The 144,179-nt window shown below is 36.1% G+C and overlaps 1 protein-coding gene across 7 annotated transcripts; it reads right to left on the bottom strand.

Moving 5' to 3' along the window:
- Positions 1 to 45,501: 45,501 nt before the first annotated feature.
- Gabrg2 (gamma-aminobutyric acid type A receptor subunit gamma2) lies at positions 45,502 to 136,055 on the bottom strand. 7 transcript variants are annotated; one of them, XM_052195477.1, is made up of 12 exons: positions 135,952 to 136,055; positions 110,551 to 110,702; positions 108,565 to 108,632; positions 105,429 to 105,649; positions 102,799 to 102,881; positions 100,188 to 100,325; positions 74,035 to 74,043; positions 70,483 to 70,501; positions 53,681 to 53,847; positions 49,347 to 49,552; positions 47,136 to 47,159; positions 45,502 to 45,777 (listed from the first exon to the last, which is right to left on the bottom strand). In XM_052195477.1, exons 1-12 carry the CDS (start codon positions 136,053 to 136,055, stop codon positions 45,502 to 45,504), a joined length of 1,467 nt encoding a protein of 488 aa, XP_052051437.1. The 7 variants fall into 7 exon arrangements, with proteins under 7 accessions (XP_052051437.1, XP_052051438.1, XP_052051439.1 ...); XM_052195478.1 differs by lacking the exons at positions 70,483 to 70,501; positions 74,035 to 74,043 and having other exon boundaries at positions 53,681 to 53,833; XM_052195479.1 differs by lacking the exons at positions 70,483 to 70,501; positions 74,035 to 74,043 and having other exon boundaries at positions 53,681 to 53,833; positions 110,551 to 110,693.
- Positions 136,056 to 144,179: the final 8,124 nt, after the last annotated feature.

Here is a 144,179-nt window from a genome sequence, read left to right as displayed (position 1 = left end):
AGATAGATAGATGATAGATAGATAGATAGATAGATAGATAGATAGATAGACAGTGTTTCACTGATTCACCAAGCTTAACAAGTATCACTTGCAAAATTTTGTATGATAGAAAGTTATACCATATGCTTAAAACAAGGGAAGAAAGAAAGACTTGTTAGAAATATTCAGAAAATTAACTTAACTTCATCCCTTAAGGAGCATATGTCTACTTTCACATGAGTCTGGGAGTAGCTCTGCCTTTCTGATTAGGATTGTTTAGATATTTCTGGAAGCTTTTGTGTATTCCCTATCCTGGAATATAAAAACATCGAATTAACTGTTTAAGACATTAATGTTTGGTTTCTTTCTCAACATTAGTGAGAAAGCTTTTCTAGAAGTTATTCTGTGGATTACCCACTAATGTGCCACATATCCTTTCCCCTGCCACCAAGTCCCAAAATCTTGTTTCTGTCAACCTAAATTTTAGGTATTTGCACCTTTAATTTTTGAACTCACAGAGCATTGGTAGCCCATAATTTTCCTTTTCCCTATGTTTCCTTGATTATTTCAAGTCCATGTTTTCTTTGATTTCTTTGATTACAGAGAAAAGGACAACATTGAAGGTGATAAGAGACCTGGTTCTGAATCTCATGTTCTCAGATAAATCTTTGGGAAAGTTGTATACTATCATATAATGCTAGCATGTCCTGAAAAAGGCTGTAATTTGGAGAAAATTCTGAGATTTTTTAAGGTCCTTGTCAGTATTTTTCATAATCTTTCTATTTGGTCAACCTCTGGTGACATTTTTTCCAAGAACCAATCAGCTTAGAGACAATGCATCTCTTTGAATTTTGCAGATACATGGACTGAATCTAATATGTTGTAAAACATTTTAATAGAAAGAGAAAGTTGGTTTAGGATAGGGTAATCTCAAACAAATTCATAGCAGAAGGGCAGAAGGTAGCTAGTTTCTTTACCAGATTGAAGGAACTGCCTACAGGCCAGTTTTCAACAGTCAGGAGCCAAAGTCTCACTATTCATATTTCTCAGCATTCTGATCTCTTAATCTTCTACTGTAATGTACTATTAGTGTCTTATTTCAGCATCCTAGCATTCTTTTTATGTTCAAAACTCATCATCATTTCTCATAGATTGGTCTAATATTATTGAGCTCTAATGATTCTAGGAAAGGTTCCTGATATTAATATGCTTTTCCTGTGATTATATATATATACATATATATATATATCTTATAACCATTAGGTAATAGACTACCCTTTTGAGCAGATTTCTGCAGAACAATGAAGTCATACTGTCTTGTAATGATGCTATAAAGACAAAAAGATAATATCTTAATTATTAGTGATGATCTTATAAGAATTCCTAAAATTATATTAGTAATGATTAAGTGCTTTTATAATAGGACTGATATTAATATAATTTTTCATGTCAAAACTGCATCAAGAACTCTGCCAGTGTTCAAGTGACATGAGTTAATTGCTTCTGAGATAGCAATTAGGCATCTACAACATAGAGCACATTCCAAGAGGTTGTTAACCAAAGGTCATAAAAAGGGAACTGAGGATTTACTAAATGTGCTATGACGGTTGATAAAACATTGACTCGGTTTATGTATATGAAACTTCACTAATACCTTACTCACAAAATAAACAATTTTTTAATTCTCCATGAAGCTGTAGAGTTAGTGACAGGTGATGAATCTTTAGCCAGTCAAATATTCCTACTGGATATGCATGTAAATATTCTCTGTTGTAAACTTCTTATTCAATTTATGATTAGAATCTATGTGTAAACTTGTAATAAACTTTCTACCATGTAATCATGTATTCTGAAAGATGCATAAGTGCTGAAGACAAAGAGCAAAAGAGATCATTTAGACAAAACTTAAGAATAACTTAGAAATAAAGGCATTGGAAGTAAGAGCACTGTTATATCAGAGCAGGAGGAGAGAACAAGGTTAGAAGTAATAATATAGAAATATTACTCACTACCATTACAGTAAGTCTTTGAAAGTACCAGTAGAAATATAGAAACTATAAGACTTTAAAAATTAAGAAAGCAATATGCAAAATGCAAAGGGAAAAAAAAAAAGAAGCTGCAGAGAGAACATGGGACCGAACAGGTCTTTTCTTAGTAGCAAGACAGGGTTAGTCTTACTAAAGAGAGCAAAGCTTTCTTCTTAAGGACTTGGTTTTAACTCATTTAGCCACAAAATTATAGAAGATTTTTCTTTATTTATGCAATAAACATTAGAGGTCATTTTTCATCCAGAATGTATCCCGTCCCACGGGACCTAGTTATTGGGGGGACAGGGGGAGTCTAGGAGGACCGAGCTTGAAAGAGAAATGGGCGAGAAAAGGGACCAAGCCCAAGAAAAGGGTTGTCAAGGTCTGTTTAATGAAAGGCTGAAAACCTGGTTATAAGCACACAGTGAGAAGAAATAGGGAGGGGCTGAGGGAGAATGATTAAAGGCACAGAAAGAGGGAAGGACATCTAGGGCAGATGCTGATTCCAGGCTTGAAACATCTTGCAGTTTTTCTGGAATTCTGGTTCCGCCTAAACAACGCCAGGTGTTCAGCCAAGATAAGGATCAGTTGGTTCTCACGATCAGCCTTGTGTGAAGGAGAGAGTGGGTCGGCTTCCAACAAAGGGTCAGTGGATTCTCAGGGTGGGAGCTGTCGAAGAAGGTCTGGTTTCCCACAGTCTTGTCTCCCATAAGAATGAGTCATTTCTGCACTGGTGATTGGAGTCTTATTCCATACACATATATAAATGTGTGTGTGTGTGTGTGTGTGTGTGTGTGTGTGTGTGTGTGTGTGTGTGTGTTATTATGAGATAGTATGAGTACATGCACTGTACAGATGGTTGTGAGCACCCATGTGGTTGCTGGGAATTGAACTCAGGACCTTCGGAAGAGCAGTGGGTGCTCTTAACCGCTGAGCCATCTCCGCAGATCCCTATGAGATAGTATGAAAGCCAGGCCCAAATGGTTCAAGTGCAGATTTATGAATGTTTATGCATGAATCTGTATTTGAATTTATGTGAGTTCATTCCATTTTTGCATGTGTAAGTTTTTCCTTCTGTGTGACTCTTCTTTCCAAGTTCGATAGAAGTTTATTGCTCCGAACTTCTCCTTAGCCTGACAAGGAACAAGTATCTAGACCAGAGGGAAAGGGTTCTAGTAATTAATTTTTTACTTAATTCCCTGACTCCCCTTTTCTTATAAAACTTTTATAAGCAACCTTTTAGAAAGAAGTTAGAAAGAAAAGTTAGGACACTTTTCAATGTGTCCCGTTTTCTTCCTGTGACTTCAACTGGCAGGCTGGGAGTTAGAACAGTTGGTATGGAGCAGTTCCTGCACATATAGAACTTTGCTTTAAGATGAGGTGCTAATCCAGTCAGAATGTCTAAGGTCAAAAAACTCAGGAGACAGCAGGTGTTGGCAAGGATGTGGAGAAAGAGGAACACTCCTCCACTGCTGGTGGGACTGTAAGATGGTACAACCACTTTGGAAATTAGTCTGGCGGTTCCTCAGAAAACTGGACATGACACTTCTAGAGGACCCTGCTATACCACTCCTGGGCATATACCCAAAGGATTCCCCGGCATGCAATAAAGACACATGCTCCATTATGTTCATAGTAGCCTTATTTATAATAGCCAGAAGCTGGAAAGAACCCAGATGTCCCTCAAAGGAGGAATGGATACAGAAAATGTGGTATATTTACACAGTGGAATACTACTCAGCAATTAGAAACAATGAATTCACAAAATTTTAAGGCAAATGGTTTGATCTGGAAAATATCATCCTAAGTGAGGTAACTCAATCACAAAAGAATACACATGGAATGCAATCTCTGATAAGTGGATATTAATTAGCCCAGAAGCTCTGAATACCCAAGGCACAAATTGTATAACAAATGACTCCCATGAAGAAGTATGGAGAGGGTCCTGATCCTGGAAAGGATCTATCTAGCATTGGAAGGGAATATAAGGACAGAGAAAAGGGAGGGAGGTGATATGGAGAGAAGAAGTTTTATGGGACATATGGGAAGGGGGGATCCGGGAAAGTGGAAATCATTTGGAATGTAAACAAAGAATATAGAAAATAAAAATATTAAAAAAAAAAAGAAAAAAAGATGAGATGCTAATGTCATAGACTGCAGTTTTTGGCCTCAAAGGAACTCAGGCAGGTCAACTGCAGCAGCAAAGTGACATAGTTATAAGATAGGTAAATGTTGTATTATTAAACAGCAACCCTAAATATCTCTAAGAACAAGTCTTACCCCTGCCTACAGGCTTCCCCCTCTGTTGCCTCAAAAGGAACCTCCACGAAAGAACAGTCTGGACTCACCCCCAGCACTCTAGTAACACTCTATTTTCTCTGGCATTATAATTTATGTCTTGATGGCAGTATTGCATGGTTGTAAGGCAAAAGGTAGTTAAAAGTATTCCTCACAATTTGTACAAACATATGTGCCGTAAGAAGCTATCAAAGTGATTTGAGGAGCTTTAAAAAATAGCACATCAATATTATTCTTCAGAAATGTCAACAGTATAAAAGGTAAGAAAGGCTACAGGAGGTATCCAAATTATAAAACCAATGAAACATTCTAGCTAAGTATGTGTCAATACTATAATCTTTACTGGAAGAAATAGAATGTCATGATCTGTTTTCTTAATGACTGAAAATTCATTTCTTATGCTACAGTTCTGAATAAATAGTCAACAAAAGTAGTGATAATTATAGTATGGTTAAAGTCATGTTTTTATCATATTCTCTTAATTAATGTAAGGAATAAAAGTCATGCCTTATTAATTTTACCCAAGCATATATGGAAAGTATGATATACATATTATAGTCAGAAATCTCTTTCCAGCCTCCGTGTCTGCCAACTCACAACTAACTGTAACTCCAACTGAAGAACCTACTCCTACTAGTTTCTGCAGGTAGCCTCCCAGTGAATGCCTTGACCTGGAGATTGACATAAACACGGACACACATAAGTTAATCTAGAACAAATCAGAGACAAAATTAACCAAGCACCCAAACAAAAACCAAAAATATCCAAAGAACACATAACTTAAATTACACACTTAGACAAAGAAATTGTCCAGATTATATATGCATTTGTATTCAAAATTATATGTCAATATTTTAAGTCTCATATCTTTAACCTGCTGCATAGGTTTTCTCTGGCTTTTCATTTATACCTCCCCTATCAATCAATACTTAGTATTGTTCTTGTTTCTGATGTTTTTGTCTCACTTGAATACAATGATGACATTCATATTTTATACCTACATAAGTGACTATGGAATACTGATATATTTCTACTGGTATTTTCAAAGACTTACTGTAATGGCAGTGAGTAATTTATTGTTCTACTAATGAAAGACAATGATGTCTGTTTTTTCACATTCTCATTAAGGTAGTAATGGGTGGAACTTTTGTTTTTTATGAAATATGTAAAATTCTCAACTCTAGGTTTAATTTAGTATTTTCTGTATTTTGAATTAGTTTGAATATACTTTTAAAGTTTTGTGATAGTAATATTATTTTCACTTTTGTGTGGTAGTTTTTAATTAGCTTACTGCTTTCTTTTGCCTTGGCATAACCATGGACAGGTAAAAAAATTAGTTCACTTCTCTGCAATATTAGATGGAAGCTGTTCTCTCTCAGTTCATCTCTTGGCTTTGTTTATTGAATTTTCATTGATGTGCACATTTGTAGCTAATTTTATTTGTATTCATTGACCATGTTGCTTAAAACATAATAAAATATTTCTGAGGTCCTTTCTTTTATCTTATTGATGTAGCTTAATGACAAATCATTCATCTCAAATTAAGTTAAATATTATATAGAACAAAAAGGCGATAAAGAATGCCAAATGAAAAACAACAGCATTGATTTTAGGTTGGATATTAAACTTATGTTTCAGCAATTTGCTCACCTCAGAATTCAAAAAACATGTTTGAAATTATTATCAACAATATCAATTTTCTTGATTAATTTTATATTCAAAGAGAAAAAAGATAATTAGAGATTATATTCGATGGCTTCTATGATTAATTCACTTTATGAAAACTATATGGAGAAAAATTTAATATACTAGTCAAACATAAAAATCTTTATTTTTCTCTTTACTATTACATGCATGAAATACACACTCAGATTTATAAGTAGTATCCCAATGCAATTCACTTTTGATCATTAGCAGAACCCTGTCTATATACAGCAAGGTAAAAAACCTGTATGTATGGCTCTTTCCAAGGTTAAATCATGATCTTTTAAAGATATCTGTATTGCTATTGTATCTGTATTGCTCTTTATTTTCTGTCACCTGAAGGCTTATGCTTTAAACGCTTGGTCTTCCAATGTGGTCTTTATGGAAGCTGATGAACATTAGATGGCTGAGTCAACAGAACAGAGTTAGGTCTTTTGGACCCTCAGTCACACTTAAAAACTCTCTGGCTCTGTCCGCCCTTTAATACCAGACTCATGTGTGTGTATGTGTGTGTGTGTGTGTGTGTGTGTGTGTGTGAGAGAGAGAGAGAGAGAGAGAGAGAGAGAGAGAGAGAGAGAGAGAGAGACAGAGAGACAGAGAGAGAGACAGAGACAGAGAGAGAGAGAGACTTAAAAGAACCAGAAGACATAAAAACTTAAGAGTTATTGTTTCAGGAAAGAAGATCCCACCTAATATTGAGTGGATTTCTCTTCATTTTACCACAAACTTTTTTTTTCCTTTTTTAAAATTCAGTATATTTATTTACACTTCAAATGTTGTCCTCTTTCCTGGTTTGTCCCTCCCCCAAAAATCCCATAAGTCATCTTCCCTTCCTCAATCAACCCACCCCCTGCTTCCCTGTCCTGGTATTCCTCTACACTATGGCATCAAGTCTTTGCAGGACCAAGGGCCTCTCCCCCATTTGGTGTCCAACAAGATCATCCTCTGCTGCTGATGTGTCTGGGGCCCTGGGTAACTCCAAGTGTACTCTTTGGTTGATGGTATTGTCCCTGGGAGCTCCAGGAGTACTTGGTGACTCATATTGTTGTTCCTCCTGTGGCTCTGCAAACCCCTTAAACTCCTTGGAACCTTTCTCTAGCTCCCCCATTGGGGACCCTGTGCTCATTTCAATGGCTGGCTGAGATTGTTCCCGCCCCCCCATATTTGTCATGCTCTATGAGCGTCTCCCAGATGATAGCTATATCCTATAGTTTTGCTCAAGTCAAGTGATATGTTGTGACCTATAAGGTCCACATTGATGTCATTATCACATAATAATTACACGAAGAGTCACTGTGTCTATATTCCTGTGTTTTATAATCAAAATGTTGTTGAACCAATTTCCCCAGTTTCTCAGACAGAATGACTTATGTCAAAGCTTGATAGGCATGAGATATTCGATAAGCCTTCATTCCTTCACCAATAAGCGTGAATATTCTTGTTGCTATGGTGAATTACTTGGAAGTTCTATAAACAAACAAACAAACACATAACAAACAAATCAAAATAAAGAAAATATTACTATAAGTCTCTGAATATTTTTGAGACTTAGCATAGTTAATGTAAAGTGTTTATATTTTAGTGCCTTTCAGAGACAGCAAACCATCACTATCCTGTTCATACCAAGGGTTGCTTTTAAAATTTTTATATAAATAGTGGCACAGTGACTTGTGATTTTTCTTAAAATTCAAAATAGATCATACTACAAGTGGTACCCAGATGATTGTCATTCTTGTCTTGACTTCTGGTCCTTGAGGAAGAGTATTTTGTTTATTGTATGATTTTTTTCATCATTTTTTGAGACATAATCTCACCCAGAATGGCCTCAAAATCATGTCAATTGCCCTGCCTCCTTCCTCTGCTACCCAAGCATAGTGATTACTTCCGAGTGCCATCACACTTGGCTAAGAATATGGTATTTTTAACTCACTTTGAGTTCTCTCTCCACAACCTGACTGCTTTGTGTGCTCAGTATATCTCTCTTCTTCTGTCTAGTTGACTGTGACCCTGCCCATCTATCCTTCCCTGTTCAGAGCTGTGAGCTCTTCAGCTGTCAGGGCTCTGATGTTTAGTTTGCTATGCTGGTTGGTTGATTAAGGGTTACTTCTATACAACTTTAGTCAACATTTTACCTTATTTATTTATTTATTTATTTATTTATTTATTTATTGGCTTTCGGATTTGTTTTTTTTTTATGTTCTTTTTTTTTATTCGATATAATTTATTTACATTTCAAATGATTTCCCCTTTTCTAGCCCCCCCGCTCCCCGAAAGTCCCGCAAACCCCCTTCTCTTCCCCTGTCCTCCCACCCACCCCTTCCCACTTCCCCGTTCTGGTTTTGCTGAATACTGTTTCACTGAGTCTTTCCAGAACCAGGGGCCACTCCTCCTTTCTTCTTGTACCTCATTTGATGTGTGGATTATGTTTTGGGTATTCCAGTTTTCTAGGTTAATATCCACTTATTAGTGAGTGCATACCATGATTCACCTTTTGAGTCTGGGTTACCTCACTTAGTATGATATTCTCTAGCTCCATCCATTTGCCTAAGAATTTCATAAATTCATTGTTTCTAATGGCTGAATAGTACTCCATTGTGTAGATATACCACATTTTTTGCATCCACTCTTCTGTTGAGGGATACCTGGGTTCTTTCCAGCATCTGGCAATTACAAATAGGGCTGCTATGAACATAGTAGAGCATGTATCCTTATTACATGGTGGGGAGTCCGCTGGGTATATGCCCAGGAGTGGTATAGCAGGATCTTCTGGAAGTAAGGTACCCAGTTTTCGGAGGAACCGCCAGACTGATTTCCAGAGTGGTTGTACCAATTTGCAACCCCACCAGCAGTGGAGGAGTGTTCCTCTTTCTCCACACCCTCTCCAACACCTGCTGTCTCCTGAATTTTTAATCTTAGCCATTCTGACTGGTGTAAGATGAAATCTTAGGGTTGTTTTGATTTGCATTTCCCTAATGACTAATGAAGTTGAGCATTTTTTAAGATGTTTCTCCGCCATCCGAAGTTCTTCAGGTGAGAATTCTTTGTTTAACTCTGTACCCCATTTTTTAATAGGGTTGTTTGGTTTTCTGGAGTCTAACTTCTTGAGTTCTTTATATATATTGGATATTAGCCCTCTATCTGATGTAGGATTGGTGAAGATCTTTTCCCAATTTGTTGGTTGCCGATTTGTCCTCTTGATGGTGTCCTTTGCCTTACAGAAACTTTGTAATTTTATGAGGTCCCATTTGTTAATTCTTGCTCTTAGAGCATACGCTATTGGTGTTCTGTTCAGAAACTTTCTCCCTGTACCGATGTCCTCAAGGGTCTTCCCCAGTTTCTTTTCTATTAGCTTCAGAGTGTCTGGCTTTATGTGGAGGTCCTTGATCCATTTGGATTTGAGCTTAGTACAAGGAGACAAGGATGGATCAATTCTCATTCTTCTGCATGCTGACCTCCAGTTGAACCAGCACCATTTGTTGAAAAGGCTATCTTTTTTCCATTGGATGTTTTCAGCCTCTTTGTCGAGGATCAAGTGGCCATAGGTGTGTGGGTTCATTTCTGGATCTTCAATCCTGTTCCATTGATCCTCCTGCCTGTCACTGTACCAATCCCATGCAGTTTTTAACACTATTGCTCTGTAGTGTTGCTTGAGGTCAGGGATACTGATTCCCCCAGATTTTCTTTTGTTGCTGAGAATAGTTTTAGCTATCCTGGGTTTTTTGTTGTTCCAAATGAATTTGATAGTTGCTCTTTCTAACTCTGTGAAGAATTGAGTTGGGATTTTGATGGGTATTGCATTGAATCTGTATAGTGCTTTAGGCAAAATGGCCATTTTAACTATATTGATTCTACCGATCCATGAGCATGGGAGGTTTTCCCATTTTTTGAGGTCTTCTTCCATTTCCTTCTTCAGAGTCTTGAAGTTCTTGTCATACAGATCTTTCACATGTTTGGTAAGAGTCACCCCAAGATACTTTATACTGTTTGTGGCTATTGTGAAGGGGGTCATTTCCCTAATTTCTTTCTCAGCCTGCTTATCCTTTGAGTATAGGAAGGCCACTGATTTGCTTGAGTTGATTTTATAACCTGCCACTTTGCTGAAGTTGTTTATCAGCTGTAGGAGCTCTCTAGTGGAGTTCTTTGGGTCACTTAGGTAGACGATCATGTCGTTTGCAAATAATGATAGTTTGACTTCTTCCTTTCCAATTTGTATCCCTTTGACCTCCTTATGTTGTCGAATTGCCTGAGCTAGTACCTCAAGTACAATATTGAAAAGATAAGGAGAAAGGGGGCAGCCTTGTCTGGTCCCTGATTTCAGTGGGATTGCTTCAAGTTTCTCTCCATTTAGTTTGATGCTGGCTACCGGTTTGCTGTATATTGCTTTTACTATGTTTAGGTATGGGCCTTGAATTCCTGTTCTCTCCAAGACTTTAAGCATGAAGGGATGCTGAATTTTGTCAAATGCTTTTTCAGCATCCAATGAAATGACCATGTGGTTTTGTTCTTTGAGTTTGTTTGTGTAGTGGATTGTATTGATGGATTTCCGTATATTGAACCAACCCTGCATTCCCAGGATAAAGCCTACTTGATCATGGTGGATGATCGTTTTGATGTGTTCTTGGATTCGGTTGGCAAGAATTTTTATTGAGTATTTTTGCATCGATGTTCATAAGGGAAATTGGTCTGAAGTTCTCTTTCTTTGTTGGATCTTTGTGTGGCTTTGGTATCAGCATAATTGTGGCTTCGTAGAAGGAATTGGGTAGTGTTCCTTCTGTTTCTATTTTGTGGAATAGTTTGAAGAGTATTGGTGTTAACTCTTCTTTGAAGGTCTGGTAGAATTCTGCACTGAAGCCATCTGGTCCTGTGCTTTTTTTGGTTGGAAGACTTTCTATGACTCCTTCTATTTCTTTAGGCATTATGGGACTGTTTAGATGGTCTAGTTGGTCCTGATTTAATTTTGGTATTTGGTATCTGTCAAGGAAATTGTCCATTTCCTCCAGATTCTCCAGTTGTGTTGAGTATAGGCTCTTGTAGTAGGATCTGATGATTTTTTGGATTTCCTCAGTTTCCGTTGTTATATCTCCCTTTTCATTTCTAAGTTTGTTAATTTGGATACTTTCTCTGTGCCCTTTGGTCATTCTGGCTAAGGGTTTATCTATCTTGTTGATTTTCTCAAAGAACCAGCTCCTGGTATTGTTGATTTTTTGTATGGTTCTCTTTGTTTCTACTTGATTGATTTCGGCCCTGAGTTTGATGCTTTCCTGCCTTCTACTCCTCCTGGGCGAAATAGCTTCTTTTTGTTCTAAGGCTTTCAGGTGTGTCATTAAGCTGGTAATGTATGCTCTCTCCATTTTCTTTTTGGAGGCACTCAGGGCTGTGAGTTTTCCTCTTAGCACTGCTTTCATTGTGTCCCATAGATTTGGGTATGTTGTGTTTTCATTTTCATTGTGTTCTAAAAAGTTTTTAATTTCTTTCTTTATTTCTTCCTTGACCAAGGTATCATTGAGTAGAGTATTGTTCAGTTTCCACGTGTATGTGGGCTTTCTGTTGTTTCTGTTGCTATTGAAGACCACTTTTACTCCATAGTGATCAGATAGGAGGCATGGGATTAGTTCGATCTTCTTATATTTGTTGAGGTCTGTCTTGTGACCAATTATATGGTCGATTTTGGAGAAGGTACCATGAGGTGCTGAGAAAAAGGTATATTCTTTTGTTTTAGGATAGAATGTTCTATATATATCTGTTAAATCTAATTGGTCCAAAGCTTCAATTAGTTTCATTGTGTCCCTGTTTAGTTTCTGTTTTCCTGATCGGTCCATTGAGGAAAGTGCAGTGTTGAAGTCACCCACAATTATTGTGTTAGGTGCAATGTGTGCTTTTAGTTTTAATAAAGTTTCTTTATTAAACATTTTACCTTATTTATTTATTTATTTATTTATTTATTTATTTATTTATTGGCTTTCGGATTTGTTTTTTTCAAGACATGGCTTCTCTGTATAACCCTGGCTGTCCTGGAACTGACTCTGTAGACCAGGCTGGCCTCAAACTCAGAATCTGCCTACCTCTGCCTCCCAGAGTGCTGAGATTACAGGTATGTGCCACCACCACTAGGCTAACATTTTACTTTATAACAAAAAAACGTTTTCTTTTTTTTTTTTAACATGTCAAAACTTTGTATTTATTTATACTTAAGGAAATGCTTGTGAGTCATCTAGTACATTCTAAGTAAAATCTGGTTGACATGAACATCTATCTAGTCATTTCTTGTATATGGGGAGTGCTTTGGGAAGCCCGTGCTCTTTGGAGCTTTAATTTTTAAGAGGCCTCTGGCTATGTTTCAGACTTCACAAGAAGAATATTCTCCTTCACCAATAGCACTATGCTGCATTATTATGCGACCCACACTGTGCTTGAGACGCAAGGCTTCTAGGATAAGCCAGAAACCGGCCTTTTATAACCTTGCATGTATTTGGCCATCAGGGTCAATTTTCTTGTTAGTTAATGAGGCCCAAATACCAGAGCTGCAGCTCAGTTTTAGCTTTCAATGTATTTTCTGAAAAATGACTTGGCTGGTGGTTAAATTTGACTATGCACAAATGTGAACTTATTTATTTCCTTGTATGCACTATATATTAAATTGTGTGACATTTAGAGATATTTGTATTTTACATTGCCAAGTGCTTAGAATCTGTTCCTGACATGTCTCTCAGCCACTCTTTATCATCATCATTATCATCATCATCATCATTATTATCTTCTACCTCCCCTTTATTATGATATCTCTTTACAGTTTTCAAGTTATAATGGACACAATAATGTTTATATCAAAGATTTACAATCGGACATTGTAGTATATATATTAATTATGAGAAGTATGCTAAAATCAAACTGGTCACCCACAAATTATCTTCTTATTATCATTGTAAGTGTGGTGTGTGTGTGTGTGTGTGTGTGTGTGTGTATGTGTGTGTGCTTGAGATTAGAGAATTTGGTAAATTTCGAACATACAATAGATTATAAACTATAGTCATTTTGTACAATAAGTTCATGGTATTTATTATTCTTTCTTAAATAAAATCATGTCCCTTTTCATATATCTGATCATTTCTCTATCTTCAGACCTGACCAACCATTCTGCAACTTTGACCTGCTTAGTTATAAACAGAAGTGAGGCATAAGCTGTATGCTTTTATTTATGAGCAATATGTCTTCTAGATTTGTTCATATTAATTCAACAGATGCTGTTCCTTTTTAAAATTAATATTACTACCTTAAGGTAAAGCAGTTTTATATATATATATATATATTGCATACTATATGTGAACCACATTTTAAATGATTCTATAATGAACATTAAGTTTAAAGGTCTCTTATATATCCTGATTTCATTTGGTTATGTACCTGTAAGAAGGAAAGGCATTTAATTTGATAGTTTTGGTAATATTTTAGTAATCTTCAGATTGTTTTCCATAGCAGGTATATCAATTTATATTTCTACCAAGAGTGGACAAATATTATTGTCTTCCTCCATATCATAAATATTAGTCATTGTTTTACTTTATTTATAACCATTCTAAGAGGCATGAGTATATGTCTCATTATGGTTTTGAGCTGTCATCGCTGGGCCCTGGTCTTGCTAACTAATGAGTTTCCTAGCTTGTGGGAATGTCCACACTGATGGGTATTTGTGCCACTAGAGTGTCACCCCACATGTCATTTCTTGTTCAGGCAGCAGCAAATTTAAGACCTAATTATGAAGTCATAGGGAAAGTTTTGTTAGTGTTTTTTGTTTTGCTCCCTTCTCGACCTCACTCCTGTTTTAAGTCCTTGAAAGAGCTGCATGTGTCACAACAGAGTGAAAAAAGTCTTTTTGAGTTTTAACTTTAAAAATGTGCACAGGAAAGTCCCCAGTAGAATTGTGTTCAGAAGGGAATGACAAACATGATTTCAAATGGCAGATTCAGTAACACTCTGCTCTGACTTGCTTTTAGAAACAGTATTAGTATATATTTCCTAATTAGAACTATTCATTTTAGCATTCCTAAAGAAATCAGGGTAGTAAGACCAGTGTAAAAAACAGTAGACGTTTAACACTTGTCATAGCACACAGCACTAAAGAGGAAAACACAGAAACCATGAGTTGAAGTTAGCTGGGCTAGACATATATTCTGTTTAAACAGACTAACAGGCAAGTAGCTTTGATATATCAGGATGGTTGTAAAATATGCTTAATTTTCCTACCACACCATGGTCAAGGATGATTTTGTGTGGTTACCTATTAACAGTCAGAAGATGGTTATCTTCTCTCACATCCTATTAAGCATATATTATTCCAATGTAACTAAAAAAAAGACCTGAGACAATAAAGGTTGGTGTACATGTGGATGGGAAAGCAGGGCAGAAGCATGTCTGGTTACCTTTTTGTAGCTTTAAGCATTGGTTTCAGCACTGTATCCCAAGGAATAGATTCAACTGATCACTCTAATTCTCTCTCACACCAGTCTATTGTTTTCTTGTATGAGGATGCTTTACACACATTATTTATAGATGCTTTTGTATCCAAATGACTTTCTGTTAAACCTCTGTTTTGAAAATATGAGTTACACCTCCACATAATAAGTGTATTTCCTTAACATATGTGCACTTTTTTTTTTCCAAGACAGGGTTTCTCTGTATAGCCCTGGCTGTCCTGGAACTCACTCTGTAGACCAGGCTGGCCTCGAACTCAGAAATCTGCCTGCCTCTGCCTCCCAAGTGCTGAGATTAAAGGCGTGCGCCACCACCGCCCGGCATATGTGCACTTTTTACAACCAATAAATATTTATTGAGATTGTACTAGATGCCAGTCACAAAAAACATTGTAGTAAATTTTCTGAAAAACAAAAGTCAAAAGATTCATGCCTATGATACCCTTCTCAGTAGAAGAACATTTTCCCAGAAAAAAAAAACACTCTGTTTGACAATATAAACCAAACTTTCAGGTCATAAGTTCATCTGCTTAACATACAGGCACTGTTTGCAATAAATACATATCTATTGAGAATGTACTAGATAGCAGTCACAAAAATACCAACCAAACAAAACCACAAAAACAGGGCACTAATATTTCAGAGAGAAAAGTCAAATGATTTGGGACTAGGATTCCCCTTAGTTGTAGAACATTTTCCCAAAAGATATGAATCCTGCTTTTTCATACCTAACACCAGAAATGCACAATGAAACAAGAAAAATCTTTGATGCAAGTACATTTCAAGCCAAGTATCCTGGAACATACCTGCAATTCTGGTATCCAGGAAGTTGAAGTAGAAGAATCTTAGATTGAGACCATCCTGGTCTACTGTGTCACCCTTAAATATACACTGAATGCAGGAGAGCTGGAGAAATAGCTCAATAGATAAGAGCATACACTGATCTTCCAGAGGACCTGGGTTGGATTGGAGCCATCCTCATTAGGCAACTTATACCTGCCCATAACTCCAGATCCAGTGGATCGGATCCTGTCCTTTAGATTTCTAGGGCTTCTGAATGTCTATTTGTTTACATATCCATAAATATATAAGTTTTTTAAAAATAACAAAAATAAATCTTTAAACAATACAGCTCTTAGTTAGCTTCTAGTTGTAGCCCTTGGTGTAGAACCTCAAAGCAATAATACTTATTAATAAATATTCATTATCTAATAAAAATTATGTGTAACTTCATGTTATACATGTGTTTTATTGCTGTGATAAAACACATTTACTAAAGGCAACTTAAAGGAGGAAAAGGTATATTTACTTTATAATGCTTGATCACAGACTATCATTAAGATTAGTCAAGGCAGGATATTGAATCAGTGACCATGGATTGCTGCTACTGTATCATCTACAGGTTCCTGCTTTGTTGCCTTTCTCATAAAACCTGTGATCACATGCTCAGAAAATGGTGTCTTCCACACTGGGCTAGTCATTCCCACATCATCTGATGTTCTTTCACAGACATTTCTGCAAGCTAATTTGATTAGGGTAATCACTCAACTGAAACTCCTTTCTCATAATACTCTACAATATATAATGAAGATAAGTAAATGTAACAAGGGAAAGAAGAAAAGTTGTTTATAAACTTCTCAATCCAAAGAAGTGTTTACAGAGGTTTTCAGTGTTTACTTTCATGTCATGTGACTGGATGGGATAAAGGCCAGCTTTGTGAGACTCTGTCATATATATTGCCAGTTCTTACAAAGGTCAAAATTCACATTTTAAATATCTTTCTACTGAATGCGTATCCCTTTTATACTGCCACAAAGTCAGAAATTTTTATGTCAAATATTCCTATACCACAAGTCAATGCTTATACTCACCTGTCATGTTGTTAATATAATACATGGTTTCTTTACTTGATGATAGACCTCTTAATGACCTAGCAGAGTTCAAGGAACACTGAATTTCTACCATTCATTAATACTCCAGGATAAGTTGAACCACATCATTGGTTCATTGCATCAATAGAATTACTTAGTATACATATAATGTTGTATAGTTTGTCAGCGGTGCTTCTATGCTTCTTGCCCTTAATATCTTGAACCATTACTTTCAACTTGGTAGTGATTTTTGTTCCATGAAACCTTAACCAGTAAGGGGATATTTCACTGTTACATCAGAGGGAATGATTTCATTGCAGAAAGTAGAAGAACCTATTAAATCATTACATAGGACAAACTATCATTTCTAAGACTAAGAAAGCTTGATCTATATGTGCTGCTTCATTATTCTCACTGAAATCATTTCCCCTCCTTTTCCAGATACCCTTCATTATTACCAAATACACTTCCTTGGATATGTTTTAATTGAATTATTGAAAGGTATTCAAGTCTATACCTAATGTTCTTAGAATAATAAATGTACTCACACAAGAATAAAGTTTGAGAAGTGGTTTACTTTAACCCAAACAAAATTAATGTCTCATGTCTTTTTCTATCAATCTGTCAGGAAAGTGAGAAAAGAGAGAAGATAGCTATAGAGTCAAACCCTTATTTATGACTGCAAACTATTTGAGGCCAAAACGAAAGTAAAAAAAAAAAAAAAAAAAAAAGGAGACCTGGAAAATATATTCAAATTGAAGCTTCAAAATTTGTACATGATGGCATAATACAAACAGTTGTAAGATTGACCCTAAATTTTTCCCAGGAATGCGAATGATACTAGTATCCCAGAGTATGAATTTGATGAAGCAACAGCTTAGCATTTCTCCTTCTTAGGAAAGACACTCTGTAATACCCTAAGTCTAAGTATGCAAGGAGGGACAAATTACTTCCAAACCATTTCAGTAACTCACCTCTATAAAAATGGGCTGACTGTGAGCATAGAGTACACAGGTTAACTTCATGACAGCTGCTAAACAACAGATCTTCTCACTACCATGGCTCCATTCTTCTTGATGATACATACACACATACAATTACACACACAAATGCACACAATCACACACACAGTCATACACACACAAACACACACAATTTCACACACACACACACACACACACACACACACACACACACAGACACACTCCAAACACAAACTGAAAAGATAGTAATTACCTCTCAATATCCTAGTATCAAGTAAATGCATTCTAAACTCCTGATCCATTGTTTGCCTACCATCATTCCAGTTATTCACTTCACACAAACTTGGATCATACCTCAAGAAGACACATTTGTCAGTATTTACTACATCTGGCATTGCAATACAAACTCTAGGAAAGCTAGTAATTAAATGTAGGATTTACAGTAGCAATTTCAAGTGTTACTATAAAATTAAGTGGAATGTGCTGATATCACTAAGCAAGGGAAACGCTGACTTGAAAAATGGCAGACATCAGCCACAGTAGCTTTTACAGAACTTCTAACAGTAACTTATCTCATGAGTATCAATGTATGTTAGGAATGTGGTTAGTAGAAGCAGCAGCACTAGAATAAAGATTTACATACAGGGTCTCTTTTGGGGAGGATGCTTTCAAGATGAAGAGAGCCTGTTTGAAGAGGGATTAGAGCTGTGATACAGCCAGTTCATAAACTCGAGCTGAAGTGGCTCTTTGGAATCATCAGCCCAGGTTGGAAGAAAAAAGGCCCATATTGATCGCTGGTAATGGTTGCCCTTTGAAAGAACATAATATTTTAGGAACTGCCTGCCTGAGCTGTGGTAATCTTCCAATGTAAGTCATTCAGTCTCAAAGACTAGAAAGAGGGAAGTTTTGCATTTTGTGTTTTAAGGTCAGTTGAGGCTTTCCTAATTTGACAGTCACTGAGCATTCTTGCACTAACTTTTAAAAAAGTGTTTCTCATTATACACTATGCCCCTCTCTCTACCTTTGAGATGCCTTTTCAATAACGCTTTTGTCTGTGGTATAGAATGGCTGGCTTTACAGAAAACATAGGATGAAAGAAAAGTTTTAAGGTTTAAATTTCATCATGCTATGACTCACCAAACTTGAAATGTCTTCCTCATTTCTTCTTGTTATTGACATTGAGAGTCAGCTGTGTGTCCTCAAGAATCTAGTCTTGGGAGGTACCTGCAATGTGATGTGATCTTATGTGCTTTGAATACTAGTCACCCATTCTGTCTCTCTTGCCTTCTTTCCTCCTCTTTGTTTCTCTATTTTAAAACGTGTTTCACATATATAATTATATGACTCCAGTAGCAACACAAAATGTCTGTGTGTCCGCATTCATAACACCAATGGAGAGATTAATTCAGAATTTTCTCCTCTAGCGTTTCTTTATGTAGATCAAATGAAATCATAAGTGCAAGGTTATTTATAAACTGTGACGTGTAGTGCAATCACAAGACAGGGTAGCAATAACATCACCATAACTTAGACTGCTTTAGCAGCCAGGAAGTACGATTTGTACTTGATTAATTCACATGTCATTTTGATAAAGCAACCTTGTTAAATAATAGTTTTATTGTGATTGTTCTCACATACCAGAAGAGCAAGGAAATAGCATGTTCAAAGAATATGTAAAAGAGCATACAAAACAAAACAAAAATTTTAACCTAACATTTATTTTTCTCCTCAGCTAAAAGGGCAAAAGCTAAACCCTTTACAAGTATTTAATGTGCAATATAGATTCTAGTCCATATTGTTTCTCTCAGGGACTTTCAAGACAGTAGTTGCAGAATGCAGGGATGAACAGAGGGCTTGAAGATAACTTTGTCATATGTGTAAATGTCTTGAATGTTCCATAAAATGGAAACTGGTCTCTGTGAACCCATAACCCATCTCTGCATACAGCCTGGCGTTCACAGAGGCACCTATGAGTATATTTCAGTGTTGTCAGAATGAAATATCTTGAATCTTGGGATATCTTGGAGTAAGTGAATGACTTTTAAAGCTAGCTGGCAGTTTCATTTAATTGTGAGGAGTTAAGAAGTCCATTTGTTGGTTCTCTAATATTTCTCATTGGAGCATGAATAGACAATGTCTAATAAGTAGGACAAAATGGAATGAATGCATTGAGTCTCAGATGGCCCATCAATGACCTGTGACTGTTTTTCTCCCTTCCTCCTGCCACTCCTCCTCCCTTGCCTATTCATACTTCTCCCACACACGTCCTCTCTCTCTTACTCTGGGAAATATAAATTTTCAAGGTATAAGCAAGCTTTCAAGAGTCACATGGGAAAGAATTCAAGCTCTCAGGATGTAGTGAGAACAAGGCTGTATGCATAAGAGGAGCACAGCCTTGATCCAGTATAGAGACCAGCAACTCTTGGAGTAGGTGAATGACTTTTAAAGCTAGCTAGTGAGAACAAGGGCAACTCCGAGAAGTTAACTGTCAACTTCCAGTGCTCAGAGGAAGCTTGTAAGATCTTTTAAGCTTCCTGCATTTAATAACTGTTTCAGGGAAATGTTGTATGCAGAATTAAGGATAATTTAAAAATATCTTATCACAGGTAAATGACAGTAAGGAAATAAAGTAAGGAAACAGAAATCATTGCATTGTATTCATATATTAACATATTTGCCAAGTGCAGTCCAGTTACAAAGATGGACTTTTATAATTCACCAGTGCCTGGCAACTAACTCAGTATACAAAATGTCTGATAAAAGTAGAGAGCAATATTCCTTGGCCATGTGGAGCTTCATATTACAAACAGAAACAAAATTGTTTAGTATCCTTGGTTTTCAAGAGACATAGGGAAAAAAAAATCACTAAAAATCCCTATGTCACTTCACCTTCTGTGAAAAGGATCATGTGGCCTCTGAGAAGATGTAGCCCATTCCAGGGAAATGCACTTGTAGATACAACATCCAGATTCAGGATCAAAGTGGACTTGCACTGTGAGCTCAAATTTCACTGGCAGTATTACAATGTACTGCATTATCTTCCCAGAAGCATGCTAAAGAAAACAGTGAGAGAAATGGCAGACCTTTGAAGCCCGCATATGTATGTCTTCTAAGAACTCGTGGAGCGAAGGCAAGTTTCATTTCAACAGTGCTGTCTACAGATGACATGCAGAGGAAAAACTTTGACTTTCCAATGTTTACTTGACAAAAAGCTATTTCAGAGACGATTTCTGTACTGCTTGCTGAGTCATGCATCAGTGTCCAGCACAATGTCTGTCAGAACTTGTCACTTTCATTTAAGAAAGGTTTTGACACGTAAAAATTCTATTCTACTAAAGCTTCTGTTTTATTTGACAGTTTTCAAATCTTACGTGCACGCGTCCACTCTGAATGCTTGGGTCACTTCTCAGCAGGTTTTTCTCCTTTGCCAACTTGGATAGATTCTCACCTACTTTTAGCCCAATTTCTAGAGAACTAAAAAGTGTATATTAAAAATATCACAGTTTCTGAATTCTTTGAGGATTGTGTGACAGAACATGTTATAGAAACAAATGTAATTTACAGTTGGCAAGGAAAAATGTCAATGCAAAGTAGCACAAAGAGACATAACCACAAAGACCTGAATCCTGAATGACATGTTTTCACTTTGAATGCTATATTGACTAAGAAATAAAATTTATTCACTCAGTTTTGCCTACATTAGACATTATGCTATAATGCAAATTAAATCTTGAGAGACTGATGAGGTCCAAATTGCATCTCCTTATCTTATCTAACATAATCATCTTCTATAATGAATTGCTATCATTTGTGATTCAAAGAAAGAGTGTTTTAATAATTCTGTCAATATTTCTCACTCATTATAATGTGTAAGTGGATAAAAGATTTGACTTATCTTATATGTACTAATACATATAACACATTAACCTTAATAAAATATTAACTCCATTTAGCAGAATTGGATTAATTCTCAGAGCAGACAAATATATCATTTAAGTTTATCTTAAATAAAGTTGCCCAGGGAAGACAGTCATCATTTATAAGACTAATCGGTAGTTATGGATTCATGCCTTTGGAAGTCATGAATACATTCATATGGAAGCAAACTAATATGCTTCCACATGATCAAGAATAATGATCAGAAAATAACACAAAGTATTAATGATCTGCATCATCAATAGATCAAGAGAGATGCAATTACCATTACCAATATTTAACAAAGCAACACCTTTACATTGTTTACACGGGTCCTTAAAATCTGAATACTTGGACACTCTGAAAAAATTAATTTTATTAATTTTATTATAACCATCTAAAATTTATATGTAGACAACATTTTCATCAGCACACAATCATGGTCTTGCCTCACTTTGTATTCTTTGTTATAACTCTGAAACAGATATATTTTAATACTGAGCCAAGAGAATTATAGCCAAAAGTGTCAGTGAACAAACTGCTGTTTGTCACTGGGAACACCATGACAATGTAAGTTCTCTATAATGCTAACTGTACAAACCCAAGTTAAAGAATGAAAGGAGACTGCATATGATTTTTTCAGCTTTCTCATAAGCTTGAAATTTGCTCAAAACAAAAATGTTCATGAGCAAATAGTATGTTTATTCTTTTCTTCCACTTTCAGACTGGTAAAACTCCAAGTTTACCACCATGGAGAAATCCACCCTGTCCATAGAGAAGAAAAAGAAAACACTTTCATGGTGTTAAGACACAGCATTTATGGTTTAAGATCAATTTAATTACTCTAATAGAGACAAAAGATAGAATATCATTTCCTTAATTCAGCAGCCTTCAGCTTGTCAACCCAGTGTTAATGTAACTTATAAGCAAGTACTGCACCCCCTTTCTTTCATGTATGTGAGATCCAGTCCTTACCCTAAAGCAATTAAAATTTGACTCATACTGAACAACTAGAGACAGAGCTAATTCTCTTGTGTTCTTCAAAACCCATGGCTTCTCAACTACAGGATCACACCCATCCTCCCCAATCACAGGCCCTTCATCAAATCTAGAGCGGTTTCCATTTTCACAACTGCGGAAATAACAAAAGGGGATTGCTAGCTCTAAGTACACTTTAATACAGCAGTAGCCATTCCAGAAGATGATTCAGCTAAAATATTGGTAGTATTAAAGAACTTTGATCTTTTTGAAATGTTGATATGTGAGATACAAAATAATGACCTGGATCCTATGTCAAAGACACAGAAATGTCACCAAGATTAAGAGTGTAGAAAGGTGACACATAAAAATGAGTCCTTTTTACAAAAAAATATTTTTCTTCATTCTTGAGAATTTCATATATATGAAACATGTGTCAGATTCCGCCTAACAGCGCCAACTCCTTCCATGTACCCTCCTGCACATCATCCACCCAACTTTTAAGCATGGGATTTTATACTGTGACAAAAAAAAGATTGAGACATCAGATGATATCTTTCAGACTTGTCATTTTATAGATGGTACAGTCTGTGATAGTTTGAAGCTAGTAGGTATAAAAACTATGTGGATTCAAATGTGAACATATGATAAGAACAGTATTATAGTGTTGGTAGTGAGAATGATTGTAAGTAGATTATAAGTGGGTCCTCCTAACACTCAAAAGGTACTGCCACCAGGTAGTGTATTCAGGTGTAATAATAATGCTGTCTGAGTTTCCTTACACAGGGCTGGTATTCTCTTTCCCTGATGTCTGGAATCTGATGATTTGCTCATCATGCAGTTTCTTTTATTGCATTTGTTGAATGAGTGCATTAGTTATTAAAATTTAAGATTCCCTTCAAAACTAAGTTCTATAAAACTAATATACTCACTCAAAAATAAGATCATGATATATGTGATTTTGTGTGATTGTGTGTGTGTGACTGTGTGTGTGCATGTATATGTATGTGTGTTTATGTGTGTGTATGTGTCTGTATCGAGAGTAGGCATGTGTGAGTGTATTTGTGACCACATGATTTATAAAGTAACAGCTACTGTGTACTCTCCCTGAAAGTTATTATGAATTTAATTTTGGATTGATTCAGGTGATGATAGTGTTTCTTCATGTATACCCAAAAGGCTAAAGTTCAATGAATTTGTTTTTGGCATAATCTCAGTCATACTTCACTTTACTTCAAGTCTTAAAATGATGTCTTGATCATAATTAATATCAATATTGGCATCTCAAGATAATATAATCACTGCATAATCATTGCAATTGTGTGTCCAATCTGAACTTTTGAACCCTTGAAGATAGGATACAGCAAGAGATCACAAAGGGACATATCCCATATCCTTAGATGTCATACATGAGCATGCACTTTCTATGGTATTTGCAATCTTATTCATTTGACATAAGGAATCCAGCCCGAGACAGTTGCAATAGAAATAACAATATAATTTGGGGAAATTTGCCAAGATATAAATTAGTGATTCAGAAACACTCAATGTAGTAGTTAGATATCATATTTTTTTCACCTAGAAAGCACAGGGCATATTTTAGTTTCTCAGGATTCCAGGTGATGCTGTTGTAGAAATACATTATTAAGAAACCAACAAAATATACTGAATCTTTAGAAAACCTGATGAGTAAGTGACAGGACCCAAGAGTTGCACAGTCTTGGTTTTCCTTACAGTTACAGGCAGTGATACATCATATATATAATATTGACCTTTGGTATCTCATGACAAAGAGCCCAGAAATGTTGCTAACATAAATATTAGCAGAAAGATTTGAAGCTAAAATAGCAGAAAGCTTTTATATTCTGCTCTCATATTGAGCATTTAAGGAACTTTGGACATAGGACTACATTTTTCAGCCCCAGTTATTATTTTCAGATATTGGACCGGATCAAACCTAAGTATTTGTTGCACTGTTTCTTCTGATTGAGACTAAATAAAAGCACATTTAAGAAAGAAAAGTGATACATACTTATATCTCCTTCTTAACACTATTCAGAAAATTATTGTGTACATAAAAATTCATAAAATGGGAGCTCCTGCGGCAGCGGCGGCGGCGGCAGCAGCGGCAGCAGTGGCTGCTCCAGCTGAAGGGCCATCAGCAGTGGAACCAAGGCGTCACAGGGACCAGTTAGGCCCTGCGCCCACGACCACTGACCTTCGCTGACCAGCCGGACAGCAAGCAGCTGCAGTTGTGCGGCGCCTTTCCTGCACGGAGGCCACTTCAGAACTCGGCCTCCTCCCACCAGTCAGGAGAGGAGCATCCATCTTGGTTCCGTACTCCAGGAATCGGACAGACTGAGGTACACAAACATAATCCGAGGCCAACACCGCGGTGGTCTGAGCCCGACGGGCGTTGGCCTGCACCCAGGCCCTGGGCGGGTCGGGGGGCCATCGGGGTGCCAACCCAACCAGGAGGTTTTTTGCCCAGGCCTGCGAGCGCGCCGCCGCCATTTTGCCTGCAGGGCGACAGAGAGCTCAGGCGGGCAGACCTGTAACAGGCATAGCCTAAGGCTAACAAAGCGGGGGTCCAGGCCCCAAAAGGCACAGGACTGACCCCAAGAACTGGGCGGCTTGGTGGGCCATCTGTGAGTCAACCCGCCCAGGTGATTGTTAGCAAAGCAGACTCTCCCGGCGCTTTCAGGGAGCGCAGGCGCGCACGCCCACCATCCTAGTCACCTGGCAAACCCAATTAACAGTCAAAGCAGGAGGAGAACTTTGCTCAGACCTTGGCCTCCCAGGCTTTTGCCTGGTCTCAGGGACTGGGCGGCCAGGCTAACCTTGTGTGCGACAGCCTGGTTGGCAGATCGGCTGCCCAGCGGAGTGAGCGGAACACAGGGGAGGTCACAGTAGCATACACCATCTGCACTCCCTGGGAGTGCACATGGGCTCCATCTGCTCCACAGACACAATCTGGGGCAAGGCCTCAGGCAGAAGCCCTTAGCTCTACTCTCTCCGCTTCCGGATCCAGATCAGTCTGGGCGGCAGCATTACATCTCCAAGTCCTGCAAGTGGCTAGCTGGGCTTCCGGGCGGCCAGCTGGGAGAAGTCAGTGTGCTCCAGTGAATCCAGCGGGCCCCAGCGGGAGCCTTCGGGTGCCTGCTTTGGGATCTGAACAGCCTGGGCAGCAGCACACTGTCTACAAGCAGTGCAGGAGGTAAGCTGAGCACCAGAGGCCAACTGGGAAGGGGCAGCTTGCACTGGTGAGTCCAGCACTGACAAGATAAACTAACACCAGTGAGATCTAGATGGCAAAAGGCAAACGCAGGAACGTCACTAACAGAAATCAAGGCAATATGGCAACATCTGAACCCAATTCTCCTCTACCAACATGTCCTGGATACCCCATCACACCAGTAAAACAAGATTTGGATTTAAAATCACTGGTCATGATGCTGGTACAGGAACACATGAAGGTCATACATAAAGAAATTCAGGAGACAATGGATCAAAAGTTAGAAGCCCTTGCAAGGGAAACACAAAAATCATTGAAAGAAATCCAGGAGAATACAAAAGCCAACAAGGAGGAAATGCAAAAAACACTTAAAGAAATACAGGAGAACTTTGCTCAACAGGCTGAGGTCATGAAAGACGAAACACAAAAATCTCTTAAAGAAATACAGGAGAACTTTGGTCAACAGGCTGAGCTCATGAAAGAGAAAACACAAAAATCTCTTAAAGAATTACAGGAAAACACAAACATGCAAGTGAAGGAGCTAAGCAAAACCATCCAGGATCTAAAATCAGAAGTAGAAACAACTAAGAAAACTCAAAGGGAGACAACTTTGGAGATAGAAAGCCTTGGGAAGAAATCAGGGGACAGAGATACAAATATCAACAACAGAATACAAGAGATAGAAGAAAGAATCTCAGATGCTGAAGATTCCATAGAAACCATGGACTCAACAGTTAAAGAAAATGCAAAATGCAAAAAGCTTGTAACCCAAAATATCCAGGAAATCCAGGACACAATGAGAAGACCAAACCTAAGGATTATAGGCATAGATGAGAGTGAAGATTTACAACTTAAAGGGCCAGCAAATATCTTCAATAAAATTATGGAAGAAAACTTCCCTAACCTAAAGAGAGAGATGCCCATGAATATACAAGAAGCCTACAGAACTCCAAACAGACTGGACCAGAACAGAAATACTTCCCGTCACATAATAATCAAAACACCAAATGTTCTAAACAAAGAAAGAATACTAAAGGCAGTGAGAGAAAAAGGCCAAGTAACATATAAAGGAAGACCTATCAGAATCACAGCAGACTTTTCACCTGAGACTATGAAGGCTAGAAGGTCCTGGGCAGATCTCATGCAGACTCTAAGAGAACACAAATGCCAACCAAAACTACTATATCCAGCAAAACTCTCAATCACCATAGATGGAAAAACTAAGATATTTCATGACAAAACCAAGTTTACCCAATATCTATCCACAAACCCGGCCCTAAAAAGGATAATAGGAGGACAACACCAATACAAGGAGGGAAACTTCACCCTGGAAAAAGCAAGATAGTAACCTTTCATCAAACCCAAAAGAAGTTAAGCATTCAAATTTAAAAAATAACGTCAAAAATGATAGGAAGTAACAATCACTATTCCTTAATATCTCTTAACATCAATGGACTTAATGCCCCAATAAAAAGACACAGACTAACTGAATGGATACGTAAACAGGACCCTACATTTTGCTGCTTACAGGAAACACACCTCAGGGTCAAAGACAAACACTACCTTAGAGTAAAAGGCTGGAAGACAATTTTACAAGCAAATGGTCTCAGGAAACAAGCTGGAGTAGCCATTTTAATATCAGATTAAATTGACTTTCAACCCAAAGTCATCAAAAGAGACCCTGAGGGACACTTCTTGCTGGTCAAAGGAAAAATACAAAAAGAAGAACTGTCAATCCTGAACATCTATGCCCCAAATGCAAGGGCACCCTCTTTTGTAAAAGAAACTTTATTAAAACTAAAAGCACACATTGCACCTAACACAATAATTGTGGGTGACTTCAACACTGCACTTTCCTCAATGGACCGATCAGGAAAACAGAAACTAAACAGGGACACAATGAAACTAATTGAAGCTTTGGACCAATTAGATTTAACAGATATATATAGAACATTCTATCCTAAAACAAAAGAATATACCTTTTTCTCAGCACCTCATGGTACCTTCTCCAAAATCGACCATATAATTGGTCACAAGACAGACCTCAACAAATATAAGAAGATCGAACTAATCCCATGCCTCCTATCTGATCACTATGGAGTAAAAGTGGTCTTCAATAGCAACAGAAACAACAGAAAGCCCACATACACGTGGAAACTGAACAATACTCTACTCAATGATACCTTGGTCAAGGAAGAAATAAAGAAAGAAATTAAAAACTTTTTAGAACACAATGAAAATGAAAACACAACATACCCAAATCTATGGGACACAATGAAAGCAGTGCTAAGAGGAAAACTCATAGCCCTGAGTGCCTCCAAAAAGAAAATGGAGAGAGCATACATTACCAGCTTAATGACACACCTGAAAGCCTTAGAACAAAAAGAAGCTATTTCGCCCAGGAGGAGTAGAAGGCAGGAAAGCATCAAACTCAGGGCCGAAATCAATCAAGTAGAAACAAAGAGAACCATACAAAAAATCAACAATACCAGGAGCTGGTTCTTTGAGAAAATCAACAAGATAGATAAACCCTTAGCCAGAATGACCAAAGGGCACAGAGAAAGTATCCAAATTAACAAACTTAGAAATGAAAAGGGAGATATAACAACGGAAACTGAGGAAATCCAAAAAATCATCAGATCCTACTACAAGAGCCTATACTCAACACAACTGGAGAATCTGGAGGAAATGGACAATTTCCTTGACAGATACCAAATACCAAAATTAAATCAGGACCAACTAGACCATCTAAACAGTCCCATAATGCCTAAAGAAATAGAAGGAGTCATAGAAAGTCTTCCAACCAAAAAAAGCACAGGACCAGATGGCTTCAGTGCAGAATTCTACCAGACCTTCAAAGAAGAGTTAACACCAATACTCTTCAAACTATTCCACAAAATAGAAACAGAAGGAACACTACCCAATTCCTTCTATGAAGCCACAATTACGCTGATACCAAAGCCACACAAAGATCCAACAAAGAAAGAGAACTTCAGACCAATTTCCTTTATGAACATCGATGCAAAAATACTCAATAAAAATTCTTGCCAACCGAATCCAAGAACACATCAAAACGATCATCCACCATGATCAAGTAGGCTTTATCCCGGGAATGCAGGGTTGGTTCAATATACGGAAATCCATCAATACAATCCACTACATAAACAAATTCAAAGAACAAAACCACATGGTCATTTCATTGGATGCTGAAAAAGCATTTGACAAAATTCAGCATCCCTTCATGCTTAAAGTCTTGGAGAGAACAGGAATTCAAGGCCCATACCTAAACATAGTAAAAGCAATATACAGCAAACCGGTAGCCAGCATCAAACTAAATGGAGAGAAACTTGAAGCAATCCCACTGAAATCAGGGACCAGACAAGGCTGCCCCCTTTCTCCTTATCTTTTCAATATTGTACTTGAGGTACTAGCTCGGGCAATTCGACAACATAAGGAGGTCAAAGGGATACAAATTGGAAAGGAAGAAGTCAAACTATCATTATTTGCAGACGACATGATCGTCTACCTAAGTGACCCAAAGAACTCCACTAGAGAGCTCCTACAGCTGATAAACAACTTCAGCAAAGTGGCAGGTTATAAAATCAACTCAAGCAAATCAGTGGCCTTCCTATACTCAAAGGATAAGCAGGCTGAGAAAGAAATTAGGGAAATGACCCCCTTCACAATAGCCACAAACAGTATAAAGTATCTTGGGGTGACTCTTACCAAACATGTGAAAGATCTGTATGACAAGAACTTCAAGACTCTGAAGAAGGAAATGGAAGAAGACCTCAAAAAATGGGAAAACCTCCCATGCTCATGGATCGGTAGAATCAATATAGTTAAAATGGCCATTTTGCCTAAAGCACTATACAGATTCAATGCAATACCCATCAAAATCCCAACTCAGTTCTTCACAGAGTTAGAAAGAGCAACTATCAAATTCATTTGGAACAACAAAAAACCCAGGATAGCTAAAACTATTCTCAGCAACAAAAGAAAATCTGGGGGAATCAGTATCCCTGACCTCAAGCAACACTACAGAGCAATAGTGTTAAAAACTGCATGGTATTGGTACAGTGACAGGCAGGAGGATCAATGGAACAGGATTGAAGATCCAGAAATGAACCCACACACCTATGGCCACTTGATCCTCGACAAAGAGGCTGAAAACATCCAATGGAAAAAAGATAGCCTTTTCAACAAATGGTGCTGGTTCAACTGGAGGTCAGCATGCAGAAGAATGAGAATTGATCCATCTTTGTCTCCTTGTACTAAGCTCAAATCCAAATGGATCAAGGACCTCCACATAAAGCCAGACACTCTGAAGCTAATAGAAAAGAAACTGGGGAAGACCCTTGAGGACATCGGTACAGGGAGAAAGTTTCTGAACAGAACACCAATAGCGTATGCTCTAAGAGCAAGAATTAACAAATGGGACCTCATAAAATTACAAAGTTTCTGTAAGGCAAAGGACACCATCAAGAGGACAAATCGGCAACCAACAAATTGGGAAAAGATCTTCACCAATCCTACATCAGATAGAGGGCTAATATCCAATATATATAAAGAACTCAAGAAGTTAGACTCCAGAAAACCAAACAACCCTATTAAAAAATGGGGTACAGAGTTAAACAAAGAATTCTCACCTGAAGAACTTCGGATGGCGGAGAAACATCTTAAAAAATGCTCAACTTCATTAGTCATTAGGGAAATGCAAATCAAAACAACCCTAAGATTTCATCTTACACCAGTCAGAATGGCTAAGATTAAAAATTCAGGAGACAGCAGGTGTTGGAGAGGGTGTGGAGAAAGAGGAACACTCCTCCACTGCTGGTGGGGTTGCAAATTGGTACAACCACTCTGGAAATCAGTCTGGCGGTTCCTCCGAAAACTGGGTACCTTACTTCCAGAAGATCCTGCTATACCACTCCTGGGCATATACCCAGCGGACTCCCCACCATGTAATAAGGATACATGCTCTACTATGTTCATAGCAGCCCTATTTGTAATTGCCAGATGCTGGAAAGAACCCAGGTATCCCTCAACAGAAGAGTGGATGCAAAAAATGTGGTATATCTACACAATGGAGTACTATTCAGCCATTAGAAACAATGAATTTATGAAATTCTTAGGCAAATGGATGGAGCTAGAGAATATCATACTAAGTGAGGTAACCCAGACTCAAAAGGTGAATCATGGTATGCACTCACTAATAAGTGAATATTAACCTAGAAAACTGGAATACCCAAAACATAATCCACACATCAAATGAGGTACAAGAAGAAAGGAGGAGTGGCCCCTGGTTCTGGAAAGACTCAGTGAAACAGTATTCAGCAAAACCAGAACGGGGAAGTGGGAAGGGGTGGGTGGGAGGACAGGGGAAGAGAAGGGGGCTTGCGGGACTTTCGGGGAGTGGGGGGGGCTAGGAAAGGGGAAATCATTTGAAATGTAAATAAATTATATCGAATAATAAAAAAAAATTCATAAAATGATATTTATCATCTGATTGTGTGACCTTAATTAGCCTAAGATTCTGTATATATATTTACATGAACTGAACCTACAGAGATCTACCTGCATCTGCTTCTTAAATGTTGGGATTAAAATGTTGGGATTAAAAGCATCCACCATTCTTCCTACTTATGCAATCTTTGTTTTTTCCTTCTTAATTTTTTAAGTCAGCATATATTTGAAGCATTTTCCCATTTCAATTCCTTCCCTTCAATCCTTGTTGCCTATGCTTACTCTTAAATATACATTCATCATTATCATCATCATCATCATCAGTAATCATCATCAGTCATCATCATCATCATTATTATTATTATTATCATTTTACTAACTGATCAACCCTGAGATCATCCACAAATAAGTAGCATTCATATTGAGATGGTTGTATTTATATTTAGGAATGTATATGTATATACTTCTTAAACACACATATCTCTCTGAAAGCACTTAAGAAGGGCACAAGGCAGAAAGTCTTTGAAGATAGTCTTACTAATACTATTCAAAATTGAGCAATGTGTGTACTATGAAGTTCTGGTTGCCTGCATGTGATTCAGCTAGTCACAATTCTAACATGAAAAGCAATAACATTCTCAAGTCCTGACTCTTTGCTGAGCTTCTAACAATAGTGGCTTTTTTGGGGAGAGAATCAGATGTTATTAAGGATATGATCACTGGTTGATCAACCATGTTCCAATAGCTGGCACTATATCTAAGAGTAGATGTCAGCACACATTATGTTGGTGGATTATTTAAAAAATTTAAAAGATGATGTGAATTTGGGATGAGATAATGAAGTTGTGGGTGGATCTGGAAGCCGGTAGTGAGAGAACTGTGGATGAATATGACCAAAATACATATACAAAATAAATGGTATTAAATTCTCAATGAATTAATACTAAAATTATATTTAATAAAAAGAATTGTAGTATTAAAAGGCCAAAAGAATGCCACTTAACAAGTTATTTACCACAGTATTAATAAAACTGGTATTCTGTATTATACTCAGGATTGATAACAAAACAGTGTGTAAGATGATTAATTATAAATGAGCAGTTATGCACTAAGCTCAAGAATTGACAAATGGGACCTCATAAAATTGCAAAGCTTTTGTAAGGCAAAGGACACTGTCAATAGGACAAGATGGCAACCAATAGATTGGGAAAAGATCTTTACCAATCATACATCCTATAGAGAGCTAAAAGTTTTACTACTTCTTCTTCTTCTTCTTCTTCTTCTTCTTCTTCTTCTTCTTCTTCTTCTTCTTCTTCTTCTTCTTCTCTCTATTATTATTATTATTATTATTATTATTATTATTATTACTATCTGTTGTTGATGTTGTTGAAAATGGATTATTCTTTCATCACCACAGTTTCCCCTCCCTACAATCCTCCCAGATCTCTGCACCTGCCTTCACCCCTAGATCCACTCCCCCACTGTTCCCTCTTCAGAGAAAAGAAGGCTGCAAGAAAAAAAAATACAAGGCTCCAGACAACAGAAAACAGGACAAAATACCACAATAGCATGGTCCTTTCCCTCCACCACTAATGTCCACCACAGTATCTCTCCTCTGATTCCCTGTAGCTCTTCCTTCACTGATGTTCGTGTTTTAGGTCACGGCTTCTCCAATCCATTTTTCACCATTCTGTCTCTGTGAATTTCAGAAGTCAAATATGATCATGTCACTTTTCGGTTTCTTTAAAACCTGTCAGTATCATTCCACTGCCTTCAGGATAAAATCCTACTCCTTAGCAGGGCATGCGAGCTCGCTCAGGAGGAAGCATGTGATTAAATTCCTGGCTGCTTCTATCAAAAGGATTCTACTTCATTGCAAACTCCAAAGACAGGATACTTTAGGTCCTCAATCATGCTGTATGTTTTTTAAAGATTTTTCTAAGGAGGTGATTTTCTCCTGCCTAACAATTTTATTGTCTTCCCAATACATAATATCATCTTTCACAATTTGGTTAAGAGATAATGACTTTCTGTGGTCCTCTCTGCCCTATGAGTTTCTGCTTCTTTTGTTCAAGAGAAGTGGGCATTATCATAGAATTCACTGGAAGCTTTCTTGATTGATTTTATGCCATATTTGATACCCCTTCAAAGATAGATGACTTTCCTTTAGCTTAGTTTTCTCAGAATGAAAATCTAAGGGAAGGCTTTAATGCATGTGATTTTGAACATGACTACAGAAGGCAATAGCAAGAGTATAGAGACAGAGGGAAGACACCATTATTAAAGAACGTTTTGAATGCATTGCCACCACTGGTATATGAAGCTTAGTTAGTATATTGGGGCATGCTGGGAGTATCTCTAAATCTATGTCTCTGAATCACCTCAACTTAGGAAGAGTTAGCATTTCAAAAGGAACCTGTTTGAACAGCTTCATGTACTAACAACAACTGCTTTTGGTTAACTGTGAATAACTATTAATTCATGGACACTTTTAGGTTGGGTTACATAACGCTTCTGTTGTGGACTCCTGTTGTATTAGCAACAGGCTTGTTTGCTATGCTGGTCTTTGTCTTTATAGTTATTCAAAACCATTTACTAAATAAGTGACAATTTAAAGAAAAGAAAAAGAACAAAATTTTAGGATTTTTTTCATTATTTTTCTCACCATCAAGCATTCTTTCTGGCACCTGATACCTTAGATGTTTCAAACGACTAATTTAGTAAAGACATCACTGAGTAAAGATTACTTGGAAGGCTTATAGATGCTGTGAGATTTCAATATATGTTTAGACCATACACATACATACACACACACACACACACACACACAGAGAGACACACGAGAGAGAGAGAGAGAGAGAGAGAGAGAGAGAGAGAGAGAGAGAGAGAAGTATACACACATACATACAGCAGAGGGAGATGGGCTTCTGTTGTGTTAGCAACAGGCTTGTTCACTGTTCAATAATTCAACTCCACAGTAACCAAATGCAGCTGGTGTTAGGTGCAGTGTATACATAGACAATCTATCTTCTCTGTCTCTCTTCCTGTCTCTCACTTCTTTCTCTCTCTCATTTCAGAGTGGCTTCTCAAAAATATGACTTTATTGTCTCCCATTTGTCTTGGTGATTTAATTGTTCTTCACCTGTCCACAGTATTGAAAAGGATTTTTAGAACCTACTTTATTTAGCGTTATAGCATAGTGGCCTTGAGTAATGGCAAGAGGGTCAAGATGATAAAGTTGGGAAGGGGGTGCCCTGTCACTTTGGAACATCTAAAATCACACTGTGGGTTAGTGGAGCACAGATTGACGGTTGCTACCTGGACTCATCAATATATATATACTCCTAGTTCCTCATGAATTATTTTCTTAAATGCATCTTTTGCATAAGGATCAATTTATGACAATCTGATATATCACTCATATTATCATCTACATACATATTGTGTATTGATTAACATAGCTCTTTAAAGGTCTTTTAACTAAATCAATGCATAGTTCTACGGGGAAAATTTGTTAAAATTAAAAATGGAAGAACCAAATATAGTAAAACACAAATCATTCAATCTAATTAGATTAATTGTATTATGAATGTAAATACTTAAATGCAAGAGATGCATCTTTCTTTGTACATACTGTTTTTCCTGTCTTCACCATGACTACTAAAACGGACATTTATTGCATGAAAACTATGAGCTACCATAAATGGCAGAACATTTGAGAGATTATAAAGTATTTTCTATTCAATGGACAATGATAAAAAAAAAAGAGGTATTGAGATGGTTAGAAGTTGAAATGTGAAGGTCCATGTGAAAATTCAAATATGAAAAAATGCAGTTGGAATCTCAGTTAATTACTTTTCATATCCGTGTTGCTTATTTGTCCCTAGCTCTCTGCTTCCTCTTAGCCTCGGCTTTTCACTTAGTTTCAATCACTCTGAAGACAGAAAATGGCTTCTTTCGTACTGGGTGAAGTATATAAAAGAATCAAATTATACTCTGAAGTACACATAGAGCGCACTCACTAACATCAGAAACATTATCATCCTTTTATTTCCTTCTGGTTGTTATGAGGACACACACACACACACACACTAAACTAAACTTTAACTTCTCAAAATTGGCTTTCATGAAAGTATAAAAGAAATCAATTAACACAGTTATAAATAATGTCTATCTTTAACAAATAATAGGTTTTATTGCTTCTATCTTGAAACATCTCACTTAATGAAATGGGCTTTAGATGTGTGTTTATCCCCAAAACAAATTGAGTCTGTTGGTCACCATGAACAGATAATTGACAAATAAAAATTTAATGTGTCTTCTGAAATTTTTTATGGTTTATAGCTAACAGTATTGTTGATGTTTTAAACTAACTTTGTACAAATTTGATACTTGTTTTGTTCATGTTTTCCATTAATTTACTCATTTATTCACTTTACATCCAGATCACAGCTCCCCCTCCTCCAAAAATGCCCTCTAAAGAGCCCTCTCCCATATCCGACTCCCTTTCCCTTCATCCCTGAGAAGGCAGAATTCCCTCCCAGGGAGCTAGACCGCCCTGGCATGTCAAGTCACTTCAGAATATATATAGCCTCTCCCATTGAGGCCAGACAAGACAGCCCAATTCCACAGGCAGGAATGAGTCAAGGTAAGCCCTTGCTTCTGTTGTTTGGGGACCCGTAAGAAGACCAAGTTGCACATCTGCTAAAAATATGTGGGGTGCTTACATCTGGCCCATGTATGCTCTTTGGTTGGTGGTTCAATTTCTAGAAACCCCCCAAATGTCCAGGTTAGTTGACTCTGTTGGTCTTCTTGTGGACTCCCTATCCCCTCCAGGTTCCTTAACTCTTTTCCCACTTATTCCACAAGACTTCCTGAGCTAAGTCTAACTTTTGGCTGTGGGTCTTTGCATCTGTTTGGTAAACTGTTGGGTGTATCTTCTAAGAGGACAGTTGTGCTAGACTCCTGTCTCTGAATCCTGACTGACATATACAAACGTAGCCGGAGACTCCAAGGTCGTCAAAGGAGTACTGAAGGCAAATGATGTGTAGGTATAGATATTCCGAAAACAGCTCAGCAACCCCCCCCCCAAAAAAAAACAATTAGCAAGGGTTGTTACTGCATTCATTTATGTCTGTCTTACACCAAGGCACCTGTGTAGCCGAGCCCGTCATGACAAATATAGCTGCCGACAGTGTCTTTATATATTATATCATTGTGATAAGGCTTTGACTAACAAAGAGGCATCAAAGACTCATACATGTGTCCATCTTAGTGGTACCTGCAGCTGGTGCATGGGTATCTTTCTTTGGGTCATCTCAGTTCTCAAGGCTGGGATAGATGCTTGAGTATCTTTCTGCTTGATTTTGATTCTTTGAAAAAAATGACAATATTATTTTTGCATTCTTTTGAGGAACTTTTGTGAGCATTAGCCTTAGAATGTTTTGATGATGCTTATATATGAATATATATTGGGATGTTAAGTACTGTTTGTAGGAAATAAAGATTGACAAGTAGGCTCTGCAGCCTTTCCTTTAAGAAGCTTGTAACTTTGGAAGAAAGACTCATTCCTTATATATGCTCTACGTATTCTATGTGGCTTACCTTCACTCAGCCCCCCTCACACTGGAAATATTAAAGACACAGAACAAACTGTTCACTTCAAATGGTTCAGCTGTTGTCACTTTAGCTTAACCGGTGCCAATTAAAATGTAATTGTCTTTGCAGTCATTGCATTTGTAAAAATAGGACTTTGCTTTTGTTATTTTTAGCTTTGAACCCTTATAGAATCGTGCTCTTGGGCCTCCAATGACTCAGAGCTCTGTCTTTTTTTTTTAAGCGTTGCGATAACAGAGGAGAAGCCTTGGCTCAAAAGGTCCACTCTTGGCTAAGATAGCTCAGGGCTGTCTTGGCCTTCGAATGCCTGACTGACTTGGCAGCTTTGCTGTGGGAACTAGGCAGAGTGCTGTGGCTATTAACCCACATTTACTTGTGGCAAAAATTTGGATAAAGCCATTTCTTTGACCTGTATAAAAACATTTGGAAACTTTTTCAAAAATAAATCATATGACATTCTAATAGTCTAATGTAATGTTTTTTCCTTAAAGAATTCTTTATTTTTGTTATATATAGATGTATAGATATAGATATGATACATATATATATATATATAATGCATACATATATGTATAATGTGTGTATGTGGCATTTAGCCTGCATGTGTGTCTGTGTATCATGTGCTTGGAACCCAGTGAGGCCAGAAGAAGATATCAAGTACCCAGAAACTGGAGTTACAGATAGTTTAGAGCTGCCATTAGGGTGCTGGGAGTCCAACTCAGGGAGGTTCTGGAAAGTATCCAGTACTCTTTTATTCACTTTAACATATAATATATGATATATATATATATATATATATATATATATATGTGTGTGTGTGTGTGTGTGTGTGTGTGTGTCTATGTATATATATATATATATATATATATATATATATAAAACACATATTCAGTTTATATCCCACACCCCTTTCACAGCTCTACCCCTTTCACAATTCTTCTCCTCTGCAAGATTAGGAGCTTCCTCTCCCACTGAGGCTAGATAAGGCATCCCAGCTAGTAGAACATATCCCACCTACAGACAACAGCTTTTAGAATAATCCTTCTTCCAGTTGTTCAGGACCCACATGAAGTTCAAGCTACACATCTGCTATATATAAGGGAGGAGGCCTAGGTCCAGCTGTGTATATTCTTGGGTTCGTGGTTCAGACTCTGAGAGCCCCAAGGGTCCAGGTTAGTTGAATCTTTTGTTCTTCCTGTGGAGATTCTATTCTCATCAGGACTCACAATCCTTCCTCCTATTCTTCCATAAGAATCCCAAGCTCCATCCACTGTTTGGCTGTGGGTGTCAGTATCTTTCTAAGTCAGCTGCTGAATGGAGTCTCTCAGAGGACAACATGCTACTGTCTGCAAGCATAAGAGGCAGATAGAGAGAAGGAACTGGGAGGGAGGGTTAGCAAGGGGAATGAAAGATTCAGGATCAGTGTGTGGGGAAGGACAGGAGAGTTTGCTAGATGGATATGAAAATGAATTGAAATCTGCAACTGACTGGTGTGAGGAGGTGGGGCCGGGCATCTCCTAGATGAGACAAGCTCTTGAACAAGACAGGAACCCAAGAGTCAATGGGTGTGACCATAGCTGGGACTTACTATATTCGGTATATGGAACCTGAAGAGACAACCTCCTATAGTCAGACAAGAACCCCAGCGGAGCGATAGAGACACCAACCTACCCACAAAACTTTCAACACAAAATTTATCCTTTCTACAAATAATGCAGACATAGGGGAGGGACCAAAGACTGAGGAAATAACCAACCAGTAACCGGCCCAACTTGAGACCCATCCCATGGGCAAACACCAATCCCTAACACTTTTACTCTGTTTTGCATCCACTACTATTAAGTGACTAGCTTCATCTTTTTTTTTTTTTTTTTAGAGATTTATTATGCAGCATGTACGGCCTCCCCCTTGCCTACCTTTCTGTTTTTTTATTTGTTTGTTTGTTTTACTTTTAAGTTTTTATTACTCTGAGATTTTTGGCAACCCCCTTTTATTTGTTTTCTTGTATAATTTTGAAGACAGTGTGGCCATGCAATTCATTTAAAAGGACATCTTTTGACATAATAACGATGCAATTGAAAAGACCAAATTTCTCATTTTCTTCAAGCATGTATAATGGCTGGAGGCTGTAAATGGAAATTCTCGTTTTTCATATCGCATGTGGTAAGTTTTGGAGAGGTATTCAGGGTGATATACATTTTTCTTCTATGGATCCACTGTCCTTCAGTCTGTTCTCCAAGAGTCAGTGAGGAGGCTGAGACTGACCCCTCTGGGAACTGAACCTTTGACCTCTCCTGACTGAGCACTTATTAGAAATGGCTGACTTTATTAGAGCTAGTGCTCATGGTATGCAGCTTCCACTCCCATTTAGGACTCCTTTCTCTTTTATTTAAGTTTTAACACTTATTCATCACTATTAATTTGTTTGTATGTATGCATATGCGTCTGTATACATGCACATATATACAGGTATGTTCTGGGCTTTGAACTCAGGTTGTGAAGTTTTACCCCAGGAGACTTTACCCATGAGGCATCTCACTGGTTACTGATCATGTCCCACTAAGATGTTATGGTAAGCAAAAGAGTGAACTCTAAGAAGCCTCAACATTTTAATCTCTCAAGTTGGTAAAGATTATACTATCTGTTCTGAAAATGCAGTTTTTAAGCACTAATAAGAATTTGGGGATTGTCAATAAGGCCTGATACAATTACAAGTATTTTTTAAGTGGGAATCATGATGTCAGACCTAGGGATAAAACAAAGGCAACATTTGTGTGACATAATTTTCTGACTTTAAAAGAGGAACACCAGGAAATTAATAGCAACAAACTTTAGATCCTAGAGAAAGAAAGGGAAGCTTACAGAACAAACATATCCCTGTGTACTTACCTCCTCATTAGCCAAATGGGACCGCCAAAGTTCAGACCTGAGTACTTGAACTAGGCTATGTCACTGAGTTTAGGTAATTTGAAACAGCAATATGAGGACGTCAATAAGATAGTATGACTTTCCAAGTTGAACCTGCAATAGCATACCTTCCCTTTATTGGTAGACTTTAGGTTGGTAACTAATCTCTTAAATAATTTCCTTTCATTAATATCCATTGAAGCATATTATCTATTTTCTGTCAGTTGGTTAATTAATAAATTATCCTACCTTTTATTCAACAAAACACATGTATTTAAGTACATTTTATGAAATAAAATCTATGGGAGGCACACATAATGCCTAACAAATATGTTTCTTCTATTATTTAATTATAATAATAAGAAACATATATGCCAAATTCCCATGGCATAACTGAACAATAACAACAGAAAGACAAAAAATGTGTATTATATAAAGTCAGACATGCATGAAAAATTGCACTAAAATATAAATATGTACAGTATCCACCCCTACAATCATAAATCTCCAGATTTTATCTTATGATTTTATCAATTAATTTACCTATCTGTCTACTTCATTTAGGGGTTTAAACACAGGTGGACAAGAGAAAAGGTGTGCTCTTAGGAGTGGGTAGTGAATTTGTGATAACTCTTCATATTTTGCAAATTTCTATTACTCTTTCTCAGTAATCACAAAGGAGGTCCCCAAATCAATGATAAAGTCTTACATTTGGTACACAGAGCTTTGTACCAAAAAATTGTTTTCCTAGATTTACTCCCAGGTAGAATAATGACTTCTTCTCTAATGTGTATTGTGTCTAGCCCTGTTAGAGTTATTTGTGTTTTCATTTATTCCTTCTGTTATATTCTTGATGTTTCAAGGCAGGGAATGCCTTCAATTGTTCTTTTTCTGTGACCTCACAGTGCCTACTGAAAGCTTTCTGCTGAATTTACTTTATAGGTGCTTAATCAAAATTTCTTTGGTAAAAGACTTCATCTCAGAACCATAATACACACAAGGTTCCGAGAAACTATGAGGAAAATTTATGTGGCAGTAAGAGAGACATGAAGATAAACACCCTGTTTAGGATGCAAATGATGGCTGAATTATGCCAGCCATATTCTTGTTACAGCATTGTTTATTTAAATTTTGTTTACTAGGATGACTGGGTGAATGTTTGCTACTTTGATGAAGTAAACCTTAGGATTAGGTCATTCTAAATCACACCAAATAGTGGACAAAATAAAAGGAAATAGCTTACTGTATGTTAGTAAAGCCATAAAAATATTCCAAATCTAGTAGAATATACAGAGATGGGAAAGTCTCCTGAGAAGCATTTTGAGAGGAATTGCAATGCAAGATAATAAATGGCCCAACGTGGAGATAATATAGTTTAATATACTCGGAGGTTCAATTGCAAGCAATAATATCAGCTCTAATAAATGTCAAGGGAGAAGTAGAATAAAAGACTATTGGAAAGAGAAGGGGTCTAATACCCTCATTCAACTATGTGAAACTAATTTCACAGCAAAAGGAGTATTTTAGGCAAATTCTTATGCTTTTGATAGGCTAATGATTGTTTTCTTTCTCATTTTAGTGATATAACAGTATTCCTGTAGATGATAGCCACTCAATGACATAAACATAGTTCTAGCACTCAGTTGTTTTGTTGTTGTTGTTTGTAATTTCATTTTTTTTGCTGAAAAGAATAATTAACATTGATTCATTTCATAGCACTGTCTCAATTATTTGTATAATGAAAATATATGATCAGTGCCAATATTGTCTCTAAATGTTTTTGGAGATGAGGAAACTGAAGTACATAAGATTTGTACAACACTGAAACAGGAGTCACATATCTACAATAATAGCGCTCAAATACTAGAACTGGAGGACCAAGAGTTCAAGGTCATCCTGGACCATAAAGAGACATGGTATTGCAAATAAAGTAAGTGATATAGCATGTTATATCAGAGCCAAGCTTTGTACGCATGAAACATGAGTCAAGAGCCTTATAACTCAAAGTATTTCAAAAGAAACTTAAAATTGATTATGGAATTGTCTTATTTTCTATAGTCACAGACAGAATCATAAAGACCAGCCACTGCTGACTATAATACACAGCACCGTTGCACTGCAGAAATAGTAGAAGTAAATACTCTGCAGAAACTAGCTATGAGAACCCTCAGGCAGGCATCTCTTGTCCAATGCCTTAGAGACAAAGCTAGATCTAGGTCTGTAAGTTTTTTTTTTTTTAAATGATTTTAGGTCCCTTTGTCTTTAAATGATAATTCTGAAGGAAGTGAAATATTGAATGGTAAGTAGTTATCACATATGCTGGAGACTAAAAGGAAGGTCAAATGTCTGTTAGTATTGTAAAAGTGTAGTATTTTTGTAATTGAGTCAAGGAAAGTTTTAGGAAAGGAATCTTCAAGCATGAAGGATCCTAATGGATTTGCAGAAAGAGAATATACACCAGAATTTTACTTCCAATATCAGAAAAACTATGAGACAAGGTAGAAAGAGGAAGGCATGTGACCTTCTGTAGTTCACTGAAAATACTGCAGTCCCCGTGCTGAGGTCATTCCCCTACCTTCTACACCTTTGACAAAAATCCGTAGTGACAGAGCATAGAAGCAGCACTTTTTCCCCTTCATAATCCCCACAGACAACACCATTTGGTTAATTTAATTTGACCTTCATCACAGAGTTTAATGCTAGTAGTCAGGATAACATTGAGATGAAAGAGCAATGCAGGCTTTACAAAAGAATATGTTCTTAGCTGAAGATAATATACTGGTGAAAGCTATCCTGACCTGAACAGAAGGTGAAAAACAGATGTTTAAATCAGATGCAGGAAGACACAGCAGGGCAAGACAATGACATGCAGAAGTTAGAACAGATTGTCAGTATCTGGTTTCATTATTTTATTCTCAGGAGAATTTCAAAGATCTCTGAGAAAATAGGACACTGTCATTGAATTGGGGATCATTGGGTCTCTCTGTTTCAAAGTTTGGAAATGTGATTCATTGGGGGGTTATCTGGACCTTAAAGGTAACTATTCTGGTTTATAAGAATTTTTTTTACAGACTTCAATTTTCAACCTATATTTCATCACTGTCTCTTCCTCCTACCAGCCCTCTACTCTCTGACTCTGTGTGTGTCTGTCTTCTTTTATATGTCTGCCTGACTGCCTGTCTGTCTGCCTGTCTGACTGACTGTCTGTCTATCTACCTACTTGCCTACCTACATACTACTACCTACTTCTCTGTCTGTCTGTCTGTCTGTCTGTCTATTACCCTTATCTATCTATGTGTGTATGCATCTCTTTCTGTGTGTGTATGTGTGTGTGTGTGTGTGTGTGTGTAAGGCGTAGGGGTGCTTTTTAATTCCTGTCCTCACTTTTTTACCTTGTTTGAGACAGAATCTCTTTCACTATCACTTCTCTAAAAGAGAACAGTATTACATTGTGTCATCTTAAGAAATATATGCTATATTTCTCTACTATAAGGGGGCTTATTTGGCTGGAAGGAACTAAAGTTCATGGATACACTGAAATGAGAGAAAATGTTTGACACCTGTTAGGTGTCACTGACTGGGGTGACCTTATGATATCTGATTTATAGCTTATAAAATAGAGGCTTCTAAATGTTGCCTTGTCAAGCAGCATTCCGGTGATATTTTAATTCCAACTTTGAGAACGGAGCCAATAGATGTTTACATTAAATGTCCTGTACTAGATAATTCTGGGGCCTCCTCAATGTCATTAACTTTTGTGCCTTCCGTCTTCACTCTATCCACAAATGCTTATCTCATTTAGTCATTTGATTCTGTAGCAAAGAGCATTACTTGCTGAATGATTGAAACAGAGTTCACCAGTAAAGCTCAGGGTATTTACTGAAATGAAATTGGAAACAGAATTTCACTCTTGAGAGAGAAACAGAAAATATTCCAACCAGACAGCAGAGGTGCCACCATGGATTATAATGCAGCATTTTTATTGTAAAAGTCCATATGTTAGGCAATTCTCTCGTGAAAAGGTTTGCAAATACATGGAGCAGCTGATGATTAAGAGCTGGATGATGTATAATACATATCAATATTGCAAGTGTTATACACATTTTGAAAAGCTTGCTTTAATTTTTATTTTCATGTCCCAACTGCAAAACACAGTTCAAGTTGACAATAATACCTTGTTTCTCACAAATTAAATTTGCCAGCAACTCTCCTAAAGAGTCAACATTGACTATTTTGACATTTTAAAATGAGAAATTAATCATTTATTTACATCTGTTTGAGGTTAGATGCTAACGCACTGGTATATTAAAGGTTTGCAAAACCAGCAGCTGAATGTTTTCAAGATTCATCCAGATGAATTATAATGACTTCATGTGGTTTTCAGTTAACAGAGACACTTTCTTTAATTTTCTTCTTATTATCTATAAAGTTAGTTTCTATTTAACTTTGATTTGAATCAATATTTTCCTTAAAGAAGAGGTGACCACAGGGTCATATTTTAGAAAAATAAGGATTCAGAATAATCACATTAAGTTCCAACTCATCATGTCTGAAGTCAGTCAATCACTGCACTTAATTACTGTGGAGGAAAATGAGCCCAAAGTCAGAGGCTCTATGCCCTCCATGCAAGTTACTCAGTGTTGTTCCTGTTTTTAATTTAACCTTCAGTACATTGTTTCCAAGCATACTGTATACCGGTCAGGTATGACTATTGCTCATACTTTCATAGGTTCACAAGCAGAATTTTTTAGCAGATATAATTAATTCTTTTTAAAAATGGGATAACCAAGAACTCTATGCTTAATTCATCAATTGCATACATAGGTATAGGTATTTAAAATAAAGACACTTTGCCTAAAACGAATTTTTGAAGATGAACATATAAGCTATAGTTCTTTAGATTCATTGGTTATTTCTACAGATAAAGAAGCAGCACATGTCAACAGTAATGTGGAAAGATGAATCACTTGTTCTGGGTCAGAAAAAAGTTATTCACCAGTCTACAAGAGGATGTGTTGCTCCCAGCCATATTTATTGAGCACTGACTATATGCCAGACACAGTGCAAGATGTTGAGAACTAAAAGAAGAATAGACAAGGACTCTGCCTACAAGGCATTCACAATCACTAGAAGCAGATATTGAGATAGAGAGCAAGTTCTGTTAAGAACACACATCTTCAAAGTAAGATAAAACATCAGCAAGCACTTTACTTTCTATGCTAGTGATGAAGTTGGGCATATTTAGAGCTGTCAAATGTCAATCAGCCTAAATTGTACTCAAGGTGTTTTAATGTCATACAAGACAAACATAATTTTAAAACCTGAATTGTCATGCATGAGGGAGAAGGCAGTGAATCCCTCCTCCAATTTCAAGTCCAAATACTTGTAATTGTATTAATATATTATTTTATAGCCCAAAGAAACAAAATAAAAGACAATGCTATATGATGATAACATGAATTCATTTATTTTTGACTCTAAAGAGATGCATGCATTAAACCTGAAGCATTCTACATTACTGAAATATTTACATCACTGTACATATGATATGAAGGAAATTTGCTTCCTACCTTGGAATAAAGGTATAATAGAGTTCTAATCTAGGCTTTTCTATTGTGATTCTTCACAGATACGGGAGGTATTCTAATTTGTTCCAGTTTACCACAACTTGATCCCAAGTGAACATAGCGCACAGCTTTATGCCTTTTGTACTAAACTATATGTGAGTTAGAGACTGATAACACCACGTTAAACACTCCCAGCTTTCACTGTTTTCATTGCTGTTGCTGAAAGGTATCTTGCTCAGTGTAACAGCTCTTGTTCTAACGTTACTTTGCCTTGCAGGTTTGAAAGAGAGTGCACGCTGAAATTCAAAGGACAGTAACCAAAGGAGAGTTGGGCACAGAGAGTATGACATTATATGCATTACTAGGTTGAGACAGAGAAACATATTCAGTGACCACATAGGGGATTATATCATTGGACTTAGAAAGGACATTTTTCTCTCCATGAGATTCGGCAAATAAGACCCCTATCAAGAAAACCCATACCTCTTCACAGATAAAGATAAGAGACCCAGTAAACAAGATTGAACAAGCAAAAGGCGGTAGGGAAGAAAATCCGAGCATAGGAGTCCATTTTGGCAATGCGAATATGTATCCTCCCATGTCTCCAGGCGCCTGTTCGGCAATCTTCAAAACAGCAGAAGAAACTGGCACAGTCCTTGCCATCCAAACACTCATAGCCATATTCTTCATCCCTCTCTTGAAGATGTGTGGCATTATTCATTTGGATGGTTGCTGATCTGGGACGAATATCAATGGTAGGGGCCTGAGACAGGGTAGGTAAGGAGAGAGAGCGAAGTTAGTTACACTGGAGCTGTATAACACAGTCTCCCCACAATGTCACCAGTGAGATGATAAATCTGAAAATGAGTATTCAGAAAATTGCTTATGACCCCGTGATCTACGATGGTACAATTGAACTCAGAAAGATAGCACGGTTGCAGGTTTCAGATTTTGAGCTTAAGCAGCGCAGCTGGAAATAATGTCCTCAAGCTGAGAGCTACAGCAAGACTATTGGACACCAAAAGAAATCAAAGGATAAATGTTGAAATCAAACTACATGGAATCTCATTCTATTAATTATCAAATGTGAAGCCGGTTACATGAAGCTAATTAATGAGGCTGCAAGTGAGTAAAATAGAGAAATAAAAATGCACTGATTTTCAAATCAAATTGCATGTCATGCTAACTTGTAGGCAGATAGGACCCATTGGACTGAGCAACTATATCGAACAATTTTAGGAGCAAATGCTAATATGCATGGAGAAATAAAGAAGTTCAATGATTTTATGCAACAAAGATTTAATTTCTATGTTAAAAGGATGTACTTTGTCTAACATTTACCAACTTGAAATTTACAGCTATCAGTGTTTATATATGTTGAATGAGATTGAGAATTCCAAAAAAATATGTCCTTACTTTTAGTTTTTGTTAGCAAAATGAACTATAACGAATAACAATGTAATCTAAGATTCAATGCATGACGAATAATAAAATTAAAGCAAAACTCAAGGCTTTTTTTTTAGCTTTTAAAATGTATGGATATAAATTAGTCTTTAGAGAGAACAAAAATCTTGTTTCAATATTTCACAGAGCCAACAGGCCCAGCAATCACCCTGGCAGGGGAAGAAAGGGAGTTTAACCCACCGTCTGGAAAAGACAGTTTTATTAATTGAAAGTTCTCAAGTATATAGAGATTAAGTTCATAAAGCAAATTTTAAATCTCATTTTAGTCTTTACAGAGTTAAATTTTAGCTTTAACAGTGTTTATATATATATGAATATGTACATGTATATGTATAAAGAATATGTAAATTATAACAGGTAAAATGGATTTTATTAAATATATGAGAACTGGTCTTTGGGTTTATAGAAGACTTGTTGCCTATGATAACTGTTGGCCAGGTGGTTTTGAGCTGCATATAGAATCAAAATAGATGCAGATTATGTCTAGTTGCTGAATTAACTCAAGAGGTATGTGCAGTGTTCTTCACCTTGAACATCCCCTTACCTAGTAGATAATTTAAATGTTCACTCATTGAAAACAATAAAGCACCATGGGAAGCATTAATAGTTAATTCAGCAGTCGCATGCAGTGAAATTTCCATTCCAAAAACAGTATACCTTGAAGGAAAACATCCGAAGAAGCTTTGGATTTGTAGACAGAAAAGAGAATTGCATATTTTTGTAATAAAAAAAAGGAAAAGGAAAAAAAGAGAAAGAGAAACAAAATAAGACAAATTAAAAATACATCTTGAAAACACAGTAAGTAAAATGAACTGAAAGCATAAACACAGAAGATGGGCTCTAACTCTCATAGTGTGCATAGCTAAAGTTAGAAAGTGAAATGGTGTCATCCATTCTTTTGCAAATTACCCCACAAGTACTGGACTATGAAAGCCAATGTTGCTGGTTGTGAGGATGCTTCCTAGTGAATACTTGTCTGTAGAAAAACAGTATGAACTGCATACTTGTCCTTTAAGAGGACTCCTTATGTGAGTCCTGACAGTGAGGCATGAAGGGCACATCAAAATGGAAAGTTAAGTTTTCAGCTTCTTAGACCTTCACCATCTAGACTAGTTCTGGTAAATAAACAAAGTGGGTTAAAAGGAGAAAGTGCATAAGATCTCTAGGAATTACATTTTGTTGTTTTTCTCTGGTCTCTTTTCCTATCTGCTTTCTGTGATTTTCTCTTCTGCGATTGCTATGGACCTAGGTTAAAGAATCCAACCATTTCTGTCTTTGTAGCAATTTCTACACTGAAGTGGCACAGCTGATAAAGAACGCCAGGAAGCTTTTGCTAAAGGACTTGAGCCTTCACCTAAAAGCCTTCCTCCCATACTCACCAACAATGAGTATCAGCACAGCCATCTTATTTGAGGGAGAATGACTTTGGAAATGAAGGGGGAGAGATGAAGTAGAGAAAAAAATTTCAAGCAAGAAAAAATCAAACAGGAACATGAAAAAGTGGAAAGGTAGAGACTGAAGAACATACAGGGAAAGGAAGGACCACATACAGTAAATCAATATTTGGGACATTAAAATCAAGCATTTCCTTTTTTCATTAACCAGTAAGGAGAATGATGCTATTTTATTTACCTTCCACCAAGTCTTACTTTCAAACAAATGTGTCATCTGTCAACTCTCTTCAGTATTTCTGAGGTGCATCCGGATAAGTGTCAGATGCAAATAGAGTTTTCTAGAGCCACCCCACAGTTTATGGTCAGATAGGTAGCCACTGTGATTTTGCTCATGCCTCTCAGTGCAGAAAGTCAAGGAAGGATGTCAATCATGAAGGTAAGACCATTACTCCTGCCACCCTTGCAAAAGGAGTACCCAATATTTTACTATCATGGAGACTCCTGTGACAGAGACATTAGGCCCACATGGGTAAGTGCATATCTACATGCTGTCCTCAACACTCCCAGTAAAAGGCAAAGGCTCTACTTATTTACACTTATTCCTCATCCTCTTCTTTTAAGGTTTAATCAGAAGTCATCGTACCTGTCTCCAAATCAAGCAGTTACCAAAACAAAATGAATCAGGTTGTCAACTTCCATTGCCACCCATCATGGTTAAGAACCCTCATGTGACTTTTTCTAATGTTTTCACATCACACTGGTTCATTGATCTTCATCACAATTTTTAATAGACACCTATTTGACATTTATTTTTAATATATTCAACTTATTTTATATGAGAAAGCAGAGACAAGAAGGTTCACACTATCTCAACTCACTTGTTTTGAAAAGAAAACTATCAAGATGCAAATGAGTACAATTATTTTAGTAGTAAAACGCATATACCTGCATAAACATACACACACACATATGCACACACATGCACACATTCAGGCACACAAACACAGACATGTCTACACATGTGTATGCACACATATTAAGTTATTTATAAATTAGTATGACTTAAGCCAATACAAGAACCTAAAATTTGTAATGCCTTTGATGTGGATTTTAAATAAAAATTAGTTATGTAAAAATATTGCAGCAAATTTGTCAGAAAGATCAAAGTCCTTGAGATATAGAATAATAATACAAGCACACATGCATATCTGAATATTCTTTAACCTCCCACATACATATTGAAGACAATGGGTAATTACATTTGCATAAAGTGCCTGACTCAGAGTATCTTGGAAGTCTGATCTAACTAGTGATCATAACTAAACGTTTATGTACTGATTGAAAGCTAACTTATTTTCCTTTCATCATGAACCTCAAAGCACTGAGCCTCAATGTGGAGTTGAGCTAACCACATCACACCCAATGTCCTGTCCTCATGTATAGTTCAGTTGTCCCAATAGAAAATGATACATACAGGATTTTTCTTCTTTTTATCTTTATCCTTGCTTGGTTTCCGGTTGCTGACAAAATAATGCAGGGTTCCATATTCCACCAATGCAGAAAACACAAAGATGAAGCAAACAGATACAAAGAGATCCATTGCTGTGACATAGGAGACCTTGGGCAGAGATTTTCGTGCTATGGTGCTTAAAGTTGTCATAGTCAGGACAGTAGTGATTCCTATGGAGAGCACAATAAAATAAATCACAAGGTGGAGTCAGTGATATCCTAAGTGCAAGAAAAATGATGCTCTGTTCAAGCTCCTAAGGTTATAGATGCAATAAAAATGTGGGCAGCTTGACATCAATTGCATTATTTTTATTTTCATTTGTATTTATAAATACAGAAAAATGTGTAGAATGAAATCACAGGAATTTGAAAGCTATTGAATCATCTGGATTCAGAAAGAAATGTGGATCTGGGAGTCTTTACCACCAGCTATTAGTAAGGGGCATTTCCTAGGATTTTTATTGACTTTTACAGGGTCAGATTTAGGGTTGAGGATGGGAAAGTAGTATCTCCTATTATAAGGTTTTGTGAGAATTAGATAATGTATTAATGTATATGTATTGTGTTGTTTTGAGAATCTGGACTGTTGTGCAGGGTTCATGTGATAAGAATCTTCATCATAATGCTTTTGGGACATGGAGGAACATTTAATGGCATGTGGGGAAGTTAGGGCATTGGAGGTAAGCAATTGAAGAGATAGTAAGATACCAGTCCCATCTTCCTTCTCCACATCTCATCTATCTGCATGATGTATCAGGTTTCCTCCTTGATGAACTTCCAACATGATGTCCCATGGCTCAAAACAACAAGGCTAAATGACCATTTTCTGAAAGCATTGCAACTTTGAACCAAAATAAATATTTCTTGCAGCCATATTGATGTATTTTACATACTTGCTATTCTAATAGAAAACTCACTATCCAGAGCACTGACATCTACTAAAATCTCAAGTATGGTTACATATGTGTGTTGTTTATTTTGGAGATGATCTACTTCCTATGCTAAAAGAAACTAATTAGGTTGCGTACACATTAATTCAAATTGAACTCCTTGATTGTATCTAATTGCCTCTTTTATTTTTGCAGACCTTTAAAGCTGATGTGGAAACTGGGCTTTCATTTCCACAATCAAGCATGAATCTATATTTGAAAGTTGAAAATGTGAAAATGTAACTAATTTTGGTAGAAACTACATATGAGTTCATTTTAGAAGACCCTGCATGTGACACTTAATTCAAAACAAATTCTGACACATAACACAAGTACTGATCTCAAAAAGGAGAGAGATGTTATTTAAGGACTCAAGAAAGTTCATCATGACTATGCAATCTGTAGCTTAAAGAATTGTTTCATTATATTTCCAGGGTTCTTCCTGGGGTCACAGAAAAGAAAAGCTATGACATTAGGAAGGAGGGAAGTCATGGTTTTATCTGACTCACCAACCACTAATAAGGTAGTGATGTGATTTTGAAGCCTAGTTTTACTGACTGGACAAATTAAATTTCTATTGCCTTGCCAAGAGAAATGAGAGGCAGAACGTTCGCTAACTACTCCAGGTTTTGGTATGAAGTGAACTTCTCAAGGATGCTACCTTACCTTAGAATACTTGAGTAAAAAATACCAACATGTGTTTTCATCTTGCTGTGCACCCACTCTCACTAGAGCATGATTAACGTTTACCAGCTACCAGCTGTGCACCAGATCACATCCATGTGTTACAAGATCCAGAAATATGCCATCATAAATTGGCCCATATCTCTGAGTGGTATTAGGGCCTCTAACATCATACAAGTCAGCTCTATCTGTTCTGTGATGAGAAGTTCAAAATCTGCAGATATTCAAGGTAATCTCATTTAAATTTGGATGATAAATATCTGAAAAGATCATGGAGCTTCACAAATAAAAAAATAATGTTTTGAAAAGTAATGGCAGACTTGACTCTTTGGGGATTAAAACATTATAGCACAAAAGCCTAAAACCTGGGCTAGGCTTGAGATAAGTTAAATAAAGTACCTAGTGAGTGGGAATAAGTTACCTGTACTTCCAAACAGTCTTAGTGATAGAGATATATTACTACATTTAAGAAACACTAATCTAAAGAACTGAGAAAATTTTAAAAGAGGTGATTGCTCAGCTTGGCTTCTTTTCTTTGGTGACAAGTAGAATTCAGGAAGTCCTCACACCCAGGGCAAGCCCATGACCAATTTTCCAAGTTGCAGGTCTGTTACAAAGTTATTGTGTGACTTTGTGGATATTACTTATCATTCTGCATATTTAATCATTTATATCAGATCTAAAATATGATAATTTGTGTTATTATAATTTCTGCATTTGATGATTGCAAAGCATAGAAACTGCTGGAAACATTGTGCAACCCTGATTAATACATCATCAAAGGAGAACCTGCTTCCTGTCTCATAAAGGGCCTTCCATCAAGACACCTTGATATTTTCTTTTCAAATGGTTTGTTGCTAGGGAGCACTTGTTTCTAAGTAGTTAAAATGAATTGGTCACATTGTCATAAAAGATACATCAGTCAAAAGAATTGGGCCTTCAAAAGGAAAGACAGACTGAAATATCTTTTAAAAACATAATTTGGGGAGGATGGTTTATTGGAATATATTGATACATTTGTTATATCTAATCATAAAATTTTCACTGAATAATTACTGATAAAATAATTACTAGCAGGTTGGAAGCTCTATGCCAAGGATCAGAACACATCTACTATTTCTTCTGAGAGATGGTGGCACATTAAAAAGAAACACTCTTCCTGTGTTTTGATTAACATACTTGGAGTTTGTTTCAGTATGTGGAATGAGACAGGATATTTGAATTGTTGAATCGGATTTGTAACACAAAGTACTGCATATATCAGAAAAAATCAAAATAACTTCATTTTGAAACAGATGGGAAACTAAATTGAGTTCGGAAAAGGACAGATATGCAAATGTTTTTTCTCAGTAATCATCACTTCTGCCCTCAGTTTAATAACCTGGTACAGATCATTTTGTCAGAAATAATAAGAGTCACTAACATTTTTGAAACAATTCTCTGCTCAATGTGCTTTGTATAAAATATCTTACTTTAGCCCAATAAAAACTTTGAGCTATGAATTGGGAATGATATCTGTTTTACATATGAGGAAAATATGGATTAGAGATAATGCAGTTTATTTTATACCCATAGTCTATATATGGCTGGGAATTTAAATTACTGGACCTTATAACACATGTTCTTCTACACCTTTCCCCCAACAGGGAGTTACCAAGGCCTATGGGAATAGGTTGCACATAAGTAATGAAGGGGACTGAGGTTTTATATTCAGTCTGTGGATGGAGAATATAATGTCCATGTGAGTCAGCTCTGCTTTGGTCTATAGAAGTCTTCTTCCACAAGTAAGCAAAAGATGAAAATCTAAGATAGGGATCATCATATCTAAAACACAGACTAAATTACAAATAATTATAAAATAATTCCATTGCCTAGATTTGTCAATAAGTGTTTCTCTCTTATTAATCATTTAGATGGCTCTTCTGGAAAGAACCAATTTGTCTAAATAACATCACACTAATTATTTGTGTTGGAATTAGATAAGAACAGTGTGGTAAGAAAAGGGGAAAAGTTGACACTAAAAAGCAAGTGTGCCTGATTCACTGTGCTTCTCTTACCAAGATACTAATACTTCTACCTTGTCAGACCTCAAACTTATATATCATCACTAAACAGATAATTGAGGAAAGATATATGTGGTCAGCTCTCATGAGTATGTATGGGGCGGTTAGAGAAGAGTATGAGGAAACCACAAAGTTCTCTTGAAATTAAGTTTTTGGTTTTTAATAATTATTTTATTTTAAATGTGTTATGAATTATACTAAAGAAAACCTATGCTAATTAAAAAGATAAAACTTTAGAAGTAGTAAACCTTAAAATAGATAGATGATAGATAGCACATTAATGGGCTTTTATTTTAAATATTTTTTATGTTCTGACTGCCTTAGTTCTTGCTCACTTTCTCTCTCTCTCTCTCTCTCTCTCTCTCTCTCTCTCTCTCTCTCTCTCTCTCTTTCTCTCTCTCTCTCACATACACACACACACACACACATACAGACACACACTCTCACTCTTTCTCTCTCTCTCTTGATAGATAGATAATCATATTGACTGTCTTTAAAATAATAAAACATAAATTTTCATTTTGCCTTTGAATTCAGAACAAACCCACTTAGAAGGAAATATAAAGACTCCTTTTCTCAGGTACTTATCTTGTGCAACCACAGCACCTAGAAATACCTCTCACCTAAAGATGTTCTGGCAGGAACAGCATCCTTATTGATCCAGAAGGACACCCAGGACAGGACCACGATGAGTGTGCAGGGAATGTAGGTCTGGATGGTAAAGTACCCCATTCTTCTGCTCAGATCAAAGTACACAGACATAACCACATAGTCACCTGGAAGAGAAAGACTGAACTATGAGGAACACTCATTAAATACTGTGCATATGTTCATCTCTTACACACATACTTACATTCAGACTTTACATAAGAGTTAATTGAAAGCTCTTTTCTAACTACTTGGGCAAAAAGAAATAGCAAAAGTCTAAAATCCAATCTAGCCTGAGATGAAGCCTAGCCCTTCTAACAGAAATGGTACTATAGGGGAGAAAAGAAAGTATATTTGAATCTCCAAAGTATTTCTTCTTCTGAATGATGCTAGATCTTTACTTTCTATATGTAGCAACAATGCAGAAGGGTTTCTGTTGGGTGGTAGGATATCATCTATGTGCTAAACCTTGTTTGTGGGTCGTGTACTACACATTAAGTAACATTTTCCCCATATTACTTCTATATATAGATTGCTAGAGAGTGTCTTGGTGATTAAGACTTATAAAATAATATTCTACTCAAAATTTATAGTTAGTCCTTTTCCCACAATGAGCTATTTCCTTATGATTTCTCTGAATTATATGGTAGTTTCATAGCAATTGGGTTCATTCATAATTGTACTTTCATTTGAGTGCTGTTGATGTTATAAGTGCTGTCATCTGATTTTATGTGCAGGCACGAATCCCTGGATGGTGCCCATTCTCTGCAGGATCACACAATCAGTACTTAGCATAGTGCTTGAGAGAAAATGGGCAGTCCTAATATTTGGTGATACATTCATAAAATTATAATGAATATTTTAAAGTTCAAGAAGCATATTAAGAAACATTTGGATTTTAAAAATGACTGTGGATATAGTATGGCATTTAGGCTAATAAAGGGTGATGCTAGGAGTTGTGAAAGATTGGAAATCAGGAAAAATGTCACATGAAACATGAAAGGGCATATACAGTTATTGTTTTGTTTTTTCTAGTTTTGACTATTATAGTACTTATTTTCTCCAGTTTTGAGGTAATTGAGTGAACACATGAAACTGATAACAAAACTGTAAAACTGAAATAAAGATCCATTGCTTCTGAATGATGATTCTAATGGAACAGGAGTCTACTGAAACACATAGACTCTGAGATGGTGCAAGTGTATGTTTGAGAGGCCACCTTACTCTCAGCATGTGATATTTGTATTTGTGAATTTCTTGCCATAAGTTGACTTTGTATTTTTAAAAGAATTTACTATATTTAATATATTATGGAATTTTTCTATAATCCCAGCATGAAGCAGGATGATTGCCTAATCAGTCTCTATAGCAGTCTGAGCTGCACAGTGAGTTCTCAGACAGCCTGTGTTATATAATAAAGTCCTATCTCCAACCAACAAGCAAGCAAGTAAGCAAACAAACAAAACTAAACCAAACCAAGCAAGCCAAAAATAAAACCAAACAAACAAAAAAACAAAAAACCCTCCTGTCTAATAATTTTTATAAAATTTCAAGAAATACATTTTAAAAACTAAGGAATTAATGAATAGTCATATAGCTATTCCTGAAAATAATATACTTAAGACAATCTAAAGTCAATGGATTTGGAAACTGAACATGAAAAGATTGCTTGTGAAACTACTGTCACCAGTTTGTGCCATTCCTATAAAACAAGCAAGTGAGAGCTTATGCTTTCACATTAGTGGTCTGACTCCTCAAAAATGAACTTTAATTTTGTTCACCATTAACAAGATTTTAATCTTGGTTTGATCCTCCATTTTCCTAAAAGGTCTAGCCTCTTACAGTTTGCTTATCTACCAGCCTCTGTTATAAGTTGATCACTTCTGAACACCTTCCTTCCTTGCTTGCAAAATCTATATCTCTTCTATCAGTGAATTATGAATGCAAAACTCAGACCAAGCCACCTAAAAGCACAGCAGCTTCAGAGGGACAGCATGATGCCTGTCTTATCACCAAGGCCACATCACATTTTACATGCTTAAAAACTCTTATTCTGAGGTGCCCTGAAAAGCTAATCCTCTTAAAGTGTTGCATCAGTGATTTCCCCAAGCCCCAAAGGCTAAATGCTAAGCCAGTCAATGATGGTGACACTTAAATCTACCTGTTCCATTGATAAGTCCCAACACTTAATACTTAAGTCATAATGCTTGGTAAATTAAACACACCTCTGTTTATACTTAACACAGAAAGATACATTCTATACACATAAAATTTGAGTTAATAAACACAAATGTTAATCCTTTTTCTTATTTTTTAGGAAGTTTCCTAAGACTGGTTTGAAGAGGCAAACCCCCAATGTCACTGAAGAATGAGGCTCTAGTTAATTGTTTACCTATGGTGACAAACAGTCATGTGAAAGCATTGAAATTCTGTAGTTAGTGTTTGACAAAAGCCAATGAGACAAATAGCACAACTTCTAAGATACACTGATTTTTATAAAAGACTGATGAATTAGATCAGTCCATAAGCATCCAAATTAAAAAATGGAAGCAAACAGATATGTTATGTTAGAAAGGAGATTTTGCATTTGTTACAACAGGAAAGAAAAGCTATATCTTTCATCCAAACTATTGAAAATAACGTTTGACCAGGGAAGACCATCTGAAAATCTTGACTACAGACAAAAAGAGGGAGATTGGCAAGATCAACAGGACAGAAAATATATGTACTGATCCTGCTCATTGACAACAGCTTTGAGACTGGCTGAGACATAAAAATGTCTTGCATAGCCAATAGATATTGTTGAAGACAAAATCCTCAAGACTTTTCATATAGTTCTTTTCAATGCTATAAATGAAAATTGATATTACAATCTGTTATATAATCCAAACTAACTTTTAAAGAAAGACAGATGTCTTTTGTCTCGTCAAAGAGCAGAAAATTATCCTTAATTGATTTGTGAAGTGAGCAATGCACATTGCGTACAAATATCTTTATAGAGCAATATATTTCCCATAAGATTTCTATGTTACAGAGGGGGAAGCCAAGAGGGCAGGCCTATCACACTTGGGGATAATGAGATTTTGAGACTTGCTGTTCCAGATTCCTGCCTTAATCCTTCCTCAATAGCATTGAAGTTGTTTCCTCTAAAGACTTGATTCCTGGACAACCTCAAAATGGCTAGTTCACATGGTCCAGACTCTTAGACTGTTCCAGTTGGAACTTCATTTAAGTCTGCACTTTCTCAGCACACAGAGACTTGACAACAAGTGCTACAGCTAGCTTTCTTAAAACTAACCATTTTTCTAATTTTTTGCCCCCCCCAAAGAACGTTTTGCCTTAGTTCAGCAGGAAGCAATTATATAAAGACTATCATCCTAATCCCTGTGGGGGTAGATCTAGTCATCTTATCAGTTATAGATAAGTTGTTAATTTAGGGATGATTACAAATAATTATGGTCTTAGATAGGGAAGAACCAGAATAGAGAGGTTAGAATCAGAGATTTCTTTTCTTTTTCCTTTCCCTTTATCTTTCCTCCTGCATTGGGTAAGGAAATGGGGGTTGAAAACAAAATGAGAAGATATAGAAATATAAGAAATTATGCAAAGAGGGGTAAATTATTGAATGTACTTTTAAGTCCAAGAACATTTTATATGCATAATCCTACACTGAAAAAGATCTTTATACTTTGATACAAAATTGATGTTATACTTTGTTACATTCGTTCAGAATTTTGCATATTTATACAGGTTTAATGTTTTTTATTGGAATAAATCTTTGTATACATTGATACAAGATTTTAGATGTAATTTTGTTACAACATATTTTATGTTTCAGCACTTGTATAGCTAGTATGACTTTGCAACTCATATAAAATACAAGGTTTAGTCCAAGTCTTTTTAGTACCCGTTATTCCAAACTGTTTAGACTAATTAAGTAAAGCAAGTTAATAGTCAGTCAATGAAATACCTGGGGTTGAAGACTAGATGGTCATTGTTTTAAAAGAAGCATAAGTTATTTAGGATTTAAGATGATGTTCTTGTATCCCTCAAAGGACACCATCAAAAGGACAAATCGGCAAACAACAAATTGGGAAAAGATCTTCACCAACCCTACATCCGACAGAGGGCTAATATCCAATATATACAAAGAACTCAAGGAGTTAGACCACAGAAAACCAAATAACCCTATTAAAATGGGGTACAGAGTTAAACAAAGAATTTTCACCCGAAGAACTTTGGATGGCTGAGAAGCATCTTAAAAAAAGAACATCATTAGTCATTAGGGAAATGCAAATCGAATAACCCTGAGATTTCACCTTACACCAGTCAGAATGGCTAAGATTAAAAACTCAAGAAACAGCAGGTGTTGGTGAGGATGTAGAGAAGAGGAACACCTCCATTGTTGGTGGGGTTGCAATTTGGTACAACCACTCTGGAAATAAGTCTGGCAGTTTCTCAGAAAACTGGGCATGTCACTTCTGGAGGATTCTGCTATACCACTCCTGGGCATATACCCAGAGGATTCCCCAGCATGTAATAAGGATACGTGCTCTACTATGTTCATAGCAGCCCTATTTATAATAGCCAGAAGCTAGAAAGAACCCAGGTATTCTTCAACAGAGGAATGGATACAAAAAATGTGGTATATATACACAATGGAGTACTATTCAGCCATTAGAAAGAATGAATTCGTGAAATTCTTAGACAAATGGGTGGAGCTGGAGAACATCATACTAAGTGAGGTAACCCAGTCTCAAAAGATCAGTCATGGTATGCATTCACTAATAAGTGGATATTAGTCTAGAAAATTGGAATACCCAAAACATAATCCACACATCAAATGATGCTCAAGAAGAACGGAGGAGTGGGCCCTGGTTCTGGAAAGACTCAGTGTAGCAGTACAGGGCAATGCCAGAATAGGGAAGTGGGAAGGGGTGGATGGGGGAGCAGGAGGAGGGAAGAGGGCTTATTGGACTTTCAGGGAGTAGAAAGCCAGAAAAGGGGAAATAATTTGAAATGTAAATAAAAATATATTGAATAAAAAAAAGAAAAGGAAATTAGTCTGGGTCTCATTAATTTGTAAGCTAGTCATGGATAAGCCTAAATTGGTTTTACTACATTTGACCTTGTCTTTTATAAACAAAACTCTGTACTCTGAAAATCTTAATTTCAGGGAAGGAATTTATCTCTCTGGGACCTCTGTGGTAATTAGATGGTACCTTCAAGTTACCAGAAGTGAGGGCTTGCTTCATGTAAGCACTGGATTGAAGAGTTGTCATGTGTTTTATGAAAATATCCTAACTACTGTTTCATAATAATAAAAATATTTTAAAAATCTGAGCTTCAAATACACCTTCAATTTCTTAATCCCTCATGCTGCTAATCTGTTTACATACATTAGAACCTAGCTTATCCTTTAGGTTAGTGGGGAAAGCAAATAATGACCTACTCTACCTTCCTTTTACACATGCCTTTCTTACCAACAAACCTTTTTCACTGCTGCTCTGCAAAGAGCACTCAAGTAGCTATCCCAAAATTAAGGTTGAATGGCATTACAGCTGGTCCTACTTTAAATGGGATAGATGGAACGAAAGTGTCTAGAAGTCAGAAGTAAAGGTGATGAGATGAAGCATTCAGCCTGCCTGTATCGTCTTCTTCCACATTGAGTTTGAGAACATCCTCCATGGCAGGAGAGATGATTGACTAACTTTCATTAGATAAAATTGTTTTCCAAAATTAAATCTGTCTTTCACCCTAACACACAAATGGCATACACATTTCAAATATAAACCAGAAGCAAACCTAAATGCAACACAGAGAAATTAGATTACCTTCATAAGACAGAAATAAAATGGATTACCTTTATAACCTAATGTAGAAAAGACTGCAGTTGCATCATGAAATGTAGGGGACATAAAGAAATATAAACAAGTGTACTACTTAAAATGAGAACTTCTCACTATAATGAATTTCGTAAGTTTTGTGAAAGGCCAAATTACAACGCTGAATAGATGATTTCCCAAATAAATAAGATATTAAGACTAATACCTTTAATATATAATATGGAATCTCCAATAGTCACTGAGGAAAGCAACTTTTCTTATATCTGTATTTATCAAATTTATAGTTTGATTTTAAGTCAAGTAGTTCTTGATAATTCCTTTTGTGTTCTCCAAATCCCAGCTAAATGAATGCATTACATGCATCTGTGATTTCACTAACTTTGTACTCCTTTGCATTATCTCCTTCCTAGATAAATAGTCTTTCACTTCTTTACTCAATTCAACCTTCTGGCCATGCATAAACAAGCATCAAACACACACACACACACACATATGCATGCATGCATACACGCACATATACATGCACACTCGCACAAAGGGGAAGTGGGGAGAAGAGAAAGAGAGAGGAAAGATGAGAGAAAAGGAGAAAGAGAGAAACTCCATAGCATCTAGACCCATGCTCATCTTGATGTTGTTTGTATTCTGATTTTTATGGAAATATGTACATCTCTGTACACAGAGACAACTCTGGGACCAGCTGATACTTAAAAGTCTATATACAGCCAATAACTCATTGGGTACAAAATTGTCATGACTTATTATTACATACCATTCTTTAAGATAGCATGAATGGAAATTTATATTACAGTTTGATCTTGTGATCAAACTAACTTCTAAAGAAAGACAGTTGTCTTTATTGATCTTCATTAATTGATCTGTACACCCTGCACTTTCCATATGAATGTCCTTGAACAGTTATGTATTGCTTCTAAGGTTTGTATATTGCAGAATGGAGGAGGAGAAAGACAGCCCTGACAAAATTCACACACTGGGATGCTAAGATTCTGGGACTTTTCATTCCAGATCCCAGCTTGATCCTACCTCAACTACATCAAAACTGTTTCCTCTAAAAACTTGCTTCCAGGACATTTCCAGAAAACCTAGCTTGATCATTCAACCTTTCAGACTTCAGCTACAGCATGGACTTTCTCAGCACATAGAAAATGAATGACAAATGATACCAACTAGATTTCCTTTGACAAAACCCATTTTCCCACTTTCTATGGGGCCCCCAAAAAGGAATTCTTCACCTTAATCCAACAAGAAACAAACAAAAGAAAATCATCATCACAATTCCTTATATTGGGATGGGTAGTTCGTATTATTTTATGAGTTATAGATGTATTGTCACTTTAAGGGATAATTTACAAATAGTATAGCTTTAGACACAGAGTTAAACCAGAGAGTTTAGACTTAGAATTTTCTATCTTTCTTTCCTCTTCTTTCTTTCCTCCTATCCTTATTTCACTATTTCTTTAATTTCTATAATATTACTTTGTTGCCCCTAAGGGGCAACAAAGTAATATTATAGAAATTAAAGAAATAGTCAAATAAGGATAGGATATTAAATTTACTCTTAAACAAAACAGTATATAGCCACAATCATACATTGGTAGAAAGCTTTATATTTGATGCAAAATGGAAGTTATATTTTCTCACATTGACACAGAATTCATGTATTGATACAGGTTTAAGGTTTCCATTGGTATAAATCTTTCTATACTGATACACAATTTAAAATTAATATTGTTCCTCTTAAATAGACATTATGCCTATACAACTCATTTACGAATACAAGGTATAGACCCAATCCTTTTAATATATGCTAGCACAAACTATTTAGGATGATTAAGTAATGCAAGTTAATAAGCAGAACAAGTGTTTTCAAGATTATTAAAATAATAAATAGCTAAGAATAATCAATGTTTGACAATTCAGTTATGCTATATAGACAGTATTCAAAAATCAGTTTCACAAAATATGACATTTATTGTTATTTCATTATGAAAAGATCTTTTGAATACAAGACATGTCTGCTCCTGACAGTACCCCCCATTTCACTTCAAAGAAGATGTTAAGCCTATTACCTCCATATGGACTTGCTCCAATTGTGGAAGCTCACCACTGGGCAAAATTTGCTTTAATTCCATCTACATAAAAAATGCAGCCTGAAAAGGGACAAATTGGATGCAGGATAGTGGATTGAAACTGAACTGAATAAAAAAGAAGCAGTGCCCCAGAAATCTAAAGTATGCTTTAAGAGCTCAGCGATATAACTTGCTAACAACTATGGAATGTATTTCACTGTGAAGCTTGTTGAACAGTTTCTTAACTGTAACAAGTTCTGGTTCCTATTGACTTAGGCCAACCTTGACTCTTCCTACTTTATGACCAGCTATCTAGTTCTAATTTACATTTTCCCAGGATATGCTTTTCTAGCCATTGGTCCTGTTGGTCATATATTGTTCTTATTTTCTAGAGGGTTTCTTTGTTCTCTGATCACATCATACAAGTACCTTAGATTGATCAATAGTCATCTATGGATATCAGTACACACTGCAAGTCTTAATTCAAAGTCTTCATATTCTCTCTTGCCTGACTTCAACTTCATTTGAATATTGTTTTTAATCTAGAAATAGTTTTTTATTCCCTTAAATACCTCACCTGAATTTTGGATTTCTCATCTTAAAGATTAGCCTTAAGATTATATTGTTACATCTCTAATATATCCATCCTTGTTAAAACAAACCTTTTTATTGAAGTGAAAATTATTCCTGTAAGCTGCAAAAGTCCTTAATTTTTCAAATACTCTCAGAACTGTCTCATAGTAATATATCAATAATATTTTAATGAGGAGGATCTGAATAATATAAATTCTATGTTACCCTATGTATCCTATGTATCACAATTAAATTTTATTTATGAACTCAGAGGGATATGTAGTTTTTAATCTATTTTGTTTTGTATTTTATTCTTCTGCAAAACCAATGTGCATTATACAGTAGGAAATCAACAACTATTTGGTAGTGAATAAATGTTTTAGCTTGCAATACATGTACCTTTTAAAATGCTAAATTTTAATTTAAAAAACAACACACTTTAAATACACCTTTTGTATAAGTTGCTAGATTTAATCACCTATGATGTAGATACAAGGACACAGTAAGCTTAAATAATGTTATCTGTTTGCTAAGATGAAAAGAACAGGAATATCAACCTGATCAGCTACTTTATGCAGACTGAAGAAGTAACTCAATTTGTTGGCTGGATCTATTTAGTGAATAAGATAACAATCAAACTTGGTTGATAAAACGACCAACCTTTCATGGTAAGTCTGATAGGTATGTTTAGTTTGCTTGTTTGGCTAGTCGGTTGGGGGGATTGTGTGTGTGTGTGTGTGTGTGTGTGTGTGTGTGTGTGTTTCCCTGTGTATTCAAATACACTGATTGATTTTCTTTGTCTGCTATTTACCTTCTAATGTTAAAGGAAAAGTACAAAAACACAACTACAGAAGAAAACACTGAAAATTAAAAGTGTAATTGATATAAGTTTTTTGGGTTCAGTCTGCCTTTTGGAAACACTATGTGATTCTTGACTAAGGACAAAAGTGTAGAACAATAGTAGAAGCAGGTCTGATTAAATTCAGGCTTTCCAGAAAAGCTGAGTCCGTGACTCTCGTGAGTGATTTATTGATGTTTGACTCTCAGAATAGAGGAATGAGGAAATCAAGAGAGACCAGAGAGAAAAGGCAAGTTTGTATTTGCCTTAGCTAACAGAGAGACCCTGGAGATTCAGGAACAAAATTTGCTACAGCCTTTGTATCACCTGGAGTCAAGGCTATTCCTGGTAAAATAAGGTAGGGTAGGCCTACTATCCAGATGTGACAGTATTTTTGACCAGAGAAAGAATCGATCCTGGTCTGTTACCAGTAAACCGTTAAGCATCCAGGAGACTGAGCCCAAGGACATGGAAAAGCTGGCAGTGGCAACAGTGGTAGTAGGTGGTACAATGGCCCCATCAGGTCATCTAGGGAGAAAACTTTAGTCATTTCATTAACTGGCATGTGATTTCAGGCAACTTCTTTAATTCCCTGAGACTTACATTCCTTATTTTTAAAATAGGAATAATAATTGGGTTCCTGAGAACATGGAAAGAGCTCCTACACATATGCTTGACACACTTTCAAGCAAATAAGAAAAAGTTCATTTATGCTAGGTATTATGAAGTACAATAACCTTTATAACATCATTAAATACCATTCTGAGCCATAAGAGAAATGTTGTTAGACATGCAGAAGAAAATTGACATTTGAAAGGACTTCAGGAAGTGGCTCCACCATGCTGGAAGAGTAAACCTGTTAAGGCCCATGCATGAAGAAAACATAGTAAACCAACACACAACTAAGCACTGGGAAACCCAAGACTCTTGTTTCCTAAACCCTAGTGCTTGCTGAAGAAATAAAAAATAAAAGGCCTCTATTTTTCACCAGCAGCTATAGAGAGAGAGATGGCGAGAAGAGAAAGTATCAGAAGCTAAACAACAGTTGAATATAGTTCTCTTATGAAACTGATTTGTATCCCCAGAGCTTCTGACTGCTGACAAAAGTTGTCTTAATTTACTACGAAGCCTTCTATGATGCATATTCTACATGAAGAAAACAGTCTGAGTAAATGATTTCAGAGTTTTCCCTTTAGAAAAAAGTTTTAGATGAAATGAAGTCAATGTCCACAAACTCTTCAGAGCTCAGTGGTTTCTCTGTGGGGTCATGCCATGAGAGGCTTGCTAACATCAGTCCTCTGAATTTCTTTAACCAAAGCTTCTCTCAGTGCAATTGCTTTTTTTCTCATTTTCTGAAATCCCCTCACAGATGCCTAACCCAATGTAGACCTTTGTAGCACAATTCATTATTCTGAGGCTGTCATCTAATTCCAGAACTGCAGCCAAAGAATTCATCCAGGGATCTATTTAAATAAAATAACTCTGGCTCTTATGTCTGAAACTGTAACTTCAAATGAATATGTTTGTCACTGTTATCTATCAGAAGAGGAGGTGATTTCCCAGTTAATTAAGTCTAACTCTGCAAACATCCGACTAGATATTAAGACATGTTTTACATAAGTACAGAGTAGCTCCCAATAGCAAATCTAGTCCCAGAATCCAACCACAAGCAACAATGGTAGAAAGAGATAAGAAGGATAACAAGGTAACTAGACTTGACTAAATCATCTAAATTCCCAGAGCAAAATAATGAGACACAGACTGCTGTTAAAAGTATTATGTAGATCTCATTTGCTCATGTTATGAAAGTATTTTGTAATCTTTCAAACCAATGTCCAAATAAGGAACAGCTTCCAGAGTATAAGTGTTTGGGGAAATAACTTTTGTGACATTAATAGGTAAGTTTCTTGATGAGTGGCAAAATTTTTAATATTGTTAAAACACTGCATGTAATTCTGGGGAATAATAGAATAGCAAGATATCCTATTATTCTTGTTTATAGCAATCTGAGTGCATCCATGAACACCATTAAATACATTCTTATCTTAATGTAACTGAAGAGTCTGAGCTGGTAAAATTATGTTTGTCTGTTCACCTCAGATTTTCAATGGCACACTAATCATAGATATAAATAATCTTTAATATATAGCTACTCATTGTTTTACCATAGTATGTGGCAGAAATGAATCTTAATTTACCTCTAACAGAAGCCCTATTTAAGAGAAATTTAGAATAGTAAATTTTTAGACTGCTATTAACTCTAACAGTGCAAGGGAATTACTTTAAATAGTTAATAAATACTGTAGCTCACTTAGTAAGTAAAACTGGGTGTTAATAAAGAAAAGAGAATTTAAATAGGTATTGGTGACAAACTGAGAAAGCATGCAATCATTAACTCCTAATCAACTTCACAGTTAAACAAGTACTTAGAGAGGAAGGACTCTATGCACTGTTGAATTAGACATGATTAATTTGTCAAAGTTGTTAATTCAGAAACACAATGAAGGCATGAGCATATTAAATGGAGTCGTGCTGGCACAGGAATAACAGATTGTACTGGGGAAGGAACTCTTCACAGGCCTTCCCTGGAAAACATCTGCAGCCACCCACAGACCCTTGATCCACCCTCTCTTAGGATCAAAACTCCTTCATGAAAGTTTATTTATTGCCCATCACTTTCTAAAAACAAGGAAGTCAGCATTAAGATCTGAGTTTGTGTCCCAATTTAGTCCAGGAATATTTGGTGAGGTCAGGAAATTATTTTAAGTAATTAGACTGGGGCTTGATTTCTCCCACTTTTTTTATCTTTTATCTGATCAGTCAAGAGCTATTTAGATCTTCCCATACTACATTGATCCCAATGATCTGGTGTTTGTTCTCCATTAGAGAGGCCATCTCTGTGAAGCAATAAACTACCATGAAGGGATTTCACTAATGGTCTGAATCCATTTCTACCTTGGATATCAGACAGCTTCTCAAAGCATGGACATTTATCTTGAAAGTCTGCCTCCTTTTTCGGTTAGTGAAGATCAAAGAGGAGCCTTGGAGGAGAAATATTAAGCAGCCAATCTTTAATTTAGCTAATTCTCTAAAGTAATGGAATCATCAGTAGGAAAGTACTTGAGCTCAGTCACAGGAGAGAAATGTTCCTAATGATTATATCCCTGAGCCCAGAAACTATTTTTCTTCTGAGAAATATGCATGTTACTAGGCATGCTTTATTTTTCTGCCCCCCACCTCTATCTCTCTGTCAATGAGTTTCTTATGACTTTGCATTTGAAGTTGTGCTGAGGGGTATAACTCGGGCCCTGATGTTTTCATAAAGAAAAGATTTTACCAAGTTTCAGGGACCTGATGTTAGCAACATATCAAGCCTTCTAAAGCAGCTGGGAAATAAAACTATCAGTGTTCAAATTCAGGCAACCAAAGGCACTGCCTGCAAAAGGTCAAATAACAAACTGAAGCCGAAAACGTCAAATTATTTTTCAGGATGTTCTGCAAAAGTATAGACTTAAAAACGTGGCCTTACTTGGCCTTTAGCTCTCCGAGCTCAATTTTAAATTCTCCTCAACTCAGTAGAATTCTTTCACTCAAGAAGCTTTCTAACTAGTCATTGGGATATAAATAAGATTGCTGCTAAAGAAATAGCCTTCTCCAGGGAAAACAACACAATTTTTTTCTTCCAATACCAAATGGTTTGCGCTAAAAACATGCATACAACTAACATCGTATAGGCTGAGCAGGTTTTATATAGATATGTTATACACACACACACACACACACACACACACACATACACATATACACATACACACATGTATGCATGTACACAGGCACATAGAGTTGTACATAAATGTGTAATAACGATTATTGAAAAGAGAGACCATAGATTTGATAAAGAACAAAAGAGGAATATGGGCAGGGTTGGAGGGAGGAAAATGAAAGGAGAAATAGTATAATTACATTAAAATAAATAGGAAAAATCATTCCACACACAAAGTTCTGTGTAAATTATGACTTATTTTAGGCAGTTTCATAGAGCCTAACTTCTCTACTTGTTTAAGGAAACAATTTTGTGAAGAAAATATATGACTAGAAGAACTATAATTTAATTCCAACTCACTATGTAAAGCTGGATAAATATGTTCTCCCCTCTACTTCTCTCTTTATCTATTCTTTATAAAATATTAAAAATTCAGTCAGATGATATATTTAGTGAAAATACTACAAAATATTGATTATATTCTCAGTAGCTTTGTGTCATTTTGATATTTAAGTTGGCACATTTGGGAAATATGTCAAATTACTAGTGAAAGTACTAAAAAATATTTAGTTTTAAATGTAGAAATAAATAAACCACTTGGCAGAGAAGAATTAGAAACCAGATTTTTACATTTTTCTTAAGTTTGATATTGGAGACTTCTCACATGGAAAACAGGAATAATAGTCCTCCTCACCACTTATAGCTTTGGTAAAGAAGACAGATATGGATTTCCATAGAGTGTTAGAATGGTGCAGACATGGAGCAGTGTTAATGGATGAAGCTAAATCTTTCTATCACGTCTTCTTCTCCTAATTATTACATTCAACCTTAAAGGTACTCTGATCTCTAAAACCCAGTTGTGACTTACATCTTGTTTGGATTTACACTTAGGATAAATGTCTGAATTTTTCCATATTGTGACACAGGATATGCCACATAGTCAACAGTCATAGTCACATTCTTTTGTGATCCAAGCTAAAACCTGCTCAGCACCTGGTTAGGGCATTCTCTCTCATGCTGAAATGTGTGCCTTTAGTCCAAGACAAGATTCCACTGTGGATGTAAACTGATGAGGCGTGTGCCTCACCCTGGTTATGAGATGCTCCTCTTGTGGTTTAAGGGGGCTTTGTGATACAGAAGCAACTGTACAGGCTGAAGGGCTAAGCAAGAGGGCGTCTTTTACTCCTCTGCTCCTATTAAGCAACATCATCTTCTTCTTCTGACCATCAAAATGTCTTTGCTGCATTTGAGTTAAGTATTTTTTTTAAAGCTAAGTAAGTAAAATAATGAGGAGACAGAGAAATATGTATCCACTAACATTTTCACATTACATTTGATTTTCAAGACTCAAAGTTGTTTATGTATTCAATTCACACATCAGCTATACTGTCGAAGTGTTTGTCTCATGTGCGTCATGTATCTGTCATTTTCTAAAGTGTAGATTTTGAAAGGGGCTATTAGCATGTATATTCTTCAAGAGGAGATTTGGATACGTTTTTAGCAGAATATGCTCGAAGTGCAACCTCTCAAGAGAAGAGTCTTGTGACTAATGAAGTGTAGGCCTCTTCCCCACACCCAGTTTCTACCCTTGCAAGATTCAGGTAGAGGATCACCAGAGGTCATCTCTCCATTCCTTTGGTCAGTATCTGTTGGTTGGTTTGCTTTTGTATAAGTGACATTCTCTTTTACCTTATTATCAAGAACAAGGGCATAATGTTCTGCTCACGTACACAAAACTTATCTGGCCTCATTGTATAGAAAATCTGCTATGTTTTTTTTGATTTTCTTAGGATTTAGATTTCATGCTATCAGAGGTTAAGGGAGACATAGAAAGGAATATACCCTTGATTTTAACAGGTTAGAAAGTGGAGCCCTATGGATCTGCTAACAGTCACTGATTACACCACAGACTTTACATCTACAACTGGACTTTTCATTTTATCCAAAGTGAGTTGCTTTTCTGAGTAATGTCACTTGCATAAATAAGACTTGAATTATATAATTTAAGCAAGGTTCATACATTAAAATTTTAATAGAGCTTATCTTGCCTTTCCTCTGCTTAATTTCCTGAATTATCTTCAGAGTCAATGAATCCTTGATGTGGAATAAGTACGTACATGGTTTGTAAAGAAAGAGGTGAAGAATAGCTTTTAAATTTGTCAGAACCATACTAGCTTTTACTGCAGTTCTGTATGGGCCCAGAGACAACCATTTGCTGATTGGGAGCTATCTCTCTAGGAAGATTTAATACCCAATTGAATGTGTTAGCAGCCTATTTGAAATTCGGTGTTTCAATAATGGAAGAACTGAGGTTCCTGTCTTCCTATCTTCAGTCTTTCACACAGAAAAGGAAAAATCTCCCTCTTTTCTAACATTGTTGCATGCTACAGGATCTATAAGTGTTAATGTATCTCCTTTCACCAACTTATTTTTCAATAGCATATAGAATTTAGTTGCAAGAGTTTAATCGTGTGACATATGTGAAAATCTGTAGGTTTTGGTATGAGACACCAGAGAAAGGAAAGTAGGTGCTCTCAATTGTGTTTTACTGGGTCATGTTTTCTTCTAATATGAAAGATATAGTCACTGCTGTCTAAGACTTGGCTCTTGACCAAAGCAAAAATCCCTTTATTCTCATATAAAGGGAATATTTCATATTTCCATGCATATATCAGCTCCTGTGAACAATTTGTATTTTAAATACTGTACAGCACTTGTTCTGATAGGGACAATGTACTTGTCTCACTGTCAATCTCAACAAGTTTATAGAATTCATCTTTTGCAACAGGAAATGAAACTGAGGCTGGGCTATGGAAGAGTATCTAATAAGGAAGTTCAAGGCCTGAGGTTTTGTTCACACACACATGTGGTGTGTGTTTGTGTGTGTGTGTATGTGTGTGTGTGTGTATGTGTGTGTGTGTGTGTGTATGTGTGTGTGTGTGTGTGTGTGTGTGTGTGTGTGTGTGTGCATGCTAATGTGTGCATGCAGGAAAAACAGTATGTTGACATAAAATTTCTTATGCCACTTTGGCTATGATAAGTGAAGCACACATCCTCCATTTTTGGAAATTATTTATTTAAACTGACATCATTGTATGGTAAATTAAAATATATATACCAATTAGAAAAAGAAAGTATTCTACCTAGACTATTTTCACTAAAAAAATATTAAGAAAAGCTGATCACAGTGCACACACTTTGTTTATCCCAGCACTTAGGAGGCAGAGGCAGGCAGACCTCTGTGAGTTTGAGGAAAGTCTGGTCTACATAAGCAAGTAAGTCTAGGACAGCCAGGGCTCTCTTACACCAAGAAACCCTATACTGAAAAACAATCAAATATAAACAACAACAAGAAACCAAACAAACAAACCAAAAATTAAAGGGAAAAAATACCTTAGCTACAAATTGAAAAACTGAACAATTGAGAAAGCCAGACTTAGGGGTGCATTGAGTAACCCCAGCATTCAATAAACTAAAGCCGATGTATTTTGAGCTCAAAACCAAAAGGCAAGACACTGTCTCCAACCTAGAAATATAGAGCAAAAAGTTAGACTTTTAACTGCATCCATAGAGTTAATTTGTCCCATATCTGTACCATTGAATTTCACATGCTGCTTCCGAACTTAAAATATTCTGGCTGTGAACTTCTGTTAAAAGTACTGTACAGCACTTATTCTGTACTTGATGTACTTGTCCATACAATTGACATAACACAGCATCTATGAGCCCGGAAACTGGGATTCTACCCAGTTTGTGGAATTCTACCGCAAAGTTGTTTAATTCTTTCAACGTGTAAATAAAACAACTAGAATCCTTCATGTCTCAGTTTCAGTCCTGGAGAATTTGAAAGGCAAGTGTTCCTGTGTCAGTGCAGACAGTGTGTGACTGTGGAAAGAGAGAATCCAAAGGAGCCATTGAAATTTGGTGTAGAGATGTTAATTATGTAGCTGCTGAGAACTAAGCTTGGAGCAAGAATCATTTTGCAATTGCTCCTGTTTCCCTCCCCTGATGTGAGGAGGAAAGGAAGCCAGGACGGCTTCTAGCATTGTTCCCTGAAGAGTTGTGGTATGTGATTATGTAAAAACAAACCCAGACAAGCAAGCAGTGTCACCACACTTAGTGTCACCACACTTAGTCAGCTCTTCTCAAGGGAGAGACTGACAGTTGTGTCTCCGCTCACTGTCACTTTGAATGAAAGAGCTGTGGTTGTGGAATGTGGGTTGAATGGCGCAGATGAGAACCTGAGATAAAATCAATACACTCTCTCACATTTATCTCCGCCAAAGAAGAGGCTTGCAGCAGCTAATCAAAGGAGATGCTTGCCTTGGTGTATTGCCAGGTACTGTGATCTTCAGTCAAACTAATGCCATGCAGAAAACAGGATAGGTACTTAAGGAAAAGTGGACTTTCCCACTTCTTGTTAATTGACCACTGAGTAAATTATGACAGAAGCCAAATTAATATATCATATTTCCACTACCAGATCTCTCTCCCTCCCTCCCTCCCCCTCTCACTCTCCTTCCCTCCCTCCCTCCATCCCTCCCTCCCCCTCTCTCTCTTAGCACAGATTTCCCTTCCTCATCCTATCTAGTTTCACATAGGGCCTTTACAAAGTCTGTTTATCTGAGCATTGCCTGAGCACTCACTGTACCAACTCATGAAAAAATATGTGGAATTTGAAATGTACTTGGCACTTTGGTTCCTGCCAAGTAGACAACTATCACATAACTATTTGGAAAGGGAGTGCTGCATCTCTGTTCAGCTGCCACTGCGTGACATTGCCTACCTTCTGGTTGATCTGGTGGGGAAGGCACAGCATGAGGACAGATGTGTAATGATTGCTTTTCCCAGGTATTTCCATTTTATGGAGAATTCTTAGAGAGACCATGTTTTAAACTATCTGGCTAAGTTCTTTCCTACCTCTTTTCTGGTACCATGAAATAAATGAAACCAGAAACATATTCAGAGCCTGTGTGACCACAGTTTGACACGATTTACTCTCATGCATACATTGATATCACAATTGTTTGTGTCCGTAGATACATCAGTGGTGGTTGATCTCCCAAATACTAACAATGCCCTCAATTAGAAAATCCTATAAAACCTTAAGATTAGTTGTGCCTCATTGTAATTTCCTCTTGTGCTGTCTGTGACAATGTTAACATCAAAATTTTAATCTTTCTCTGACCAATCACTTTGCTAAGAAAACATAAGTTGTAGAAAGAAGAAGCAAGTGAAGCTTATGGAATTAAAGATTTGTTAAAGGACACAGGATCAATTCATGATCATAGATGCTCTTAACTTCCTTCATGGTATTCTTTATGCCATAATACATCATCTAGTTCTGGAATTATTTACAACTAAGTGAAAAAAATGCTTACACAAAAACACTAACGAAACTTTAAAATACCATCTCATTGAACGTTAAGATACCTACTGACCCTTATTCACTTGCATAGTTCTTAAAAGAATAAAGACTTACTCCAAATCTGCTAAATTTCTAGATTCTGGTAGGAACCCATCCTCAGTCCCTCTCAATCCCACCATCTGTAGTTTTCCAGCCTTATTAATTGCATTTATTAGATTTTATTTAAGTTGTTGAATTTAACAAAGCAAATCTTGAGTAATCATGCTTTGTATCAAGAGTCCCTTGTTTCTTATTGGCTGTTTCTCTGGTTAAATAAATGCATGAGATCAGAGTTGTTTTTACTGCTAAACCCTGGACTTATAATGGAGAAGTGGAAATTTTAATAATGGTGTCTTTAAATTGGCTCAGATTTTCATTTTTTTCATTTTTCCTATCTTTGAATTTTATTTTAATGTTCTTTATTTTTATAGAAAAATGAGAACCATAAAAATAACAACCTCTCAATTACTTCTTTGGAATAAATGCCCTAATTTTCTTTTAGGATTTTACTGAATTTTTCCCTTAGTCATTAAATGTGAAGAGAATTTGAGTATTTATAACACTTCCGAAGCTAATGTGAAGATATAGAAATATAACTGCCATCCTGCCTGTATTGCTTGGTCCAAGGATGTTTATTTAGTCAAATTTAACTCAATAAAGGAGACTATTAGGACTTTGATGAGATAAATTCTCAATAAGAGTTAATAATATGGGTAAGAAAATATAAGATCTGATCTCATTCGCCATAGGTGTTATATTTAATAAAATTCTAAGAAGCTGGATTATCATGATGACGCTGTCCTGGGTAACCACATAGTCAGAAGATGAAAAAAATATGTACTCATGGCTAGATGCTGGATTTAAAGGATGTGTATGTATTCATTTAAAAAGTTGTCTGAAAAAGTAAAGGAGAAGAACAGAGTTGTAGGGCAATGGTGTTAGCACAAGTGACACTATGCATCATTACCCCTGTATCCTGTTTCAGGCTAGACCTATTTTTGCCCATCTGTAATTAACGATAATTATAGAATGTATGCAGTTAGTTTCACAAAGTACTTATCACACTTTGAGAAGCTACAAGTAGGTATTCAAAGCCCACATGCCATGGGACACTACTCTCTTTTCATATTAGACAGTTTTACATAATTATATAGCAATGTGCTCTTTTCCTATGTACTTAAGAGGTTTAATTTGAAGATCATTTCTTTGTCATAAATAGCACAGCAAAAAAATTTTTTTCTTCATCAATATTTTCTTGTGAATATAAACATTGATATTTTGATATCGGTAAAAATATAGCAGTCATATTAGCAACAGCAACCAAATATCAAAACAAAAATGAAAATCCCAGGCCATTGCTAGTACAAAATACCTATAAAGCCACCAGCAAGCCTAAGGCTTACAAGAACAAAATATTTCTATACATGATTAAAAACTGAGTATTAACTGAAGTCTACAATGTGATAAGAAGCCCTTCCATCCATCCATTTTTCTTCCTTCCTTCCTTCCTTCCTTCCTTCCTTCCTTCCTTCCTTCCTTCCTTCCTCTTCTTTCTTTCTTTCTTTCTTTCTTTCTTTCTTTCTTTCTTTCTTTCTTTCTTTCTTTCTTTCTTTCTTTCTTTCTTTCTCTTTCTTTCATTTTTCTTTATTAAGTCCTCTCTCTCTCCCTCCCTCCCTCCCTCCCTCTTCCTCTCCCTCTCCCACTCTCTCTGCATGTGTTTAAAGCAATGTGTTATCTTGACTTGGCTCTCTGCAAAGCCTGGAAATGGCATGTAGGGAGAACTGTAAAGATCTTTGGATCAGAGAGAAAAACAACATGTATCCTCTGCAGGTGAGTGTTCTAAGTTCTGGACAGAAAACACTAAATGAAACAGAAGAGTCCAGCATGTGCTCACTCCAACAAATTTCAAAATTTACATATGAATTAAGTTAGTATTCACTGGGCACTTACTTGCAGGCCTGCTGTAAGCCACCTCTGTGAGAAAATAATGTAAGTGACCACATTTATATTTTCAAGCCTTCATCTTGAGGCATGATTGGTATATAATAGGCTATATAGGTTTAGAACATGCAATCCATTTAGTTTCATAGCTTTACATGTTGATTCTAGCTGATGTAATTCGATGCTGTCTCTGTTTTCTTTCCTCTGATTATAATTTGATGAGATTGAATCTTAATGCTTCTCTGAATACATGAATTAATTGGTTATTTTCACCTATTTTTTCCCCTCCTGCCTATGTCTGCTGCCTTCGGGGAGGCTTCCGCAATGAGCGTTGTGCCATCAGTTGTATTTGGCTACCCACTTCTGTTTTGTTTGATGTTGCTTTCTTAACTTCTCTAATGCTTATTTCTGTTGTTCATTTTGAAACATTTCTGTTGTTATTGCTTCAAATTTCTAACATTTTTCCGACAGTATCTAATCCTCAATTAATTACACCTGGTATTTAGCTTATGCCACTGGCTATAACCATAATCTGGAGAAGTTCAATTTGTTCTTTAAGGTTTAAGATGTAAGCCATAGTGTTTTAGTGACCATCTTTGAAAATTGTAATTCGTGTGTAAATTCTGAATTGATTCCTAGATACTTAAGATTTTCAGAATATGCTATTTTTCTATTAAGTGTTAACCTAGAACCTTCTGGATATTTTCCAGTTCTTTTTCTGCACATTTCCTTCTTTCTAAAATTCTGTTCTGTGCACTCTTTCTACATGACACATGACTTCCTCAGCTCCCTCTGAGCAATTCAGTGACCTGCTTCTGCTAGAGAATCTAGCACATACTACCAACGGTTTCTTTAAGCATGTTCACATACATCCAGATACAATGCAGGCTCAGAAAGTATATTATGAACAAAGGCAGCAGAGATAGTTCATATATATATATAATATATATATATATTATATATATATATATATATATTCTGAGATCTTTAACTTTGAAAGTTTTTCTTTTTTAATTATTTCTTCTATTTTTTAAGATTATAGCACAATTATATTATCAGATTTCCTTTCCTCCCTCCATAAACTCTCATATATCCCTCCTGTGAAAGCATACATACAATTAACATTATACAGGCTGAGAAATTGTATGTACTAATATGTGCATGTGTGTGTGTGTGTGTGTGTGCGCACGTGAGCACGCGCACGCATATACACACATATATTTATGTGGCCACCATTGATAAAAAAGAAGCCATGAATTTGAAATAGAACAATGAGGTTTATTTTGGAGGATTTGGAGGGAGAAAAGGGAAGAGAGAAATGAAATAACTACATTTAATTTAAAAATAAAAGAGAAATAAAATTAAATCCACAGCACAGAACCCACTGGGCTGCTACCCTGTTGCACTCTTCTTTTTTGGATATTTCATTTTAATCTTTCCTTACTGTAGAAGCTTCTATTTAAAACTGACATTGACATTTGGCCAAATTCCTCACTGTATAAACATTAGAGCCAAAGATAACCTGCCTGCCACCCAAGTATATATGAACTAGTTCTATTTTCCCTGGCTCAGATATAGATATAGATAGATAGATAGATAGATAGATAGATAGATAGATCAATGGACAGATGGATGGATGGATGGATGGATGGATGGATGGATGGATGGATGGGTGTGTGGGTGAGTGCATGGGTGGTTGGGTGCGTGGGTGGGTGGGTGGGTGGATGGGTGGATGGATGGATGGATGGATGGATGGATGGATAGATAGATAGATAGATAGATAGATAGATAGATAGATAGATAGATAGATAGATAGATAGAAGAGACAGACAAACAGATGGTAAGTGAATAGATGGATGGATGGATGGATGGATGGATGGATGGATGGATGGATGGATGGATAGATGGATGGATAGGCAGATAATCTGGGAGGAGAAAGAAACTCCAATAGATCAAAACTTGCAAGGCAAAGGCAGGAAAAAGACAAATAGAAACCACACAGCATCCACCTTAGCATTTAACTGGTACAACCATGCAAAACCCTGCATTGGTCATTATTTGTTGTGTAAGCAAATATTCTTCAAAGTAACAGCTGCTATGAATTTCTGGGATGGCATCAGAACCCCTCAGATAATGCTCCTGTAACAGCTGAGTCTGGGAGACACTAATCATTGTAAGCAATTGATGTAAGACTCCCAACTGCCAGGAAGAAAGGTGGGCGGAGGCAGGCAACTTCCTAAAATGAGCCCTGTAGTGATAATTAGCTACAATAGCTTTTAAACAAGATAATGACTGTTCTGATACCTTCAAATTATATTTCAAATATATTCTGGGGTATTTTAAGGTTTTGCAGTATTTTTAGGATAATGATTTTTTTTTTCATTCAGAAAAGTAAAAGTGAAGATATATACTCTGGAAGCAGGTTTGAACTGATTTGCTCTCCAATTATAAAAAAAAATGCAGTTATGTATGGCGAGCGCTTTGTAGATACATCACATAGACTCATATACAAACTATTTAAAACCCAACTAAGAATGTCTCATCTTTATTGCAAAGAACAATAGTTTGCTCTAGGGAAATTTATCTTTAGAAGATTACTAGTGATATTATGAATATAGAGGACCCTACATTGATAATCAAGGTGCTGAGCTGAGTTGAATTGAGATCTGGACCACTGTCCTGAGCCCCGTGCAGCATCCTGCACATGTACACAGGTAGGAATGAAGGACCTAGCCTTTACTTAATAGCTAGGTTACTTCGATCAGTTACTTTTTATTTCTTAGCATCATACTTTCTATGCTCTATGGCAGCTCAGTGAATGGAGTAGTAGTTCCAGACAATTATAATTGATGCTATAAATCTATTATTTAAATAACAACAAGGGAAATTTCTTTTGTGTTTATAAAAACCTTTTCCCCAAAGAACTGGTACTGATTCAAACTTGTTTTTGTCTTGGGTCCAGGAAAATCCTGAGGGATTTAAGAAAGTAGAGAAAGAGCCTGTCTACCTAAGATGACTTGGATGTACTCACCCGCTAAACCACACAAATTCTTCACATGTATAAACCTGCTGACTATTCCTCATATCAGTGAAACTTCATAGTCAACAAGACTTTAGGATGTGAGAAAGCTGTCCTACATGTACATGGGAATATCTGTTAGCTGACCTTTAATATTTTTTCCCTCAGTTAGCACCTGGAGAGAATTACGGGTGTGAGATTTCCTGCCATGCTGGGCAGCCTGTTGCTAGCTACCAGAAGCCTGGCAAGCACCCCTCAAAATGCCTGTGTGAACATACAGTGTTCCTACAGCAAACTGTTCTGTAGAGAATTCTTTATATTCTTCCATTCCTTTTCTTCCTTTATCTCTCTGGACATAATTTCAAAGAGTCTGACATATTCACAAAAAATCCCGAAGATCAAATCTTCCCTGACCTTGGTTGGCCGTTGTGGAGGACACTGATTTCAATCTTTATTTTTCTTAAGGGCTGTGAAGAGGTTAGACTAGCTACTGAATTTCTGTGAGTCAAATATCCTTATCTAGGAAAGGTAAGCAGTATTAATATCTATTTTCAGATTTTCGTGGTAATCAAGAGAGACTCCTCAGGGTAATTACCATGGCAGTTGGCTGTATTTCTTAGTCACTCAAAAATAAAATAAATTATTAATTATCACAACAATGGCTAACTAAGAAGTTTGAATATAAATAGCAATTATCCTGGGAGAAGTATATAAGTAGATTTTTGATTTTCAAAGAAATATAAGTTGAAGATAGAACATATACTAACACTAATGCAAAGTTTCCTGATTTCCTTTACACAGCAGTTAGAGGCTAGAGCATGGCATGAATGTTTTAAGATTTAAGAAGGAAAAAAAAAGAGGATAATGCTTAAAATCTATTTCTAAATCTCTCTGGAGAGGCTAATTTCTCATTTTTCTTCTGTCCTGTATTCCTTATTATAAATTTAATTTTGATTCCCCAAAGAGGTAAAAGAATGGTTTTTAAGAGGAAAAGACAAGTCTTCCTCATACCACTACAGACTTCAAAACTAGGTAAGGTGGCAGGTTCTTTACTGGTTTTAGATAAAAATGTAGGAATCTGAGTGCCACCTAAACTGTATCTTCCCATAGGTTTAACTTAATGTAACCCCTTTCCCTTTCATCTCCACTACTAGTCTTCATTCTTTAACAGCAACAAATGCCAATGTATAAGGAAAAGCTGGAACTCTGACTTCTGAGTGACCTTGATAACAAACCGGCTGTTTGTTTATCATTGCTCCAAAGTCCTGATGACAAAGTCTGAGAGCAGGACCCCAGGAGTGAGAAGCAGCCATTTCTGATACTCTTGGCCTCCTTCCTCTGGAAAAGAAACTATTCATTTTTTCCATGGTTGTTTTTATTGTTCTTGTTTTTATCTTTATGCCACATTTTCTCATTGGACTGAAGTATGTGTAGTTTTGGAATCTTAACCACAAAATGTGACCTCAGAAGATCAAACCAGCAAATCATATAGATACTGATGAGAGCAGGAGTAAGAACAGTGCTGTGGCGTTCATCTGGGAACACTTGCAATGTGCTATAAGGACTTTTGACATCATTATCTCACTGGAGTTTTTCTATAGCTATCTGAGTAAGGAAGGCTGTCAATATCACCACATCGGGAACGTAAAAATCCAACACACAAAGGGATGAAAAGATGTGCTTCTGTTGGTCAGAGTTAAAAGCAGACTGGGTCTTACAGCGAGGATTAATGCCTTTTACATGAGATTTTTTTCAATACTACATGGCATTCCAATGAATAACTAACAATTACATGCACTACCAAGAAGTCTAAACCAATTGTAATATCCTCCAGAAAATAATCAATAGCCAGACCTTCCAGTCAATGCAATTTTTAGGCTTTGTCACTGTTTTTCACTCTTAAATTTAATTTTCATTGTTATGATATACCTCACTCTCTCATGAAACAGAGACCTAGCAAAGGCAATGTTCAAGTAGTTCTCTAACTGGACAGGAAGGATAGATGGAGATTTATTGGATTATGGTCTGGGAATTGATTTTTATATGTTCCCTTTTCTATGAGGTTTTCTTTTCTAAGGCTGTATGCAAGGCAATGTACTCATACACACTTCGTTTCTAAAAGTATATCGAACAGTGGCTTGTAAGTTAACTCATCAGGTAAAGGTACATCTTCTACAAGTCTGGCAACTTGTAAGAATTTGACCTAAGTGAGTGGGCTGGTGAGCAGGGGGAGAGGGGATGGGATAGGGGGTTTTCAGAGGGGAAACCAGGAAAGGGGATAACATTTGAAATATAAATAAAGAAAACATCTAAAAAAATGTTTAAGATCCTAAGAATCCTTGTGTCATAGTTTTTGTCGAGATGACCAGAACCTTACTTGAAGAACTGTGTCTATCAGATTGTCCTGTGGGCACGGCTAAGTACCTCCAGTTGATATAGAGGAGGTAAGCACACTGTGATATGTCAGCCCTGAGCACATGGGCGTGGGTAATGTAGAAAAGGTTGCTGAGAAAGTCAGGGGAAGCAAGCCAGTAAACATTGTTCCTCTCTGGTCTCTGCCTCAGTTTCTGCCTCCAGGACCAACCTTAAGTTCCTTCATTGGCTTCTGTCAATGATGGAACTTTAGGTAGAAATCTAAGTCAAAAATTTTTTTCACACATGCTGCAAATGTTTTAATAGAATTTGGTTTTTCTTTAAACTGTCTTTTTTTATAGTCAAAACGAAAAAACCAAAAATGTTGAAACCACTTAATAAACTTACAAACTTGAAAAATTGAACACCAGTTGCGCAGTAAATTCATATTATGAAAGCAATATATTCTAAATTTCAAAGACGTGACAAGTTCTGTAGAACATCTCTCACCAGAAGGTGGAAGCTTTCAAACTGCATGCTTTTCTGCCAGGTAGGACTAGGAAATTCTTGACCTCCCAAATTGGTTTTGGTCAATCAGAGCAATGGAAAAACAGATTAAGGAGAGAACAAGCTTCTCAAAGATATCTTCTTTGAGATAGCGTCTAGGAGTGTGCCCTTGCAGTTTCTTTCTTCCTATACATATGCCATGCATATAGTAACCATCAACATAAAAATAAATTTGGCATGTCTTTTAATTACAGCAAATAAAGGCATTCAACTAAAAAAGTCAAAGTTGCTCCTGATTTGCACACTTTTGTTTGTATTATATGACCAGCATATAAAGTGGTATAATCATATAAAACAGAAAATAAAATCAAGTATTAAATTGGGTATATTAGGTACCCAGAGCAACTCAGATTTAATCAAAAAATCAACTTGGCATTGACACGATAGTGCACACGTGCTTTAATCCAAGCAGAGATAGGTCAAACTGGTCTACACAGAGAGTTCTAGCACGGGCAAGGATACACAGTGAGACCTGAAAGAAAGAAAGAAAGAAAGGAAGGAAGGAAGAAAGAAAGAAAGAAAGAAAGAAAGAAAGAAAGAAAGAAAGAAAGAAAGAAAGAAAGAAGGAAGGAAGGAAGGGAGAGAGAGAAAGAAGGAAAGAAGGAAGGAAGGAAGGAAGGAAGGAAGGAAGGAAGGAAGGAAGGAAGGAAGGAAGGAAGGAAGGAAGAAAGTCAAGCAAACAAACAAAAAATTCTAATCCTTCAATCCTTTTGAAAAATTCTCAACCACTACTCCCAAAGTCACAGTATGGAGCAGGCATTAAAATAGCATCCTCATTCACAGCCTTTCTTTTTTTTATTATTTGTTTATTGCTTATTTTATTTATTTACATTTCAACTGTTATTCTGCTCCCCAGTTTCCCCTCACAAGCCCCCTATCCCCTCGGCCCCACTGCCTCTATTAGGGTGCTCCCCACCTACTCACCCACTCCTGCCTCAGTACCCTAGCATTCCCCCACACTGCCACTCACCCACTCCTGCCTCAGTACCCTAGCATTCCCCCACACTGCCACTCACTCACTCCTGCCTCAGCGCCCTAGCATTCCCCCACACTGCCACTCACCCACTCCTGCCTCAGTGCCCTAGCATTCCCCAACACTGCTACTCACCCACTCCTGCCTCAGTGCCCTAGCATTCCCCTACACTGGGTCATAAGCCTCCAGAGGATCAAGGAGCTCCCCTCCCAGTGATTCCTGACACATATCCAGCTGGAGTCTGGTTGGTTGGTATTATTGTCCTTCCTATGGGGTTGCAAACTCCTTCAGTTCCTACAGTCCTTGCCGTAACTTCCCCATTGGGGACCCCACGCTCAGTTAGATGTTTGGCTGTTTACATTCGTATTTGTATTGGTCAGGCTTTGGCAGAGCCTCTCAGGGACCAACTATACCAGGCTCCTGTAAGTAAGCATGTCTGGGCATCAGCAATAGTGTCTGGGTTTGGTGCCCCAAGTGGGGCAATCTTTGGATGGCCTTTTCTTCATTCTCCGCTCCACTCTTTGTCTCTGCATTTCCTTTTGACTGGAAGAATTCTGGATTAAGATTTTTGATGTGGGTGGGTGGCCCTGTCCTTCAATGGGGATGAGGGTGGGGGTGGGGGTGGGGGTGGGGTGTGCCTATACACTGGATATTAATATCATCTCTACAGGTTCTTGCTCCCCTTTGTTGGGTATTTTAGCTAATGTCCTTCCTGTTGGCCCTTGGTAACCTCTTGGATACCTGGCATCTGAGACTTCCTAGTGGCTACCCTCAGTTCCCCCTCCCCCACTGCTACACACCTACTTTCAACTTCCTGACCCTCTGTACTTCTCCCCCATCTCCACCCATATCTGAACTGACCCTTCCACTTTTCCTTGCCCCTTCTCTCTCCCTCCCAGATCCCTCTCTCCCTCTACTTCCCAGAGATTATTTTCTTTCCCCTTCTGAGTAGGACTGTAGCATCCACACTTTGCCAGGCAAGCACAATAAGACAATTGCATCAATTGCTAACTCCTATACATTTTCAGTAAATTATGAATCACTTCTCTCTCTCTCTCTCTCTCTCTCTCTCTCTCTCTCTCTCTCTCTCTCTCTCTCTCTCTCTCTCTCTCTCTCTCTCTCTTGGAATGATTGAATATGTAAGACAATTTATAGGAATTTGATGCAAAAAACATATTAAGGGATAAAATAGTGAAAAATACAGTTTTGATCATATTACCTGTTTTCTTTTTCTTTTTCTTTTTCTTTTTTTTTTTTTAATTTTTTTTTTTTTTGAGACAGGGTTCCTTTGTGTAGCCCTGGCTCTCCTGGAACTCACTTGTAGACCAGGCTGGCCTCGAACTCAGAAATCCACCTGCCTCTGCCTCCCTGAGTGTTGGGATTTCAGGCGTGCGCCACCACTGCCCGGCTATTATCTGTTTTCCAGTATTTGAAAACTATGCATTTTCTTTACCATGGTTATGTCACTTAGCGATTCTGACAGGGTAATAATAACTCTTATTCATCTAGTAAGCCAAGTGAGATCCAAGATGTTTCTGTGACCTGCCCTGCTCTATACTAGTCCTGAGACGCCTAACTGAAACACCAGGCTCATGTCTTTATGTCAGCCCAGTAGTCTTTCTTTAAACATCTATCTGAAAGTGATGTATTGCTAATTCTGTACTGCTGTGATTATAACCAGAGTGTTCCTTTGAGTCACAGATGAAATATTTCTAATTATGGGAAGCATTAAACTATCTTTATTTGGGATGTGCTACAGATAAGGATATGCCAGGTTAAAGTCAGCTATAGTACTCTAAATATTGCTATCAACTTCATTATCATATTTAATAGTTTATAACATTATGTAATTGGCATGTTTACATTGGAAAAGTATTCTTTGTTTCATTCATACACAAAGAGAGAAAGGGAGAAAGAGACAGAGACAGACTGAGATAGAGACAGAGAGTGAGAACAGCAACTTCTGTTCACAGTAGTCTGTTGTTCTTTAATAAAATTACTAAGTTGTAGCTCTACCTACCATCAAGACCCAATAAGAACTCTGAATTTAAAAGCATGCTCTGACAGTTACCAGTTATGTGATTTTGAAGATAAACTTGAGATCTGCTTTCTAAAGTCATTTAGCTTTAAGAGCCTTTGGGGAAATGTCTAGCATATCTATAGCACCTATTCCTAGCATCAACATACCATTCATTATCTACACTACTCACCTGTGCACAGATTTACACTGGCAGAGGTTTACAGCCTCAGTGTCCCTCTGTACTCAGGTATTTATTATCAGCCAATGAAACAGAAGTTCTCTTTTATTCTTATTTACATAACCCAGTGGACAGAATCAGATGTATCTGGAGTGCTTGTTGATTAGCTCCAGTCCCTACTTCCAGGTTACTGTGTGCTACCTTATCAGAGTTATTGTTCTGATTTCATTGATAAAACAGAATTTAAGAATGGGGGCTTAACAGATGGCTCAGCAGTTACGAGCACTTGATGCTATTGCAGAGGACTTGGGCTCAGTCCCCAGCACTCACATGACTACTCATAACTGACTATAATAACTTCAGCTACAAGGTTCTAATGCTTCTGGCTCCCAAGGACATGAGCACCTGTGAACACATGGGCATGCACACACACACACACACACACACACACACACACACACACAGAGAGAGAGAGAGAGAGAGAGAGAGAGAGAGAGAGAGAGAATTAAAAGTAAGAAAAGTAGAAAAGTAGGGGGCATAGCTATAGCCACAGATCCGTGCTTCATGCTGCCTTTGCAAAGACTTAGGCTCCGGTTCCCAGCATTCACACAATAGCTCACAGTCATCTGTAACTCCACATGAAGGAATCCAGTACTTTCTACTGACCTTTACATGTACCAGGCACACACATGTTACACATACATATATTGCATACATTCAGACAAGGTACACATAAACATAAAAATAAAATGATCCAAACTTTCTAGTAATAAAAATAACTTAAAATAATATTTCATGAATTAGAAGATTTAATATATATCTTGTGGTTAAGATTCACTACAACGAAGTCTTTACATTTGATTTAGACTACTTAACTAGATTCTTACTGTACACAAGTTTTACTGGAAGCTTAACGTTTTTTCATACATAAATCATGCAAAAACAAGCCATCAAGATAACTTCACCTTTTCATTATTTTTGACCATTATATATTAGATTGCATTTAATTATTCCCTGCTACTGGCAAGAAGATAATTCTAGTTCATTTTTCTTACACATCACCACTGAATAATATCTGTAAAATTAAATTTAGCACAGTTTGATATGTATGAGCTTGCTTTTTGTTGTAATTAATAAAGCTCTCTCAGAAGTTCAGAAGGGATAGCTTATTCACATTATAACATGGCTAATCTCACTTCTTACCAACATACGATGATGCTCACGCTAACATCATGAATTCTTAACTTGTTCTGTATGAAGCCAGATTTTTGCAAATAACAAGTCCTTGGACATGGTGGGTGTGTAAGGACTAAGATGTGACCTTAAGATTTGATGTCAAACAGAAGGTGAAAGTAAGAAATTATCAGCGAATGTTTTGCCTTTAAATTAGAAACATTTTTGAATATTATTTGCTGTTATGGTCTAGTCTAGTTCACACTTTATCAGTGCAGTGACTCTATACCAGCATTCAAGTAGGTGATAGCAGGGAGGGAGGGAGAGAGGGGGGGATAAGAACTAGAGACTTACAAAGACAGATTTATAAAGATATAGAGATATGGCAGAATAATAAGAAGAAAACAAATTGCAAGTTAAATAAAGTAATAGAAACATCTTTCCTCAAACAGAAGTTCAACAATTTCTTTACCTTAAATAGAAACTGACTTGTTCAAGGTCACTAAACCATATGGTGTTATGATTAAAAAGACAAGCCTTAACAGGAATTATACAGTCTTGCCCTATACCAGCTGCCGCATTGCATTGTAGAAAACAAATAATAGGATCTTGCTGCAGATGCTGTAGGTCTTCTGAACACTACAAGAAGACTATGCTAATTGGCTCTGTAAGACTGCTCATCAGTAACATGCTGGAAAACAGCAACAAAGATTTAGCTTCTTACAGGAGAGCTGGGGAGTGAACACAATGCCTGTGGGCACAGATGGCTGTGCCTAGAACGGCACGGTCCTATTTTTATCTAACCTCCATCTCCTATGAATGTGGATAGCAAAAGGAAGTCAGATGAAATTAGAGTCAATTTAGTCATTGATGGTGGATGTTTATGATATATAATTCAAAATATACAAGTGGAAGGACATTATACCTAGAAAGAATATGCTCTGGCATTTCCTTGGGACCCTTATCAATATCATTCCTCAAGCATATCTTGCTTGTGTGTTTTTCATATTTATCTCCTGGAGTGTTATTCTATGAAGTAATTCTCTTTGTCTTTTAGCAAACAATTATGCTTCTTTCATAATTAGTATTGCTGTCACTCAGGATTTATGATGCTTAATTTTTTCCCATTTTCAATAGTAGTATCGGTTGATTTTGAATTCCGAAATAGAAGGAAGATTAGATGCGAAAGGAAGTCAATACCCCTGAGGAGCAGAGGGCATGCTGAGGATTTGGGTAAATTGAATTATTTTATATTCTCCTTGTTGAGGCAGTTGTTGAGTCCTCTCTGCTCAACAGTGTGCCTGTGGAGATAGGCTCAGATATTTAAGATATAAGAATGTTTACCTTTGCTACATCTTTTCTTGTCTAATATTCACTGAAATGAATCAAACTCCGCTCAGATCCCCTTTCTTCTATGTAGGAGCTTACTACTCAATCATCACTTCCTAACCTCTCTGTATTAATTTCTTTCTGAGTAAAATTATAATTACCTCCAATCCTTAATACCTTGTTTTGTAATAACTTACTTTCACTTTTAGTCACAAATATGCTAGCCAGAATCACCAACCAAGAAACTGTGATTGTTTAATATTACAGTTGTTTCCCCTGATTTGCTATCTCTTTAACAACATGCTATTATACACCTCATGAGCTAGACATCATTTTTAATATTTCAGAGCTCCCCTCTATTCAGAAGTGAAGAGCAGACAGAATTGAAGAAAAAATGAAAGCATTTGGCCTTGATAGTCACATGAGTGTAAGCAGATTAGAAATCCTGTAATGAAGAACACATAGGTAAAGGATTTATATTGTAGACTAGTTGAAAACTGTACATTAAGGTGATGGTACTTTCTAGTGTCATTCTGAAAGAAAGTTTACTTCTACCTACAACAAATAATTTTAGAGCAGATGGAGAATGAATTGGAAGATAAGAAAAATGCACATTTACGTTTTAAATTTATGATTATCGGAAGTACTGCCAATTTAGTGTATTTTCATTATAAATCTTCCTTTATGCTCAGTCTAATTTACTAATGAGGGATTAAGGGACTTTAGAAAACCCACCTAGCGTAAGGACTGTGTCATTGTGGGTGTGCCCTTGAAGGGACATTTGGGACCTGGTCAGTTCTTTCTCCTCCAGATGTTCCCACTATGTCATTATTCTTTAATACATACTCATGCAACAGGACCAAGCGGCCATGGATTGATATTTCTAAAAATGAGTGAACATTCAAATTTTTCTTTTAAGTTGATCTTCAAGGTATTTTAACACAGCAATGAAAAGCCCACACAGAGGCACATGATAGAACTCAACAAAGAAATTCATTTTTACTCATGATTGACATATTTGTCAGTACTTTTATTCCAAGAGATCTTCTGAACTTTTGAAGATGTTTTTCAGTGTTGTGTGTATGTGTGTGTGTGTGTGTGTGTTTGTGTGTGTGTGTGTGTGTGTGTGTGCTTCTGTCCTATGGTACATGCATAGAAATCAGTGGAAAGCTTATGAGAATTATTTCTCTCCTTCCATGATGTGTGCCTCTGGAATCAAGCTCAAGAATTTGGTTTAGTGGCAAGTACCTTTACACAATAAGCCAACTCACTAGTCATGATATATTTTTAAAGTGGTTTATTTTGACATTTTTATGAGGTAATTTATGAGAGTAATAAGTGAAAGTAGTAAACTTTGTTTTCTCGGGCAGAAAATTATATTTGAGGTTGCATAGGATACAACCATAAGAACCGAATTTCAATCCCCACCACTCACATGAAATTCAAAGGTGCTCGTGTTATCATTTTTTCTAGACTCCACCCCAGAGTTACCTGACAATAGCCAGGTATAGCTGACTCCATATAAAAGAGGCTGCTTGCTCCCTTCTCAGGTCCCTGCTCTCTTAGTCTTCCCCTCTTCCCTCTCTCCCTCTTCCCACCCCATCCACTCCCCCCTCTCTCTCCAGTTATTAAAGACCAGCCTCTACTCCTCTACTATCTCTCTCTTTCTCTCTTTTCCTCTACTCTGTCTCTCTACTTTTCTCTAGCTCTTCTATACCCTCAACTTTCCTTCTCATACCCTAAATAAACTTTATTCTATAATATACCCTTCATGTGGCTGGTACTTCCGGCCGGGGGAAAAAGATGCCTCAATATAGGCCTCAGGCACCCCCACTCCCTGCACTATACCATGCCTCCAACTAATGTGTTTCTCACTCTTCTCTTTCTTTTTTATAAAACACAACAGTCAGGACATGCCTTTGTAATCTCAGAATAGAGAATGTGGAGAGAGAGGGATCCCTAGGATTCACAGGTCACTGTAGCATTTACAGGAAGCTCTAGGCCAGTCAAACACCTTGCCTCAAAAATTACAAAGAAGAAAATTACAGATGAATAGTAGCCAAGGTTGTAATTTGACTTCCACATATCAGTAAAGACATGGGTCTGCTACATGTGTGAATTCACATCCGCATGCCTGTATAGACATGAGGCACACACAATCACACACACAGACACACACATACACAGAGACACAGACATACACACAGACACAGACACACAGACACACACAGAGAGAGAGAGAGAGAGAGAGAGAGAGAAGGAGAGAAAGAGAGGGAGGGAGAGAGAGGGAGGGAGGAGAGAGAGAGAGAGAGAGAGAGAGAGAGAGAGAGAGAGAGAGAAGGAGAGAAAGAGAGGGAGAGAGAGAGAGAGAGAGATATGCATAATACAACAAATCAACTTCTTTCCAAGCTTTTATGAAAGGCAAAATGCTGTGACCTTCAAAGTAATCTTCTTTTAATGAAATAAAGAGAAAGAAATATTGTTTTCTCCAGGTATTTTCTCCTCTTGGTGTGTTACATACCTAAGATTTCAGGTCTGTAATATCAAGCAGAACATTCTCTACAGGCAGATGTAACACAGAGGAATCACCCATTCACAGGAAATAAACATATTCATTTGCAGTTAAAGTACTAACCCTGCGTTCTCCGTCACATTTTCTCACTCACATTTAATTTTCATAAATAAATTAATGTTTTATATTTACTCAAAGCATCACATATAATAGGAGACATCAGGTTTATATTCTTACACTGATGTGTCTTTAAGAATTCTAGTAGCTTAGAAAATAATCTGTATAGATTGTTATAAGCAGATCTTACTGGTTTTCACTTACTGTCAAAACAAGGGAGTCATTCTTATATTTATCTTATATATAAGAATTTTATGATTACTTAAATAGTAATCATAAAAATTTACATTGTATTACTTAAAGATTATTTTTCAAGGAACATATTTATATAAACATAGTGAATTCTATGATATCTTATGACACCTAAGAATTATGATGCAGAGATTTCTTCAGCTAGTAAATAATGGTCTCACATTAGCTCTAAACATATTTATAGAACTGATAAAATATCATTCAATTAAAATGTATGGCAATACTTACTGTTTGCCATACAAACATGCAAGACTTCACATGTTACTAGTGACCATAGTTGGTTGTCATAAGAAACATTTGATGTCACTAATGTATGTCTCTGTAAAGTTAGCCATTGATTTTTATGAAGGCATGTTTTATTAAAATTAGCTAAAAACTACTGCAATATGTTTTGTGGCTATATATTAAAAATAGTGTCTAAGTTATTAGCAAATTCAAGCTGCAAACATAGAAAGGTTAATAGTGCAGAACTGAGTAGGTATGCAGGAGGAATGCACTGCTCATCACTGGATGGTATAAATCAACATAATAAAATTAAATGATTTCATGATAATATCAGTGGAGGGCAAAAAAAACATTTGACATTAAGCATTTTATTTTTGACAAAAAAATATGTCTCAGAAAATGAGAAAAATGAAAAAAATTAAAAAAATGAAAAATGAGAAAATGGAAGTTTACATGATGAAGGAAATTTAAAATACAAAACAAAATAGTATTAAACTTTAATGTGAGAGACTGAGTGTCTTCTACCAAAGACTAAGGCATAGGATGCCCAGTCTCTACATTCCAGCATTTTTGTTGTTGTTGTTCCAAAATATCATATTTAAGATTTGTTTCAGGTCATTAAAACATTACATTATGTTTTTAAATTTTATTTATTTCATTTATTGTCTAGTCATACCATCTATTTGTATAGAGAATGTGCCTTAGGAATGGTTTTTGTTTAAGAATTATGTGTGGTTTTCTTAAAATTTCTATATCACTTGTTGAAATGTTAGATAGTCACATGAATTCCTTCTCAAGACTCTATTAGCTGTGTTTGTGTAGATGTATTATTGGGCAGTTTATTTTGTGCCCTACTTTTTTTTGGATTATTATTGATTATTTTATTTATCTACATTTCAAATGTTGGCCCCTTCCCAGTCTCTCCAACTAACCCCCATCCCATTACTTCTCTCTTTTGCCTCTAAGAGGGTACTCACTCACCCACTCCTGTCTCACCCTTCTTGTATCCCCCTAAACTAGGGCAACAAGCCTCCACAGGACCAATGGTCTCCCCTCTCATTGATGCTAAATAAGGCAATCCTCTGCTACCTATGTAGTGGAAGACATGAACCCACCCAAGTATATATACTCTTTGATTGGTGGTTTAGTCCTTGGGAATTCTGAGGGATCTGGTTAGTTGTTACTGTTGTTACTTCTATGGGGTTGTAATCTCCTTTAGCTCCTTCAATCTTTCCTCTAACTCTATCTTGGGGGATCCCTGGCTCAATACAATGGTTGGCTGTATCAGCATCTATCTTAGTCAGGTGATGGTGGAGCCTCTCAGAGGACAGCCATACTAGGTTAGTGTCTGTAAGCAGTTATTGACATCAGCAAAAGTGTCAGGGTTTGATGAAGGGATGGATCCCAAGGTGTGCCAGTCTCTGGATGGCCTTTCCTTCAAACAATCAACAAAACCAAGAGCTGGCTCTTTGGGAAAATCAACAAGATAGATAAACCCTTAGCTGAACTAACTAATGAGCAGAGACAGTATCAAAAGTAACAAAATCAGAAATGAAAAGCGAGACATAATGACAGAAACTGAGGAAATTTAAAAAAGAATCGTCAGATCCTACTACAAAAGGCTATATTAAAAGAAAAACTGGAAAATGTTTGCCATTGTTAAAGTCAACAATAGGTTTCTTTTTTGAACAAATCTGTCTCTTCATGTAATTATGATAATGAATCATGTGGGTAAAAAGTTATGCATCTGTTAAGCAATTCCATTTAATATCTTCAAGCAGAATACTTAAGCCTGTAAATTCTCATATGGACATTTATCAATTGTAAAATAGTGATTCCATACTCAGAGACCTGTGGAAATAAAACTATATTGTACATAATTCCCAGAGGCTAGATGACAATAAGACATTTTGTCCCTTCCTAGTACACACACACACACACACACACACACACACACACAAAGACAGTTTCTGGTCATACTTTGTCTTCCTAGGAGCATACAACTACTTTTTTTCCAAGGAACACATGTCATTGTGAAACGAATCAATTGGTTTTGGAATTCATAAGTAGCTTCTCCTCACCTCTGGAACCCATTTCCATAAAGGTTCCGAATAATATCAGAACAATATTGGAATTTAAAAATCAAACATACAATGTGTAAAGTAGCAGAACAGTCCAATATTACATCTGATAGAAAAATGGATTTTATCCAATGCTTTCTCATTGGACAGATGAAATGAACACATGTTTTTTTTTCCTTAGGCAAATGGTTGGAATTAGTAAATATGATCCTGAGTGGAGTAACCCAATTACAAAAGAACACACATGGTATGCACTCACTGATAAGTGGATTTTAGCCCACAAGCTCAGAATACCCAAGATACCACATGAAACTCAGAAGAAGAAAGACCAAAGTGTGGATACTTCAGTTCTTCTTAAAAGGGGGGACAAAATACACATAGAAAGAGATATAGAGACAGCGTGTTGAGCAGAGACTGAAGAACACACATGGTATGCACTCACTGATAAGTGGATTTTAGCCCACAAGCTCAGAATACCCAAGATACCACATGAAACTCAGAAGAAGAAAGACCAAAGAAAGGCCATCCAGAGACTTCCCCCTCTGGGGATCCATCCCATATACAGTTTCCAAACCCAGACACTATTGTGAATGCCAACAAGTGCTTGCTGAGTGGAGCCTGATAAAGCTTTCTCCTGAGAGACTCTGCCAGTGTCTGACAAATACAGAGGTGAATGCTCTCAGCCAACCATTGGGCTGAGCACAGGATCCCCAATGGAGGAGGTAGAGAAAGGACCCAAAGAGCTGAAGGGGTTTGCAGATCCACAGGAGGAACAAAAATATGAACCAACCAGTACACCCCAGAGCTCCAAGGGACTAAACCACCAACCAAAGAGTACACATGGAGGGATCTGTGTCTCCAGCCGTATATGTGGCAGTGGATGGCCTTGTAGGACATCAGTGGGAAGAGAGGCCCTTGGTCCTGTGAGCTTGATGCCCCAGGGTAGGGGAATGCTAGTACAGGGAAGCAGGAGTGGATGGGTTGATGAGCAGGATGAGGGGGTATGGTATAGGGGGTTTTTGGAGGGGAAACCAAGAAAGGGGATAACATTTCAAATGTAAATAAAGAAAATATCTAATAACAATGGGGTATCATTATTGGTTACCAAGTTCTGTGTTTGTAACACAGAAAACAACATAGATGAAGAAGACTAACATTTCCCTTAAACTTATCGGTTACATATCAATACATTTGTTTGCATTTGATTTCTTTTCAAAATCATATTGAAAATCCAAAGAAGAAGAAATGTTCTAAGAAAGCGTCCACCTATAAAGTAGCTGCTGCATTTACGCATCTGCGAGGTATCCTTAGTTACAGCAGGAGCTGTGAAGTGCTCAGGACAAGGGCTTTGGAGAAGCATCTATTAAAGTGCACTCCCTCTATAGATAAGGAATTTTCATTCCAGAGCTGCAAGAGCTTCTTCGGGATGCCACAGGCCAATGGCTAGTTACATTATTTAATATTTTCTTCAAGTGAAATGAAATTTAACTTTTTAAATTGAATCTTAAACATAAAGTAAGAGTCTATGGTTGTACAGTCATTCACAGATCTATTTTAAGACAGTGTGTTACTATTTCAAGTACTTTAGAAATTAAGTATTGGTTAAAATAGATTCATGACTCACATAATCTCAAAAATACAAAGACTGCAGACTAATGTTATGGTAGCTGAGTTTCCATTCAGTTTCCTCTCTTTTAACTTAATACAAGAAAACCCTACTGCCTTTCATTTTTTTCATTTTATTTTCTGCCTCTCTCCTTAATATAGTTCACTTCAATAACAATCCTTTGACCTCTTTTGTTTCTTTAGCAATTAAATTAACCTTAGTTGGGAACTTGGATTGGTATTTCAAGAAATTTTTGAAAAAAAATATATATATATATATACAATATATATATTTTGAATATATATATATGTATATACATATATACGGGTTGTACTTGAACTTGATATCAAGTTCTTAAGTGGAAATAAGTAAGGATGATAGAGCATCAACATATGTGCCAGCTCATACAGAACAGTATAGTATGGTGGGGATGCTGTACAAGGTTTGAAGATGAAAAATAACTAGCAGGTTTTCTAGACACCAATCAATAAGCATGAGCTACAACCAAGGACTATTATTGGGTCTGTGTACTACAAATGGTTAAAAAAGAATGCACATTTAGTGGTATTGGATTTTAGAATATTTGTGCTTATGTATTTATTGCAAAAAAATCCCTAAGAAACAAATATATCTATTTATTAGTAACTTTCTGGTTACTATGACAAAATAGCCAAAGTAATTTAACAAGGGCAGAGTTTACTTGGGCTCCAAATTAGAAGGTTTGATACATTATTTTGGGGAATTTCTGATTACAGAAGTTTTAGGCAGCTGATCATCCACTATCACAAAGCAGAGAATGAGAAATACTAGTACTCAGCTCAATCATTATTATAGTTTTATTGTTTTGCCCTTCCCACTTCAGGTAATGGTGAGCCTGAACTCAAAAAGTAGGTGAAAGAAGCAAAGGAAGTAAATAATCACTAACCTGAAATTTTGGACAAAATCTGTAAAAAGGTGCTTTATGACAGCAGGTGTTTCAAATGCATTATGAAAAACAATGTGGAAAGTTCAGTGGATAAGAGGGATATAATAATTTTCTTTTTGGTTCATTATGAAGGCATTTAGTTCATAATAATTTAAGCTCCTCTATGAGAACCACTTGTTTATTTTCCTTATCTGAAAGTGAGCGAAATCTCTCTCTCTCTCCCTCTCCCTCTCCCTCTCCCTCCCTCTCTCTCTCTCTCTCTCTCTCTCTCTCTCTCTCTCTCTCTCTCTCTGTCTCTCAAGCACACACATGCACACTCACACACACACACACAAATTATGGAGAGAATCTGATGATCAAATTCTTTGAGTATTAATAATTAATTATATGAGCAGGAAGAATGGATTCCTGGTTTAAAACACCTAAAACACCGTGAAGTTGGAAAATGGAGTCTGCTTTACTTATTTTAATTGATGAAACAGATATAGTTTTATCAAAGTAAATTGTCACATTGGGTGGCCTGAAGGGTTAGGGATTGAGAATAAAAGTCCCTATGTAAAGTTAGGCACTAATTATGTTCTCACAGGGTAATGGGATTCAAGGTAGGAAGCTGATGGGATTTCAATAATAGTTATGGTGGTCATAGTAACTGTAATGAAATTTCTTTCCTTTTACAAAGAGCTTCCCGCAAGCCAGAATACTTGAAACACTTCTCACCTGGCTTTATTTTTCCTGTGGGTACTAGGGATACATAATCTCATATCCCTGAGATTATGTGACAAGCATTCTTACCCATGGAATCATCTCCTCATTTTTTATAAGTTAAATGGTATACCCAACTTTATTCCAAAAGCAAATCCTATGAAAGTAGTGATATTGAGCTTACATACACTGAATTATTTCCAAGAAGGGCATATGAATATCAAGAGTTGAAACTGTTTTGGAAGTTTGAGTGACCAGGATCTAAGAATGCACACATTCAAAGAAGGTTCTACATAGTTTTGGAGCAAGCACCAGTAAAAACACTATGGGGAAGCAGGTACTTATTTAAGATTTATTTAAAATGACAGAAATAAGATACTATGGGTGGGATCTAGGAGAAGACTGTCAATGTTCTGAGTTTGATTCTCAGGACCTACATGATAAAAACAGGAAACTAACTCCCATGGATTTAAACTGATCACCACATGCACACCGCAGTACATGTACACACACACACACACACACACACACACAGACACACACACACACACACACACTTAATAAATGACCCTGGTAGAGAGAAAGAAAATTGAAATTGAATGTGAGAGTGGGTTAGACAAGATAGTTTCAGGCTTATATTAACAGGTACATTTTGTAACAAGCTGAAAAATAGAGAAAAATGATGCTGAAGGTGGCATGACACTGGAACCTCAGGAAGTAGAGAGTAGGTTGAATTTGAATGAATTTGCTTCATTCTTGACCTATGCTGGACTCTTTATGCCAAGGGCTCATATTACCAACAGAAGAGCAAAATAGTGTAATAAGTAAGGAAAACCAACTGCCCAGGAGTGAGCCCATTAAATTTATACTCTGCACATGCCCTCGATATACACAAAGAATTCAACCCCTCCAATTCACTGACCGTGCTATCAGCAGAGTTGGTAATTGGTTAGTATTGTGATATGGGGAACTGATATAAGCAATATCCACAGAGCGAATTCTGGAGCATGTTGTAGTGCTCAAGACATTCTGCTGTCTTTGTTTAATTTACAAGGCACACACCTTAGAGGAAAGAGGCTGACAGCAGGGACATGCCTTAATAAGCTGCCGGCATAGTCCAGATAAGAACAGACACATTTGTGAACTAGGACAGTGGCAGTGGCGACAGAAAGGAGGACAGTTACACAAGAGATTTCAGAGGCATAAGTGCCGTCATGAATCATTAGGTGTGGGAGGCAGAGGCATGACTCGGAGTGTTCATGCCTGCCTCACGGGGGCCACGGTGGTGCTGCCACCACATAATGAACCATTAAGAAGAGATGAAGCTTGGAGGAGGATTCTTAGATCAGGAGTCGTGATAGTGTAGTAACTGAATTGAAGGTGCTCACTAAGTGCTACACTAATCTACCACTCGGAAAATATTTTTCTCCACGGACCACACAGAGAGACTGAGCGTAAATGAGAGATTCGAAAACTATGGAGAAGCAATGGCTTAACTGGTGAGGAGTTCTTTCCTGCACAAACTTCCCCATGTTGTGTGTGTGTGTGTGTGTGTGTGTGTGTGTGTGTGTGTTTAGATATGGCATAAGCCTTGCTAATAGTTGTAGTACATTTGTCTTTTTTCTTCCTCTCTTTCAACATACTTAGATTCAGTTCTGGGAGCACAAATATACATTCATACATATATACATATATAACTACATAAAGATAATATTTATGTTTATTATACCTCACAGTAACTTCTGTTCATAGTAACTAATTCTAACTTACCACTCTTGCTAATTTTAAAGAAGTATCAATTTAGCAAATTATATGGTAATCTAATTTTGAAGAAATAACACTGAGTAAACCACTTCAAATTCAACCATGACAAGCCAGGGACCACTTTCCTCAGTCTTTCCACAGCTTTTCAATATTCTATAAGCGAACATTACTAAAGTAGTACACAAAATGTTCCTCTAAAACCAGGGTGTCATCAGTTCTGGGAATGCACCGGTCATTTTTGATGTTAGCTTGATATCAACCAGGAACATATGTCACCTTTCTCCTGATCATTCAATTAATCTCCTTCCCCTCTAATAAAAATCACAGATAACCCCGGTCTTACTGCTGCTTTTGACCATGCTTCCCAGTCCTTCAGTTCACAATTCATCGCATTGCATGCTGTTCTCCATCTGCCCATCACTCTCTTTCGTCTCATAGCACCTTCTATTAGTTCTTTTACACTAGATTTTCCAGAATCAAATTGTTGGAAAAATCAAGCTGTGCTATCCATATGGATATTAATTGTCAATCCTTTGTTTTCAATGAGGCCATTGAAATAGAAATGCACAAAATAGAAATGCACAAAAAGGAAGGATAAGAAGTAGAAAGAAATGGTAAATGTTAAATCTAGCCATCCACCATTAAATGAAGTCATTGTATCAACCCTGGCATTTTCCTTTCCTACTGCTTCACTGTTGTTTCCTTCAAGAGATTAATTTTCCTAATGGACCTTAGTAACTCATATCATGTGAAAAGTGATTAGATAACTCTCTTCTGCATATATATCTTAATAAGTTCCCCCAGGGAGCATCCAAGTGACATTGAGGATAGAGGATTATACTAGGGATTTAGGATGCAGCATCAGCCTTCATTGGCTGCCATTTGTGCTGAATATCTTGCTGGAACAAAATGACTAAACAAAACTGTGCTAGTCATGAGTTTGTGATGCTGTAAAACAGCATCCTAAAAGGGTGTGGGACGAATATAGAAGTGTGGTTATACAGCAGAACTTAATCCCTGTTTCTCTTCCTGGAAGAGATAACAACTGGAGATTATTTTTATATTACTTTTATAGATGGGAGGCTTTAGTGAAAAGGTAGCCTTGAGATTTTTTTTTCTGCCTGAAACAAATGAAAAATAAAACCTGTCCAGTACATGATGCTCAGTGTCCCTGTGAATCAAGAGACAGAAGATTACCTTTCTAAGCACCGCTTTGACCTTTATGCTTGCTCATCTAAAACAAAGGAGTCTTTAGAAGAACCTTGTGGGTGGTAAAAGCAGTCCAGGGATCAGATGCTTCTCTACTTTGGAGAGTGATGTGTTGAAGGGCTGACTTCTTTTCTTTTCTTTTCTTTTCTTTTCTTTTCTTTTCTTTTCTTTTCTTTTCTTTTCTTTTCTTTTCTTTTCTTTCTTTCTTTTTTCTTTTTTCTTTTTTTTTTTTTGGATTGGTTTCTCTGTATAGCCCTGGATGCCACCCTGGAACTCTCTCTGTAGACCAGGCTGGACTCAAACTAAGAAATCTGCCTGCCTCTGCCTCCCAGAGTCCTGGAATTACAGGTGTGCGCCACCACTGCCCGGCGAAGGCCGATTTCTTAATTTCAGTTTTGTTTAGTTCCTGAATCTATTCATCTCTGAACAACAGATATGGTAGCTTCCATATTGCTCAATATAAAAATTATGTCCTATGAATGTATGAAAAGGAACCACTGGAAATCTGATAGAAACTTAGGCACATAATTGAGGCTTGGCTTAGTATTAAGGTGAGAACAGAAGGTTTATGTTTGAAATGAGGACACATTTCACTAGGTATAATAACATTGAATTGCTGGAACACCACTCTGCACAGAGCTTGCATTCAGCTGTTCAGAGTTGGCTACACATACGTATAGCTGGTTTTTGCTACTTTGTGGGTTCTTCTTTTTCTCAACATTGATACCCTGGTCTCACCATCTAATACTAGAAAGGAAAGAAAGAAGGATAAAGGGGAGAGAGATAGAGATAGAGTGGTCCCTGGATTTAATTACTTTCTTCTTGTTTCTTCTTTGACCATGACTACTAACAAACTGCGGTTAGCCCCATTGACTGACTAATGAATGAACCAGCACCACCAACACCACCTCTCAGGGCCCTAGCATAAATGCATTCTGAAAAGTTCCTAGAATTCCAAATGTCACACAATCGCGGAAACTATCTGCAGCTGGCAGAAACATGCCTCTGCTAGAGCACAAGGCAAATCCTAGTCAGCTGCTGAGGACAGTCTAAAGAAGACCCACATGTCTATACCTATTAAAAGGAAAATACATTTTAAAAATATTCCCTCGTTTTTTAAAGTAACAAAAATTCCTGAATTGTCATGACATACATGAAACATTCCTCATCTCTAAGTATGTTTAATTTGCTCCCATGGAGGGTTTTAAATCAATAAAGCACACCATCAATATTAGTTACTTTTATATTACTAAGACACTATGACAATGGCATACTACAGAAGAGTTTACTGGAGGCTTACAATTTTAGTGGAGAGTCAATGACCATCATAATTAGGAGTGAGCAGGCAGGCAGAGTGCAGGAACAGTAACTGAGAGCTTGAATATTGAAACACAACCATGAGGCAGAGCTGTGAATGCCGTAGGCTTTTGAAATCTGAAAGTCCACCCACAACAATATACCTTGCATTAGTTTGGGTTCCTATTGTTCTGATGAAACACCATGAGTAAAACCAAGTTGAAAAGAAAAGTGTTCATTTGACTTGCATATCCTGAATCACAGATCACTGAGAGAAGCCAGGGCAAGAAATGAACCCAGGTTGGATACTGGAGGCAGAAGTGGACAGGTCATGAAGAGTGTTGCTTATCTCCCCCCACCCTGCCCCTGTCCCTCATGGCTTGCACACTTTGTTTTAGTATAGCACCAAGGAATGCCATCCTAGGGATGGTACCAGACATATTGGACTAGATCTGCCCACATCTATCATTATTAAGAAAATGCTCTATAGTCTTGCTTACAGCCCAATGTTATTCAAGCATTTTCTCAGTTAAGACCCCTTCCTCTCCCGTGTCTTTATTATGTGTCAAATTGACATGAAACTTTCCAGTAAATATTTCTTCCAACAAGTCCGTACCTCCTGATCCTGTTTAAAGAGTTCACTCAACTGGGGAGTGAGTGAATATTCAAACATGAGTCTATGGTAAGCAGTCTTATTCAGACCAAACCCACCATTAAAAGTCATAAGATTTCATTTTCAATTATTGACTTTCAGCTTATATTAATAATTTAATGTCCTATGTGCACTTAGCAATGAAGTTTTAGAAGCATTTACTGCTTGAAAACTTTAAAAACGCAAGTCACATTTTATGATATAAATCCAGATTTCCAGCATTTCTTTTAACACATATAAAGTGTTTGTGGATCTTTGTCCAATGAGAATTTCCGATAATGTCACACTATCTATAGCTAATGATGGATGCTGTTGTGATGTGAGAGAGACCTATCCAGTATGCAAAGCTTGTTATCTCATCCAGTTTTGGAGCCAGTATAAAATTATTAAAGTGAACAGTCATTTCAAGACACACTATCCAATTGCCCATATGAACTCACAGCAATGTGATAGTGACAGCATGCACAAGGACCGTGCAAGCTCCAGCCAGAAGAAATCCTGGCACAGAGGGTGAATGATCCTCTAGCCTGTTTTACTACTAGCTCAGTCACAGAAAGTAGGTGGAAAGATAAGAAGAAAAAAAAAAGGAAACACAACGTCGGTGGGAAGAAGAGAAAGAATGGTAAGGGTTGGGTTGGAGATGGAACAATATGTTAAAAATGCTTTGCATGAAGTTCTCAGGTGTATTTTTAATATATTAAATTACTGAGAGGTCAATGATTCCTTACTTCAGTTACTTGCATAATTATTAAAAATGTTGCAACTTCAATATATTAACAAACAGACTCCCTAGTAAGAATAAATTAATTTATACCTAATAAACATGTTATTGTCACAAATAATTGCAATTCATTTTAAGAAATTAGTACATAAATTACTAAACCATTTCGAATCCAATTTGCCTTACATTGATAGAATACGTGTGTATCTATCTATGCTACTAGAATATCAGCTATCATTTTGTCTGAAAAATTAATCTGCATCATTATCGTTTTGAGTACTATTTATAAGATGTGCAGCAAAAAGCTTTGCAGACTGTGCGTATGAGTTAAAATCCTTTTCAAGAATGTCTTACCAGAAGTTGTCTTCACTACTTCAGTGGTATTCCTCAATCCAACAAAGGAAAACTGATACAGCCTCCATGATCTTGTGTCACCCACTTCAACAGAACTGCGCTTCCATTGATAAACAATTTCTTCACGAGGATAACCATCTACCATGATATGAAAAAGCTCACATTAAATATGACAGCAAATGACCAGCCATAGTTAGCAACCACCTTCTTTAAACAAGTTATAAATACCAAGGAAGAATAAATTTAAAAGTCATATGAGCACCCTGGAGTGGCCTTGAAGAATTTGCCTCACAGAAAATTAACATAATTCATATCACACCTTGCTGCAAAAAAAAATGAAAGTTAGCAAAGTCAAAACTGCCTTTGGTAAAACTCACTTTTAATTGCATGTAACATAAACAACTGAGGATACTCTAAATGCTGTATTTATGCTTTATATCACCTGAGATAAGATACAAAAGTGCCCAGATACAAAATGAAAATTAGATATGTAAGAAAGTGTTTCATAATGAAAGGTGGCCAATAGTTCAAGATTTTGACAGTCATGTAGACACGGGGAAATACTGAAAAAGATACAATAAAGAGGCTTCTCCAAAAATTATTCTAATATGATGACCATTTACATTATCAGATATGAAGTTGTTCAGTCTCTTGATTTTTATTTTAGATTTTGGTTTGGGGAATAAGAAATTTCTATATAAGTACTTCATTTTGGCCTTAAGTCAATTATTTCTTGTATTCACCTGATTACTAGAATTTTACCAGTTTTGTGTGACAAAGACCAAAGAGAAAAGGAAATATATGATGGTATTAGCATACAGTGTGAACTCAGTTTTAACATACATTGAAATTTAAAATTAAAATTAAAATTATGTACAAATGCCCATAGGAACACACCAAAGAGCTTATGTGGAGATCTTCATGAGAACAGCATTACACTCCTAATCAGAGTAAAACTATCATGAGCATGATATCCCTAGCTATAATAGGCATTTTAAACTACTTTTTAGATAATTCTTAATAGAGACTACTATAATTACTATACCAAAAAACTGATGATCACTGCATATTTCCTGAATGGAAAATAATACTATTAATTAACTGTGAAATGTCCTTTTCCCAGTAAAATATGAACGTAACTAAAAGCCAAGGTTGACAATATGGCTTGGTGGTAGGATGCATATCTCACATGGGACAAGGTACTGGTTTCCTTCTCTAATGTGGCTCCAAATGAATGGATGCATGAAGGAAGAAGTGAAGAGATAAACATTACTTCAACCATTCAAATATTAATAATGTGAAGTGAAGATAACCATTGACTATAAAATATGAAATTCTATTTGGAGTAAATATTCTTTCCTTTATACTTCTTTTTGGTTAAATCTTTGTTTGTTCTTGTAAAAGAGAGCAGAAAAATGGCAGCTACTGAATTGCTGGGGATATGTAACAGGACACATTGAGAATGGAAAAAGCATGATGCTACCTGGGAACACTCCAAGGAGTATTGTGGTAACTGGTTCTTTTTTTTTTTTTTTTTTTTTTAAAGAATGGTAAATGGTATTACACTGTGTATAGGTTCAGGGGAAAATTGTCATTTGCAACCTGGTGGCATAAATATTTCTTATTTCTGAGTTTTAGGTGACTCAATAGAATGCCAACTCTGCTTGATTAATCTCTCTAAAAGTTAAGGAAATTTCAACTATATAACTGAACACACTCTACTCAAATAGGTAACCATGAAAAAAGATACATAATGGAACTTTATATATATATATATATATATATATATATATATAATCTTCTAAATATGTATTATGTACATTATATAAGTGGAATTGATGAAGTAATGAACAGATGATCACTTGTCTTGTCACTGTCTTTTAAAATTAACTATGCTTATAGCTTTTTTGATCTTATGAATCTCCCTGACTCTATAGAAGAGAAATTACATTGATGAAAACACATGTTTAAAATCCGTTGTTATCATTTCATTCACTCAATATGTCTAGCTGTTAAGCCAGAAAAAGGCAGAGATGGATAATCTAACATAGGTGTTGAACAAATAGAGCATTCAGAAAACTGAGGCCTGTTTGCTTTCAAATATCTGTGGAAGTTTTAATATTTAATTGGTGGTAGAGTTATCAAGCTCCTCTTGCTTTGTTATATGGTCTGATGAAAATAATAAGTCAGGCTTTCACAGTGTTGCCATGTCACACATTTTTACAAATATTATAACACAGAACGTTAATGTGAGGTACACTTTGCTTAAGAATGTGTTATAACATTATTCTAAGTACCATGAAGAAGGGAATTGGAGGTACAGTATCAACCATTTATACTCTTTCTATTGAGTCCTGGCCTGGTCTTACAGCCCACCTCAACTCTTAGTCTGGGCACCATTGTCTATTTTCTAATAATTCCTCATTCCATCAATTCTTTTTGCAAAGATTTTTTTTAATTGGGACAGTTTTGAATTACAAGAAAAATGATTTCAAAATCAATAGCAAAACCCAGGGCCACTCTGTAATTTCTCAGATTCATTGCATGAATTGACAAGGCAATTAGAGTGACTACAGGTGACAGGGCACAATCTGGAAAGAATATTACTTACAACTGGAGAACTCCAGGGGGCAGGAGTGTTCATCCATTGGGAAGTTGTGTAACTGCAGCTGGCACTCAGCATCAATTGTTAGCCTAATTAGAAAAACAATAAACATACAGAGAAAAATGCTAACATCATTTTTACAATGCACACTGACATCCTTTCTACAACAATCTTACTTTGTGACTGATAATAAAAAGTGATCCTCTATGGAAAAAAATCATGTTCTAAGTAAAAATTATTTCTGAGCAAATTTTATTTACATAGCAGACAATACAACCTAATTCACCTCAACTCCATTTATTCATAATATGTGGTTACTTGTTTTGTAGTTTATCTTATTTATTTTTGCAAATTAACTGCACATTTGAGATTTCTCAGTGAATACATTTAACTTTTTTAAGAACAGGCTGTTTTAGGAACCTAAGCTCGTTTAATGTTTGCATCAAATGAATGCTGACAGTTCTCTGATCTTATCAGCTAATTAACACGAAGCCTTCTGTTGGCAAGAACGTGCTGTTTTTAAATTGCCATAGGCTGGGTTTTAAAATACCACTGCTGCACAAGGGAATGGTATGCACTTTTATGACAGGTATGGATAGATAGATAGATAGATAGATAGATAGATAGATAGATAGATAGATAGATAGATAGATAGATATCCATCCTATTATCCTATATAGGATGTCTTATATAGGAGAGGATTATCTAAAGGCAAACAAGAGATGCTAAATGCACAAACAATGAGACAATGGGAAAGACTTCACCAGTGAGTCTCAGTTTATACAAGGTTAAAACCTCAAGATGTACAGTTTTAAGCCCAGGGCTTTGATTCAAGAAGGGAGTTTAAATCTAAAGGAGTATACATGATTTGACCACCCTTGGAGAGGCATGGAAAAGAGAATCACACTGTAATGATGATGGTTGGTGGTTTTCAAAATGTTCATGTTCACGAGCTACCTTTCTGACAAGCTAAAATACCACTGCTTAAGTGATACCAATGTTATTTTACAAAAATTTAATATAAAGGATTTTCTAATTAGTATAACTTTTCATTGAGGACATGTCAGATGTTTAGTCATGTAACAGAGCACTGAGTAATCTTTCTGTGTATCTTCAATGGCCTGTGAAGCCTGGATGAACTGGACTACTTCTTTATTAAGTACTATGATGATTCCTTTGCACTTAAACTTATTCAAGGTCACAGGGACCAGGGACGCAGAGATGATTTGTGTGCAGAAGCTTCACTCTTCACAGCAGGAGACTTTAGTCATTGTCTCTATGATCATTCTTCAAAGACAACTTTGGCTTTACACACAAATGAGATTTTAATTAAATCTGGATTTTATTAGAATTATCTCTCAAAATTATAGTGATATTATTATAATTAAAGATAATACAGATAGATTGCTGATATGAAATAGATTCAGAAGTATAAATAGATCTACAAACATGCACACATATATTCAGACATTTATACCTCAGATAAGCAACTAAATTAAAAATCATCTTTCTTTAAATACATATACATTGTTTCAACTCTAAAGCAGATCATAATTGACACTTTAAAGAGGCTTCTATAATTAAACACTGTTCTCCAAATTAATAGAACTCAAAATTGACTACAACATTATAATATGAAAACGAGACTTGGGGTAGAATGAATGATTGCAGATTTCACAAGCCAAATGAACTCTTATTTATCTTACAGACTTTGATTTTCACCCTTCTAATTCTAGTCATTACCTTATCAGGAATTTAATAAATTCCCAATGAATTTAACGTAGACACAGTGACTTTCTTTTGCAATTGGAGCCACTTTTATCAGGAGATGAGCTAACTATGGTAGAGATTTCAAATCGTTTGAAAATTATGGTTTACATGTTTAGCTTCAAGCTTTACAAGGAATAAACATATTTTATTGGTACCTATTACAAGTTAACATAGAAGTATAGTGTTTAAATGTTGCTAATGTATAAATAAATCTTACATCCATCATGTGCCAAGATTAGTATTTTTCCTGTCACTAATTTTACCTGTAACAAATCTTTGGGGCAAGATTCTTACCTGTCAGGTAAAGCATCAAAAGCTATCGCTCATAGCTATGAGAGAATGGGAGGTAAGTTAGTGAGAAGTAGGGAGATGTTTGAACTGCACAGTGAGAGTTCCTGGTTCACCACTTAGCATGTGCCAAAGTCCCATTCATTCAAGTGCTATTCAAGTGGACATTTTTAAATTTTGTTTCCTTATAATAAAAGAAGGATTCTAAAGATGCCAAATGGTTGTGAAAATGCAGTAGTTCCATGCTAATATTTTACTCTAATATTTTAGCTCTTTCCTAATATTTAGCATCTGTTTTCACTTAATGCATCTAAATAGAAAATGTAACCAGGAAAATATAGTGTTTGTTATGTAAATGAGAATGTTGATATGTACTATAGAGCCAAGTTCATACTCATACACCCTATGGCAAGTTCTGTACATAGAAAATTTATAGTTACCCAAGTTCATGGGACAGCATGATAGAAAGCAAAGAGCATAAGAATCCTAGTCTACCCATCCTTCTTTCCTTCCTGAAAGCATGGGGTTGATTTTGTTCTTATTTCCAAGAACCTCTTCCCCAGCCCCTCAAAAAGTACCTTAAGGTGTAGAGAACTCGACCATCATTCCAAATTCTCAGCATCCTATTGGGAGTTGTGATCCAGTGAGCATCAGCCTTTTTGGAGTTCCTGAAGAAGGTGTCTGGAATCCAGATTTTCCCCACCATATTGCTATTCAACCGGAGAACTTTAATGGTACTGTTAAATTTCAAACGTCTGTCATACCAGGTTTGGGCAAAAAAAATATCAATTGTATATTCCTGTTTGAAAAAGAACAGAAGATTTAAAGTGTTTGTGGCTTTTTTCAATCATGTGGTCTTTGACAGTATGAGACTGCATGGAATAACATACCAGGAAACAGTAGCTTTGATGATGCCATCTTTACCTCACCCGTATTCATACCAGTTTCATACATTAATGATTTCTCGTCAAATCTCCAATAACTGGTGAATACCTTACTTCACATACATACAAATCAAGAAGGCAGACCATCATTTGCTAGGGAGAATGGGAGGTGTGTGCTTCCCTGTCCACTGTAGGATATTGAGCATGACCTCTGCCTCTATGTCCCAGATACCAGTAGCAAATCTTCCACCTCACCCTAACCATCACCAGATATTACTAAATGTTGCCTAAAAGAATAATTGTTCAGGTTCACTATTGTAGAACAAACTGAAGCCCCATGCATTCAAGATACTTAAATGGAGATTTGTAGGTTTAGCTGCCTTACAATAAAAGAAAGGCTCTAAAGATGCCAAATGGTCACTCCTGTGAAAGTATATAAAACATTTTGCCCCTGACAAATAGAAAATTCAAAAGATAACATACTAGAAGTTATGACTATTTATTCCATTTCTCTAAATAAGATTAAAATAATTAAATTGCTTACTTTACTTAGCTTTGCAATGCTTTTACTTGTGAATTTACTAGAATAAAGTTAATTTATTAAGACATTAGTAGTGATTCTTAGGCCGAATTACTATCTCTCATGGAGGAGAATATTCTTAAAGGTAATAATGACAAGTAAACATAACAATTCACTTTAAGAGCCTATCAAATATAAGGTGGGTGACTTCAGACAAAGACAAGCAAGTACTGTGTGATATTCAGATCTGCAGGACTGGAATCAGAATACAGTGGATCTGGTGTGGCTGACATAGTCATAGGCAGTCCTGAGGAGGAAAATCCTTCTTTATTAGTTAGTCTTTGTTACCCTCCTTTTACCAAAGAAAAAATAACCCTAACGCATAGGTGCATCTTCAAGGTCTGGGATATTTGTGGTCTTTGAATTTCGTTTTTGTCATCAGTATGAGAGTTTTTAATGAAAAACAAAATCATGCCGCCATTCTGTGTGGTTTTGTTGTTGCTTTGGTTTACTCATTGGTTTTAATTTTTGTGATTCTTCAGTACTTCAGCAATTCTCACTTTGGGTCAGCTTCTGACTATGTGCTTTTCACTTGTCAACTCATTTAATAAACCACGTAAAATTTATAATCAGCTGAGAAGAATCGGCTCTTAGAACAATGATTGGCACCTTAACTTATGTACTATCATCATGGTTCCAAATAATCATTCCTGAACTTTTCACAGCTTTATATATTTATTCCAATCAGATTGATCTTAAATAGGAAAAGCATAAAAAAATAAAATGACTTAGAATTCATAGAATATGCAAAACCCAGAAGGGCCTCCTTATTTATCCAGTATCCTACACACTCTGTTTTATGTTGAAAAGCATGAGGCATCGGGGTCAGGAGTGGTTTATCATGACTACATGCCACATCAGGATGCACGTATGTGGCTGCATGCATACTGTCCTGTGATCCTTTCATCCTGGGTCATCAGTTACTACCTGATCCTGGGTCTCCCTGTGGCAGACTACAGTCTGCTGTGAATGCCTTGCACCTTGCACATAGGTTACTTCTCAGTCCAAAATTCTTTTTTCATTAATTAATTATTTTATTTATTTGTATCTCAAATCTTGCCACCCATACCCCCTTACAGAGTTCTATCCTTCATTCCCTCTTCCCTTTGCCTCTGAGAGGGTAGCCAGCAGAGAGGGCATGCAAAATGAATGCAAATATGCAGTTGCCAGGGGAGGGGTTGTGGCCGGAATGTCTAGAAAGTCCCAGGGATCCCAGGACTCAGTGTGGGTGATCTTAGCTCAAATGCCCAACAGAAATAGAGGGATGGGGATACCAACTCACCTACATATTTTTAACCCTAAATTGCTCCTATCTGTCTGAAATTTTTAGGTATTGGGAAAACAAGCTATTTTATGAACTATTTTCCAACTAATTAATGCTGAGTTGCAATAAAGCTGAATATATTTTAGCTCCAAACAAAATGACAATAAAAACCCCATTTCACAGAACTAAGAGAAGCTCATAGAGACCTTCATTCTGACCCAAAGCTGAGCTATACTGTTGAATACACTTCCAGAATAGAAAATACTAAATTATTACTTACAGACTGTCTTTGAATATTTACATATTGTGTCCACATACTCAGTTTGTAACATCTGAGATTACTTTCATGGTTATGCAAATAATGACAGTAACTGAAAGTATATGTCATCCTATCTATGTTTCTGCACATAACAATACAGCATAAAATCAATTCATTCTACCATTATAAATACCAGGTTTAATTCATAATCTCACTATGACTTATTGTGTTGTTACATATAAGTAATTATATTATGTTCTGCATTGAAATAGTATTTTTGGTTACATCATTTTAACTGAATTTATGTTTCTTTACTATATTTTACCATATTATTCATATTAAAATACACTATACATTGATTTCATTATAGTATATTAGATATTCAATCTAGTTTTTCAGATTTGGGTTGAAAATATAAATATACAATATGTGCTCTGATAGTCATTTCTAATTTGAAGCAGACTATTATTTCTATATCATCAGTCTTCTAAAAAGAAAACAGATTTCATATGTGTTTTTGAATCAACATTATATCACAATTACACACATTAATTTCATATCTAACCACAGTTGATTCTCATGACAATAACCTTCAAATTTTAAACAGCATCACAACATAAAAAATAAGTCTGTAATATTGTCTTTTCTTTTCAAAATCTTAATTCCCTTTAAAAAATATAGTCCTTATTCACAAGATAAATATAGACAATTAAATTCTGTAACTCACCATATTGATGGCATTCACTGGACCAATGCTGTTCACATACATATCTGTATGAATTAATGTTGGTTTCACTGCAAGGAAAATTATAAGAACCTGTATTCGTTTGTTTGTTTTTGCCAGGAACAAAATCATATTCATTTAGTCTGGTTTTTTTTTTTTTTTTTAAGTTTAGCTCAGTAGAAATGATTTATTCACAACTAATTTAGCACTAGTCAATACTTCCCATTTTCATAATAATTTTGTTTTCAAAGAAATATCTCTTTTTAAGCAACATCTTTCAAGAAACAGTGTAGTAGCTAGAAATCAAGAGATATTTCTTTCTGTTTACTTTTCTACCGTGTTCTCTCAGATCCCTCGGTTTCCCTCACTTTTCCCCCTCCGAGCTCTGGAAACCATTGTGCTTCCTGATTACTCTCTTATTTTTTTTAATTGGATATTTTATATATTTATATTTCAAATGATATCCCCTTTCCCGATTTCCCCCTCCCCCCAATAAACCTGTCCTCCAGCTTCTATGAGGCGTGCCCTCACCCACCTACCCACCCACCCACCCACTCCTGCCTCCCCACCCTCGCATTCCCTAAGGGCTTATTCTCACATTGATGCCAAATAAAGCCATCCTCTGTTAGACATGTGGCTGGAGCCATGGATCCCTCCATGTGTATTCCTTGGTTGGTGATCCTGACTACTCATAACTGATATATAAAGGAAAGTGATTAAAGAGTGATGTCTCTAAGTTTTAATGTAACATTACCCTTGCTAATGAGGTTATCATAACTTCACCCTCATACATCTCTAGCCAATAGCAAATCAAAATCTTCCCCAGTGACATACTGTATGCTGTTAATGTGTAGGTAGTGGAAGAAACTAAAAGGAAGCCAGTTTTATACCGATTTGTTATACTAATATATTTTTTAAAAAAAATTGCGTGGTGTAATGTTCAATATCAATTGAGCTTGATCTATTTTAATTTAACATTTCATGAGCAGAAGATACATGAGATGGTTCTGGGCTTCAATTCAAGCCCACTTGTCTCATCTTTATTCATTTTCCTTGAAAGAACCATGCCCAAATCTCGGCGGCAGATGGAGTTTCTCATCAACACTGACATCCATACCCTTTCCCTCCTGCAAGTGAAGTTACTTCCTTGTCTCTTGACTTTGGGGATGGAAAATCTTACTTAACCACACACTATCTAAACAAAATGAATGTGCCAATTCAAAGCTCAAACATTAAGCCTTATGAGAGTCCAACTTCTCTGCCCTTTTTTTCTCTTACTATGAAAAGTATTCTCCTAGCTGTCGTGCTGTTTCTGTAGAATAAGAAAGAGACTCTCAGCCCAGTTTGACTTACCTAGCTTTTCTGCCATTGTAGTGCCAAATAATGCTTATGGCTAAGGCCACTGAAATTTTCAACTGGTTGTTCCATAGATGCATGTACCCAATATGCTCTCTGCTATTCTTTACTTTTCTTTCTCTTCTCTCTGACACCATTTCATAAGAAGTTGTCATTATTTTATAGTCGTTGAAATATTGAGGGGAATATCTACCAGCATTTAAGCTTTATCATTGCAATCCCAGGCTTTTTATATGTCTTTTCTCCTCTCTCTCTCTCTCTCTCTCTCTCTCTCTCTCTTCTCTCTCTCTCTCTTTGTTGGGGTGTGTGTGATAGTGCTGGTTTTTTGTTTATTCTTTTGTTTGTTTGTATGAAGACAGTGTTTCTTTGTATAGCCAGGCCTGCCTGTCCTAGAATTCAGTCTGTACACCAGGATGGCCTCAAAGTTAGAGATTTGCCAGCTCTCCCTCTCTAGTGCTAGAATTAAAGATGTGTGCTTCCACAGCCTATCTTGCCTTTTCTTCATATTTAAAATTATAGGATTATAATTTAAAGTTTTTTGGCTCTAGAAAAAATACCAATATGTCATTCTAATTGAATAACTAATGCTGGTATATCTTTTTCTACAGTGCAGAATCTAAAGCTTCCCCTTACCTCCTATGTCAGGTCGAAGTTTGTTGTCATAACCTTCCAGCAAATTGTTTAAGATGACAGTGACATCGCCCTCAGGAACTTTTGGAGTCAACACCCATGTTTTATTAGAAGCATAATCTTCATAGTCATCATCTGACTTTTGGCTAGTGAAGCTAAGAAAACAAAAATAATGGTCATTAAACACATAGATTACTTCTGAGCTGACGTCTACCATAAACAAGCCAAAATAAAGGAGAAATGCGGCAGAACCTCACAAATGCAGGGAAAAAAAGCAAAAGCTTTGCCTGATGGTTAATCTAACCAACTAAACTGTGCAGATGGAAATTAAAATATTTCTTCTAGTTTTCCAGATTGTTCTGCCCTCCCCTCTATAAATATACTCCCATCTATAAATAAACCATGTGTTATCTTTAATTTTTGCCTTTCCATATTTGATGTTCATCTTTCCCAACCTGACAAATCTCATAAAGGACATTTAAAAATTGTGAACATAATATTTAAATTTGTATAATGCAGCCTAATAATTCAGCCAAAACATAGTAACATCTCCTTCCTGCTCCTTTGAGAAGTTAACCTATTCAAACCTATTAATGAAAGTAAGAGGGTGATAATTAGATTCACTCCCACAGCCTTCAAAGCAGCCCCTCCTCCCACAGTTGAGCCACTGGAGAGAGTTCAGGCTTACTGCCCTTTCTGTCCTCCGGCTACATGATGTGTAATTTCTCCACTTTCTTACACTGAAGGCTAGAGTCACCCATTTATCTTTAGTTGTTAAGAAACTGGTACTATGAAGAAAAATGCAGTAGCAGACTAATTCACCCTTAGTAACAGCGATATTAACTAAGCTGGAATCTCAGTGATGCTGGGTACACTGAAGTCATAAGAATAAAATTCATCGTATTGACAGATCAAATAGTTACAGGCTTATTTGCTCTGAGTATTATATGCTGAAACATGTTAACAAGTTCCTCATAATGGGTATCTAAGTGTGGAATGGATTTGGAAGATGAATTGAACCTTATGGTTTTTATCTTCCCTATCACATATTCTAGCCCCTCTACTCTCACAGGCAAAATTATTGTAATTTTCAAGGTTCGGAAAAATGTAAATTCTTGCCAAACCTTTCTCTTTCACTTCTATAAGCACACCAGACATCTGTACTTTAGGATGAGATTTCAGGATTGTGGTAAATTAACATATAGATTCACCACCTAGCTTTAGCATTAGTTTTAATCTCCTAACAATGGTATAGAATGGGTATTATTAGACAGCAGATTACAACTTTGAACAGAATGTATATATTCTTTAAATTTTTATTACATTTATTTATTTGGAGTTACTTAGTTGAGGGTAGGAAAGTGTGTCATGGCATACCTGTAGAGGTCAGTACTTAAGGAAAGGTCAGCAACCAATCTGGGATAATCTGTTCTTTCTACCATGTAGCTACTGGGGAATCACGCTAGAGTAATGAGCTAGGTGGCGGACAGTTTTACCTGCTGAGACGTGTTATTCCCCATATCAAATTTTACTTTTCTTTAATTTTACCAATCATTGAAATATTTGTAGATATAGCATGTAGAAATTAAATATTTATATGTAGTTTAAATATATTTATAGGTATATTTGTACATAGGTGAGTATCATACATATGTATATACACATAGAAAATAGATATCAATATGTGGATGACTAATACAGTAGGGTAATGTTGACAGTGTTATTAATGTTGGTAGTAAAGAAGAAAGAAGGTGACGTTTTCAGAATAAACACTAACTAATTTGATTTGCCTGGAAAGCAGTGATTGTAATCTTTTTAGTTGTTGTTGATAGCTTAATGAAAATCATAATACAAGGGAAGGAACAAGTTACTCATTGGCAATATTGCAAAGATCCCTGAAACAATAAACATATCTTAATTACCCACCAAAACCACATGATAAGACTTTTATAACTGAAGATACAGCACATTTTGCTTATAAGGTCTGGAGAAATCAAACTCAAACCAACTGGAAAATTCCTTCTCACTGGTTAGCTAGTGCCAGAAGGGGTTATGTAGACTGTTAAAGGAAAAAAAGACATCAAGAAATTTACCTATCCCTGAGTGTTGCATAATGCACTATTGATCTGCCAGGAAAGATAGGCCTAATAGTACAACTAATGCACCTGTGTTTTTGGTTATTATTATGGGGGTAACTCCATGCCTTCTGAATGATTTGCAGTCTTTTCCTCCAGAAGAGAATTCATGCCTGGAACCATAATTCCTGCCCATTTCTGGGGAAGTAACAGACCCTAGAGGGAAACGTGATGTTGTTATTTTTATTAATTGTCAAATTATTTCCTAAAGATCATGTTTATACCTACAGACCCAGACTGCTAGCAACTTTGGTCAGAGAAGCTTTTCTTCTCAGTCCCTGAAGTTAGTGCAGAGACTCACAGCTGGTCAACAAATTATGAGTGTTTGGCTAGGAGCACAATATAACTGTTACCAACCTTCCCCACCCCAATGCACCTGAGCCTGCTAAGGCTCAGGGGACACCACAGAAGAGGAGATAAAAAGAATGTCAAAGCTGGAAGATGAGAAGGTGTGCTGTGGAATGTGTTCATCTGCAAACATCATGGTTATGACGATCGAGAACTCACAGAGGCTCTGGGTACCTACAGAGAAACCAGCCAGCTAAAATGCTAGCCTAGATAAGGGTTGTCTCATAAAGCACCCCACCTTTCAGGTACTATTGTCCATTGATAATTGCTGGGGATGGATGGACCATTGTTCTTTGGTGATGTGGCCACTGTTTTACTGTCTATAGTCCAGTCAGCTTCATATCCATGAGCATAAGGGAAAAACTAATTAGACTCAGTAGACAATTTATTTTAGAAATTGAAGAGAATATGAAATGGGGAGAGGAATGGATTGTTGATTGAGCTTCCAGCATGTGTAAAATGTGAAAGGATGGATGGAGATGGTCATATATTATGGTCTACATATATAAATTTCTCAAGCAATGAAATTTTTAGGAGACTGGAAGTGATATAAATATAACATATTTCTGTATGAAATTATAAAACAAAATTTATAAAATAAAAATAAATAATAAGTACATTTAAAATAATAAAGTACATGGACAAAGCTGAGTAAGGATAATTATATATAAAGGTTATGTATGTGTTTTGTCTGGGAACTAAATGGTCAAAGAGTGGTAGCAACCCCAATTGAAATTAAATATTTCTACAACAACATATCAAAGATAACATTTTACATTTTGTATTTTAATGAGGACAGAGACTTCAGGTAAGCCTCCATTTTAGATAACTATACTGAATCTGATAGGCTGGCAGTGTTTCAACAAGCTCTCCAAAGAAAGACTTCACCGCAGCTTTGACCAGCTCTCTGATAGGAAATTGCCTCTGGGTCGCAAAGCCTCATTTCACCAAAGCACTGCTAAGCACTGCCTAATGGAGTTCTAATCCTATGACCCAGATCTTACTAGTGTGAGAGAAGAAGGTTTTCTAGCAGGAAAAAAATTACGTTATTTGGTTTATGAAGAAAGAATATGGTTGTTTCATCAAATGTAACCATGAAAATATTCTATTACTATAACTACTCATGCAAAAATGAAAGTGCCTTTTAACTCCACCCTCTCTCCTTCCATTTCGTGTGTGTGTGTGTGTGTGTGTGTGTGTGTGCATCCTCTTTTCTGAAATATAAGATGATGATGCTAATTTTGTGCTTTAATATGCCTTGTATTTATAGAAACTTTTCATATTAACAAATGAGTGTTCTAAGCACAATGGTACCATATTAATACTACTTTTTACTGTCTAGCAACTAGAATAAAAAATTCAGTTAATATAAACATAAACATATTTAATTAGGAGGGATGTTATACTGCATGTAACTAATAATTTTCCCAATATCATCACTTTCCTATCAATTGCTGAGTAAAACATAATTGGCTATTTAAAATAAATATATCAGTGGTAGTTTTCATTCCATACTTTAACATGTCCAAATAAATGTGAAGAGTGAAAATACAGCAGAGAAACTAAAAGCATATATTTAGGAGTCAGGAATATCTATATTGCCTTTACTCAAACTTGGTAAATCAAAAATCATGAACTTTAAGCTTGAGAGATTATCAGTGCTATGTTACAATGTATAGGAATAAAATGATTATTAAGTATTCAGGCCCATCATAATTATTATGATAAGGTAAGCAATGTTGCATTAGCATAATTGCTGATAACCTGTAACTAAACCCTGAGTCCATAGATGCTGCTTTAAGGCATTTACCTAAGATTACTTCCAAAGACCTAAACCCAGATGTTTTCCAGGAAGAAAATAATGAGCCCCTATATTATAAATAAATGAGATTTAGCTTCTCTACAGCTCTCCCAGCTGAGATCTAAATTAAAGGGGATGATGCATGGTCTGGGATCATTTCCAGATTTGTCTGAAAAAAAAATAAAGGAAGCAATTTTCCTCTGTCACGGTAGGTTGTTTCTTCTGGACTTTGGAAGTGGGGCTTCTGTGTTTACAGATGGACCATGATAATGTCTGACTAATAAAGGAGGCACCTTGTGATATTGTGAGTATTCCTGGGCACCAAGAGACTGATAGTGATTTAAGAAAATCCATTTAACTGTGTGGCTTCAAAGCAAGCATAAACTTGGAAATCTAAGTTCAGGATCCAATTAGAGTCCCCTGGGAATTATTTAGAGTTTGCACTCTTTGTGGTACCTTTTAATTTAAAAAAAAAAGACTTCCTTATAGAGGAAAAGAAATGAAATAAAAGTTATTCTTAAATTAATTATCATGTTTTAAATAATAAATCACCTGTTTGATGTGTCTGTGAAACATGTCTATGTTTTCTTTTCCCAAATTGTCCTAGTCATTTGAATCCATGTCTCAATGTTGCAAATCACAGTTTTCATTTTTATTTCTGTTTTTACAGGCTTATACATGGTTTGAACTAAGCCATAACTATTAATATTAACTCATTATAATACTGATAATGTGTTATTTACAAAAAGTCTGGATCTGTCAAAAATACCATTACAGTGACTTGAAAGATTCTGAATTTTTGATTTTGGTATAAATTTGGGGTGTTTGCTGTAAAAAAAAGTTACTATAAGGAGTTTTATATATTTATCTATGTCATATTCTAATAGATTTACTACAGCTTGAGGATAAATAGGATGGTCTGTCTCTATAGAGCATAAAACAGAAGACAGTCAGACAAGAATTAAACTGCATTTGTTGCTTAAATGAGCTGTTAATTAAATATTTATATTCCATTTATATTCCATGTCTCATCAATGTACTCTATATTTTTCTTTCTCTAGAATAGGTGACGTATTTAAATAAAATAATAAAATAATCTCATTTATTTTGTGCTTAAAATACTTTCAAACCACATATGCAAGTGTGGTTTAAAAATTGGGGCACTGATGCTATGATGCTACTGGTTGCAGTACTAACACAGAAATAGTATGCACAATATTTTGCATGTCATTATATATCTTTCTGGTCATAGATATCAGAAAAGTAACAACTTTGAACAATTTATATTAAAAATTCTTGTACAGTGGGGGTTTGCTCTCTTAATTTTATCTTTAGGGAAGGAGAATTTCCTCAGTCATATACTACCACACCTGGGTTTGCAAAGCCTCTGGTAATTTGAATGGAGATATTTGACTGATCCACTGAGCCATATTGTAAGCCTAGGAATAAACAGTGTGTGTTGGTGCTTGTTTTTTATCATAGAAATAACAATAGCAAATATAGATACTATTAAATATTCAAAGTGTTATAGGAAAAAAACTTTAAAAACCTCAATGTGGCTCTCATTCATGGTTTAAACATGGATGTTCCTATAACTGCAGAAATCATTTTACACACTTATAATTATCAGTAGTCACTTTGGTATGACAAAACATAATATATGTTCTATATGCTGCAAGGCTTTGAGAAATAATTTGGATGAAAGAATTTTCTATTGTAGTGGTTCTCAAACTTCCTAATACTATGACCTTTTAATACAGCTCCTCATGATGTGGTGACCCCCAACCATAAAATTATTTTTTGTGGTTATTTTATAACTGTAATTTTGCTATGTTATGAACTGCAATGTAAACACTTGTGTTTTCCAAACGTCTTATGTGACACTATGAAAGGGTCATTCAACCTCGGCAAAGGTCGCAACCCACCAAAGAGAACTGCTGCTCTATGTATAGTCATCAAATAGACAACAAAAAGATAAATGATAGTTCCAGCTCATTTTCCCTTAGGAGGATAAATTAGTTTATAACTGAGTACAGTGAACAACAGGGAACCTTGAGCACAATGTTAATATAATAACATTCATATTTTGTAAAGTTGACATTGTAGACAACAATGACTTGGTTTGCCCTTGCTAGGGAATAACAGCAAAGCTTAAAATTTAAGTTTATGGATGTGATTAGCTGCCTCATTTCTTCTTGTATTTTGTTTGGAAAACAACACTGTCTTATAAGCAAGACAGTTGAATGAGCTGAATGATATATCTGAAAAAGGAGGATTGATCATATGAGAGTGCAGGAGAATCAGGACATAGTGCTGGGATCTTGGATACATCCTATTTCCTAGACTAACTGGAACTCTTGGAAGATATCTTGGCTTTCAGGAATAGAGGACTCAAGATAGCAGCAGTTCCATTTGTAGAGCTTTCAATAATAGTATGTGCATTTGTCTGTTTCCTAGATAAATGTGTAGCTGACATTCATAGTCATTGCTAAGAAGAGTTCAATGAATGGATAAAAAACATATATGTATGTAGATCATTCTGAAAGCAGATTAACTAGTTTAAAATTATTGTTCCTAGGTCACAAATAGCTCATTTCTTAGAATTTGGTTTGTATCTGTTAATAAATATGTATATTTGGCTCAATCAATTATCACATACACAAAGTCCAGCACATAAAATGAAAAAATACTTATTAACAACCTAACAAAAATAAATTTCGTTAGCTGAAATGAATCTCGAAAGCAAGTGTCAGAACCTCCAGATTAATTTGGAAAACAGGAACACAAATAATTATCATGGCAGAGGCAGGATGGACTTCAATGAACATTGAAGCAGTTTTAAACTGTGAATTAAAAACACAGGTTCAGACTGAAAATGGTTGTTTATGGCTGTATTCTTAGCACTTGAGACTCCATGCAGGAAGACTACTATGAATTTGAAACAATCACAGGATGTATAAGAATTCTAGACTATATGGATTACATAATGAAAATTTATTTTGTCTCAAACAATATAAATGAAACACCACCACAAACTGGACTCTTTGTGCTTTTCTCTTCCTATTTTCCTACATACTATTAAATAAAAACTTGCTTTGATCATGTGTTCACAAGCTGTGGACAACTCTTCCTCTTTTTTTTGCTCATCTGTTTTAATTCTTCAGAGAAATAACCCTTTACAAAAGTTTGCTTTAAAGGGAGGAAGCTTACTTTGCAAACACTCCCAGAAAGTCTCACTGTATGTTTCATGGAGGATAATGAACAGAAAGCCAGTATTTCCAGCTGGAGGGCAAACTATGCCTAGGTTTTAACTTAATGGTTTATCCTCCACTAAATCCCACGTTAGAATTAGCATCCCACAATGTATCTGCTTCCCAAAAAGCAAATGATTCTTGGAAAACAGGAGCTAATAGAGTCAATCATGAAGAAAACCTCTATACGAGCAAAGAAGAAAGAGTTTCCACAGGCAAACAACAATTCCAAGGTGTTCTAGGATTACTACCATAATTCATTTGCTCTGAGACAGCCCTACCATCATGGTTTGTTTTTATTTATCTTTACTTCTTTTCCCCCTATTGTGTGATAACAATGGAGTGTTATCACACAATACACCTGTATGAGGAAAATAGTTTACCATTATCTGTCCATCATGTGCATCTGTATATTACAATGCAGCCATTACATCTGTAGTTTTATTCCAGAAAGATATACATGCTCATATCTTCTTAAATTCATACATAAGGACATCCATACTCATTACTGTGTTGACTCATAGGCAGAAATGATTATAACCAAATTGACAGTAGAACTGTTCATGAAATGCAGCATGTTCATGTAACAAAATGCTTTTAATGTCATGTAATAAAGTCCTCAATGTCAATAAAATTAACAAACAAGCTGTGGGTACAAGCAAATAAATAAGCTCAAAAAATAGAAATCTAAACAAAATATGATGTGCATGCAAGCATATACATACACCTGTGAGGTAAAGTTTAATGGCAAGATAAAGTAACTGTGGTGTTAGCATGAGGAGATTAGTTTATTAGAGGCAAATAGATTAGCAAATAGTTGAAGGTATTATCTGGACTTTGTACTATATTTTCTTTCTGGAGTTGGTTGCTAAAGACATACATTTTTGCTTCTTTGTGCAATACAAAATTTCTCTTTTCACCTTATGCACTTATTTACATTTCATTTCACAAAAAGGCAGTTTAAAATAACCAAATTTAACCACAAAAGATAGACACAGGAAAATTAGACTCCCATTAGTTTTTTCTGAACTCCAATAGCATTTTTGCAAAATGATCCAAGTGCCTGGCATTTGCTAAGATGTCCATTTAACATCATTTTAAATATTGTATGGATCAATAATAGCATGTGTTATTTGTAAAATTAGTTAAAAATCCATGTTCATTTTTTCTTAATAGTTTTATAAAACAATTAAAGGCCATGTGAAGATGAGCGTCTTGCTATACTCTATTTCTATCAGGCACTCTTCTTTTGATTAAATGCCTATCAGCCATCTGTGTGAACATGAAAGTAATGTACTTGACATACACTAGAAGTAGATTTTATGTCTCAACAGCACAAGTTCAATACCACAACAAGCAAAAATTCTAAAGTCTATGTTGGTTCTCTCATAAAATGGAAATAAAAGAGTTGGTATTAAACAGGGTTAGGAAGAAATATAAATGGATAATTACTGAATAGGCATAAATTTATTTATTGATTTATTTATTAGAAAAAAAACAATGCCCTTTTTCAGAAAACTGAGAAAATACTGCTTTTTGAGAATTGTGCTGGGGATAAAACCTAGTGTTTTCTGTAAGCTAAGCTAGCAAGAATGCTACCAATTCAGCTATACCCCATCCTCAGAATCTGTATTCTTTGTTCTGTTCCAGAAGTAGAAATCAAAGATAAATTTTAACAATAACAATATTAAAGACATGAAAGTTAAAGTCATCACAGGTATGATAAGTAGCACTATTTCAAAGAAGATATAATTTATATTTCTTTATATGTGCTATTGTATGTCAGACTGCATAATGCTTCTTCCACCACAACAAATATCCAAACAGGGTCTAGACAATTTATTTTTAATCCTGCATTATAAAATTATGTAAAGGTCTTTATAGAAACACAAATGTCAAAAGAATTTTTTATTTGGTAACCAAATTGATCAAAGTTGAAGTCAAAACAATGATATGCAAGTAATTGTGGGGTGTGAAAAAATAAGAGCAATTGAAAGAGAGCAAAACAATGTCTTGAACACCCCTTCTTAAACTTTTTAAACTTTACATTCACTTTTGAAGTAAATAATCATTTAGGTATTTTTGTTATGCAACTTAAAATACACTGTCAATCAAAAATCAGTCTTTAATATTTGTGTTCTACTAAAACAGTCCTTATTTGACTTAAAGCTCTCTTTTTTGTTTTGTTTTGTTTTGTTTTTTGAGACAGGGTTTCTCTCTGTAGCCCTGGTTGTTCTGGAACTCACTCTGTAGACCAGGCTGGCCTTGAACTCAGAAATCCACCTGCCTCTGCCTCCCAAGTGCTGCGATTAAAGGCTTGTGCCACCACCACCCAGCTGACTTAAATCTTTCAAATTATTCTGAGAAAACAAACAACTTGAAGTGTACTGCAGACATAGTATCAAAAGACAATAAACAAATATATAAAAAAGTTTCACTGTTTTTAATATTAATTCAGTATGTATAATTATATTTGGTAAACCCTCAATTGTCTGTAATTGGCATTCAACTATTGTTTTCAGTTTGCTCATCTAGTTTGTAAAGAGAGCATTAACAAAATCAACTTTTCTGATAGATAAAAATCATGTAATGAAAACATAGTAACATTGCTCTGGTTTTATTGCAATTACTTTTTAGTTAGCTGTCTTCCACTATGAAAAGTGATACTTAATTTTTAGGTTTTAATATTTTTAAATTAATATAGTGAGAATATAAAATTACACTGAACTACTAGCACCTGGGGTTATTTTTAAAAAAATCCAGTAAATAATGGGTCAAGACATTGTTCAGTGGTTATGAAGAAATAGTACTCTTGACTCAGATCCCACCACTCACAATGGTTACTTCACAATAGCCTGTAACTCCCAGATCCAGGGAGCACTACACCTCTGCCGTCTATGTCACCTGTATTCACACAAACACACACACACACACACACACACACACACACACACATATACATGCACACACATGGCGCCGTCATTAAAATGAGATAAATCTAAAGTATAAAATTCATATTCAATATGTAAATTGCCACATGTCACTTAGTTCCTGTGAAATAATGAGAGTGGCTGAATACAAACAGTGATGTTTTATAGGTTTCAGTTTTTCCTCATTCTTCAGTTAATCAGCTTGGATCTGAGACTCATGTGCAAGACACAGCTGTAGGTAGACAAAGAGAGTGGTAGGTGTGGTGCTGGTATCAAACACCTCTATTTTTATTTGTGGAGACAAACACTCGAACAAGAAGAGAAAGGAAACACTTAACATGACAAACAAAACTCTGGCAACCTCTTTGAGTATGACTAATCTGTCTCCCAGTGCAACTAACTTGACACAAAGGTTAAATCTACTGAAGTGCCTCTCTCCATTTTAAAGCTCAATGTTTTGTGGCACAGATGACTATTTTCTTCCAGAAAAAAAAAACAACGCTATTTTAAGCAACGAATAATACTTTTTTCTATCAAAAATTAAAAAAAAGAAGCTAGAAAGATGGCTCAGCAGTTAAGAGCACTGGCTGCTCTTCCAAGGTCCTGAGTTCAATTCCCAGCAAGCACATGGTGACCCACAGCCATCTGTTTCAGCATCTGATGCCCTCTTCTGGTGTCTGAAGACAGCTACAGTGTACTCATATACATTAAATAAATAAATAAATAAATAAATAAATAAATCCAAAAAAGAAAGGAAAAAAGAAGTAGAAATAAATTCTTATGTAGACACCAGCACAAATTTTATGTATTTATAACAGAGCCATAGATGCACAGGAAAATTTGTTCATCCTCCCAAAAAGTCTGTGTGTCAAGGGCAAAACTATCCCAGGTCTAGTGAAGTCTGAAGGTCACCAAAAGCAGGTATAAGAAAGAGAAGGTTGATGTGGTTTTTTTTTTCCATATGATATCTGCACATATCCAGATATGTAGTGAAATGCACCAAATTCAACAGCATGAAAGCAAAGTTTTATTTATGCCCCCAATCTAAAATCTCCGTAGCATTATCCTATCACTGTGCACATACCTAATAAATACTAGCTCAAAGTGCTGTATTCTTATGTTCATTATATTTCACAAGATAAATTTCATATTTGCCTTCACATTTTATCTTGGTTTCTGGGGTTACAATAACAAATATTTTATTATTGAAATAGCACAGTGGTTTTGTAACTTTGTTAGACATGTTAAGTATTTATTTTTGGTATTTAGATAGGGCATTACATTTCCTCTTACTTCTGTATGCAGATTCATTTCAGCAATGTTAACACAAACCAAGAATCTCAGCAAAAACAAGAGAGAATTTGTGTTAGCTAAATATGAGTGATAGTGTCCCAAGAACACAAGTTTCCCAATAGGCCTGTTCTAATGTGGTAATGGCTATGGGGGTTAAATTTAACATGCTTTAAGCCACCATGTTGATTTCATTAGAAAATCAACATGTATTATGAAAATATGGTTTTTTATTCATACACAAATGAATTGATAACTTTCACTTTGTCATATGGTTAGAACCATTAATACATTCCAAATTAATACTATTGTATAGTTAAAAAAACAAAAGAAAATCATAAATTGGGGCATTTGAACATACTTTGATGAGGATATCAGATAAGAAAGTGGTAACAAGACAGGAGAATCTGTTGTCAGCTTCAGGTTTTATTAGATGATATCCTTAGCTTTGGAGTTCATAGAAGCTAGTGGCTTGCTGTGTCAAAACACTCCAAATCTTTTTAAATTGCAGGTCAATAAGTAGTGGGCGACTTAGAGAACTGAAGAAGCCTACAAAAAGTTGAATCTGGATTTAAAAAAATACATCTTGCCCAAATATAAAAAGTTTTGATAAGTCAATCTTCAGTATAGATCAATCTAACTTCTGCTAAATTCAGTCTACACTAATTAATGTTATAGGTACTGAATTAAAATATATCTATTAATTCCCTCCATGACAATTCCTTAGAATGCTTAAATCGATCAACTAATGCCAAATTTAATTATTGAATGAGAAATTTCTCACCATTTTCTATGCTATAATTTTAGCACCATGAAACTAAATTTATATGAACAGGTCAGTAAATACACAGAGAGATACTTTTATAATTACTATAAATAATTGTGTTTGAAATAACTGGACTACTATGACAATTAACATGTGATTCTTGACCATGTTTGGATAAAAGACGTGCTAAGATTTCTGAGACAGCAAGAATCCATCAGCAAGAATTAACAGCTAATAAGTTAATTGTCAAGTGATTGAAAATTGGTGTGTAAACTACCGAATTCATTATTCTCCAAAGAATATACACATATCTTCCTTCGGAATGAGACTGATACCCTGAAATATTCTCACTAATCCAAAGCCTTTACTTGAGCTACAGTTTAAATTTACACTATAGCTATGCGTCTGAGCACTAAGAAATAGTTTCCGGCTTCTGAAATTCTTTCTTTTGACTTTTCTACATCTGGATATAGTAGTTCAAACATCTAGATTTAATTTAGTGCTCAAATTATGTCAAAATCTTATTTCCTTAAGGTCCTTGTATTTGCTTTTACTTCAAACTATCTCAATTATAAGCATGTTTATTAATCCTGTAATAATTTCATTTTCTCTTAATTAAAATAATCACTATTACTTCTTAATCACTGTCTATAATGATTTTTCCTGATCATCCTATGAGAAGTAAATTCCCACAATTTTATTTTTAATCATATCACAAACCTTATTTGATATTTTAATACCTGTTGTAATGTTAAAAGTATCATCTTTGTGTGTGTGTTTTCTTTTCTCTTTTACTGTTGTCTTATTGTTTATCTCATTCCTGTCCACCTTCTTACAGCAAGGCTGTTGCTGCTACTGTGTGTGTGTGTGTGTGTGTGTGTATCTGTCTGTGTCTGTGTGTCTGTGTGTTTCCTGTCCGCCTTCTTACAGCAAGGCTGTTGCTGCTACTGTGTGTGTGTGTGTGTGTGTGTGTATCTGTCTGTGTCTGTGTGTCTGTGTGTGTTTCCTGTCCACCTTCTTACAGCAAGGCTGTTGCTGCTACTGTGTGTGTGTGTGTGTGTGTGTGTGTCTGTCTGTCTCTCTGTCTGTGTCTGTGTGTCTGTGCATTTTCATGTTATTTTGAGAATAAAATAGGATTAGGAAAGTACTAGACATACAGTGAATATTTACTAAATACAGAGAAACCAGGACATGGAATGGTGGAATGGATTTATGTGCTTTAATTTCCACTTTTGTTCCTCAATCAGCTGAGTACTTAGGAGCTCAGGAGGGACACATATTTGGCCATGTCAGCCAGAGAAACATGAATGAAATTTTGTAAATGTAGTTGTATATAAATGACTAAGGATAGCATATATGCTAGTCATACAATTTCCTGGAGTCAGGAGAAATAAGTAGAACAGGTCAGTACATAGGTATACCATTGCCTGTGAGCAAATTTAGAAATGTAACCTTATAATATCATCATATGTAATATAACACTATATTTTAAAGACATACTTTTTATTCTACAATATTAGTACCAAAGGAACAAGTGCTCACTTTATTTAGCACTGTTGTTTAGCACCTGTCATACTAGTAGGAACAGACCCTAAATAACATCTGGAAAGTTAATAGAAAAGCAGGATGTCATGTTTTGATTCCTTTCAATTAGGTTTGAATCATTTATTTTCACCAATCTTCTGCCTAAAATGCACTTCAAACTTTTTTATGTACTTCATTGAGACTTCAATATCTGTTAAAAGTTGAGGAAGTTACTCAAAATCAGAAGCCAAAGAGAATTAATTGAATGAGGTGCTCTCTTGTTCCTTGAACATCTGCAAGGATGTGTTTGATGCTTGTTTATTGGAGAGATTGTGCTTCAGGTTGGAAGAACAAAGAGTTTTAGGAAGAACATCTTCCTTGTATCTGTGAAACTGTAAATGACCTACTTGCCAGAGAATCACCTGGTGCTGTGAACATTTTCAGAAATATTTGAATACTTGCATATTTGTGATTTTATAGCATTGTTAATTTTATTTGGTATATATTTGATACTATAAATTTTCTTTGTGTGTATGTGTGTTTGTATGTGTATGTGTGTTTCTGCATATGTAGTGTCACTTTATTAACATTTGTTTTTAAAAACAAAAATTAGTTTTGTGAATATTATTCAACTTAATGCCTTCACCTTAAAGCATGAAATATAAAAGAAATGTGCAAACAACTCTTAAATTCTGAAGTAACTCTTTCATGAAAAATTCATGTGAAAGATAGCATGGCTCTGAGAAAATGAAAAGTAGCTAATAAACTCACATACAGCAAGTGTAGAGAAAAATAGAAAATGAGACTGGGGCTTAAGGGCATCTATATTCAGTGTGGCATAAAGAAATCTATGTTATACATCAGAACTCTCACATTGGAAGCACACCATGCTAATCTCAGATATTCAGTTCTACAGGACTGTGAGAAACAAATTTTCTTTCATGTGTTTTAGCTACAACCCATGATACTTTTATAGAGCAGTCACAGCAGACTATGACACTTTTGTTTTGACCACTGTCACATGTCAGGGTTCATTTGGGTAGCCTCCAGGGTAAGTGGTGTGTGACTGAAAGTAGATAATTTAGTGCATTTGGATATCAGTAGAACATCTCACAACTTAGAGCCTCTGAGCTGTAAGTGCTCACCTAAGCTGCCCATTTAATGTGTTTCTAGGAAAATCTGAGCAAAACCTATCTATTTTATGCTGCTAACTTTTGGATAATTGATTATATAAACGCATGGTTTCTGTAAACAGTTATAACCTGAACATGTGAAATCTGTTGTGACTTTCACTGCTGTACACTGAAAACTCTTCTAAATTCTTTTTGGGTTATGACACAGCTGTTTTTGCATCTAAAAACTTCCATCAATAGAAATTAAAACATAGTCTTAAAAGTACTTTTATAACAATATAGATGGCAACATTGTTCCATAAGCTTCAAAGCCGACACACAATTAGGATCGCTAGATATATTAAAACTCAACATTATAAAGATTTTATGACATATGCAACATCATTGTACCCCAAATAATTGGGTAGAAGAATAAAATGAGCATAAAAGAAAATATATAAACCCTTAATTGTATTAATACTAACTGTAAAAGTAGAAATCTATGGCCACTTATATTAAAAATGCTATCAATAAAAACTCATTTAACTATACATTAAATCCTGAAAAAAAACTTGCTGATTGGTTTTTATTGAACAGGCAAGCTTAGGGTGTTTTTTCTGCTCTGTCACAAAAGAATTGGTAGGAAGCAAATATGGTGTCAGAAAGGTATTTTTGGTGCTCTTGCAGTCACCTAGTGACAGATGATTTCCCCCTGCTTTGATTACATCAATGAGGCACAAAAAATTGGAGAATTATTCATGACCATGAATAGCAAAATATAAGCTTACACTTTTATCTTTCCTACTACCCTCTAACCATTAAATGCATATATTCTAATAAAAATGGACTTGACTGTCAAGATAGGCAAATCAAGTGTGTCCTCAATAATAACTTTAGTAATTTTGCTTAATGAACAAATGTCAGTATTTTTGTACCATCTACTAGAAAACAAATCTCTCTCTCCTTTTATTTGGGGATGTTGTATTCAGGGAGGAGTCCTATGATGTCGCATACATTTTTATTAGATCTTTGTCATTAGAGATGGTCTCTGGTTCACAGAAATAATATATTTAAAATGAGCATTGTAGATATTCTAGAAATTACAGACATTTTCCCAGATTGCTTATCTCATTCCAGTTAAAAGGAAAGAATTTATAAGATGTACTAATCAGAGTGATTAGAAAATACTAATAATGTAAATTTTGCATGCCCACAAAATTTAGAGTTAAGAAGGGAGGACAGGAATGCTGTGGTAGAGAGTAACATTTAAGAAAGGACATAGACACAATAAATGGTGCTGCAGTAGTAACAACAGTGATAGGCACAAGTACAGTCTTCAGTCACTGTTCAAGGTAAATGTATGAGGAATGATCACCTTCCTTTTACAGAAGTGACTGGGACTTGTTATGTAAGTAAATGCCCAGCTACAAGTGAATGCCTAACCAAATACCACTCAGTGATGGTCCTCTTAAAGACTTTACCATATCTTAGAATATTCTGCAAAAGTGTGCTTTAGTTGCAGGATGTTTTCTCTTGGTTTGCAGCCAAACTTGGTGGATTTAAAGTTTAAAAAGAAGAGACTTTTGAAAAAAAACAAAATATTTTTCTTTATTCCATTTCAAAATAAAGAAAATTATTCCTTACAGAGAAAATTAAATAATTCCTGTTATCAAATTAATTATCATATTTTGTATATTAATTATTATATATTATTATTTATTATTGGGCATATACTAGAGGGGGAAACATTCACTAAACTTATCTTTCCTGGGGCAGATTAAAAAGTAAAAGAAAATAACTTTTAAAATTTTCCATATGTTTTCTCAAATAAAAAGATAGTATCTTAAATGAGCATTTCAGTGGATATGCCTGCCCACTGATTCTTGATTCCACCATTATAGCTTAGCAATTATTTGTTTAAATTATGTTTATTCTTGAAGAATGAAAATAGAACAGGTTGAGAAAGCAGTTAATTTATTAACATGACTACTAGCATTTAATTTTAACAAAATATTCTACATTGTAAATGCTAAACTTAAATAAAATAAAAATAAAAACTACTGAGGCAGTGTAAGTTCCTTATGTACTCTTAAGTGACATTCACTTTGTTTTGCACTTAAAATATGAATGCCTCGATCCCTGTAATTTTGGTTTTGTTATATCCAAATGATCTTGCTTTAATACTTCTGGAGTTAATACTATAGAACACAGTTGACATGCATACTTTAGATGGTCATGGTATCTATGTTCTTTTTTTATTTTTTTTATTATTCGATATATTTTTTATTTACATTTCAAATGATTTCCCCTTTTCTGGCTTCCCACTCCCCGAAAGTCACATAAGCTCCCTTCCCTCCCCCTGTTCTCCCATCCACCCCTTCCCACTTCCTTGTTCTGGTTTTGCCCTGTACTGCTACACTGAGTCCAGAACCAGGGGCTACTCCTCCATTCTTCTTGTACCTCATTTGATGTGTGGATTATGTTTTGGGTATTCCAATTTTCTAGACTAATATCCACTTATTAGTGAGTGCATACCATGATTGATCTTTTGAGACTGGGTTACCTCATTTAGTATGATGTTCTCCAGCTCTATCCATTTGTCTAAGAAATTCATGAATTCATTGTTTCTAATGGCTGAATAGTATTCCATTGTGTATATATACCACATTTTTTGCATCCATTCTTCCATTGAGGAATACCTGGGTTCTTTCCAGCTTCTGGCTATTATAAATAGGGCTGCTATGAACATAGTGGAGCACGTATCCTTATTACCTGCTGGGGAATCCTCTGGGTATATGCCCAGGAGTGGTATAGCAGGATCCTCCGGAAGTGACGTGCCCACTTTTCTGAGGAACCGCTAGACTGATTTCCAGAGTGGTTGTACCAATTTGCAACCCCACCAGCGGTGGAGAAGTGTTCCTCTTTCTCTGCATCCTCACCAACACCTGCTGTCTCCTGGTTTAAGATTTTTAATCTTAGCCATTCTGACTGGTGTAAGGTGAAATCTCAGGGTTGTTTTGATTTGCATTTCCCTAATGACTAATGAAGTCGAGCATTTTTTATGATGCTTCTCAGCCATCTGAAGTTCTTCAGGTGAAAATTCTTTGTTTAGCTCTGTACCCCATTTTTTAATAGGGTTATTTGATTTCCTGGTGTCTAACTTCTTGAGTTCTTTATATATATTGGATATTAGCCCTCTATCTGATGTAGGGTTGGTAAAGATCTTTTCCCAATTTGTTGTTTGACGATTTGTCCTTTTGATGGTGTCCTTTGCCTTACAGAAACTTTGTAATTTTATGAGGTCCCATTTGTCAATTCTTGCTCTTAGAGCATATGCTATTGGTGTTCTGTTCAGGAACTTTCCCCCTGTACTGATGTCCTTACTGCATTTGACCGTTTATGTTAAACTAAAAAAGACTAAGAAAATATATTATCATTTGGAGATAATAAGTAATATACATTACTTTAATAAGTATATGTATATGTATTTCCATTTATATAGCCAAGTGTCTTGTTTTATATTAATATATCATACTATATGTTATGTAATATAATTATTTTGATATATTCTAAATTATGTAACATATATAACACACACATACATTGATGTTTTGCTCATTTAGTCTATATGAAGTCAATGCCATAGGGTACAGTGTGACTTTCATCACTGTCGTTGATTTTGTTGTCCTTTGATTATGGGTTTGTCTTTTAACTAGCTATTTTCTAAATACTAAGAGGATATTTCAAAAAGAGTCTACTCTTCTTCAAAAATAAACACCATTAATTTATAATTTTGTGTGAATTTATAATAATTTATAATTTATATGTGTGAAAGATTGATACAGAAGTACACTTAAAACTGTGAGTAACAATAAAAGAAAAGAATGTCATCATATTAAAACTGTGTGACTAGATGCATAGAGATGAATTTCAAATGTTTGTGAATCTCAGGTTCTCTGTTCTATGTTATCCTAGCACTAGAACTCCACCCTAATCTATTACAGCAGCATACAGCATGCAAGCATCTCTTGCAATACCATTTATCTGGTTAAAGTTTAATAATTATTTTTATACCTTCCTGGTTCTGACCTGTATCCTCATGCATTAGATTGAGAGCTCAGAATATCAAGAACAGATCTTTTGGCCTATGCTACTCCATAATCTGTATATAGGTAAGTCTAACCACAAAACTATCTTTTTAATAAACTAAGAAAATTGCTCTATACTTTTTTGCTTTTGGTTTTGAGATAAGGTCTTTCTATGTTCCCCATGCTGTCCTAAAATTTACCATGTAGACCAGGCTAGCCTTGAACCCTGAGACATCCTAGTGCCTTGGCCTCCTGAGTGCTGGAATTGAAGGAATGAACTACTATGCTAGACTAATTTATATCAAATTTTGTGTATAGAATGTTTAACAACTAGGTATTTTAACTATATTTTCAAAAGCAACTTACAAAAATGACTGATATTTACCAAACAACAAAAAGGCCATGTATCATTTATTTTTCCCTAACATAAGTATATATTGAATATCGACAAGGTATATTTAGCCATATTTTTGAGACACTTTACCTACATTCACCTCAATAATTTACAGAATTTACTTTCTATTTGCCCTACTACTTAGACTTTTTTTTCTGTAACTAAACTTGTGTACATGGCAGGGTTTCAATTACTACCAAGGATCCTTGCTTTTAAAAACATCCCTTGTTTTGCCCACTGCTATGTTATTTTCTGTTCTTATGATTTTCTTTATGAATGGGTGGAGAGTGTAATGTCAATGTTACTTATTTCCCATTTGCATGGTACTTTATCTATACACAGCTGTACAATGATCTTATAATAATATAGAATTATTACCATGTTTATATTCACTTATATAATACTACAAGGATTAATATGATTTGGAGTTAAATTTTATTTTTACCCTAAGCCACTAATATGGAACTGAAGAGAGGATTTTTTTATTCTTCTTTTAAAGGATGTTTGACTTCCAGTATGAGGAACTACTGAGAAATGGAAAAACTCTCCCAGGAATGTAGCATGAACAGGCCTCTTACATTTCAAAAAAGTCAATGTCATTTCTTACACTAAGAGTTGCTTTCAGGTCACTGTACTTGAATAGACTACAGTCTGTATCATAGAAATGTAACAAAAGGTATCTAGTTCCTCACTAAAGTTGATATTTAAGTACTGCTAGGCAAGGTCTTTAATCTGCTTTCTTCTTGGTTATAGCAGGTTACAAGGAGAAAGTAGTATCTTCCTTTTCTAACAAGTCTGTTGAGAGTCTAAGTTTACTGATGTAAACATTCAGTAAAACTGAAACCCATTATGAATACCAAGAACTTTATTTTCTTCTACAAATAAAAATGTTCGTGTCTTGATATTGGGATATCCCATAACAATGCTAATTAAGTAATCTCTAGCTTGATGGAGAATATTAAAATTCAAAATCACACCATTAAAATACACATATTTGAAATTTAAGTTTCGAGCCATTGATAGAGTGCTGGTATTTCTCCTTTCATATTCATTAAGTCAATTTCAATTTTTCATTTTTCACTTTTCTAAAACTTTTTGTAAAGAAATTGAAAAAGAGTGAGATGAATTTTTGTAGGTGTGCTCAATGAAAGACAGAGTTTTTAAATGCTAATGACATTCCGTAGTAGTTTCTGCATAGTCAAGTAATTGCACATTAAACTATTAGAGTAAGCTTACATGTACATGACCATCAAAGAAATGTATTTTTCCAAATACAAGTTATAATTTGGTATCTAAGGTGTTGCATTTTGTATGTTCTTAAGTATATAAAGCTACTGAATAGCAAGGCGTGTCTAAGTATGTCTGTCTAGAGACTACAGTGTGATTACATTTAATGACAGTATAATGGGTAAATGCTAAGATCTCAAGCAATCCTCCCAAAATTTTGGATTAAATATATCAAATTATCCAATGCCCACTTTGTCCTTAAAATATTGTTTCTAGAATCTGCTAAAATGGATATAGTACAATTGGCCTTTATTGAAATGACACTTTCTTGTGATTTTTTTCAGAAACAACTTTACCAAATTGATCACAGAAGCCTACTTAAAAGTTTTAACTCAACTGTCTGGAAAGTCAAACAGTATGGTTGTCAAAACAATCTGGATTTCAATTTAAACAGTTACTCCATGATTTTTTTCTAGATTTTTGCCAAGAGAAAACAAAAATCATCTCACTGGAGACATGCCTCAACTACAATGTGTGTTTAAGTATTTCTATGTTCTAGAACCAATTCCAAGCTGGATAATTAAAGGAAAACAAGACATCTTCAAAATCAGAAATAAAATAGATATACTTTAAATTTACTTCTGTCACATATGTAAATGTAGTGATCTTTACATATGTGTGCCAATTATATATAAACTTCACTATGGTCTGGTGAAACAGGCATCATCACCAGGTTTGAGGAACTAGAAAACAGAATTACAGAACAGTTGGAATCCTGTGTTGACAATCAAAAAAGTTACAGGTGCTTATGAAAATCAAAAGTCGTTTTCAAGATAAAACAAGGTAAAGCATTTGGAAAGATGTAGAGGAGCAAGCTTGCCAATGGAGATTGACTCTGTAAACAAGTTGGATTAAATTAAAAAATCAGAGTATTTCCTTTATGTTTGTGATTATGGTTTACAAAAGTTAAAATCTGTATAAAATGTAATTATGACATAAACTTTCACAGTTTACAATATTTCATATGGAACATTTTATTTAGGAAAAGATAAGGACAGAAAATAAATATAAGCATTAAAAAGATATTCAATTAATATGTGTAGCATGCATGAATTTGAAAATAATTAATTTAAAAAGAAGTTATAACTTGAGATAAAGCAAGGAAGGAGTATATGGAATGATTTGGAAGGTGCAATAGAAAGGAGAAATATTTAATTATGTTGTAATATCAAAATTAAATTCAGTAAAAAAATTAAAACTATTAGTAAAACTTAAAATTTAAATTATCAATAGTTCAATCTAACTTGTTTCTGACCAATCTAATTCTTTAAAAATAAGTATTTATCACTCTAAATATAGTATAAGATAGTATTTGACAATCAAAATAAAATGTCTTCCTTCATACCAAAATTTCCTACTATACCTCATTTATTTCTGTTGTATTTTATATGTTTCTAGTTTTTAAACCTATGAGAATGAAGCTATATGATCCAATTTACTAAAACTTAAAATTTTGTCTTAAAACATACTTTTCAATATGTGTATTTGAAGTATACTGAATATGAATATACTTATATAGACATTTAAATTTACTTTAAATTTACTAATTTTACATAGGTATATGTGCTAAAATTTTTCAAGAACTTTTTAAACATGCTGCAAATATAGTAAAATCTTTTACAGTTTTTATGTGTGATTTATATACAATTAGAATGATTATGGATATGGACCTGATTTACTGTGCCAGATGCATAAAACTATAGGAAAGAAAATGTTTACAAACATTATCTATGATAATAAGTAAACTTTTCTAAATAGGCAGACTAAAGGCCTATTTCTTTAAAGGGAGCTCTGAGAACTTGTGAAAATTAACATTCTTAGACTCCACTCAGACCTCATGACTCAGAATCATCTTCCAGTGCGTGGCTTAGGAATTTCCATTTTCGTAAATCCCCCAGGGATTCTCACAAGTTGTAAACAAGATATATAGAAGTTGAGCAAATTTAAGTTTTTGAAAATTCTCTGTCTATGAAAGGTATAAGCTTCTAATACGCTCATTCTCGTGTTTTGTTTTAAGATTTATTTTGCTTTAATGTAGACACAATCTAGTGAGTTTAGTCACTTAATCTGAAACAAAGCTTATTTGGAGATTTATAAATAAAATGTATATTAAATGTTTCTTTTCTTTTCCTACAATGTTCAGTACCTTCTCCTTCTATTGTTTATAACACAGACCCTTAGGATCTCATTTTTGTTCAATATTATTGTAACAACCCTCGTGAATCTCTGGACCAACTTTAGAGATCAAAGCTTTGGTTTCCATTCTCAGCCATTAAGATCATTTTTGGGGACTGCAGCAAATTAAACTCTGATAACATACATTGTACCAAACTATAATGATTACCTCCTTTATCTTTACTGTGAGGGTAAAAAAAACTCTGTCTAGAATTCTCATACCACATAAATCCACCATTTAAAACTCTGTTAAAGCGCACCTATGCTACGCTTATCATTGCAATATGTAACATCAGGTTTCATATTTTAGCTGATAATGTAGTCAAAAAGTAGAGCTGTTAGAGAAAAAAATATCTTATATACTATTGCATCACCTGTAATAATAAAGTAATATTTTTGGGTTAAAATAGAATATATTGAGGTGAAATACATAAGACTATATCAGGCATTTAGTTGCAAAGTTTTTGCTAAAATGAATGGGAATAAGAAACAGAAAAATTCTTCCCTAACTGTTCTAGATTTTATTCCACAGGTTTCATGAGTTGAGGAAATACAGAGAAGATAGGCTCAATTTATTGATGCTCCAGTTCCCAAAACAAAGTTTGCTAACTTTCATAAAATGTAATAAAAATGTGTGATGATTTTGAATAGAAAAATATTTCAATGATTTTAAATATGGTTTGTGACTTATGATATTATTCCCAGTAAATGTTCCTCTCCTCTTCTGGAAAAACTTCTTCAACCTGTAGTTCTTAATGAAACTATCTTCTATACTCAGTGTTTATTGTCGGGGGCTGGGGGGAACTAGAGAAGTGGTGATGGGGTAAGAGCTAAACACACGCTGCCTTCCTGAATTGAGAAAGAGGAGATTTCACTCTTTGTTTTGCTTGACTCTATCCTGTGTCCAAAATCAACATGCTCTATTCCCAATACTAGAGAAAGAAGGTCAGAGGAATGTATTGATATCTGCAACAAAGTTGAAAAGTAGTTAAACCACAACCTCTTCAGCTTTATTATTATTATTATTATTACTACAACAACAACTACTACTACTACTACTATTACTCCTACTACATCAACTTCCAAGAAAACTTTGTAGTAGTGCCTTGATATTTTCCATAGATTCCTTTATCAGAGGTCGGGGAGGCCACAACCATAGGAGTAGTTTGGACAGTGGTTTGTCTCAAAATGGAAATACAGAGGTGCATGCCATGGAAAGTGTGGACTTCTAGCCTGCTGTTAGTTCTGATTGGAAACTGTAATGTGGTGAGGGCTACTTGCATGGACAGAAGCGTGATACACTGTGCTTGGAGGAATTCTACTCCCATAGGCTTAGTTCAGGGAAGTCCTTGATAATCTAGAAGAAACACATTTCTGGGAGCATTCATGCTCAGGAATTTGAACAGTTCTCCTCCCCACTTTTGTTTGTGCAGGAAGACTGTAAACCACTCATGCATACTTCACAATTTGGGCATTGCATTCCCTTGGCTGAGCATATTTTCAAGATTGCAGCCAGACCAACTCTGCTCCAGATATATTTCCTAAAAATTCATTGAACTATATTCACTACCTCATGTGCAGTAGTCCCCCTCCCATCTGAATATAGGAGTAGCATTAACCAGTGCCTGGTCTCCAGGCTTCTCTGCTGTATCTTGGCCCACTGGTCTGACTGCAGATCTAGGGATGCTCTATGGTTTGACAAGCAGCTTTCCATAGGGCCCTTAGCAGGATCGCTGTCCTTGGTGCTGAATCGTGATTGCCTATCTGGGATTCAGCTGCCGGGTCAATGGGGCTGGGTAGAAAACCTGGCTGACTGAAAGCTCAGGTGCAGGACCAAAGAAGACTGTAGTGGATAATAGAAACAGCTCTCTCTGTCCCCGCCCCCAATCCTCCCTCACAGAGATCACGCTTCTGTTCGTCAGGACCACATTTGTAATTTTCTCTTCCAGACCCCCACCCAAATGCCTTCAACATGGCTTCAAATGCCGGCGTGTGCAAGCACAACCCACTTCATATCAGATTGCAGCAAATTCAAAATCTATTCCCCGAACACGGAGACTATGAAATGAGCGCGTTGAAAACAAAACACAAACAAATAACACCTAGTTCATTACCAAATAAACCAATATGTCCTTCCTTTCTCTTCCGTCTCTCTCCTACCCTATATAGTCACTCTTCCCTAAATTATAAAGCTTAGATCCCAAAAGAGTGGCTCAAATCTGGGTGGTCTCCCTGCTTCCACAACCTTATCTCTCCCCCACATCTCTCTAGAGCCAAACGACGCTGAAAACGGCCCATCTTACCCTGGGTAGAGAGATAGCAGGAGCAGAATCCACAGCGTCATTTTCTGTGAAAATACAGGAGAGTAGACTGTGCTTCCAATGCTCCATGTATTTGGCGAACTCATCGCTTTTTTTTTCCTCTCGCCTCTCGCCTCTGGGTTGCAGAAGAATCCCTCCCCTTTGTATTATTATTATGCTGATGATTTGATGCTGGCTCCCCCCACCTGCCTCTAGTAGGTCCCGTCACTCAGGAGATGTATTGCTACCAGCTTCAAAATTAATATTCAGGGGGGCAGAAATAAAGATCAGTACAAACGCTTGCAGATACCATCAAAGCGTCAGCTCAGGCAGCAGCTTCCAAGTCTGGGAGGATAATAGAATTGAGGCAGGGGGATGGTACACGCAGAGATCTACACAGGAAGGCAAATGAGAGGAACAGAAAGGCGCTCACATTTGTGCCCTGTGCAGTCACAGGAATTCCCAGGGGTCCGTCTTTGTAGGTTTGTTTATCTTTTTGCTCTTTTTTTCATTCCTTTCTTCTCTTTCTTTTTAGATGAGGTTGTGCTCTCTTTGTCTGGTTCTGTTTTCTGTTTGTTTAAAAGAAATGGGGAACAAAATCACTCACTAGAGGCTTTGCCTGATTAACTCACACAGATTAACTGTGAGGTCAAAGTGGAAGAGATGTGAGGCTGCAGGGAGAATTAACACATGCGTGAATTCTTGCCAGCACTTTTTAACCCTTTACTATAGCAACAAACTAGGATTTCCATTCATGGGACAAAAAGAGATGCTTCAGTACTTACTCCTAGGAACTGAGTTACTAGAGAGAGGGTTTATTTTGCCCTATTTGAGAACAATCTTGTAAACTTAAATCATTGCTTTGTTTGTGGGGAGGGCAACAAACAGGGAGAAAGAAGTAGCTGTGCATTGTGTTTGTGTTTTTTTGTGAGAGAGGGTTTGGTGAATTTAAATTGAAAGAAAGCAGAAAACACTCATAGAATAAGACATGGGAAAAAAATCAATCTGTTGGAATGCTGACCAACACATTCCATGGCTATAGGTGCTTAACAAAGATCAAAAATAGGGCCATGTTTTGCTAGTACCTATGTGTACCAGTGGCAAAACAGCAAGAGACACTTCTGTTTATTCTGTAAGCTCTGATCTTTGGTTTCTTAATTTTAATTTTTGGATATTTTGGAAGCAGTCTTGGGAATTCTTGTATTAACACGCATCTTTCTTGATCAAATGAGTCACAGGGACTTAAGAACTCTCTTCTCATTCTGACCTAGTCAATCGGACATGGAAGAAGTCTATACTCTTATGGGACAGAGAGTGACAAGGTGCTTCTAGCTTTCTGTAGAACCAGCATCTCATATGCAAGATGTTCATTTAAAAGTACAGGGGAGGCGATTGTCTCATTTTTTTTTTTTATAAAAAACGCCAATTTGTCATCTCTAAACCAAAACCTTCTCTGAGAAAAGATTGCACTATATAAATGGAATTTGAGCAAGAAGTCCAATAAATTAGAGTTGCACATGAGATAATAGGATCCCAGTTCCAGCCTAACTTAAAAATTACATGTAAGGACATGAAAAAATATTGATGGCTTCTGACAATGACATAGGTCCAGGAGATTGGTTCTGATAAATTCGTCAGGGAAACGAATTTACAGAAGCATTAAGCACAATTATTACACTGCACTGGACAAAATCCAATTAAAACAACCATAGCATTCACATGAGGTCACATGAGTGGATTTCTTCCTACTGTGATTTCAATATTGGCAGAGCAAATTTAAATATCTTTTCATTGAAAGGTTCCTCACTTAGCTACAGCAGGAAGACCAGGATTTCCTTTACTATCACAACTGTATTTTACTCAGATCCAAGGTAGTCTACAATTGCATGTTGTTGTGGACTATATCTCATTTCATCATAGCATTGGGAATAAAACATACAAGCATATTTTTAGATGCTTACAAAAAAGATATATAAAAGAGAGAAACAGGCTAGTTATAGATCAGAGATATTAGATCTATACCCACTGGAATGACTATCAAATATACCTGTCATTTCCAGTAAGAGTTGCTAGAAGAAACTAATCTTAGAAATAAGACAGTTTTGTGGAATATCATAAGTAGCCCACCAAGCAGTTAAGCAACCCACTAATTCGCTATTTTTTTCTAGATGACATAAGTACTAGTGTGGGAAGAATCTGTCTCTTCCCCTACGGGACATTTCAGGAATTCCAAAGTACTTTCTCAGATAAATTCAATTAGTCACTCACAGAGTGAACCCCATGGGAATGATTGTTATCATCCACAAATTTTCACATAATAGTAATCCTTCAGCAGAATGATAATGTTCATAATAATCTCCACAAATTATCACCAACTTCAATAACAGAATGCCTTCTCACAAATTAAGAGACTCCATTTTAATTGTACTGTTTTTGATTAGTAGGCTTCCATGTGCCTCAATAGATCTTCTTATCTGGTGACTAGGCTTTGAACTAAGCTATTTTGATGCTTTCTGATATTGCCATATTTTATTCTCTTATACTTATAAAATCTATTATTTAATAATTTATTTCATAATCAATTTGCCTATATTGTTAAGTTTATATTCATTACTTAATAAAATGAGGCTCATTTTATTATATATTATATGCATACCTATGTTCATACATGTGGAATGAATTATATTAAAAATTGAAAAATATACTAGAAAGTAAAAATGAAGAAAATGACCACTCACCTCCACGCAACTACAAAAGGAACTGCCATTATATGAGTATAATGAATATGAGAGTATTGTTTCTGTTGTTGTTAGTGTTATTTGATTTAAATTTTAAATTTTATTCTTAATGTGAAACAGTCTTAATAGTTATGTCGTGGTCAATATTCACAGAAGCAATTTATGAGATTAAGCATTGTGGGCCAGTAGGCTATATCTGTAAGAAAATGTAGTACAAGGCTAGTGGTACAAGCCCTGAATTCAATCACTGGATCCGTACTTCAAAAGACGGATGCAGTTCTATCATCTAGGCATTTCTAACATAAAATACACAGGATAAAAGAATTGCACAGAAGCTTGTGTAAACAGGCTGGAGCAAGCTGTGTAGTGGCAGGAACAGGCAGAAAGACTGATTCAATAAGGTGAAAAAGAACTAACTCTGGAGAGCCATCCTTCTCCAAAAGTTGTCTTCTGACCACTACATTTGTTCTGAAAACACATACATGCGCACACACACACACACACACACACACAGAGAGGGGGGCAGAGACAGAGAAAGAGAAAGAGAGAGAAGGAGAGAGAATAATTAAATAAGTAAATAAATTTCAAAAATATTAAAAGTTTGGTGTATAATCAATCACTCATGAGAAATTAAAATATATCACTTGATTTTAGTTCTGGCAATAATTCAGTAGTTAGCACTTTGGAAAAATATTTGTAACTCTTTGGGAAATATTAATTGAGCAACTAAAAAGTAATAGAAAAGTGTGCAATGTACTGCAAAGGTATAATGAAATTAAAGTAGATTGCAAGTAGAATTAAATTAGATCTAAGATTGTACCTTTTCTCTGGCAACTTAAATGGTTGAAAGCTATTCTCTATTTTCCTAGAATTTCCTTGTTTGTAGCCCCACATTGAAGAAAACTATTCAACCCCAGAAGTTAGCTATATAGAGTAGAATCTGATTGACAAGTCTCAGAAGGCTCCCCTGGAAGGATAAATTGAGGAGAAAATCAGAAAGTGACAATAGAAAGATAGTATTGTATGTGTCAAGGTAAACGCCCCTTAAATGCTTATTTCTATGGAAAAAGAGGCTAGAGATATTAAAGAGCCCAGAGAATGCAAACTGAAAGATTGGAAAAGGTGTGTCAGTCACATTAATGGCCATTCTCAGCCATGAAGTATGGCAATTGGATTCCATCAAGTGAAAGTTCCCCATCAATACCTCACTGTTCTCTCCAATTCCCAGAACCATGACCTTTCTCTGTTTTAATGAAGTACTGATCAGTCATAAGGGTAATGACAAAACTAAGACCAACCTACTGAAAATGGTACAATGTATTCTCCACTTGATTATGATGATTGGTAAATATTTTAACACTTACTGCATCAAAAATTATAATTTTGTCAGAAAGACATAACATACCAGAATCGTGTTTCTATATTATGTAAAACATCTGACACATGGCAAAATCATTAACTGTGCATAGTACAGAACATGAAGACATAGCAAACGTGGAATCAGATAAACCTGAGATATCCTAAATATTGCAATTTAGCAGACAGTAATAGTCAACCACAAAAACTAGTTCAAGGACTTAATGAAAATATATGATCATGAATGACTGGTTCTTCCAGAGGTCCTGAGTTCAATTCCCAGCTACCACATGGTGGCTCCCAACCATCTGTAAAGGGATCTATCTGATGGTCTCTCCTGGTGTGTCTGAGAACAGCTGTCATGTAGTCATATACCTAAAATAAGTAAATAATTCAAAAGAAAATATATGCTCATGATGTTTATATAGCCAAACGAATGAATGACATTGAAAATAAAAACAGTATTTAAAAGATAAGACAGAAATTCTAGAGTTAAAATTTCCAGTGCCTGGAAGGAAAAACACATAGTAGGAAAAACACATAGGAAAAACAGACAGGCAACTGGGAATAACAGAAATGATTGAGAAACATAAAAGAGGATGAAACAGGATCAGTGGGAAATGTGCTGCACATAAACACTGGGGAAATACGACAAATAAGAGTCCAAGGGTCCCAGGGATGGGGATCTACAGGGTGATGCTGATGGAGAACAGGAGATTAAGCAGACCCATGTTGAAGGAAATAAGGCTGCAAATTTCCCAAATTAGTCTGGAATATTAACTAACACATGGATTGACCATACACAGCAGTTTCCAAAAAGTGTAGACACAATAAAACCTGGGCCAAAAATCCTCACAGTCACCCATATAAAATAAAACACTGAACACTATACTGTGACATTTCGGGTCAGCAGTGTGATGATGGCTGTCATATCAAAAAATGACTGTAGCCCTTCACAATGTGTGGTTAAAACCTACCACTACTACAAATTCAAAAACCAACAGCCCTTGCCCCCAGCAACTTTGCAGTGTCCATAGTACTTCAGAAAGGATGTCACGCACCCAGATACAACTAACGGGGCTCTATCATCACCTTTAAATAAAAGGACATATTTTGGGTAGGCTTTGGGGTGACATAAGGGCATTTCAAATGTGAAAATAGTAGTAGATAAGATTATATACCATTGTATGTATGTATGGCATTCTCAAAAATAAAGAATTTTTTAAATTGTAGCTAAGAGACAGCAGTGGCATCTTTAAATGTCTAAGATTAGATGTACACACAAGATTCTGCAAATATTTCATAAATTAAAAAATAAAAATAAAATATTTTCATATAAGCAAAAACTGGGAGAGCTTGTCAGCTAAATTAAAACTAATGCTAAAGATCTCAGGTTGAGAGAAGCACCAGATAGAAACACAAACCCATAAAGAAGAACTCTAGAAATACTTACTGTACAAGAAAACATATTTTACTCTGAATTTGCTTAAAACCATTTTACAATTTAAAAAATTTCCACTTTGTAATGCAAATAAAACATTAGAGTGTAATTCATCAGTTATAACAGACATGTATATAAAAAAATATTTAAGGAGCAGCATCAGAAAGAAGCCCAGACATTGAATGAAATAAAATTATACTGCAGCACATTCCCTACAAATCCATTGAAGAGGTAATGGCATGTTTATGCATAGCCTTTGACAGGACAGAAATAAGAATCTCATCCTTAAACTATATAACAAAAGATATACAGAAGATAATATATTCAAGTATAATTCAATTAAAATATAATTTTAAAAGTAAATAGAGACAAAACAACCAAAAACTACGAACTGCTATGTTGAAAGGATGACTCAATGGCTAAGAGCACTTACTCTTTGTCCTTTTCAGTGAATCTAAGCAGCTACGTGGTGGCTCACAAGTCTCTATACCGCCAGTGCAAGTGATTTCACTCCCATTTCTGGCTTTCACAGGCACCAGGCAGATACTTGTAGTGCAGATTTGCAAGCAAGTAAATCAGCCATATACATAAAATAATATTTAAAAAGAAAATACTGAATACATGGGACTATAATCTATCATTCAATAAACACGTAAAATAGCTAAATGTATAAAAGTAGCTGTGACTAAGAAACATCCTAAGCGTGGTGGTTTAAGTGAGACTGGATCCCATAAGCTCATATATGCCGGATGCCTTGTCACCACTTTTCAGACACTGTCTTTATGAATTAGAAGGATTAGAACCTGTAGCCTCATTGAAATAGGTGTGACTTTGTAAGAGGAAGTGTGTCACTGGGCATGGTCCAGTCTTTCTTTCTCATTCTCTCTCTTCTCTCTTCTCTCTCTCCCTTTCTTTCTTCTCTCTTTTCTTTTCTTTTCTTTTCTTTTCTTTTCTCTTCTCTCCTCCTCCTCCTTGTCCCCTTCTACCTCTCTCTCTCTCTCTCTCTCTCTCTCTCTCTCTCTCTCCTGTGAATCACAGTATAAAACTATCAGCTACCACTCCATTGTCATGTCTGTCTGCTTCCTGAAGCAGGATGGTGGTCATGGACTAACCATTCATAAATGTAGCAAAGCCCCTACTAAATGCTTTCTATTATAAGAGTTGTCTTGGTCATACTATTTCTTGGTAGCTATAGTCAGAAACTAAGACAATGAGAAGCATAAATTCATTCTTATGATGTTATGATAATTAACTATCAAGACAATGAAATCATAAATGTAAACAACTGAAAACAAGGCTTCAAAATGAATGACACAAAAGCTAATGGAGAAGGAAGCAAAAATACACACACACATGCACGCACACACACCACACACACACACACACACACACACACTCTCTCTGACCATACTTCTAGACCATATCCCATACTGCAGAATAGACTACAACCTGTGCATTCCTTTAAAAATTCATGAAATAAGTAAATTTCAAATATGTATAAGATTACTATTTCAGAATTCACTGAGCAATCTACCATGAATAGAAAAAACCTGATCATGTTCCCCTTTTCCCCATGATCAGGTACTGGGGAGGGGGGCAGGAATGGAGCTCCAAGGGTGAGCAGAATGAATGGAAATATATAACCTCAGGAGGTGGCAGGTAGGGGGCCCTCTAGTACGTACCTGAGACCTGGGAGGTGAGAATGTCAATACCCAAAGGGAGGAGCCTTAGATGAAATGCCCAACAGTGGAGAGAGGGAACTTGTAGAATCTACCTCCAAAGGAAAGACAGGGCCTCAAATGGAGGCATGAGGTTGCCACCCCAGAGCTAAAAACCCTGACCTGAAATGGTTCCTGTCTAAAAGAACTGCAGGGATAAAAGTGGAGATGAGACTGAGGGAAAGGAGATCCAGTGACTGGCCCAAATTGGGACCCAACTTAGGGGAGGCTCCAAGGCCTGACCCTATACTGATGTTATGATATACTTAACAGACATGAACCTTGCATGGCTGTCCTCCAAGAGGAGCGACAATCAGCAGCAACAGAAGCAGATACTTACACCCATCCAGTGAAGTCAGGCACTTCTGTGGTTAAATTAAGGAAAGGCTGGAAGAAGTTGAGGAGGAGGTCAACCCTGTAGGAAGACCAGCAATCTCAACTAACCTGGCTCCTGAAGATCTCTCAGACACTGAGCCACCAACTAGGTAGAGTACACTACCTGGTCTGAGGCCCTCAACACAACAGCAGAAGACTGCCTGGTCTGGCCTCAATAAGAGAAGATGCACCCAGCCCTTAAGAAACTAGAGGCCCCAGAGAATGGGGAGGCCTGGAGAAATGTGTGGAGTGTGGGTGTGGAGACATCCTCTTGGAGATAGGAGAAGAGGAATACAATGAGAAACAGTCAGAGAGTGGACCGGGGGAAGGATAACAACTGAGCTGGAAAAAGAAGATTAAAGATAAAAAACAACAACAACAAAAAAAAAACAGAAAAGCCAAAACTTAAGTAGTAAGCAAAGTCCTTTTGAATAATGTAGTTCATAGGTAAAGTTAGAGATGCCTTTAATGCCAGCACTCAAGAGACAGAGGCAGGCAGATTTCTGAGTTCAAGGCCAGCCTGGCAGATCCCCTCTTAAATCCATTTCCTTCCCTGACTAATGAATTTAATTAATTCTCTGCATTAAGAAACATGGTTTTCTC

This window comes from Apodemus sylvaticus, chromosome 10 (genome assembly GCF_947179515.1).
Source record: "Apodemus sylvaticus chromosome 10, mApoSyl1.1, whole genome shotgun sequence".
NCBI lineage: Eukaryota > Metazoa > Chordata > Mammalia > Rodentia > Muridae > Apodemus > Apodemus sylvaticus.
Note: the sequence above shows the minus strand (reverse complement) of the source record. Positions and strands in the feature narration are given on the sequence as shown.

Coding starts and splice junctions, on each gene's coding strand:
- Gabrg2 (XM_052195477.1), bottom strand. CDS start 136,055: ATGAGTTCGCCAAATACATGGAGCATTGGAAGCACAGTCTACTCTCCT. Junction 47,160..49,346: donor ATAAAAAGAAGAAAAATCCT/GTATGTATCATT, acceptor ACAAATCCAAAG/CTTCTTCGGATGTTTTCCTT. Junction 45,778..47,135: donor TTCGGATGTTTTCCTTCAAG/GTATACTGTTTT, acceptor ACCCTGTCTCAG/GCCCCTACCATTGATATTCG.